Source organism: Schistocerca piceifrons, chromosome 7, assembly GCF_021461385.2.
Source record: "Schistocerca piceifrons isolate TAMUIC-IGC-003096 chromosome 7, iqSchPice1.1, whole genome shotgun sequence".
Lineage (NCBI taxonomy): Eukaryota > Metazoa > Arthropoda > Insecta > Orthoptera > Acrididae > Schistocerca > Schistocerca piceifrons.
In genome coordinates this window covers 350,596,777-350,721,217 of record NC_060144.1, presented here as the reverse complement: position 1 = coordinate 350,721,217, position 124,441 = coordinate 350,596,777, and the positions used below count along the sequence as shown (strand labels likewise).

The 124,441-nt window shown below is 41.3% G+C and overlaps 1 protein-coding gene across 4 annotated transcripts; it reads right to left on the bottom strand.

The window, feature by feature from the left end:
- Window positions 1–14,517: 14,517 nt before the first annotated feature.
- On the bottom strand, window positions 14,518–109,274 carry LOC124709113 (cytochrome P450 4C1-like). Of its 4 annotated transcripts, XR_007005389.1 has the most exons (13): window positions 109,061–109,274; window positions 103,636–103,742; window positions 89,949–90,039; window positions 83,679–83,864; window positions 77,458–77,527; window positions 76,922–77,048; window positions 54,415–54,487; window positions 54,217–54,326; window positions 49,885–49,953; window positions 47,126–47,297; window positions 40,789–40,968; window positions 29,902–30,163; window positions 14,518–14,667 (listed from the first exon to the last, which is right to left on the bottom strand). XR_007005389.1 is itself a non-coding variant. In XM_047240764.1 (12 exons), the coding sequence occupies exons 1-12, from the start codon at window positions 109,221–109,223 to the stop codon at window positions 30,006–30,008; spliced, it is 1,506 nt and encodes a 501-aa protein (XP_047096720.1). In that variant the 5' UTR covers window positions 109,224–109,274; the 3' UTR covers window positions 29,849–30,005. The 4 variants fall into 4 exon arrangements, 3 of the variants coding, with proteins under 3 accessions (XP_047096720.1, XP_047096722.1, XP_047096721.1); XM_047240764.1 differs by lacking the exon at window positions 14,518–14,667 and having other exon boundaries at window positions 29,849–30,163; XM_047240766.1 differs by lacking the exons at window positions 14,518–14,667; window positions 83,679–83,864 and having other exon boundaries at window positions 29,849–30,163.
- Between the last annotated feature and the right edge of the window lie 15,167 nt (window positions 109,275–124,441).

Below are 124,441 nucleotides of genomic sequence, written 5' to 3'. Positions count from 1 at the left end.
GAAGTTATTGTCAAATAGTGTTCCTAAACTCATTTTTAACACATTTTAATATTGAAAAAGGATGTTCTCGACTGCAGTTGGTGATCATCGATTTGTAAATTTTGAAAACACGATTCTAATGAAGTTCTTCACCTAAGTATTTTTCCAATTCATCTGGATAAGCACTGGATTTCTTATCATGATCTCTTCTGCTATTAAAGACTTAAATTTCCAAGGTCTCCCAAATACGCTGGTCACTTGATGGCACGCTTCCATTCATTTAGTTCAAGGACACAACACATCTTCAGTTATGGCAATGAACACCTGAATTTCAAAATGTTGTCCAGGTGATCGCTTTTCTCAAACTTCATGTGGCTTAGGAGAGCCACTGAAATGGTCGTACTTTGTATTTCGCTTGCTCTTACGAAGTTTTGAAGTATGTTGCTTACGTTCTTCACCGGTTGACACTTTGGCTGTTGCTTCGCTATCTGAAAATGTGTACTGGACTGTGTGGACGTACCCGCGTAACGATTTATAGAGGCCGTATCTCGTATTAAGGTCTTGATCAGACGACTGCTGTAAAACATACACAAGTGCCTTCGCATCATTTGCTCGGGCCGACCACCTAGTGTCCGACAGTATTTTCAAAATCGGAATATGTGAATTTTTGAATTAGTATCTTTCAGCACTTTGAAAAGACGATCCCATCGAGGTAAAAGTGGAAAAAGATGCATAGAGACTTTCAACGAAGGCGAAGAGAAATAATGATTCTGTGCAGCATTCTGCAGCGCACTTGGCAACCAAATGTAATGAATGTGCAAAACAGGGAATGTATTCTGAAAATTTATTTATATTCTTAATACGTGCCTGTGAGCCACTGTACTTCCCACTCACGTTGCTTTACCAACGACAATCTTTGATATCAAAGTCGTTTGCATTTAAAAAAATCTGCTAAGTATTGGGCGAGTTGCTCAGCAGTATGGCCTTCCATGTCCGAGAACTTTACAAAACTTTCCACTGGTGCACACGGCAGGACACAGCGCATTATCAGAGCCAGCAGGTCTACATGCGATACATCTGGCGAAGAATCCAATGAAACGGAATAACATTTCAATTTCTTAGTTTCACAAATAATATGAACCCGCATGCTTGATGCAATTAGATCGATAAATCCCTTGCATGAATATGTGTATGTTAGGCAAGAAAAAGTGTCAAATTTGGCTATTAATTCTGATAAACTTAAATGATTTCCATTGTTATGTGATGTAATAATTTCGTCACTATCCAAAAACGCAAGACCTCGTTATGCTAAAAATTTATAACTGCAATTATTCCTTCTAAGAGTTTCCGCCGATACCTTTGTTTGGTCTCAATTAAACACATTACTATTGGTAATCAGTAGAACCCTATTGTAACTGATTGGTTTATTACGACTAGCACGGATGACAGACTAGAATTCTCGTGTACTTTTTGCGGTTTTGTCAACTTAGGACACATAATGTATGGTATGGGCAGCGCTCGCCTATTAATGAGCTAAACCTCTTACTACACACTGTAGGTTTGGACACCACAGTATTTTCCATTGAACGGTCAGCTTGTCAGATTCTTTTACACCTAGGTACGGGGCCCCCTAATGGGCGGGGCTAATAAGGCACTGATGCCAACTATAATAAAAATGACAAATGGCGTTCTGCTATATTGTCCCAAGCCCTTTTATTGCTACACGGCGATGGTTCTTGCACGCTTTCGATAAAGAGTAAGTTCCTGTTTCGTCATGCCCCATACGTGATCAACTGGCGAGAGATCTGGTGATCTTACTGGCCAGAACAGTTGTTGTACACCAAGAAGAGCACGTCGAACCGTGCCAGCCATACGTGAACGTGCACTTACCTGCTGGATAAGTACATCAACTTTCTGTCGAAAAAGCAGCAGTAACGTCTGTGCAATGTAGTGGGCACTGATTACAATTCGCTGCAGGAACATCAGATGTGATCGCGACTTGTAACTGATGAACCCCGACGTGACGAAGCCTGGGATGGTACCCGTGTGTCGAAGGAACAGGCAGCTCATCAGGTCTACGCCATACACGTGTACGTCCGTCACTCGGACAGACAAAACTTACTCTCGCCACTGACGAGAACAGAGCGCCAGTCCATTGTTCAGTCGACTTTTTCATGACACCAGTGTAGCCTTGCTTAGTGGTGTCTTGGTGTCAGTGGAATCCTGGTCAGAGGCACACGTGATCTTTTAGTCCTGCCGCAACAGACGGTTCCACTCGTCGCTGGTGACACAACATGTGCTCCAATTTCGTCCCTGCATGATGTTCGGTTGGCCACCGCTGCTCACATAACGCGTCGAACTTCGATATATTGTGCCCAGCATGTGCAGCAGCCCTGTGATGCGTCAGTCCGCCTATCCGCAGGCCCACAGTGCGACGCCGTCGTTCAACAATCATATGTGCTCGTCGGCAGCTCATGGTTGTACCGTACCGTAGAATGAATGTTGCAGGTGCTATTTACCTCTAAAGTCAGTGCAGATGCTGACTGAAGGGTCAAAACGGAGGGTACACAGACAGGCCTCATGAGCACCATGTGATAGCCAATGACCATGACAAATGAATCACTAACATTACCCCTCAGTATCAATGTTTTATATCCCGTTGCCACTGAACACAGTCCTTGAGGGTATAGCATTTTTTCCGGCAGTGTAAGAGAGGCCATGTTTTCACACTCTTAGCCGGCCGCTGTGGCCGAGCGGTTCTAGGCGTTTCAGTCCGGAACAACGCTGCTGCTACGGTCGCAGGTTCGAATCCTGCCTCGGGCATGGATGTGTGTGATGTCCTTAGGTTAGAAGGTTTAAGTAGTTCTAAGTTATAGGGGACTGATGACCTCAGATGGTAAGTCCCATAGTGCTTAGAGCCTTTTGAACCATTTTTCACACTCTTATTGTGCAATGGACTTGGGAATAACTATACTGTTCGGTGGATACTAGTTTTAATACAAATACTTCACCTAATAGGCTCCGTATTGACGCACAGTCTGCTCACTATAAGTTGCTGCCCTTCATTTAGTTCCGAATAAAGGCGACGGCTGGATGTCAGGTCTGTAAATTTAGATCCAAGTTTAATGGCTGGTTCTTTTCTCGGTTTTCTTCTATCAGCAGCCCAGCTCCTCTAATGACTTGGCGCAATTTCAGCAAAACGGCGTTGTAGGTCCATCTTGAAAGAAAACACTTTTGTTTTCTATTTATTTATTCCGAAACTAATTTCAGTATCACCATCACAAGTTGGTTCTTCAATTCTAGAACGTACAAAAATATAGCATAGTTATAAACGTGATAAAACACTTCTACATTTGTATTATTTGGTTCCAAATATTGTATTCTATGCATAGTTTCATAATACGTTATTTACTTAAAATCAGCCATACAGCATTAGAGCGTGATCGTGCGTCATGAAACTTCCCGTAGTGCATAGTTATAAGAGAACTGTGTACTACTGATCGGTGGTTGGTTCTGTGTGATGAAGATGTCACTGGGTCAGGGTCGGATTTTCGAGAACGTGTCATGTTGTGTCGTCTAGAAACACATCATCTTCATCATGTAATATCTTAAAAGAATAGAGCGCCCCACTGTCTGTTATTACCATGTCTACAGGAAGGATGAGACCACAGCCCTTTGGTGCAGCCAAAGTTGATAGGACAATGAGGTAAAATTCCACCAGGGTGGCGAACACCAATTGTGGCGTTAGAGTAGAACGTCTGGATGCGCCGCACACGGACTTCTGTAATATTATGGTCACGAAGCGTTTCCCAAATGAATTTAATAGTGACCTCTCCTCGAAGTGCACAGATACCTGGTCTAATGACTGGTTCTTTCCTTAGTGGTTGGCTGTCATATGTTTCATTGTATTTCATTGACAAAGTAATAATTCAATTCTTTATTGAAATCAATAAGGCGGATCGAGGACGACACTCTAGGTACTACAACATCCTATGCAGCTCCTGCAACGGGTAGAAAAATACAAATTTTGGAAGAAGAAGAGTAGTAGAAAAGACGTGTAGCTGATTCAGTACCGCACAGTTGTAACTGTCACAGCCGTGACATTATATTTAAACATATGAGATTACGTCACGAGAGGATGAAAAGGTAATGACGATACTCACTCAAGTAGTACATGAATGTTATTAATATATTTCAAATTTTTGTTTTAATGGTGTGCCAGTAAATGCTTATTCCTGAAAAACCTACCGTTGACGTTTGATGTGTTAGCGGCCGAAACGGTGCCCCTTTGCAGAAAGTAATGTGTCAAATTCAAGTTGCGAGTGCTTTGAACACGGATGCGAAATGGCTCCCCGAGCCATATATATTGGTTAGCAACGATAGGGCTGGTCGGAATAACTGCTCATCGTAGCAGTATACTGAGACCATGGATAAGCACCCTGGAAAGAACAAGTCATCCCGGGAGACGTCACTTTAATACCGAGTAACTTAGTCTCTGTCCGTGGTAATGGTCTCAAATCGACAAGGAAGAGTGGCAACAAGTCCAGGCATGGCATATCCAGCTGAAGCCATTTAGTGATTAATAGATCCTACCGTGATGATTGCTATGTTTCATCTGATGTTCCTAACAGTCTCACCAAATCCAGTGGAATTAAGATCGAACTATTTGGCAGGACATTCGAGATATGCTGCCGCAGCAGGAACGTATCGTTTTGGAAGAAGGGAATTCCCTCAACACACTCATCATGAACAGGTAGAATAAATAGGTCTTTGTAAACATGAGACTTTTCCGCGATGTACCACCAAACCGTGTAGGGCCCATAGCTCCTGTATCATCGTCCGGTCCCTTACAAAGACGGAGTACTTAATTGTCTGACTAACAGTACACTCTAAGAAAAAAAATAAGACGCACCACGAAGAAATTATTCGAATAACACGGAAAATAATATACGTGACGTCCATGCACGGATAAACAAATGACTACAATTTCAGAAAAAATGGCTAATTAGATGTGTCATTCAAGAGAAGGAGCCTCACAGAGTGAGCGAGTCAGTAACGTATTGGTCGTTCTCTGGGCCCTATACAAGCAGTTATTCGCCTTGACGTTGATTGATAGAGTCGTTGGATGTCCTCCTGAGGAGTATCATACCAGTTCTGTGTAACCGGCGCGTTAGATCGTCAAAATCCCGCACTGGTTGGAGCACCCTGACCATAATTCTCCATTCTCACTTGGGAAGAGATCTGGCTGTCGTGCTGGCCAAGGTGGGGTTTGGCAAGCACGAAGACAAGCAGTAGAAGCTCTCGCCATGTGAGGATGGGCATTATCTTGCCACATGGCAGGTGTCGGTCAGATTGGTATCCCACTGCAGAAAGGGGCTTCTCCAGACACGTGTTAGCTGCTCATCGGGGCTCAGTTATAATCGAGACTCACCACTGAAGACAATTCTAATCCACTCAATGAGATTCCAGAGCGAAGACATGTCTGGAGACACCCTAGACATCGGTGTGATACCACTGTCGCCTGCCATACGGCCACACAACCGGGAATGATGGCGTGGGGTGCCACTTTTTTTAATTCTTTTAAATTTTTTTAGCAGATCCCCTTTGGTTGTCATCCGTGGCACCCTTACAGCAGAGTGGTATGTCGACGATATTCTAAGTCCAGTTTCTTTCCCTTCATGGCAAGCCATCCTGGTCTTACTTTTCAGCAAGATAATACTACTCACCAGCACACACCTTGAGTTTCTACCGCTAGACTACGAGCTCACCAAACCCTACCTTGGTCAGCAAGGTCGACGGATTTTCCTCAAGCTGGAGACGTTTGAAGCATTATGTGCAGGGCCCTCCAACCATCTTGGGATTTTGACGATCTAGCTCACCAGTTGGACAGAATTTGGCACGATATGTCTATGGACGACATCCAACAACTCTATTAATGCCAAGCCGAATAACTGCCTGCATAAGGGCCAGAGGAGCACCATTGTGTTATTGTCATGATCAGTTTGTGAAGTTTTTTCTCTTGAATAAGTCACCCAATTTGTCTAAAATTGTAATCATTTATTTTTCTGCACATGTACATCACGTCTACCGATTTCAGTCTGATTTGGATAATTCCTTCGTGGTGCACCGCTTTTTCTCCTAGACCCTGACAGCTGGGGTACATTGATTCCATCCTAGTGGGTACGGGGTGTCGGTAGGAAGAACATCTGGCCACCTCTTCGCATTAACCAAGCCAAATCCGATTGTAACAGTGCCGACTCTGCCAAAATTGCGGGGCAATGGCTCAAGCAAAAGAAGAAGAAGAAGAAGAAGAAGAAAAACAAGTGTATTTATAAACGCGGATTCACATAGGAGTCAAAATTATAAATCATAAGACAGTAATTGTGGCACAACTGCGTGAATATTTAACAAGTCAGATAACTAAATAGGCAAATTTCGCTATAATATTAATTTTTCAGACCTTCGGGATCCGCTAATGTATTCCATAGATGCAAGAAGATCAAGTGTTTGTGGCTAATCAGTTTTAATGTCAGCGGAACGACGAGTTTGACAAAGTCACAAGATTAAATCAGCAAAGGACAGAGATGTTACATTCAAACTGGCGACGCAGACACACCACCACGGGAGGAGACGGTTTTTTCACAGGAGTCGCCATTGTGGAGCCAATGCAGAATAACCCAGCTAAGCGCCAGGGGGTCTTAGCCCAACCTCTCTGATCAAAAACCATTGAAATGGTCAGTACTTCAACCCTCCCCCCCCCCCCACTTCTCCCTTAAAGTTGGTTACAGAAACTATTCCTTTCCAAAATAGGCACTGCTCTGTGTGAAACCACAGAGACCTGCTCTCCAAGCTTACTCAGTTGCAGATATCAGAAGTAGCCCATTCAGATGCAGGTTCGCAACGGTGTTGTTAAATCGTTTGTCCAGAAGTCGCCGCCATCTTCAGTTAACGGGAAGTAGCTTCCATTACTTTGGAAACGGTCACTTGTAAAAATCAGGTCAGCGGAAATCCACTAGCGTAATGATAGGATGCACGCGCTTATGCCGACCGCTGTAATTAAGGCGTTCCCACCATACTTTCTAGCTGCCTGCACATCACTGAAAAAAGCAGATGGGGTAAGAGTTCTCTCGCATACCACTCTTTGTATTCGAATATCCCGTCCCTCATGGTCAAAAACAATACCTCCTGTACCTGTCTCAAGATGGTTTCCACGTTTCACTGGTTAGGACTCTCTAGGAACTGGACGAATCTTTATTTCGTATTTGATTGTTTTTCTCTTGCTACTTTTAATTCCTGCATAGAATTAGCTGTTCGACGAGTAATCCAGTATTAAAGATTGTTTTGATCCCATATTGTAACAAGACTACCTCGCATGCATAAGTTTTCTAAACGGTTAATATATACTTCTTCTCCTTCTTCTGCTGACTAGGGTTCCTCCTGTTTGTCTGCCTCATTCCGTGGATGTACTGGACCAACTGATGTCCCATCTCTTGGGTGGTCTTCCGCGTAGTCGTTTCCCTTGCGGTCGTCCATGTTTACAAATTTTAGCTCATCTTGAATGGTTCTTTCTTTCCACATGATCATTCCAATTTTTGTTTCTCGTCTTCATCCATTTATTTATATTTTGTGTTCCACACTCTTCCCCTATCGACACATTTGGTCCATTGTCCCTCATGGTTACTCCCTGGATATGTCTTCGTACCTACATTTCCGCTGCCATTAACTTTCTTTTTTTCTTCTTTTCCGTTTCCGCTGCGTATGTCAAAACAGGACGCATCAGTGTTTTACATATTTTTATTTTCGTCTCTGTTATCAATATATACTTATTCCATTGATTTACTGCTTGTCTCTTACTTGTTTGTGACCTTCCCCTGTGCCATATTACATAATTTCCTCTACTGCAAAAACATGCTGTAGTGTCAACCTCCGACGTTGCGAAGTGGTAGGAGGCAGCGAGCTAATTCTATGTGTTTCTTCTGTTCTATGACCAAATAAGTTACGTGCACGCCACAACATAGACACCGAGAATAACATCCACGTTAATATTCACGGTATCTTGGATGACTGGGCCAACTTTACGGTGAGGATGAATACCCCACAAAAAACCACTGAACCACTCTCTGCGGGTTAAACGCTGGCCGTCATCTCGACATCTTTTATCACTTGAAAAGAGGCAAAACTCGGATTCATCGGATTATTCAGTGAACCTTTACGTGTCTGATGTTCAGTTTCCGTGTATTTTGGCCAACTGGAAACATGCAGCTTACGTGCCGAACAAAGAAACAGCATATAGTGTTGCGACTGATCGGGCTCCCACACGAGAAATTGGGACGACTTCACGATGGCTATAGTTGTCCTTCTCGGGAAAGATGACGTCTGTTTCAGCCTACTTTCCCACACTGTACTCGTGCGTGTTAATAATTAAACTTAATAAATGAATTACTCCTGGTGGTATTAATCAGAGGTTTAATTAATTTATAGGAACTAACTAGTTGGAAACTTCTTGGAATGATGAGCCGCAACAATGATTTGAACTTTTACTGAATAAAGTTTACTGTCATTAGAACAGATCATATAACTTCGGGGACTGGTGAAAGCTACAAACTCAGTTAAGTTGTTGAAAAGTGGCTCGAGACCCCAATACAGCGGCAGGCAAACTCGCTACATAAGTGTTCAATAAATTCATGAAAGCTGGTAAATCGTCTGTTAAGTACGTAGCTGTTCACTGAAACGAATGAATCGCGGGATAATTCGCAACTATCACTCGACGCTAAACTAAATGCAGATAAGCCAAAAAATCCAGAATCCCTTCAGTCGAATCTGAGGCTAAGTCCAACTTCAGCGTTCAGAAAGTGTCCCAAACCCACTTTACATCCAAATCTCAAGTCAGAAGATCACCTCGTCGAAAATAAGCAGAGTCCAAAGTATGTCCACAAAACACTCACGCTAAATTTTTCTAAGTCAAGCTACTGGGCCACCCAAAACAACTTAACTTTCACGTCAGCGCAGGTGAAAACCGCCGCTCAGACCGGCACTGGTCCTGCCTTCACTAGATCGCACAGGACACTGCTATAAGAATGATGGCCGTCACCTTTCAATAGTCTTGGTAGACCACCTCCGCTAAGTTCCCGGGCTACATCGGTTTTACAGTTACCCCAGCCTCCTTCACATTTTTTTGATACCAAATAGCAATCACTAATTTGACTGTACCATTTCCTGCGCGCTGAGATTTTAGTCTAGTTTGTTATATGATAGGTTATGTCATAGTACACTATAAGTGAAACAGTTCGTCCAGAAATGAACCTGAACTGCAAAGTTTGTTGAAATGCTGAAAACCGTTCTTGCTTATGTGCCATTAAATGTTACCGTAACCATTAATTTGGCACCACTTATTTGTAGGATTTTTACCGTTCTTTGCCTTTAATTATTCCAAGGATATGGGCGGACGTATGTTTAATTAACAAAAAAAAGACACGCAATAAAAAATACAAATGTTAAGGAATAGAGTACAGCGGGGCTGTTCCACTCATTTCAACTGTAAACCCTATGTAATATGACATGAAACTTTTTAAAAAATCTGTTAATGTGATACAAATATGGCATGATGATTGTGAATACATTCTACTGTACAAAAGGTCGAAATTTCCTTACACGAATAAAGTACTAAAAAAACTTCTGACGTAGGCAGAAATCGCAGTAAATAAAACTGTAATAAAAATGTGGGGCTATTCCACCTAGTGAAGAGGCTATTACTCCGAGTGTATTTCAGTGTTGAAATTACGAGCATTTGCCACAGGTAAAAATTTTTCTTCCTTTTGCACTCACACATACTTCGTGAAACCGTGTAGCACATTGCTGGCACTTTATCTAGAGGAGCTGCTTATAACCCGTGTTATAGCTTGTTTCATATCTTCCTCTGACCATGAAGCATTTGAATTTCTCCTTTTGTATGTACGGACGATCTGAAAAGAAACCAAGGAAACGTGTTCTCTAGAATTTCGCAGTAACACATCAGTTAAGACAATAATTTAACGCAGCAGATAAAGCCCCACTTGTATGGGGCGAAATGGCCCCATGTGCGTAATTTCGAAGGATTCAGCATGATACACCTTTATGGAAAAAGCCAGCAATATTTGCTGATAAACACACTGCGTAACCTGCGTTCTTATACATGTGACAATAAGAGTTTAAAATTTCACGTTGTTGTGAATGGTAAACCTTAATTTGTTAGGTTTTATTCTTTAACTATGCCAATAATTCGTCTCAATTCGCTTACCTCTAGAGTTTGTTCTTCTTTCCGTCAATAATGTAACAGAAAACACCCCTATGACAACCATATGTGAAGACACAGAGATGGTGACACACAATGAAGGTAAAACGAGCTTGACTCTGTGAGAAACTTGCCACAGTTGCAACGTTTATTATTTCAAGCGTATTTGCCCCGTGAGCGGAATAACCCCGCTGTAGCCTAATGATTGTAAAACGTGTAATACGACCTCACCCACGTACACTGTCATTCATATTTGTAACTCTATGATGGTAATTTTGTGTCAACTTCTAATAAAATTTCAACTAAAATGTGGTCTACTGCTGAATGAATTAAGAAATAAATTATATCAATGGACTACTCGGTGTATCTAGCCGAGATCTTCAATCTAAGACTCGCACTATGTGGTACTTATGATACCACAAAAATTATATTATCATTCACTGAATGAAGGTGATATAAAACTAGTCGGTGCCGTATCTTTTGATATACATAGAGTCCAAATTAAGAAATGAGACACTTAAAGTTGTAAATGAGTTTTGCTATTTGGGGAGCAAAATAAGTGATGATGATTGAAGTAGAGAGGAAACAAAACGTAGACTGGCAATGGCCTGGAAAGCGTTCCTGAAGAAGAGAAATTTGTTAATGTCGAGTATAGATTTTTAGGTGTCAGGACGTCGTTTCTGAAGGTATTTGTGTGGATTGTAGCCATGTATGGAAGTGAAACATGGACGATAAATAGTTTGGACAAGAAGAGATTAGAAGCTTTCGAAATGTGGTGTTACAGAAGAATGCTGAAGATTATATGGATACATCATATAACTAACGAGGAGGTATTGAATAGAAATGGGGAGAAGAGAAATTTGTGCAAAACTTGACTAGAAGAAGGGATCGGTTGGTAGGGCATGTTCTGAGGCATTAAGGGATCACCAATTTAGTATTCGAGGGCAGCGTGGAGGGTAAAAATCCTAGAGGGAGACCAAGAGATGAATACACTAAGCAGATTCAGAAGGATGTAGTTTGCAGTAGCTACTGGGAGATGAAGAAGCTTGCACAGGATAGAGTAGCACGGAGAGATGCCCCAAACCAGTCTCTGGACTGAAGACCACGACAAAAACAACAACAACCACAACAGCAACAACAACAGAGTGCAAATGAGATCCCCACATCGGCCAAACCACACTGCTTGCCTCTGTCAATCGCTGTATTGGGCTTCGCAGTACTGATTATTGTTGCGCAATATGAGCGGAAACGTAAACAGTAATTGGCTTCCATTGTGTCCCACCAACGCCTGAGCTGAGGTCACGTCCGTTACATTCAAAATTTAACAGGCGCGCGCGATCCCTTTAAGCGCCCAGAAGTCAGCCATGCTATCGGTTTACACAGCTAGCGATAACGACACAGGCCCAGCCCGCTGTATCGCAGCCAGCCTCCCTGCGAGATGGTGCGCCAGTTAAGGTTCACCCGTGACTAGACTTCACTACCCAAGCATAAATTACAGACCGCTGTGTCACAGTACCTCCGCTTAACTTATCTTTCATGCACTGTACAAGATAAGATAAGCCACACTGGGAACTGAAACATTAGTCGTAGGGACTCATATCATATTTGAAATGATAACGTACATCAAAAAATATAAAAGTCTAACAATTTGAGCACTGGCAAGGTCAGTACGTGCAGAGCATATTTTTCAATCTTTTTCTCATAGTAACTTCCCCCAGGGCAGTCCCCTTGCGGAGATCCGAATGAGGGACTATTCCGGAATCTTTTGCCAATGGAGAGATCATCATGACACTTCTTCAGTTACAGGCCACGGGTCCTGTGGATACACGTTACGTGTCTTTAATGCAGTGGTTTCCATTGCCTTCTGCGTCCTCATGCCGTTGACCAAGGCTGATTCTTCCGCCTTTAGGGGCAGTGTCCCACCCCTAGGACAAGAGAGTGCCCTGAACCTCCGTTCGCTCCTCCGCCCTCTTTTGACAAGGCCGTTGGCAGAATGAGGGTGACTTCTTATGCCGGAAGTCTTCGGCCATCAGTGCTGATTATTAATCAAAACTTAAGCGGCGGCGGGATTCCAACCCGGGACGGAAGACGTATCGATTATGAATCAAAGTCGCTACCCCTAAACCACCAGCATTACAAACAACAAAATGTTGCAGCGCACAGTCTAAATACCACTCTTGTAAGTTTGGGTCCCAACACGGTAAACGGTTTTCCATATACACTGGCTCAAGTAGCGAAAGTTTAATTATATCCACCCTGTATAAATATTTAAGCTATTTTACCAATGTTTTTATCTATCATCTTTGACATTTTCCAAGTATTAGCCAACATTGTATGATGAATAAGGCCAGTAAATTCTGAAAATTAAACTACATTTGTGTAGAGGGCTCTTTACGTCTTTATGTCGTACGTCGAGGTCGACTGCGTAGTAAGTGTTAAATCATCGATAAGTTCTAGAATTTGATTTCTACTTGAACACTTATATTATCTTCGACTAATGATTCTGTATAGCGATAAAACGCTCTCACCTTTTTAGTTGTTGATTTTTAAGTCAAGCTGTAATCAAAGAATACAAACGTGCTAGGTTCAAAAGACAGTTTCATCAAAATTTTTCAGTTTTTTGAAGCTACGCTCGAAACATCTCCATCGTAAACCTGATATTTACCAATTTTAACATTAAATGTGAACACCAAGTACGATTCTTTGGCTACTGAAGGAGCACAGACCACCCTCAAAGGAAAAGATATCACAAATTGCCACCTCTTTTTGTGGCGACAATTCAAGTTCATCGTAGAACACGAACATGTTGAAGCTACATTTAGTTTCCTCCATTTACCTTGTGTGACAGGTATCCTCTCGAACACTGAAAAATACCCCACATGATTGTGACTTGCCAAGAATGATTGCAGCTAATTTTAAAACTCAGGCATTTTTTTTGTAACTGCCCACATGTTTAATATAATGCCTCTAGTTGTGTTAGCAGTTTCTTGGATCCTGTGTAGGAGTTTGCTTCCAGTTGCTCCATGCGAATGGTTCTCCAGCAAATAAGCTGTTGCTCTTAAACCAAGTGAAAGCACTGTACTTGCTACGACTGCTGCCTAGCATAGAAAGTGAAAGACGAATGGTGTGTTGCGAGGTGCGCCTTGAGGACCGACAGAGGTGGCTCAGTGGTTAGCACACTGGACTCGCATTCGGGAAGACGAAAGTTGAAATACCTGCTGACCATCAGGGATTTAGATTTTCCGTGATTTCCCTAATCACTCAAGGCAAATGCCGAAATGGTTCATTTTTAAAGGCTGTGCCAATTGCCTTCCACATACTTTCATGATTTCAGTTTGTCGTGCATTCCTAATGACATCGTTGTTGTTGGGGGGACTTTGAACACTAGTCTCCCTTCCTTCCCTCCGTAAGAAGGAACGGTTCGCCTTAATCTGACCTCTTTCTGCCTGAATAGATGTCACTGACCCACCACGTCACTCGGCCAATACAATCTGTGAAACGACTACTCATTCACCTGAGGAGACAAGTAAATAACGTGCCTGCATTAGGTATTGGGTGAAGTTGTCATGAAGAAATAAAAATATGCGACGTTCTTGGTTTTCTTTTTCTCTGGTTTTACATATTCTGAAGGTACAGTGGCACCGTTACCCCTTACCGTGCCGAGCCCACATCTGACACAACTCATGTTTAGAAGGTATGGAACCAAACTGATGGGTAGCCCAAGAAAAAGTACGAAAACTTTAAGAGTTGAATACAAAAGGCACCCTAAATTGGCTCAAATGGCTCGGAGCACTATGGGACTTAACTTCTAAGGTCATCAATCCCCTAGAACTTAGAAATACTTTAACCAAACTAACCTAAGGACATCACACACATCCATGCCCGAGGCAGGATCCGAACCTGCGACCGTAGCGGTCACGCGGTTTCAGACTGTAGCGCCTAGAACCGCTCGGTCACCCCGGCCGGCGAAAAAAACTAGTTCACCCTTTCAGATGTTTCCAGTTCAGTCAAGATTTATTGTTGCAACAGTACATATAAATTACATGAAATGATTATATTTCCAGATCAATAACTCAAGTGATTCTGAGGTACCAGATATCGACCAATGCTGAACACTCATATTAGTACGTGGTGCAGTGTCCACGGACGCCAATGTAGGTGCTGACTGTGGCATCCAGTGGATCGTACAGATGGCAAATACTGTGCTGTGATACGTTATGCTACGGCTTCTCGACCTGTTCACGTAGCTCTGTAAGAGTCTTTACTTGATGGATCGCATGAGTCACTTCTTGTCTCGTCATATCCCACATGTGGTCGTTTGGAGACAACTGCGGAGATTGTGCTGGCCATGCAAGTTATTGCACGTCTTGTAGAGTACGGTGAGTTTCACGGGCAGCGTGTTGGCTATGTATTGTCACCTGGAAATGGAAAAAATGCTTAATGAATACTGTCTTTCGTATGAAAAGACACGAAGTGACAAAAGCACAAAATCCAATAAACTAATAATTGTATTTGCGATGCAACAAAGTCAAAGAAAATAAACTGTTCATTGTTAACACTAACTGCATAAAGACTGTAATACTAGTAAGACTTACTTCCGTTGGAGTTCTCGGAAGAATAAGACGCAAACTTGCGCGCTAACATTTTATTACGCGGATGGAAATGTGTGTGGTGTGATAAACTTTGTTATCTCAGAATATAATTACTGTTCGTTAACATAACGCTTGATAAAGAATTGTGCGGTGAAGACCTTTCTATATTTCAAAGTTGTTCTATCTGTCGACGGGCGACGCTGAAACCAATGTCGTATTTCCAGATAAACCAATTTTTGTTGCGGCTCTGTATGTTAATGTGAAACACCAAAGTCTGAAAATGTCGACTTTTTTTGGTAAATATCAACGCATACCAAATACATCAGTGAATAACCGATTATTTAGTTATATTTTTATACATTCGAACCATCAGTGATGTATGTCGACATGCACAGATTTAGTGGACGTTGAAAGCAGAGGCCAATGTCGACAGAGAGGCGGGCAGCAAATGAGATTTGTTCTCAAGAAATGTTGCTGGGAGAAGCAGTTACATATAATTATAGAAGTAGAGGGCAGGACTATACAAATTGTCAGCAAAAGGAAGTGTTCCACAGTTAAATGCAGTTGCATAAGCGAGGGACTCTTTTTGGAAATTCAAACCGTCATAGCAGTTTAAGTTATTGCAATTAATAAGATTTATAACGTGAATCAGATAATTAGATATGTTTATTATTGGTGTTATTTTCTTTCCTGATTGATAATATACTGTTTCTTCTAATATCAAGAGTTTATTTGTATCCACTGTTATTTAGGCTTTCTCCTACTTTAACACACAGCTTAATGTGTTTTAATAATAAAGTATCATTTAAAAATGTAACAAAACGTTTTTTTCGACATTTACCATCAGTTCAAAGTGAAAGTCAACATTTGCTGGTTTACGTGACAAGTTAGGATATTTAGCGAACGTTTCTCTGCCGGGTCGTTTCTCTTCGGCACTTTTGCAATAGGTCCGTATCCATCAACTGAACTAGTTCTTCTGCCTGTTTCGCCAGTTGGCCGTACGCTGTGTTTCCTGCAACGCTATCGGGTGGCGCTGTCGACATCCGGAGAGGTCACAAGGCATGAAGTGCAGACGAGTAGGGCCTCGGTGACTGCTACAACAGCGTTCTACAGGGACTCTGCCGCGGCGATTGTAATTTTGGCGTTTACGATAGACATGCGTTTGGTTCTCAAAGACACGACTGCAATTCAGCGGCTGGAGTTAGGTAAAACGTTTACTTGTGCATACAGCTTAAACGCCGCCGCCTGATCGGTTAGTTGGCAGGCTATAGTGATCCTACATGCCAGTGCAATCCATTGTTGTTGAATGGTGTGTTGCGGCGAGCGTCCGTTGGTGTGTTTGCAGCTCTTCACACTGTCGGTTGTGGAGTGATTAGTGGTGGGTGCCATTTATTCGTGCTACGGCCAGTTACCGTTGACACTCCATTTCAAGAAGGCACCCTGCCGTGAATAATTTGTTTTGTGCTGCCACCATATGTTACACTAAGATCTGACTGGAATAATGAGGTTAGTTATGTTTAATGGGTCCGCTTTTGATCGAGTGTGGTTTAACACCTTGTTCACGTAGCCGACCTATAGAGCCAACTGTTACGCCGTTGTGAACAGCTGCTACCTAAATAGGCTAGGCGCTTTTTTTACGCCCTCGATGTGATTGTTCTGTAATTGATTATTGGAATAAGTCTGTCAAGACATAACCATAATTATTCTACCACGCAAACATTTGGGGCTACACTCGTCTGGGATGAGACGTTCCAGGGCGTGGGTGGGGGAGAGGGGGGGGGGGGGCTGTAGCCTGTTGTGGCGTTGTTAACCACCGAGGGCTACGGCGGGGACGAAGCCTTTCCTTTTAGGTCCCTGGTTCAATACACAATACACTATAATGATATTTGTTGTGTTTTTTATCAACCTATCAACCTACTGATCATCTTTGGATAAGGTTCGTTTAACAATTAGTTACAGTTGGCGGGGCTGGTTTGGGTATTTGAAATTATTTTGCTATCGCTAGCCAAGTTACTCCTTCATAATTAGTTGATAAGCTCATTGCTGCTGCTTTAATTGGTTAACTTGTTTCATTAAACTTATTTAGGATGATCCCACTGCGTTTGAAGTTTTGGAGCCAATGCTTTTAATATTCTTGCTATGTTTTTTTCAAGTGGTTTACACAGTCTCATCAAAAACAGGTGTCGACTGTTTTGCGGTAGGCAAGGTTTTGTTAACTGCACAGAGCTTGAGAAATCGTCATTTACGGCATTCCTGTTCTTATGGTGGGTGAGCTAAGTCATTGCTAAGACCGTTGGTAGTGAGCTATGCAGATAGTTTCAGGCTTCAGGAGACAGTACGTTGGAGTTCTTGCCATCTCCGATTAGCTGCATCCCGCCTGGTGAAGACACATTCCGCATTCGGAGTGACAGAGGAACACTCACGGTCCAGTCATCTTTGACAGCTTCAACCTCTTCTGTCCAATCATTAAATTAATAAATCAGAATCAGATCAACCTCACCAGAATTAACATCCAGCCCACCACTCCCACCACGTAACCTGGCACATTTCGAACGTACAGTAAATGACTGTGTGAATCCTGACAGTCTCTATTTTTGGTATTTCACGGTAGCGTATATACGAGGTGCGACAATAAAGTAATGAGACTGATTTTCTTTGCAAGATGTGGCAACTCTGCAGGCTTGCTCAGGCACAATATCTTTGACCTTGGTCTATAAGCTGCTTCTAGTCCAAGTGGCACATGGATGCAACTCCTCTGTTGTGAGTTGTGCTGTACTAAGTTAACATGTGTCTGTGTCTCTTGTGACGGAAATGGAACCGCATGATATTGCGCAATGGTATGCCATTTCTTTTTGCGTTAAATTGGGTGAAAGCGTGACAACTTACAGTAAGCTTTAGAAGGCTTTTGGAGAGGAGGTTATGTCAAGAGCTCAAGTTTATCGTTGGCATAAAATGTTTAGTGAAGGCAGAACGAATGTTGAAGATGAAGATCGCAGTGGACGACCATCAACCTCGCGGACGGATGTCAACTAGACCAGGGTGCGTGAACTCATACGATCTGATCGAAGATTATCTATGAAAATGATTGCAGACGAACTGAACATCAATCGACAAACAGTTCGTCTAATAATAACTGAAGATCTTGGTGTGAGAAAGATTTGTGCAAAAATGTTCCCCAAAAATCTCATACCACAACAGCAAGAAACACGGAAAAACGTGGCAGCCGATCTGTTAGAGCAAACGGAAATTAATCCAGAATTGTTGAGCCGTGTTATCACTGGTGATGAAAGTTGGTTTTTTCAGTACGATCCAGAGACAAAACGCCAAAATTCGCGATCGAACCGCGGTATTGACCGTCGTGCCATGATTGAACTACAGACAACACGAACCGTGTACCTCCTTCCGAGTGGAATGATCTGGATCTGATCGGCTGTCGGACCCCCTCCGTGTAATAGGCGCTGCCCATGCATGGTTGTTTACATCTTTGGGCGGGTTTAGTGACTTATCTGAGCAGTCAATGGGACTGTGTTTGTGATACAATATCTACTGTCAACGTCTATCTTCAGGAGTTCTGCGAACTGGGGTGATGCAAAACTTTTTTTGATGTGTATATATAGCATAGACAGAGTGGGCGAGAGTTTGCTCATTGACCGGATGGAAAAAAATTAATTGTAGCATACCTGGATAAAGAGTGTTGGCGGCGGAACAAGGCGAAAAGACATGCGTTTAGTTCGAAGGAATGTATGGTGTCACCAACGAATATCGCTGGCTGGTCTCCAAGGAATCTTCTCACAGAAAGCCCCAGGTCACGTTTCCCTCTGAAAAACGGAAATTCGGTTTTGATTGGCGGAGCACAAAGGATCTAGGATGGGAAATGGAAACTTCAGAAATCTTATGAAAGGAGTATGAGCTTCAGGTGACTGGCTAGTCGATTCATGACGCATGTAGTGGAGGTATTGTTTTTGTAAAGTCCGCAAACATAGAGGCCGTGACTCCAGGATGAAATGGGGTATGGTACAGTGAGAACACTTACCTCTGGGAACCTATCAAGGACACTTCCCTGCCAGGATCGATCACAGACAGTTCCGTCTGGGGTTCGATCTAGACACTCCACTGGCGAGAGCCGCAGTGCCTCAGGTGGTTAAATTTTGTGAAGTGTTGCTTTTGACGCGTGGAGTGCGTGACGTCGTTTCTCTGTAGTCTAGTTATTATTCTGCTTAGTCGAGAGATTTCTTTATCTCTCTTTGGAGTCTGACACACACTGAAGTGCTTCTTTACAGGCGTATATTTGAGTCGAATTTCTGTTCCTGGCTAGTGAAAAAAAAGTGTTGACTCATGTTCTGTCTTGTTCTGATATAATTTCAGTCCTAGGAGTTTGCAGATGGCGTACGTATTGCATCCACTGTGTTGGCAGATAATTACGGTGCACCACGTCATCTGCACAGCGGCCAGTACCCCAGCGAGCAGATCATCGGTGCTGTACAACTGCTGTCCATTCTTCAATATGTGATATGTGCACTCCTGCTTGGCGGACAGAGAAACAATCACTCCATTTGCTTATGGCTTTGAGCACTATGGGACTTAACTTCTAAGGTCACCAGTCCCCTAAAACTTAGAACTACTTAAACCTAACTAACCTAAGGACATCACACACATCCACGCCCAAGGCAGGATTCGAACCTGCGACCGTAGCGGTCGCGCGGTTCCAGACTGAAGCGCCTAGAACCGCTCGGCTACCCGGCCGGCCCATTTGCTTATGCACTGAGCGTTTTCTGGATGTTCCAGTCAGGACGTAGGACTTCTGTTTTTCACTGGTAATAAGTGTCAGCCCACTTGTGTTAGTCTAATGATGGACGGGGAGAGGGGGGGGGGGGGAATCTAAACAAAGTAAATGAAATGTTCTGTCTATCTAGAAACTACGTTCCTAGAAATTTTTTCATTCTACACGTATTTTTGTAAATAAATAATTTATGGTTTCACATTGCGATTAATCCAGTAGCATCCCGACAGGAACGATTGGTTTGCTGTTCTAAACTGAAGTAGAACCACAACATGACAATTCGTTTTATGGAAAGCCGTAGGTCTAGGTTGTCAATGGCAGAGTCATCATAATCATTTGTAGACGTGAGAATTCCATTGCGAAGACATTAGGCAACCACATACACACGCACTATATGTTACAAACGCTACGCATGTTTTCAAGATAAATGACGTGTTATGTTCCATCGGACATATGACCGTTGGCATGTATGATTTCAGACGTCTAAAATCGAACATCATGTAACAATCGTCAGAAGAGTCAACGACGGAGGAGGGAGCGTTATGATGTGGGGAATGTTTTTCTGGCATTCCATGGGTGATCTAATGTTCTGAAATGCACAGTGGATCAACGCAAGTCCACCCCAACATGCAGGCCGTTTTTCATCGGCTCGAAGGTACCTACCAACAGGACAATGCATCGTGTCACATAGCTCGCTGTTCGTGTGCATAGTCCGAAGAATACCAGAATGAGAATACCATACTCCTTTGTCACCAGACTCCACGGATTTAGACCCCAATCGAGACTCTTTGGGACCACCTCAATAGTGCTGCTCCACATTGGATCCTCAACCGAGAAACATTTAGTCGGCATGGCTCTACATACCTGTCAGTATCCTCCAGATCCTCACTGCCGCTCTTTCTGTACGTCTCAAAACGATACGTGCTGCAAAAGATGGCTATTGTAATGGAACTAGTCAGTGAATATGAGAATGTAGGTGTGTGTGTCCATGTTCAACTGATAATACACTTGTGGGTCGAGCTGTTAACGTACATATTGCTTGCAGAGATATACATATATTTCCAGAACTGGCTCTATCGAATTCGGTCAGATTTGGTGGACATTTAACTTACAAGCAGGAGATAATTATCACTGGTTAAGAGATATTTAGTAACATTGTTCGAGAGGAAGTGAAAATATATAAGCAGAAAGCTGGAAAGCCAGGAGTAATTCAAACCATTTTGGTATCTGTCTGCTTTATCTGAGAAGAAAATGTTGTATGCATAATCCATTCCTGGAATGTGGACGTGGAGACCGTGATAGGTATATAAAAAATCAAAAACTGACGACACTAATGTCGAATCCATACTTGTCGGCTTCGCTAGGCTGACTGGCAACAGTCTTGATGACATTTGATCTGAATTGTTGGAGAGCGATAGGAAGGAACGCATTGTAAAGCATAACTATGGAAGGGTTGGTGAAATTTCAGCTACATTTGTTACGCAAGCTACTTACTAACGGAAAAAAGATACTTCGGCAATAAGGTCATACAAGCATCTATACAAGGGGGATGTGAATTAGTTCGAATTCATAATTGAAGTTCCTACGCCTAATTGATGGAACTCTTGGTAGCAGTTCACTGCCCAGATTTGACTGAAAATGGGAACATGTAAAATGACTATAATAGGACAACGCTAGGTAATTTCTTGATAATATATAAAACGACGAGAAACTTCACTTTTCCATGCTGTACCATTCCTAACAGCTACTTACTGACATTTCACCGTTAGAGTGTTTTATTATGACGGAAGTTTTAACATTGATTTCCAGAACTACCAGCGTAATTCTTACTGTGACAATTTAGAATGTACAGAATCTCTCGAAGTAATACAATTAACTATAATGAAATGTAAACTTTAGAAGCCAACATTACTCAGTGGCCCCACGTTTTCAAAGCCTTGACATAGGTACCGGAATTTTGGTGTCGCTAATAACATTTTGCAGGCGTTCTTTTGTGATTTGGGAAAGGTTATGCAAAGACAGAAGGCATAGTTGTTACTAGTCTAGACGATTAGGTTCCCCAAACAGGGGACTTTGTTCTATAATTGCCTCAAATGTTACTGCGAGAAGGAAGAACTTTCGACTTTAGAGTAATCCTCACCTGTATCTAGATATGGCGAGATCTTTGACCTTAATCACGCCACTGCCATTGGAAAGGTGCTTATCTGTGTTTTGTTGTCCATCTAGATAGACCAGGGCTTGATCGTTACAATTCATACATTTTTATCATATTGCTTCAGCAAAGGGAGAAAACCGAGCTTATAACCGAATACTTTCCAAGCCATTTCGTTAAATGCAGGGTAAAATTCATGGGATTCACACGATCAGGCACCGACGTCTGTACAACTTTTGTATTCGCACAAACAGATAAAAGCCTAGGCGTGCCCTGAAGGTGACGGCGTGGTAACATGGGACAGGTCCGTCATGAGTCAACAGAATATATTGTGTATGCCTGGCTTTGGCTCTAGCTGTAATGATAACTTATTTACTCGTGTATCGTTAGTTTATATTTGACCTATTCGTAGTAAATGAGTAGCACTTGGATTGTTTATAGTTCACCACGATTTTTGTCCTAGTAAGCATTGGAAATGTTAGTTAATAAAACATTTACATTTCGTTGCCACGGAAAAGGCACCCGCATAGCTTTACAAATAAGTAGATAAATAGTGCCACATGAATATACGTGGCCGGAATGAAGAAACAAATGGAATGTTAATCAACCAAGTATGTTCAGCTTCGTTTTCTACATTATCCTACGATTTTCGTTATGAATTTCGTCTGATTACCTACAAGTTCGGTGTTCTCATAAATTCTACCTTGTCACTAGATACACTCAGGAACAACGAAAACAACTCACCAAGAGGAGAGCATCGTATCGGAATGAAATTTACTAGACACAATGACAGAGATGAGAGATTGACTTGAACCCAAAAATCAAGATATTTAAGCAAATACGGTGGATACAAGTAGGCAAATACAGGGCTACATCAGTAAAGCACTGCACCACCCTTTGCTGCAATACACGCCGCAAAACGGTCCTGCATCGAGTTGATTAAACGTCTGAAGTTGTCTTGAGACAGACTGGCCCACAAATCTTGAGTAGACATCTCCAAATCATGGTTCAAAATGGTTCAAATGGCTCTGAGCACTATGCGACTTAACTTCTGAGGTCATAGTCCCCTAGAACTTAGAACTAATTAAACCTAACTAACCTGAGGACATCACACACATCCATGCCCGAGGCAAGATTCGAACCTGCGACCATACCAGTCGCTCGGTTCCAGACTGCAGCGCCTAGAACCGCACGGCCACACCGGCCGGCTCCAAATCATGTACCAAGCGATCCGGTGGCACTGATGTTCCAGCTGGCCCCGCATATGCTCTACAGGGGACAAGTCTGGGGAGCAAAATGGCCGTGGAAGAGTCGCATCATGACGTAGGAAGTCATGAGTGACTCGAGACGTAAGCGCAGGAATATTATATTGCTGCAGAAGTACCACTGGTAGACCAAGCAGGAAAGATACCACATGAAGTCGAAGAATTTCATCAACATAAGCCTGGCGCGTTAAGGTTCCACGTACCACAATTAGAAGGACCGGCTATTGTAGGCTATGACTCCCAGACCATTACACCGGCTTTGTGGGCAATGTGGAGCGCGACAGCGTGGGTGGGGAGTGTTCACCAGCCTGTCTCCATTTGCAGTTATCATCTGTCCCCAAAACGATTCGGGCTTCGTCACTAAACACTACGTGTTTTAAATCTGTGGTAGCATATGTCGTTCTCGCTTGGTACCACTGTAGACGGAGCCGCTGTTGTCTCCGTGTTAACGGCTGTACACGGCGAGGGCGTCTAGTCTGCAAATTCACATGGTGCGAGTCACTGTAGCATGACTGATCGCTTGCCGCATAAGCCTTCGATCCTCTCGCCTCGTCATCTTCTTGGTCGCACGTGGGTGTCTATTCTATCCACCGCTCCCAACATCGGAACAATCGACGTAGTGGGCCACAAGGCGTGTTGACCAGTCAGTGGTTTTCTTGCCGATGATTATGCCCAACTGGCTTAACTGTGAAAAATGTCGTCTAACACGACCACCAGGCATTCTGCGACTATTAACGCCTCCTTGAGGCGGGATGTGATCATCACGTGCACGATCTGTCCACTAAGAGCCGTTTCAATAGGGCCGGTTGCAACGCCACTGCACGGCCTGTGGGCATGCGCATCGCTTCAAACTTGGAGCATCTGCATATACAGGGTGGTCCATTGATAGTGACCGCGCCAAAAATCTCACGAAATAAGCATCAAACGAAAAAACAACAAAGAACGATAATCGTCTAACTTGAAGGGGGAAACCAGATGCCGCTATAGTTGGCCCGCTAGATGGCGCTGCCATAGGTCAAACGGATATCAACTGCGTTTTTTTTAACAGGTTCCCCCCATTTTTATTACATATTCGCGTAGTACGTAAAGAAATATGACTGTTTTTGTTGGACCACTTTTTTCGCTTTGTGACAGATGGCGCTGTAATAGTCACAAACATATGGCTCACAATTTCAGACGAACAGTTGGTAACAGGTAGGTTTTTTGAATTAAAATTTTGAACGTAGATACGTTTGAACATTTTTATTTCGGTTGTTCCAATATGATACATTTACCTTTGTGAACTTATCATTTCTGAGATCGCGTGCTTTTACAGCACGAATACCCATAAATACCACATTAATGCAATAAATGCTCAAAATGAAGATGTAAGTAGGCTGTTTAGGTTTTCTTATTGGTAACGCCACATAGTGCTCTGTATGAAAATCACTGGCTGTGGTGTGTGCAGTCTGTGGCTAGTTTGCATTGTTGTCTGCCATTGTAGTGTTGGGCAGCTGGATGTGAACAGCGCGTAGCGTTGCGCAGTTGGAGGTGAGCCGCCAGCAGTGGTGGATGTGGGGAGAGAAATGGCGGAGTTTTGATATTTGTAAGACTGGATGTCATGAACTGCTATGTATATTATGATTTTTCAACACTATTAAGGTAAATACATTGTTTGTTCTCTATCAAAATCTTTCATTTGCTAACTATGCCTATCAGTAGTTAGTGCCTTCAGTAGTTTGAATCTTTTATTTAGCTGGCAGTAGTGGCGCTCGCAGTATTGCAGTAGTTCGAGTAAGGAAGATTTTTGGTGAGGTAAGTGATTTGTGAAAGGTATAGGTTAATGTTAGTCAGGGCCATTCTTTCGTAAGGATTTTTGAAAGTCAGATTGCGTTGCGCTAAAAATATTGTGTATCAGTTTAAGGACAGTCATGTATAATTTTTCTAAGGGGACGTTTCATATATCGACCCTTAGCCGAGGATACCTCACTGGAATCTTCTGATTTTTTTTCTTGTAGTTTGTGTAAGTAGTGTAGCTATTGTTTATTGCTAGCGCGTAATTGTAGAGAGCGTCTCCTTTGTAGTTGCAGTCTTTCGCTGTTGTACAGTAAAACAGTTGTGGTATGCATGTAGATTTGCACCAAGTATTTCGCACCTGTGCTTGCAATTAACTATATATTATTTTCAGTGCTATGTTAATGTGTTTTCTTATTTTGCTCTTCAAGTTGTGCTTTTCTGTGTTGTCGTGTGAAATATTGTGACAATAATGGCGTGTGAAAAACGTAATACTAGGCTCCAAAATAAACTGAGAAATGACAGTGAAGACGAAAGCAGTGTGTTAGCGCCACCGTGTAATGAATTAACTAACGTTCAAACTAGTAATCTGGTAATTGCCATGATAAAATGGGGGCCAATTATCCTTCCTCCCAAAATGCCGCACCATACATTAACTCGACAAGGCCGCTGATGTTCCACTAGTCACAGCTATCGTGGATTTTCCGCTGCCCGATAGTGCATATTATGCCGGATAACTTTACCGGTGTTGGTGAATGACGCTTCGTCGCTAAATAGAACGCGTGCAAGAAATCTGTCATCGTCCCGTAATTTCTCTTGTACCCGGTGGCAGAACTGTACACGACGTTCAAAGCCGTCGCCATGCAATTCCTGATGCACAGAAATCTTGTACGGGTGCAATCGATGTTGATGTAGCATTCTGAACACCGACGTTTTTGAGAGTCCCGATTCTCGCGCAATTTGCCTGCAAGTGATGTGCGGATTAGCCGCGACAGCAGCTAAAACACCTACTTGGGTATCGTCATTTGTTGCAGGTCGCGGTTGGCGTTTCACATGTGGCTGAACACTTCCTGTTTCCTTAAATAACGTAACTATCCGGCGAACGGTCCGGAGACTAGGATGATGTCGTCCAGTATACCGAGCAACATACATAACACTCTCCCGTTGGGCATTTTGATCACAGTAGCCATACATCAAGACGATATTGATCTTTTCCGCAATTGCTGAACGGTCCATTTTAACACGGGTAATGTATCACTAAGCAAAACCGTTCGCACTGGCGAAATGTTGCGCGATACCATGTACTTATACGTTTGTGATTATTACAGTGCCATCTATCACAAAGCGAAAATAGTGGTCCGAGTAAAACATTAATATTTCTTTACGTATTAGACGAATAAGTAATAAAATGGGGGATCCTATTTAAAAAAACGCAGTTGATATCGATTTGACCTTTGGCAGCACCATCTAGCGGGCCAACCATAGCGCCATGTCGTTTCCCCCTTCAAGCTAAACGAGTTTCGTTCTTTGTAGTTTTTATTTTGATGTTTATTTCGTAAGATATTTGGCCCGGTCACTATCAATGGAACACCCTATCAGCCCATATATATATATATATATATATATATATATATATATATATATATATATATAAACTCGTATGAATCTAGTAACAGCAACGGATTCGATAGTTCTAGTTGGCCTATGTGGGTTATTTTCATATGCCGTTTCCATTCACAAAATAAATGAATGGAATGGAAAAGGAAGCGAAATTCTAAATTTATGGCGAAAAGCAGTCATAACAGTCAGCAAAGGCCTGGATGCATGATACATGGGCTTCTGAAATATCATGGTATGGAGAGCTTATCAACTCAACACATGGGCACCCATTAAGACAATTCCTTGCAGATTATTTGCACAATATTTTTTATGTTCTCCATGATTAGTCATAATTTATCAATATAAATCATTTCTGGTTGATTCAAGTCTGTGAGTGTGATCGATATGATGCTTTTGAGAGTCTCTGTCCTTGGGTTAGACTTGTTACAGGAACTTGTTGGTTAGACAGCAGTACGGCTCCCTTTTACTTCAGTTTCCATTACTGATACATAAATGCAGAAATTTGTAAGTAAAAACATTCGTAGACGGCAGAAAACAGTAAGTTTGGAAGAATGAGAGTAAAAAAATTAATGAACAGTTGGTTCAGTGCCACTGAATGTTTACTACACATAGTTATATATCTGTTATAGTCTTGAGTACGCTACCAGCAGACGAAAAGCTTGTGAATTTAAACTCCAAAAAATACATGAATTGTTGTTGTCGTGGTCTTCAGTCCCGAGACTGGTTTGATGCAGCTCTCCATGCTACTCTATCCTGTGCAAGCTGCTTCATCTCCCAGTACCTACTGCAACCTACATCCTTCTGAATCTGCTTAGTGTATTCATCTCTTGGTCTCCCCCTACGATTTTTACCCTCCACGCAGCCCTCCAATACTAAATTGGTGATCCCTTGATGCCTCAGAACATGTCCTACCAACCGATCCCTTCTTCTGGTCAAGTTGTGCCACAAACTTCTCTTCTCCCCAATCCTGTTCAATACTTCCTCATTCGTTATGTGATCTACCCATCTAATCTTCAGCATTCTTCTGTAGCACCACATTCCGAAAGCTTCTATTATCTTCTTGTCCAAACTATTTACCGTCCATGTTTCACTTCCATACATGGCTACACTCCATACAAATACTTTCAGAAATGACTTCCTGACACTTAAATCTATACTCGATGTTAACAAATTTCTCTTCTTCAGAAACGCTTTCCTTGCCATTGCCAGTCTACATTTTATATCCTCTCTACTTCGACCATCATCAGTTATTTTGCTCCCCAAATAGCAAAACTCCTTTACTACTTTAAGTGTCTCATTTCCTAATCTAATACCCTCAACATCACCCGACTTAATTCGACTATATTACATTATCCTCGTTTTGCTTTTGTTGATGTTCATCTTATATCCTCCCATCAAGACATCATCCATTCCGTTCAACTGCTCTTCCAAGTCCTTTGCTGCCTCTGACAGAATTACAATGTCATCGGCGAACCTCAAAGTTTTTATTTCTTCTCCATGGATTTTAATACCTACACCGAATTTTTCTTTTGTTTCCTTTACTGCTTGCTCAATATACAGATTGAATAACATCGGGTAGAGGCTACAACTCTGTCTTACTCCCTTCCCAACCACTGCTTCCCTTTCATGTCCCTCGACTCTTATAACTGCCATCTGGTTTCAGTACAAATTGTAAATAGCCTTTCGCTCCCTGTATTTGGCACCTGCCACCTTTAGAATTTGAAAGAGAGTATTCCAGTCAACATTGTCTAAAGCATTCTCTAAGTCTACAAACGCTAGAAACGTAGGTTTGCCTTTCCTTAATCTTTCTTCTAAGATAAGTCGTAGGGTCAGTATTGCCTCACGTGTTCCAGTATTTCTACGGAATCCAAACTGATCTTCCCCGAGGTCGGCTTCTACTAGTTTTTCCATTCGTCTGTAAAGAATCCGTGTTAGTATTTTGCAGCTGTGGCTTATTAAACTGATTGCTCGGTAATTTTCACATCTGTCAACACCTGCTTTCTTTGGGATTGGAATTATTATATTCTTCTTGAAGTCTGAGGGTATTTCGCCTATTTCATACATCTTGCTCACCAGATGGTAGAGTTTTGTCAGGACTGGCTCTCACAAGGCCGTCAGTAGTTCCAATGGAATGTTGTCTATTCCGGGGGCGACTCAGATCTTTCAGTGCTCTGTCAAACTCTTCACGCAGTATCGTATCTCCCATTTCATCTTCATCTACATCCTCTTCCATTTCCATAATATTGTCCTCTAGTACATACTCCTTCCACCTTTCTGCTTTCCCTTCTTGCTTAGAACTGGGTTTCCATCTGAGCTCTTGATGTTCATACAAGTGTTTCTCTTATCTCCAAAGGTCTCTTTAATTTTCCTGTAGGCAGTATCTATCTTACCTCTAGTGAGATAAGCCTCTACATCCTTACATTTGTCCTTTAGCCATCCCTGCTTAGCCATTTTGCACTTCCTGTCGATCTCATTTTTGAGACGTTTGTATTCCTTTTTGCCTGCTTCATTTACTGCATTTTTATATTTTCTCCTTTCATAAATTAAATTCAATATTTCTTCTGTTACACAAGGATTTCTACTAGCCCTCGTCTTTTTACCTACTTGATCCTCTGCTGCTTTCACTACTTCATCCCTCAAAGCTACCCTTTCTTCTTCTACTGTATTTCTTTCCCCCATTTCTGTCAATTGTTCTCTTATGCTCTCCCTGAAACTGTACAACCTCTGGTTCTTTCAGTTTATCCAGGTCACATCTCCTAAAATTCCCACCTTTTTGCAGTTTCTTCAGTGAATATTAAATTCAAAATTTCTGTTTTAATTGGTGTGAAAGTTGATGTTCACTATTGAAACACTTCCCGTTGACGATTTATGCATTACCGGCATCAGTATCGATAGTAGTGTGTTGAAGGCAAGGTTCGAATACCACGGACACATACGTCAAATGTACCGCCGTGCCCTACAAGTTCTTTTCATCGACCAGCACAACGGACAAACTTTGGTGACACCGGGAGACATCACGTTAACACATAGTAACGAAACGTCTAACCTAGATAAAGGTCTCACTTCGGAGTGGAAGAACGTCCACAAGTTCAGGTGTGCCGTATCCATCTGAAGTCATTCATTGATCACTAGATCCCGTTGAGTTACAATCGGATGACATAGTCTCGAAACATGTCGTTATAAATACTTCACACTTTCTACAAGAGATGCGTAAAATTCTCTGCACCGTCCATGAGCAAGTAGTACGATGGCCTCACAAGCGCTGTTAGAGGCTGAAAGTGTAGAAAATTAGTCGGAATTTGGTTCGAAGGCATTTAACTGTGATTTGCAGAGTAGTTATGCAGATACTGGTGTAGAACATTCCAACACTATGAGTGTGATATTTATCAGTGTTATGTATATGTCCAAGAAGTTAAATAAATTACAAAATACCATTTATTGAGTAAATTATAAAAAACGTATATACACACTTATTATAATGTTCAGGTCACTTGATGAATAAGTGAGGCGCAAAGCGCTGCGCTGTTGCCGGACCGAGCAAGAGACAGGAAGAAGCGCCGCCGCAGACTCTGCGCTACCGCGGCCGCAGCCTGAGGTTGACGCCGTTCATGGGCCTGAGGACGAGCTCGCCGATCAGCTGGAGGTCCTCCAGCCTGTCCACCGTCTCCACGCGGAAGTTGCGCAGCACGTACGACAGCACCGTCTTCTCCTCCAGGATGGCGAACTTCTGGCCTTAGGATTCCAACAGACGCATAGTAATTCATTAGAATTTACTCTGCTGTTTCTGGGCCAAAAGGGCTTTCCTGAAAAGAGAAGTCTACTAGCATCAGACAAAGGTCTTAATTTGAGCAAGAAATTTCTGAGAATGTATGTTTTTAGCACAAGCATTGTGTGGTAGTGACACAAGAACTGTGGAAAAACCGAAACAGAAGAGAACCAATTCATTTGAGATGCGGTGTTACACTAGAATGCTGAAAATTAGGTGGAATTGTAAGGTAAGGAATAAGAGTTTCTCCGAAGATTCATCTGGGAAGAACGTATGCATAATACTGACACGAAGAAGGGGTACCACGATAGGACATGTGTTAAGACATCTGGGAATAACCTCCGTGGTTCTAGAGGGGGCTGCCAAGGGTAAAAACCGTAGAGGAAGACAGAGATCAGAGTACATCCAGCAAGTAAAGACGATTTAGGTTACATGAAAAGGTTGACACAGGAGGGGAGTTCCTGGTAGGGCGCATCAAACCTGTCAGAAAACTGATGAGCCAAAAAATGAAAAATCTGCTGGGCACCAGCCCTTCTGCTTTCGGGGTTCACTTGTTACGACCATAGGAAACAGAACAAACTTAAGATGAGTCGGGAGATGCTGGTATGTCCTTGGCTATTCCTAGTTAAAACCGATGTAGATGAATTCTTATGTTTTGGCATTAACCATTTTCCTTTACATTGTATGTGATAGTAACTGCGAAGTAAAAACATTGGTTTTTATTTTTATGTGCAGGTTTGAAGTCAATGTGGTTCCGGCCGGAGTGGCAGAGCGCTTCTAGGCACTACAGTCTGGAACCGCGCTATCTCTCCAGTCGCAGGTTCGAATGTGTGTGATGTCCTTAGGTTAGGTAGGTGTAAGTAGTTCTAAGTTCTAAGGGACTGAAGACCTCAGAAGTTAAGTCCCATAGTGCTCAGAGCCATTTTTTTTAATGTGGAATAAGAAAATAGGGAATTTACAGTGAAAGACAGTCGTGCTGTGAGTAAGTATCTTTTTGAAAGGGAACACCGCCAAACAAATTTGTGGTGGTTCTCTTCATAAGTTGGATGGTAACTGCCCTCCCTACTCCACTGTCAAGAATTGGGTTGCTGCCTTTAAAACAGGTCAACTCAATCATAGTTGCGGAGACCGTGGATGCTGTTCATTCCATGTTCTCGGGTTATCGGAGGATAACTGCTAAACTGATAACAGAGACTTAGGGCATATCCCGAAAACGTGTCGGTCATATTATTAACCATGTATTGGATATGAGGAAGCTCTCAGCCAAATGGTTCCCAAAAGTCTCAATACAGACCAAAAGTGTGAAGGGGTGGCTGTTTCACAGTCCATCTTGGTCCAGTTTCGACGGGATTTTGTGGGATTTTTGTATCGCCTTGTCATCATGCATGAAACGTGGATATACCCTTATGATACAGAGACCACAGAACAGTCCAAAGAATGGAGACATAGCGGTCCTCCACGTCCAAAGCAAGTCAAAACACGGAGATCTGCAGACAAGCTGCTGGCATCGGTCTTTTTGGCTGAAGATAGAATCCTGCTTTTCGACTACTTGTAACAAGGTAAAAGCATCACAGAAAAGTCCTATGTTGACCTTCTCGACAAACTGAAGCAACGATTTGTCTATAAACGTCGTGAAAAGCTGAGAAAAGGAATGTTGTTTCTGCAGGACAATGCCAATCCACGCAAGGCGGCCATCGGGCAGCAAAAATTTGCAAGACTTCACTTTGAAATCCTCAAATATCCACCCTACTCGACTGAATTGTCTCTCGCAGAAACATCAAGAAAAATCTCAAGGGAGGAAGACGTGAAGATTTACGAACACTGAGAAAGTAAGAAAGGCTGCGGAAGAACGATTTGCAGCACAATCGAAATCTCTCTCTCTTAGATGCGTAAAAGAAGCTGGAACAGAGACACAATGAATAGGTTGATCTCAAAGGGAATATGTTGAATAAATTTTCCAGACGTATAACGGAATTTGTTCTGTACCCCCTCATACTGTCTGAACAGTTACCTCAGTGCCACGAATGGTTTATTCCGCATAGTTATGTATCTATTACTGTCATGACTGTTTTTTGATCATCATCAGTTATCTGCTATATTAGCAGGTCCTTTGCCTCTCCATTTTCTGCGATCCATTGCTTCCTTCTTAAGGCTGCTGTATGTTGTACCGTCCATCATGTCATGCAGTATCTGGAATCTCTTCCTTCCTAGCTTCCTTTTCCCTTCTACATAACCTTCTAAAACTGTTTTTATCAGACCGTCATTCTTTCTTAATATATGCCCAATCCAATTTCTTTTTCTTCTCTTTATTACATCTAGTAACTGTCTTTTCTCTCCCACTCTTCTCAGTACTTCATTTTTTACTCTGTCCATCCAACTTATTCTTTCCATCTTCTGCCATGTCCAGATCTCAAAAGCCTCCAGCCTTTCTCTGTCTTTTTTCCTCATAGTCCATGTTTCAGCGCCATATAGAAGAACACTCCATACAAGACATTTTATGAGTCTCTTTCTGAGTTCTCTGTCCAGACCGCTGCAGAAGATTCTCCTTTTCTTATAAAACGCCTCTTTTGCCATTGCTATCCTTGTTTTAATTTCTGTGGTGCACTTCCAGTCGGTGTCTATCCTGCTTCCAAGATACTTAAAATTTTGCACCTGTTCTAGTGTTTCTCCATTCAGCACAATTTTTATTTCCTTATTTCCTCCTATTGCCAATACTTTTGTTTTATTTGTGTTAATTTTCATTCCATAATTTTTCCGTTAGTTGCAATGGTGTCCACCAAATCCTGTAATTCTTTTTCCCCTGTGGCTAGAAGGACCATGTCATCAGCAAATCTCAAGCACCCTACTCTTCTTCCTCCAATTTCTACTCCTTTGTCATCTAATGAGCATTGGTCAATCATATTTTCCAAGTACAGGTTGAAAAGAGTGGGTGATAAACAGCATCCTTGTCTTACTCCTTTCCCTAGTCTGTTCCAGTTTGTACTTTCTCTTCTCACTTTAACTGAAACTTTTTGATTAAGGTGTAATGAGTTTATAAGTCTTCTGGTTTTCCAGTCCACTCTCTTTTCCCTCATAATAGTCGCCAGCTTGTCCCAAACCACATTGTCAAATGCCTTTTCTAAATCGATGAAGCACATATATAGGTCTCTTCCTTTTTCAATAAACCTTTCTCCCAAGATTCGTAGGAGCCCTATTGCATCTCTGGTGCCCGTATTCCGTCTAAAGCCAAACTGCTCCTCGCCGAGATTCTCCTCTATTACTTTTTCAAGTCTTTTATTAATTATTCTTAACATCACTTTGGCTGCATGTGAAATGAGGCTGATTGTCCTGTGCTCGCTGCATTTCTTGGTTCCTTGTTTTTTCGGTAATGGAATCATTACTGTTGTCAAAAAGTCCTCAGGCCATTCACCACTGTCATATATTATATTACATAATCTCAATATTTCTCTTATTCCATTGTGGTTCAAGCATTTTAGTATTTCTTCCGGTATTGTATCTGTACCTACTGCTTTGCCATTTTTCATTGCAGCAATGGCAGCCTTTACTTCTTCCATTATGATGGTCGGCCCTTTCTCTTCATCACTTACACTGTTGTGTGATTCAAGCTCCAGGGTTTCTGGTTTGCTATTTGTGTCATATAGCTCTTTTATATATTCTTCCCATCTCTGGGGGACATCGTCACGATCTTTGTACACTACCTCTTCGTCTTTACTCAAAATTTCCATAGTAGCACTTCCTGCTCTGTTTTGTTCCCATGTCATAGTCTTTACTCTGTTGTATAGTAAGTTGTATCTTCCCTTCCTGTCCAGTTCTTCAATTTCATCACATTCCTCTTTTAGCCATTTTTTCCTAGCCTGCTCTGTTTCTCTTCGCAGTTCGTTATTTAACCTTCGGTATATCTTTCTTGCATCTTCAGTGTTCTTGTTTTTCAATTTTCTTCTCTCCTCCATCTTGGAAATCATTTCTTGTGTGACCCATGGTTTTTTTGAACTTTTCCCTTTTACATATCCTACATTTTGCTGTCCTGCTTTAATGATTCCTTCTTTCAGCATATTCCAGTACTCGTTTGGCATTATCAGGTGCTTCTTTGTCTCGTAATGTGTTTAGAAAGTCCCGAGACAGCATTTCTGTAATTTGTTCTTTGTTGGACCTTATCTTCTCTAAATCCCACTTCTTCACCATTGTCGCCTTTTTCAGTTTTTTCATTCTTATTTCTATTTCTGCCATAAGTAAGTTGTGGTCACTGTTAATATCTGCACCTGGTAATGTGTACACCTTCTTGATTCCATTCCTGTATCTTTCTTCTACCAGTATAAAATCGATTTGGTTTCTGTATTTATCCCCTGGTGATTTCCAAGTGTATAGCCTCCTCTTATGGTTCTTGAACCATGTGTTTGCTGCTATCAGCTGCCTTTCTCAATTAACCATTCACCTCTGTCATTTCTCTTTCCAAGACCATGACTGCCTACTATGTTTCCCTCTTTCCCTTCTCCCACAATGGCGTTCCAGTCTCCCATTACTATTTTGCAGCATTTTTTATTTTCGTCCATTATTCTCTCTGTTACATTGTACGTTTCCTCTACAATTTGGTCATCATGTTCTGAAGTTGGCATATACACCTGGACAATCAGTAAACCTTTTTGTGCTCCTTTCAGCCTTATACCAATAACCCAGTCATTTTCATATTCTACATATTCCACACATTTAGCCAATTCCTTTGTCATAATCATTCCTACTCCATTAATTCCTGTTACTTCTCCTCCTGAGTAGTAGAATATATATTCATCTGACTGCAACTCTCCATGTCCATTCCATCTTACCTCAGCAACTCCTACGAGGTCCATATGATTCTTTTCCATCTCTCTTTTAAGGTTTTCCTGCTTGTAGCAGAGTTCTGACGTTCCAGGTACCAATTCTCGTTTTGATTTTTTGCCTCCTTTCAAGTTGTCCCCCCCGGAGATCCGAATGGGGGACTATTTAACCTCCGGACACTGATTTAACATGAGAGGAAGCCATTTTTTGTGCATAAAATGGAGACTGCATTATGCAGGGAAGATAATCTGCGGTGGTATTCCGTTGCCTTCCGCAGTTCTGGAGGCCGCCCCTAACATGGGATACAGACGCCTTTTGCAGCCGCCCGCTTCGGGTCAGACGCTGCATGAGAAGTATAGGTTGGAAAATGAAAGACCCCTAGCCCTCGAAACCTAATAGCGTCAGGGTCGGAAAAGAACAAGAGCTGGCCGAGGGTGGCCAGATAGGAAAGATAAAAGTGAGGAGCCTGGCGTAAGTAAGTGGAAGCAATGCCAGGACTCAGCTCGGGGCCCCGTGGTCGCCAGCCACGTATCACTAGGTGTGACTCCCTGATATCCCAACGTATATGACTAGCAGAAGAAAAGTTTGTGAATTTAAACTGCAAAAGTGTACGTAAATATTTTATTCAAAATTTCTATTTTAAGTGGTGTGAAAGTTGAGGTGCACTACGGAAACACTTTTCGTTGTGGTTGATGCATTACCGGCAGCAATATCGACAATAGGGTGTCGAAGACAAGTCTCGAATACTATGGACATATACGTCAAATGCATCAACGTCTGCTACAAGTTCTTTTCATCGACCAACACAACGGACAAAACTTAAGTTATACCAGGAGACACCACGCTAACACACAGTAACGAAACCTCTCGCTGGAATCTCACTTTTAAGCTTCTATGGCATCTAACGCTTAAGGTCCAAAGTTGCGACGTTGTAGCGACTAGTACTGCCTGCAGGCAGGCACGACTAGACTCCGGTCTCCATGGCGATAGGAAAACAGCTTGAATATCTCATTTGATATCGATCCCTATAGTGTGTCAAGGCATATCAAAGCTTTGTTTTTCAGTTAGGGCCCGAGCTATGGTCAATTCACTGAAAAGGGATTAAATTCTCCCATACTGTCATTAATTACCAAAATACTTTTCTCAGGTATCTTCCCAAAGGTGCGCATTGCATTGCGTTTGGTATGCATAAGCTTCGGAACACGACATTTTCCCACTGTTTAACTTATAAGTAGTTTGAAGTTTTTAGTTTATACCTCGTACAAATAAATGCATAAAAATCCGATATTCAAGCATGATACAGTTTTCTATGCTGCCCACTCCAAATTCCGTCGGGACAGGCCTCGGAAGCCCAACGGCGTCGACCGACCGCCGTATCCTCCTCTGCAAATAGGTGTCATTGGATCCGGAGCCACCGCTTCTGAGTCAAGTAGCTTCTCAGTTGCCCCCACAAGGGTTGAGTGCAGCCTGCTTGCCAACTGCGCTCAGCAGGCCTAGACGGTCTCCCATCCAAGTGGAGGTGAAGCCCGACAGCGCTTAACTTCAGCTATCTGTTGGGAACAGGTGTTAACACTGCGCCAAAGCCATTGGCTCTACAATCTCTAAGCATGTCAAAAATCTGTTCTTAATTTTGATTATGGCAGGAGAAAAGTTTTTTCTTGAAATAGGTGGCATTTTCGCATCCGATTAAGTTTGCTGCTTGAGAACTGGTAGGCATGTTGCTTTGTGCAGCGGAAGTTGCAACACAGGGTAAACTAGCAATTTCTGACTGTCAATGGTGTACTGGTGACTGGAGCGCTCCAACACACTAGGAGTCAGATCTTGACTACTTACAATTGGATTATAGAAAGTCGTAAGAGTTTTCCGAAGAGTAAACTATCTTTGGCTGTTATATTCTTTGTTGTTCGAGCACGTATTTCTACTAGAATTCTTCTGCCAGTTTCTAGCCATGTTGAACGATGTTATGGTTCTGGGGACTGCTGGCCTTAAGCAAAGCAAAACTCTTACCAAAAGTTGAGGGATAGTGAGAGACGCGGTGGATGCTATCTGTTCATACATGAAGCCATGCTTCGTACGCCACCAAGAGTTTTTAAACTGATGATACAAACAAGAATCAGCTTACATAGCTGACTAGATGAAAGTATCAGAAAAGTGTGAATAATGGAAGTGACTTCATTTGGAAGACACTTTCGCATCAATGATTTGTGGTTTAGTGACCTAAATTATTGGCTATGAGAACAGCGATTTAAAAGATGGAATGGTTTTGAACATTCTGCAACCTCTAACATAGAACTTATTCAAATATATTTACCGGTTTGTGTTAAAAATTAGCAATGCGATTCAGTGAACATAGTATTTGGACTATTACCACAACAAAAGTCTGGCACAAAGTAAAACTGTTTTACCCGAAACACCTAAATCATACATTAGGAAAAACCAATAGCAGTTAATAACCTTAGATATTTACTAATTCAAAGCAAAGAGAGGAAAGGGGGAATTAGAGTGATAACACTTTTGGCTAAACTGTGGGTGCAGAGAAGTTCAGTCATTTGTCCCTAGGTCCATAGTGTTTGAAATATCTGTTGACTACTGAAAACTATTTCCTATACTGCTTTCTCTGCCATCTAGTTTCACTTGCACCGTGCAGCATCTGTACTAAATACCTCCTCAATTTGTATTTTGTATGAACAGTTAAATTTCAACCATATTCTAAAAGGCTCAAGAAACTTTTATCCACAACTTTCACGCCGTCCGCTGTTGATCAAATATTTTATCTGTACAAGTGCCACAGGTTGGTACACGTGAGTACAAGGAACATTCCTGTGGTACAGGAAGTAATCTCTGAATGTGGAAGGCTGTTGGTATTAACATTTAACCAAGCAAAGAATAAGCGACTCTAAGGAGATTCCTGAGAGTTATATAATGGTGTCAAGTAGAGTAGCACTGTGTGTTCTGGCTAGGAAATCGCTGATGTCAGCAGTTTTTGGCGCCAGCTTTCCCGGAATCGCAATGTTAGCCGTATTTTATTCCCAGAATTCCTGTCGCCTTCGCCCTTCCACAGCCCCAGGAACCCCATGGCGATTGCCAGACGGCCCGATGGCGTTGAGACCATCACTTAAAGCCGCTGGCCACTGGGACTGGAGGAAGGGGGAGGTGGGAGAGAAATCCAAGAAAATATGCTGCTGACATTGTGATTCTGGGAAAGGTGACATCAAAAAGTGCTGACATCAGCGATTTTCTAGCCAGAACCCAAAGTGGTGCAATACTGTCATACCACTGCATTAGTGACATCAAGATTTTATACCCTAGCCGAATAAAAATCGTATTTAAAAGATTTGGTGTCTGTGTCTTCCATATTAATGAAGTTACAAGAACTTATTGCTGTTTGTTTGATGAGTCTCTGGTCGCTGTTCATGTTAGAGAAAAAAGATTATAAATGTTGTTAATGAGTCAAAAATAATTTAAAGTGGAAAAGTTAGGCTCCATTATATACATCTATGTATAATGGAGATAGTTTGTCGTCACTTTCCTCAGACTTATTACGAACTCTAGTGTGCAGCTGTGTCATGCGAAGGACTGTGATGAGAATGTTTACAGTGCAATGCTGGGTTCGTGTTGTTATGAATGAAGGGAAGGGAGAGAGTGTAACCTGATGCCAGCACATAGACTACTACTCTTAAACAGCACCAAAGGGCTTGCCGAGCTTAACATCCCTATCTTACAGAAGGGTCGCCATCAATAGTGTCACATGCACACACTCCACGACACACAGCAGAGCAATTTAGGATTTAATTCAGGATACGGGGTAAAGACTGGAGACCTTGATCCAACCATATCTCATACGCTTGTCGGTCACAAATGGTAATTGTGGAAAGCTTCCATCACAAGGATTCGAAGTGGCTTACCTCTAACTTAACGCCACAATACAGATGTGTATTAGAGACCTTGTCTGCAGAGGCGGCTGTTTGGGAGATTCATTCACGTTATTGATATGTGGTTTAGTGAGATAAATTTAATGGCAGTGTGTACAGTGATTTAAGGACCGAAAAGGTTTTTAACATTCTGCACACCTCTAACGTAAGATTTATCCAAATGATACAATCGATCTGTGTTAAAAACGGATGTTAGTCACTGAACAGTACTTTTGGACTATAACCACTATGAAATTCAAACAACAAATAAGACTGGTTTAGTTCAAACACATAAATCATATATCAATAAGAAATAAGAACAGTTAATATCGATTGATATTCTCAAATCTTTAAAAAAAGGATACGAAAGGGGGAATTGGAGCTAGAAAATTAAAGAATTAAGTTCTAGCTGCAGTGAGGGTCAGTCACCTGTTCTTAGACATACAGTGTTGGAAGTCTCCTCTGTCCATTGGAAGTTATTTACTTTGCCGCTACTTCTCTCATCTGTTTGGTACTTCACTGATCAACGTTTACACAAAATATCTCTACAATCTGTATTTTTATGAACTGTTAATTTCAACTATATTTTAAAATTCTTATATTAAGTAATTTCAGAACCTTTTCCTACAACATTTAAATTGCCCACTGTTAGTGAAACATCTCTGCCCATACGTCACAGACAACGGCAGTTGTTGTATAGAACGTGCATTCTATCGCTTAGAGCGGAAGGCTGTTAACAGGAAAATGCAGCCAAGCAAAGTTGCTGTATGGATGTATTCTGACGCAAAAAATGCATACTCTTGTTTATGAAAAGTTCATGGCTGAATCTCGCTTATTAATACAGTTGTGATGACTTATTGCTGTTTGTTTCACGAGTCTGCTGGTCAATGTGGTGAAAAGTTAGGTAGCTCAAGGTTTGGTTTATCTTGTCGATTGCTTACTTCTGATGAGAGATATGTGTGGCCTTATGGTTCTTGGAGTGATCATAAAAGCTTTGTATATAAATAAATAGGAATACATTGTAAGCAATTAACAATGCCATTGTAAAACATAAATACAAAAAAATATAAACAACTTTTAAATTTCAAAAATTAATATTGAAATATGAATAGATGAGAATCTAAGCATTTGAGATATAGTATTATAAACGAATGTTGAAAACTAAATGGACGGTTAAGGTACGAAATGGGAAAGTTCTTCACAGAATTTCTGATGAGATGAGCAAACGCTGACAACAAGAAGAGACGAGACGGTGGAATATTTGTTAACATATCATGGAATAATTTCCGTGCTACTAAAGGGAACTGTAGAGTGTAAAAACTGTAGGCGAATGTTCAGACCGGAATACAACCGATAATTAACTGACAATGTTAGGTGCACATGCTATTCTGAGGTTGGCACAGGAATGGAATCCGTAGTTGACCGGTCAGAAGAGTGAGGGAGAAAAAAGGAAGGTTTTTTTAGTTGAATCAGTTACTGTTTGATTTCAAGATTGTGAAGTCGATATCTGAGGGTTAGACACGAGCACAGCATGAAGCGGCAGATTGTCTCTCGTTTTGTGTAAGAAGGATGTAAACTGAGATAACTATAATGAAAAAAGATTGACCTTTTAACACCTAAAAAGTTTGTTTATAGATAACATTATACTCAGAGCAGAAATTTGTAAAACTCAAATTATGGACACAGTGAAAAAAAGTGAGAACAAAGAAGATTGATTCTACGTTACAATCAAGGTAAGTACTAAATGATTTCATATGTGCATCTCATTTTCGTGAATTCTTGTGCTAACTGCATCAGATGCCAAATAATGCAGTGAATATGTTTTGTAGTCATGAAAGTTTAGAGAGTGCAGTAGCTATACGTCTCACCTATGCAGTTTCGGGGCCCAGCGCTGAAGGGCACGTAGGCGAAGGGGTGCCTGCCCTGCACCCTCTCCGGCAGGAAGTTTTCCGGGTCGAAGCGCTCCGGGTCCGGCCAGTGGTCGGGGTCGCGGTGAGTGTGCCGGATGTTGAGGGTTATCAGGCAGCCCTCAGGAATTTTGTAGCTACCTGTGAGACCAGAGAAGTGTGCAAGCAATACTTACTGTGTACTACAGGTTTCACACCACTGTATTTAGACTAAAAAGGTTCTCCGAAAGTACAGATTTCGTTTGGGGCACAAGTTGTAGCTAGTATTTGCTTTTGAAATTGCTTAGTGTAGAATAGAGGCAACTATAATACACCAAACATTGAAAATACCGAGTGTATGGCTCCGATTACCTTTACAGTTCTTTTGTACGTTTCTTACTATAGATTAAATAAAGTGGCGTGGACTATAGAACATAGCATTTCTTGTCCCGAAAATTTTTCTTAATTCCTGGAAAACTTCTTGCACGTATTTAACGGAACCTTCCGTCTTGCAGCATACAGTAAAAAAGAAGGAAATAAAGTAAAGTGGAATACTGAAAACAATCCTAATGCAGGAATAAGACAGCTACACAGTGAACTGAAATACATCGAAATTCCTGATTTGGTTACTGATCTAAAAACATTTTTAAGAAAGTTCTACATACTGCACAGGAACTGGCAAATAATAGTGAAAACAATTCATAAGCGCTACGATCATAGATCAAAGCTGAAACAGGCATTACAACTAGAGGTCGATCTATTTCAAAAATCAAGACAGAGGACAAAAGTATTGTAAATCTGTTCAGATCTAAGAACTGCTTAACGAATTATTTTTAAATGTAAACAAATCAAACATTACTGTAGAAAGTTGCATACATAAGAGAAATTTCTTTGATATTCAGGAATTTTAAGGTGCAGCTTTCAATAAATTTAACAAAACAATTGCAAAATATACAGAAAATGCTATGCAATCACTAAAAGTAAAATATCAGTAGGATGGGACGCAATATCAATAAAAATGTTAAAGGCATTCTCTAAAATAATTGTGTAGCCACTATTCACAGTAGTTAATCAATCCTTTGAAAAAGGGTGTTTTCCAGATACCGTTTAGTATGCAATATTTAAACCACGAATAGAAAAAGGCAGAAGAGAGCATATGGCAAACCTTCGCCCAATCTCTCTTCTCCCATCACTATTAAAAATATTTGAAAAGGTTGTCACAATACGCATTATTTCGAAAGATCAGTATGGATTTCAGAAAGGCAAAGCACCTTATTTGCTGTCAACCAGTTTGTAGATAAAATTAGGTCATCTGTAGACAGCTCTCTGCATGCCACTGTAACTTTTTTTGATCTATCAAAGGCTTTGGATAGTGTGTACCACCGCTTGTTACTGTCTAAACTGGAGAAATTACAGTTTATAATCATAGTATTAGAATGGTGTAGGTCCTACCCAACCCACTGAACACAAAGAGAGGAAATTACGCTTCACAATGCAAAAATATTTCACAAAGAGTATCCCAGGATTGTCTCCGGTCGCATTCAGTTTATGTGTTACATAAATGACCTACCGCTTAATACGGAGTGCCACTTATTTTATTTGAGGATGACAGAGCTGTAATTATTGAAATTAACAGTACCGACCAAATTCCTCAAACTGTCACAATAGAAAATTAGGTACCTGGCTCAATTTAATTGGGTTAAAACTAAACATAGAAGAAACTCAGTCACTATAGTTTAAAACAAAACGAACATAGTTAAATGGTGTTCAAATTCATCACCAAAACCAGAATTTGCAGGCATCTAGTTATATGAAATTTTAAGGAATACAATTAGGTAAAAATGTCTCATGAAGTTCACGTACGCAGTACCTTGCAAATGAATTAAGTAGCCTAGCATATCCAATGATGATACTGCACAATACTATCAGCATGAAGATAAGGAAAATGGTATATCACTGGTATTACAAACCGTAGTAAGGTACAGAATTATATTTTGTGATAGATCGAATCGTATGTCTTGAATACCAAAACTTCAAAAAACAGTCTTCAGAAATACACACGTTATAAAGCGAAGAAAACCATATCACCCACTCCTAAGAAATCTAAGTATATTAAGTGAACCCTACACTGTATATCTATGAACTGATTTTCTTTGTGCAAAGTACCCCTGGTTTATTTGCAGCAAATGATTTTCAACATGTTAATGACCCCAGGAAAGAAAATAATTTGATGGTGCCCACCCACAACTAATACTTTACGCTCACACTCTGCAGTATATGTGTATAAATTTACAACAAAGTAAAGACAAAAGATCTGCTCAGTATTTATCTGGAAACATTAAAAAATATTGTGTGAAAAACTGGTATAGATATGTTACTGTTCAGCCGAAGGGTTCATGAAGAACCATCTGAAAATCTGAGCAGGAGAGAACATGTACTTAGGATGTAATAATTTGTTGTTGTAAAAAATCATAAGTTGTGTGTTAATTACGTTTCTAGTACAGGATGTTACATTAATGATATTTTAAGCAAACTGTAAAAAGTATTTGTGTTTTGACGAATCTTCCGTACATTAAGCCATAGCTTGAAACTGTATGTTATGAGACAATAAACTTCTGTTCTGTTCTGTAGCTTGTGTGTCTTTTCTTTGTTTGCTGCACCTACACACTTAACGCAAGTAAATGAATGAGAAAAACTTGCGCAAGCCTCAAGAATTTAGCGTTAACCACAACAAAGTGAAACACTAACCAGAAAGTCAACGTTCCAGGTTCCAGTCCCTGTGTGACACTCAGTTCTAATCTGCCAGGAAGTTTCATAACTGTGCACATTCCGCCAAGAGTGCGACGGATTCAAGCTTTTTTCACCTGTCTGTTACTTGAGAGAATCATCAGTCGAACTGATATATATTATAGTGACGTTACTGCATAAAATATCTTTTCTCCATTCATCAGTAATTCTATACGATTTACATCAAATATGGCCTCGAAAAGTGCGGCCGAGAATACAGCTCTGTGACATTATCTTAGTGGAAACTTCCAAAAACACACAATATCCTGTACGACAGACATGTAACAGGAGGACTCAAAGTCCATCACTTACCACTAAGTCACCCACGCATTAACCCAGTTGACCATCTATAGGACAACATCGGTCTGTGTTATCGCTATGTGAGTACTTATCCACGCATCATACTGCAAGTGCAGAAGTACTGAAGCGACCGTGGCTTCGGATATTAGTGTTAGCTAACCACTCCTGACAGACATGCGAGTCACTTCCTGCTTCTCTAGATGCTGTGGGACTTGCAGCTGGCGATTACCATGAATGCTGGCTGGTGGTCATCGTGTTGTGATCAGTTGCACTACTGCTCAAAAGTTTTCGATCATCTTGATAAAAACTATATGAAGATAGTATCTGTTCCCAAAAGAACAGATACCATTGAAGACGGTGCAGCTTAACTAGAATGAAATGATAATTAAATCGAAACCCTTATCTGCAGACAGGTGTTGATATACATCAACGGGGACAGTTGAAAATATGTGCCGCGACCGGACTCGAACCCGGGATCTTCTGCTTACATGGCAGAGGCTCTATCCATCTGAGCCATCGAGAGGACAAAGGATAGTGCGAGTGCGGGGACGTATCCCTTGCACGCTGCCCGTGATACCCACATTCCCAACTGTCCACAACTTACATTCGTAGTGCTCCTAATAGATATTTGCACATTCACTCATTACTAGCGGCAGACTAAGCTGCCGAGTCCCGTAAGAGTCCGGTCAGAGCGTGTACATTCGCACAGAAGAAGGTCAGTGGCCGGGTAGCCTTTAACTATAAGAAGATAGTAGCTGTTCCCGAAAGAACAGGTAACATTGATGAACTGCGGATTCTCTAGAATGAAATGATAATTAAATCGAAACCCCTAGCTGCAGACAGGTGTTGATATTCGTCAATGGGGACAGATGAAAATGTGTGCACCGACCGGAGCATTACGAATGTACGTTGTGGACAGTTGGGCATGTGGGTCTCACGGGAAGCGTGCAAGGGATAAGTCCCTGCAGTCGCACTTTGCTCTGTCTCCTCGTTGGCTCAAATGGGTAGAGTGCCTGCCATGTAAGCAGGAGACCCTGGGTTCGCGTCCCGTTCGGGTCACACATTTTCGACTGTCCCCATTGATGTATGTCAACAGATGTCTGCAGCTAAGGGTTTCGATTTAATTATCATAAAAACTACATATTTTATTTCAATGCACAAACGTACAACTAACTAGACCAAGAAAATAAATATTTTCTCTCTTTATTACTAAGCAAGATACAATATGGTTTACATTTTAGCCTCTTCAAGTATCCACTCTTTGCCCTCAGAACAGCTACAAAAACCGTTGGCATTCTGGAGACAAGATTATGCCGTGTTTTTGCAAATACTGCAATCCAATACGTCTGTAAATCATTCCATTTATCACCACCATTAGATGATCTCAGTTCTCCGACCTCCTTTTCAAGGTCATTCCATAAGAGTTCAATGTGATTAAAGTCAGGTGACTGACATGGCTAAATTATATTCTTCAGTTCGACATATTTCTGTTTTCTACTGAAATACCCTTTGCACAATTTATAAGCGTGTTTCGGATCAGTGTCCTGCTGCAGAACAAATTCACGACTAATAAGTCTCTTGCCAGACGGAAATGCATTGTTGTTTCAGCATCCTCTGACATCTTTCCTTCTTTAATACTAAATTAATTTTTCTAGAGCACCGAGTTTATCTTCCCCAAAATATTCCCACACCGTGAACGATCCTCCACCATGTTTCACCGGTACATCAGTCACTGACTTTTGAAACGTTCTCCACGAAGTCGACGAACACACATTCGTTCATGACTTCCACGTAATTCAGTCTGAATAACAACTTTGACCATTGCTGCATGCTTCAGTTGTTATGTTGCTGTGTCCACTGCAATCGTATCACCTTATTTTGTTTGCGTAATAAAGGCTTTTTGGCCGCTATTCACCCCTTTAAACATTATTCATGGAGAGGGCGTTGTACGGTTGAGGTAGAGATCGGACCTGCTCGTATTCTATGTACTTCCTCGTGAATTTTAGGTGCAGTAAGACTTCTCTGACGTTTACTCTATACACTTACGAGCCGATCTTCCCTGCATGATGTTACCCAGGGTCTTCCAGATCAAGAAACAACTGCATTGGCACCAGTTTGTTGGAACGGGTGCAACGTGCACCGTAGAATGTACTGCGCCAACGTTTGTTGCTATCGGGGATGTCACGTTAAACACCTTTCACCCTTCTATTTTCAACCTTATTTTATCTGGCAACCAGTTTCAGCGTTTTACTACGCCATCTTCAGGCCCCTGACCGACGTGAAGGAAGAGTCTACCTCGGTTGTGATCAAAACAGGGGCTAGCAATACTGGTGTTAGTAGATGTATGCTACAGTGAACACTTCAAGCATCACCTGCCGATAATGGCGTAGTAATTCGCTGAAACTGGTCGCCAAATAAAATAGGGTTGAAAACTGACGGCTGAAAGGTGTTTAATTTAACATCGCCTATCGAACAGCCGAGTCCCGAAACCATCTCTAAAAAGATCTACATACAGAGATTTGTTGCTACTGTCTCACAAGAATAGCCTTCCTCATGCAGAGCTACAATTACAACACTTTTTCAGTTACAGTCTCCTCTTAGTGTCTCATTAGGGGGTAATATGGTATGAACTTCATCACGTATACATACACTGCCAGATCGTATTGTAAATTAATGTGAACAGACAGCAGAAGGAATAACGCCTAGTCGAATGGAGCCGTCGGAGGTAAAGGCACGTCAACATCGTTGTGGATATTCGTCAACAGACGTCTGGGCAAACAACCACTCAAACACCGTACTGAGGCGCTTAGCCTTTACATGTTTATATTTGTATTATTATGAAAATGGTGACTGATAGAATACCCAAAAAGATATCCCTTTTTTAGCCGAAAACCGTATTTATGATAGTTGGTAGTAAACTTTTGACTGGTAGCGTAAGTGGCTCATCAGCAACGTGATAAACGATTTCTTATTTTTCTTATGTCGGTGTATTGAGAAGTATAGAAAGATAAAATTTAGGGTTCACGTACAGTTAAAATATGCCAAAGATAACTGTGAACACATGCTTGCACGAAAACGTACTGAGAACGGTGTCCATGGGATAAGAGTTCTCCATTGTCTATCACGCGCCATCAAAATCACGGATTACAAGAAATAAAAATTTAAGTGAGACAGTCTCCGTACGTCGTGGATTCAAACGAAGTGGAAATCAGGTACGATGTGTTACACCCACCAATTTCGATGTCTTTCGTCGCTCGGCGGCCGATGGCAGGCACACTCGGGTACAGTCTCAGCGCTTCCTTGATGACCATCTCGAGGTACTTCATGTTGTTCAGATCATGAGTAGTTGGACGTCTCTTAGGATCGTCTCGAAATATGTCATCCAGCTCAGCGAAGACTTTCTCCTATAGGCAGAGGGCAACATCAGTGACGTCCGTTCCAGGGACGAACAGTTTGCACTCAACATTTCACACACACTGATACACAAGCATACACTGTCTCTCGATTGTTCTGTCTGTCTCTCTCCCACCCCCCTCCTTTCTCTCTGGCCTCCCCCCCCCCCCTCCCCCGCGCACACGTATGCAAAAACCAAACGCACAAAGAAACATATGTTCACGAACTTTACATGTACATCTACATGGTTACTCTTCAATTCACACTTAATTGCCTGGCAGAGGGTTCATCGAACCATTTTCATACTACTACTCTACCATTCCACTCTCGAATGGTGCGTGGGAAAAAGGAACACCTCAATCTTTCCGTTCGAGCTCTAATTTCTCTTATTTTATTACAATGATAATTTCTCCCTACGTAGATGTGTGTCAAGAAAATATTTTCGCATTCGGAAGAGAAAGTGGTGATTGAAATTTCGTAAATACACTACTGGAAATGGAAAAAAGAACACATTGACACCGGTGTGTCAGACCCACCATACTTGCTCCGGACACTGCGAGAGGGCTGTACAAGCAATGATCACACGCACGGCACAGCGGACACACCAGGAACCGCGGTGTTGGCCGTCGAATGGCGCTAGCTGCGCAGCGTTTGTGCACCGCCGCCGTCAGTGTCAGCCAGTTTGCCGTGGCATACGGAGCTCCATCGCAGTCTTTAACACTGGTAGCATGCCGCGACAGCGTGGACGTGAACCGTATGTGCAGTTGACGGACTTTGAGCGAGGGCGTATAGTGGGCATGCGGGAGGCCGGGTGGACGTACCGCCGAATTGCTCAACACGTGGGGCGTGAGGTCTCCACAGTACATCGATGTTGTCGCCAGTGGTCGGCGGAAGGTGCACGTGCCCGTCGACCTGGGACCGGACCGCAGCGACGCACGGATGCACGCCAAGACCGTAGGATCCTACGCAGTGCCGTAGGGGACCGCACCGCCACTTCCCAGCAAATTAGGGACACTGTCGCTCCTGGGGTATCGGCGAGGACCATTCGCAACCGTCTCCATGAAGCTGGGCTACGGTCCCGCACACCGTTAGGCCGTCTTCCGCTCACGCCCCAACATCGTGCAGCCCGCCTCCAGTGGTGTCGCGACAGGCGTGAATGGAGGGACGAATGGAGACGTGTCGTCTTCAGCGATGAGAGTCGCTTCTGCCTTGGTGCCAATGATGGTCGTATGCGTGTTTGGCGCCGTGCAGGTGAGCGCCACAATCAGGACTGCATACGACCGAGGCACACAGGGCCAACACCCGGCATCATGGTGTGGGGAGCGATCTCCTACACTGGCCGTACACCACTGGTGATCGTCGAGGGGACACTGAATAGTGCACGGTACATCCAAACCGTCATCGAACCCATCGTTCTACCATTCCTAGACCGACAAGGGAACTTGCTGTTCCAACAGGACAATGCACGTCCGCATGTATCCTGTGCCACCCAACGTGCTCTAGAAGGTGTAAGTCAACTACCCTGGCCAGCAAGATCTCCGGATCTGTCCCCCATTGAGCATGTTTGGGACTGGATGAAGCGTCGTCTCACGCGGTCTGCACGTCCAGCACGAACGCTGGTCCAACTGAGGCGCCAGGTGGAAATGGCATGGCAAGCCGTTCCACAGGACTACATCCAGCATCTCTACGATCGTCTCCATGGGAGAATAGCAGCCTGCATTGCTGCGAAAGGTGGATATACACTGTACTAGTGCCGACATTGTGCATGCTCTGTTGCCTGTGTCTATGTGCCTGTGGTTCTGTCAGTGTGATCATGTGATGTATCTGACCCCAGGAATGTGTCAATAAAGTTTCCCCATCCTGGGACAATGAATTCACGGTGTTCTTATTTCAATTTCCAGGAGTGTAGATCTCGCCGCAAAGAAAACCGCCTTTGTTTCAGTGACTGCCACCCCAACTCGCGTATCATATCAGAGACACTCTCACCCCTATTGCACGATAACACAAAACGAGCTGCCCTTCTTTGCATTTTTTCGATGTTCTCCGTCAATCCTACCTGGCAAGGATCCCATACCGCGCAGCAATATTCCAGCAGAGGACGGGCAAGTGTAGTGTAGGCTGTCTCTTTAGTGGGTTTGTCGCACCTTCTAAGTGTTCTGCCAACAAAGCGCAGTCTGTGTTTCGCCTTATCTATGTGGTCTTTCCAATTTAAGTTGCTCGTAATTGTAATTCCTAGATATTTAGTCGAATTGACAGCCCTTAGATTTGAGCGATTTATCGTATACCCAAAATTTATCGGATTTCTTTTAGTACCCATTTGGATGACCTCGCACTTTTCTTTGTTTAGTACTAATTGCCACTTTTCGCACTTTAATTTGGTGTCCTATTGTTCCAGCAGTTTAACAATAGTAATTCCTTTTTGTTTCATCTTCCCTGCTCTATACAATGATTTCTATTAACACTCCCTGAGTCCTCGATGAAAGCTGCCGCGAACGTGATTAAAAACCCGTGACAATTCTAGTGTAAAACTAGCAATTGTGCTAATATTTGCGGTTGTACCTAATCTACAAGAAAATATAGGTAAGAATTTACACTCACTTGGATACCAGGATGATGTCCCAGCAGCATAAGAACCCATGACATGGCAACCGACGTCGTGTCGTGGCCCTTTAAAAAAAGGAACAAAAACTTAGATGGCTCAAAAATACTTTACACAATCAAATATGACTCGGGAGATAATTTCAGTTATGTGGAACCGCTGTGCTTAGAAGTAGCACTCGAGCTTTGGACAACTAGCACCCACGGGTGGCAAGCACATAAATCAATGGAAACGTATTGTATGGCTTTGTAGGACTGCTACTATTTGTAAAAATATGAAAAGAAAAAATTTCGAAAAATAGAAAACTATTCATATGAGAAAAAGTAACACCACAGCTGTACCGAGAATGTACTTATTCTGTCACCGCCATCCTCATCACTGCCAAAAGATTATTCGATTTCCTTGCCGCATTTACTGTGGGTTCCTTGTTACCAAAATCCTGAGCCAGCTTTCAGCAGGATTCTATACTCGACACAATGTTGTCTCCACTGTCAGAGTATAGACTCCTTATGAAAGCTAGCCCAGGTTTTTTGGTAACAAGGATCACACAGTAAATGCGCCGAGGACATCAAATACTCTTTTGGCAGTGCTGGGGCCTGAGGATGGCGGTAATGTAAGGCCGAAACTAGTAGTGTGATAGAATAAATGCATTCCCAAGATACAGCTGTGGTGGTACTTTTTCTCATATAAATCATCACTTGAAGTCCTTCATCCGTGCAGTAAGCCATAAAAAGAAAATTATTCAGTATCAATTATTGAAATCTAACACACGTCATAATACAAATAGATCAATTCCAACAGCGGAAATTGTGAACAGCGTTTCTTTCAGTTAAAAGAATGGACTTGTATTTGAGAGATTTGCTTTTCAGTTCCCAGGCTGACTTTCAAACTTATTGTTGACCATTTCTGAGATTTCCTCATATTACTTAGGGCTCCTAGACTACTGGATAGCTTCGCTAAATAACTTCGATTCAACTTTGAAATAACTTACTACATTCAGTAGCTGAGAGAAAAATGTGTGTAATGAATTGCAAACTCTGTACAAGACAGTTTAAATGGTTTAAATGTCTCTGAGCACTACACGACTTAACTTCTGAGGTCATCAGTCCCCTAGAACTTAAAACTACGTAAACCTAACTAACCCAAGGACATCACACACATCCATTCCCGAGGCAGGATTCGAACCTGCGATCGTAGCGGTCGCGCGGTTCCAGACTGTAGCGCCTAGAACCACTCGGCCACCCAGGCCGGCTACAAGACAGTTAGCAACTTTTGTGAACGTCCCTGAAGTATCACTAGACTAGTACAGAATTTAAAGAGGATGTTGCATACAATGAATTGAAGCCTCTCTAAAGCGTTATACCACCGCAGTTTCCGGAGATGAGCAGAACGTTGTCATTCTTTGTCTGTTTCGATGCATTAATATTTTGTGCTATAACATCCGCAAAATAACTAGTTTTTGAGACATATCTTCATTTAGCGTATCATATCGTAATTGTTATGCGGAGGGTCCAAACCTAGTATTTATTTTTTCTGTTATTTACCGTTTGTTTCAACTCTGGCAATGATGTGCGCACGTGAAGAACGCCTAATTACACCGTGGTATGTGTCTACATTAAATTTCTTACGTTAGTCAATTCAGTGGCTAGTAAAAAGCAGTAACATGCCATCTCCAATAGAACAAAGTCTAGTGAAGTATGATGGAGTTCAAACCACCGTAAATCACCTAGAAAATGATCCTCGGGTAAGATTGTTAATCCCAGCTTCACATTACATTTGTGCTACAATTAAATGACTTATAAAATAATTCAAATTAGCGAGTCAGGAACGAAACCGCCTATTAACACAGATCTGTGGCAAAACAGTCTCCCTCCCTTTTCCTGACACCGGTCTTACGCTTGTTACATAACTATGAAAATCTGTAGGCACTAATTCAGTCACATAAAACCAGCGCCAGCGAGGACACCTCTCTATAAACAAATGAAAATGTATTTTTGGGCATCTTCGTCTGCAGAATAAGATTTTCACTCTGTAGCGTAGCGTGCGCTGATATGAAACTTCCTGGCAGATTAAAACTGTGTGCTGGGCCAGACTCGAACTCGGGACCTTTGCCTTTCGCGGGCAACTGCTCTACCAAATGAGCTACCCAAGCACGACTCACGCGCCGTCCTCATAGCTTTACTTCTGCCAGTACCTCGTCTCCTACCTTCCAAACTTTACAGAAGCTCTCCTGCGAACCATGCAGAACTAACACTCCTGAAAGAAAGGATATTGCGGAGACATGGCTTGGCTACAGCCTGGGGGATGTTTCCAGAATGAGATTTTCTCTCTGAAGCGTAGTGTGCGCTGATATGAAACTTCCTGGCAGATTAAAACTGTGTGCCGGGCCGAGACTCGAACTCGTGACCTTTGCCTTTCGCGGGCAAGTGCTCTACCAACTGAGCTACCCAAGCACGACTCACGACCCGTCCTCACAGCTTCACTTCTGCCAGTACCTCGTCTCCTACCTTCCAAACTTTACAGAAGCTCTCTTGCGAACCTTGCAGAACTAGCACTCCTGAAAGAAAGGATATTGCGGAGACATGGCTTAGCCACAGCCTGGGGGATGTTTCCAGAATTGCCAGTCAATGGTCGGTTTAGCCGGACCAGGAGAACCAATTCATTTGAAGTAAAGAGAGCTCACGCAACTACGGAGCCAACAACAGTTTGCACAGTGACTTATTGACAGCTGGGTCCATGTCTTCGTGGGGACTGCGCCACACTCGAACCCTAGCGTCAGCTCTTACCAATTGAAATCGGAACTCATCTGACCAGGTCACGGTTTCTGAGTCACCTAGTGTCCGTCCGATATGATCACGAGCCTAGAAGAGACGATGCAGACGATGTCGTGCTGTTAGCAAAGACATTCGCGTCGGCCGTCTGCTGCCATAGCCCATTAGCGCCAAATTTCACCGCACTGTGCAAACGGATATGATCGCCACACGTACCACATTGATTTCTGCGATTATTTCACGCATTGTTACTTGTCTGTCACCTTCGACAGCTCTGCGCAAACGCCGCTGCTCTCTGTCGTTAAGTGAAGGTCGTAAGCCACTGCGTTCAAAAATGGTTCAAATGGCTCTAAGCACTATGGGACTTAACATCTGAGGTCATCAGTCCCCTAGACTTAGAACTACTTAAACCTAACTAACCTAAGGACATCACACACATCCATGTTCGAGGCCGGATTCGAACCTGCGACCGTAGCAGCCGCGCGGTTCCGGACTGCCACTGTGTTGACCGTGGTGAGAAGTAGTGCGTGTAATCTGATATTATTGGCACACTCTTGACACTGTGAATCTCGGTATATTGGATTTCTAAGTATTTCCGAATTGGAATGTTTCACGCGTGTAGCTGCCACTACCATTCCGCGTTTGAAGCCCGTTAATTTCCGTCGTGCGACCATAATCACGTCGGACACCTTTTCAGATGAATCATCTGAGTATAAATGAGAGCTAGGTAGTGCACTCCCTTTTTATACGTTGTGTACGCGATACTACAGCCATTTGTATATGTGATGTCGCTATCCCTTCATTTAGCCACCTCACTGTACCCATTTTGATAATGCACGCAGGTCGATGTTTAGATTCTCGGTAGCTGTCTTCAGGTTTACAGGTTTTGCACTTAGTTACAAATGGAGATAAGCAGCTTACACGCGGTATTTGCGAGAGGAAAGGGGTAATGTCACATCATTTACATAGAACGAAAAGAGTATAGGACCTGGTATCGAAACCTGTGGTCGCCTGATTTTACCTGCCTCCATTGTGACTTTATGGTACCATACATGACACACTGCTGTCGAGATAATAGGTATGAGCGTGACTACTGTTCGTATGATGCGTAGGAGGAAGATGAAGTAGTGATACGTTTGAAGAAGACAGCATCCGCTTAAATTTTACAGTGGATGGACTTCTGTGTAGAAAATTTATATTAGCATCACCAGCTATAATTATATGAGTTAGCTGATAGGCTGGCAGCATTATATGAATCCAGAATACTTTGGTTAAATAAACTGCCACGTAGCACAAGTAATATGTGGAACATGCTACTAAGAAAGAAATGATGGAGAATTACAGAAAGTTGTCCATTTCTTGTATCATCCTAAAATTACATATGCAAGTTCTCGAACTATATCGAAGTTAACCATTTGCCTGAGAAAGCTACGGGTTTGCCCGGAATTTTCTGTTGAGCCGTCTAATATATGTTATCAAAACACTTTTGCAGAATCGATAATTACATAAGCTAAATTCAGCACACGTTGTCTACACATCAAATTTCAGTAGCAGGTTTACCTCAAACATGAAGGTGTCCACTTCCTCCTGCAGCTCCTGGTCGTTAAGTTTCTGGCCGTTCTCAGAAGCGTCCAACAACATGTCCAGAAAAGCCACACGTCGCTTCCTACCTGTAAAAGTTTTTTAGTACTATGTGCGAATTTCCTAGGCAGACATGGCATTATATTGTATCTCATTTATAACTAGAAAAGCAAGTACCTATGTCGTCTTCCTGTGGTGCCTGGATCTGGGCTACATTCGTTTTACGGGCTGACTTCCTTTCGCGTATTACCTGCAACACGAAAGTTGTGTTCAGTTTCTGGTAGTAGTTTCTTCACACATTAAAACCTAACAGTTTAGAAGCTGATACTTTGTACAGCGCTGTTGTCTTCAGTGTTTTGAAGTAATGACTTATTAAACCAAAATGGAAGAAATGATCTTAACAGATTATTGGCCTGGCTTGTCGGACTGCCGCCGGCCGGTGTGGCCGTGCGGTTCTAGGCGCTTCAGTCTGGAACCGCGTGACCGCTAGGTCGCACGTTCAAATCCTGCCTCGGGCATGGATGTGTGTGATGTCCTTAGTTTAGTTAGGTTTAAGTAGTTCTAAGTTCTAGGGGACTGATGCCCTCAGATGTTAAGTCCCATAGTGCTCAGAGCCAATTGAACCATTTTGTCTGACTGCCTGGTGCAGCTCCTTCTATTTAACGCTGCTTCGACGACTTGTTCGTCGGTAAAGATGAGATCAAATGTTTAGCTCAACATAAATAAGCAGTCCCCGAGCGAAAAAATTTTCCTATCCGGCGGGAAATCTAACCCTGGACATCACGTGTTCGATTGACGCCTCGGAATTTTTCGCACTTGTTAGCACATATCTTCTTCGGAATTGGTTATTATTATATTCTTCGTGAAGTCTGATGATATTTCACGTACATCATTTATTTCGATCACCAGGTGGAATAGTTTTGTCGTGACCGGTTTTCCTAAAGTCTCACTAATTCTGAGGAAATGACGTCTGGATTCTGTACTCTCCAAAAGTCCCTATAATTTTTCTATAGATGGCGTCTGCCCTTCTCCTAGTCAGGCGCGCTTTTACGTCTTTGCGTTTGTACTCTAGCCATTCCCGCTTAGTTATTTTCGGCTGGTCCCGGCGGAGGTTCGAATCCTCCCTCGGGCATGGGTGTGTGTGTTTGTACTTAGGATAATTTAGGTTAAGTAGTGTGTAAGCTTAGGGACTGATGACCTTAGCAGTTAAGTCCCATAAGATTTCACATACATTTGAACATTTAGTTATTTTCCTTGTTCTGTCAATCTTATTTTTAGAGGTCTGTGTTCACTGCCGCCTGCTTCATTTAATATATTTTTATATTTTCTCATTTCCCCAATTAAATTCAATATCTACTGTGTTATCCAACAATTTATAACAGACCTCATCTGTTTTCTTATCTGATGCTCTGCTAACTTGATGTCTCATGTCTCAAGGCAACTCGTTCTTCTTCTGTTACGATCTTTACCCTTGTATTTAAACGTAATCACCATCGTAACCACATGGCTGCAGCGCAGTAGCTCAGCGTGTTCGATTAGTCGACTGGCCACCCTACGTAGTGAAAAAGAAGAGAAGAAAAGTGTGGAGTTCTCATGGATAGAATGTGAAAGATGTCATGTGACATCGCAGAGAATCACTGACGACCTAATGATGAAGAAATAAAGAAATAGCATCGCTGCATTTGGTGCAGAAGGACCCGGGTTCAATTCCTGGTACCTCCTTAGATTCGTTTCTGAGGTAGGGAGGTCTGGAACTGAGTCCTCTCATCCTCGTGAGCTGAAATGAGGAGTTGCTTGAATAAAGAAGCAGTGGTGTCGCCCGGATTCATCTGCTGGCAGTAACGGCTGGATGGTTTGGAGATATTTTATAAAACAATAACTTTAATACCAAATCACCATCAATGTAGACCATCAAATAGCCACATAAATATTAGCCACTCTATATATGTTACTCCGCACCAATGATTTGCTATCCAAAGAGTAAATTCACAGAGTTCCAGTGTAGCCTGCTATCACTTCTCCTCTAGTGATGAACATATAGTACAGGTAAATTACTTTTACGATCCTGAACATTCTCTCGATGTAGGTCTACTCCGTTTACAGTACTTCTCAAAAGTAGACATATACCCACAGTCAGACATTCTGACCATGTCAGTTAGAATTTGAGCTCTAGTAAATAATAATGAGTTACAGAAAGTCTGTCTTGCTGCAAGAACACAATTTTTGATTTATTGAATCTATAAATATATTTCACCATAACTGAGGCATCTTCAATGTTTTTTTATTGCTTTTGAATATAGACGTACGAATTTCACGGAGGTTAGGAACATGTTGGTATCAGATTACTTGTTGTTTAGATCACCTATGCACTGTACCTTTTCATACATTACGTGCGCCCTGTGGCTGTCAATGGAAATCACCCACAAATCGATATATGTACAGCAAGTCATCCGCAACACAAGGACGTTACGGCATCGTCTGTATTGAACATCTGCTTAGAGTATAACCTTTATAATACCCATTCCGGTAAAATGGTAGTCTGATTTCGTTAATTTTTGTTCTGTTTAGTTCGTTCTCTTTAATAGATTTGGAAGTAGCCTTTGCAGCTACCGTTAGACATCACTGGTGTCGTCAGCTCTGACACAGTGACTGAAACCTTGTCTGTACTGTTCCCGAAAAAGTACGTGAACTCATTTCCTTTTAATTTAATAAGTCACAGCTACAAAGCACTAACACGAATTACTTACAGAAGAATGAAAAAAAAAAACAAGTAGAATTTGACCTCGGGCAAGTTCTGCTTGGGTTACGGAGAAATGTGGGTACACGCGAGGTAATATGTACTCTACGACTTATCTTAAAAGACAGGGTGAAGAAAGGCAAACCTACGTTTATAGCATTTGTGGATTTAGAAAAACTTAATCTGATTACATACTTTGAAATTTTGAAGTAGCACGGATAAAACATAGTTTGCGAAACGTTTTTTCAACTCATACAGAAACCACACTGCAGTTATAAGTGTCACGACACGAAAGGGAAGCAGTGGTCGAGAAGGGAATGAGACGGGGTTGTAGCCTAGCTCCCTTATTAGTAAACCTGTACAATAAACAAGCAGTGAAGGAAACAAAAATGGTTCAAATGGCTCTGAGCACTATGGGACTTAACATCTGTGGTCATCAGTCCCCTAGAACTTAGAACTACTTAAACCTAACTAACCTAAGGACATCACACACATCCATGCCCGAGGCAGGGTTCGAACCTGCGACCGTAGCAGTCGCGCGGTTCCGGACTGAGCGCCTTAACCGCGAGACCACCGCGGCCGGCGTGAAGGAAACCCTGCAGAAATTTGGAGAGCGAATTCAAGTTCAAGGAGAAGAAATAAAAACTTTGTGATTTGTTAATGGCATTGCAATTCTGTAAGAGACTAGAAGGGGCTTGAAAAAGCTCTTCATCGGAAAGAATATTATCTGGAAAAGAAGTCATAAGATGAACATAAAAATTAATATAAGAATAATGGAAGACAGTCGAAGTAAATCAGGAGATACTGACGAGATTAGCTTAGGAAATGAGGTACTAAACGTAGTAGATGAGTTTGTCTATTTGGACATCAAAGTAACTGATGATGGCTAACGAGAGATGATACAAAATGCAAGGTAGCAATAGCAAGAAAATTGTTTCTGAAAAACGAAAAGCAGTTAAATCGAATATGAATTTAAAATTTAGGAAGTCTTTTGTGAAGGTATTTGTCTGTAGTGTAACGCTGTACGGATGTGGAACGTGAACGATAAGCAGTTCAGCCGACAAGAGAATATAAAAAATTGAAAGGTGATATCACAGACGAATGCTGAAGACTGGATGTGTGGTTCGAATGTGGCGGCACTGACTCCATTTTGGGAATACATTTATGGTACAACTTGAGTAAAAGAAAGGTTCGGTTGATAGGATCAGACCTGAGGCCTCAAAGAATAATCTTTTTGGCAATAGAGAGAAATGTGAGGATAAAAAAAGGAAAGGGAGACCTGGATATGAAAACAGTTATCAGGTTCAGATGGATGGAAGTTGCAGTGGTTATTCATGTGCAGTTAGGCTTGCGCAGGATATACTAGCACGTAGATTTTTATTTCATTTATATATTGCAAATTTAAAGACTTATTATCTGATATTTTAAAACAGGTCATAAAATTCCAGTTTTCGTTTGTAAACTTTTTTGTAGCTTTTTGTTTTGTTTTTATCTGCGACATGTGACAAAGACTAATACTTTTTTAAAATAACAATCATATGCATTACCATCAGGTATTCATCAATGTACAACACTGGGTGCTTTCTTGGCTAGACTGCCAGCACATTACGCTACATTTACTCTATTATATGACTGTTATGTATATTTTGTCAGTGCATTTTGGCATGTTATGTCTGATTTACAATTGTAGGTGTCTTATGTACTGCTACATGTCATCCTCCTCCTGTTCCTCTTCAGTGTCACTGTTGTCGCCGTCACTGTTGTTGCCGCTGTTCACCCGCCAGAGATCGTTGTTACCTTGCGTATAGGCACGTCTGTTCTGTCGTGTCCGCAGGTATTCACGTTTCCTTTTTGAAATAGTGTTTGTTAGTACATTTAGTTGTGCCCATTGTTCTTCGTCTTTTATTGCTGTGCATATATGCTTATCTGTTTCAGTGTAGTCGAAGTGCAGTGTATGTCTATTGTTCACATATTGCCCTCAGAATTAGACAGTCTGTTCCAGGGAGCCTTCTTTCTCGCATGTGCATACAGGTGTCTGTCTGAGGCCCACACGGTTTAAGTGCGTGGGATAATGACTGTGTCCAGTTAAGAAATGTACCATACCGTGACTGGGATCGATATGTTTCATTCTTAGCCGGCCCCTTATATCACCGAGGAAGTCGTGTGGTCTAAGTCACTTACTAAGGTGAAGTGTCGTCTGTATCGGTACACCACTTACTGTGTGCATCTTATCTAGTAACATTGAATTTGGACGCGATGTCGACTCCATCTACATTCTTGTTTTAAATGGCTACAGTTATTTATTTTAATGTGTTTTATGATGGCACAGTGACACAAACCACTTAAGGGTCCCATTTTCTTCCCATTTTTATATGCATTTCAGACGACTACTATAGTTGTTTGAATCTCCTATTACGAATGTCACAGCATGCTGCTTCCTTCACACGAATATATAATGCTATATGTACTACAGATATTTTTTCTGTGATCTAGCTTGATGATACGCAAGAAGAATTAATGAACAAATAGCTAGATAATGAAATAAAGTGTTTTTTTTAACAAAACACATCATAAAGAAAAAGATCTCAACAAATTCACCTGTGGACCTGTACATACAAAAGACAAAAATAAAACACATCATAAAGAAAAAGATCTCAATAAACTCACCTGTGGACACGTACATGCAAAAGAAGTGAGTGTGTGTAATATGGTGTGAAGTTTGAGATGTATAATGATGCGACGAAAGGGAGAAACCCTGTGCTGGAATACAGCCTACTGCTCTCGAACAGCAGCAAGACAGACTCTGGACGTGCAACAGACGGATCACCAACAACAGTTTCACTTGCTCTCGCTTCGTAAGAGACTGGGGAGCAGTGACCCAGGGTACTGGGGCAGTCTGGTGATCAGGAACTTTACACCACCTCCTCTACTGCCCTTCCTGATCAAATACTGCCAGGGAAAGTTTCTTCCACCACCAGTATTCGATCCACCTTACCTCCGAGTCGAGCACTAGTGCACAGATATGCTTTAACAACCTTGGCTGCCAAAGCGGGTACCTTTGATTCGATAAAGTGTTAGTTATGTTCTAATGATGGTAACTTACAGTAAAGGCTTGTGTTAGGAGATTGTAAATACTGCAGGGCAACATATTATGAAGAGATGAATTACACACTCTTTTATAGTTTCGTTACTATTCAGATGTATTTCTGCAGACTACATGCTGTCTTCAATGAAATTTTTGTTTATTTTCTTTCCAAAAATTATTGTAGCACGTTAGTCTTTTCTGTAGGTTACATGAAATTTTGACTCAAACGTATTTACATCTGCAAAGAAGTGGTTGATGGGTGACATCTTTCATTACTTTACATGCAATAGATAGTTTAGACATACGTCACTAAGCTACTAAGTTGAGACTTTATATCTTGTTCACGTATGCTATATTTGAAGGTTTTTGGCAGAGAATTATAAGTTTGGAAATTAATAAGGAAGTATATTATACCTCACATGTCGATTTTACCTATGTGTGGTGGTAGCTTTATATCTAGCAAACTTTCTTCAGCTTGTCATATGCAAACAACGGAACGTTTTACGTTTTTCTGTTTGTAATTCATTTCTGACTGAGAATCACTATAGATCGCATTGTTTTGTATGTTATTTACGTTTTTTTATGTTGTTGTCTTGCTTCCCTGACTTATATACTTGCTGTGTAGAACACTTATTTCTACTGGTGCCGTTTCTTGCTGTTAAATAGGTATTTGATATAATTCATCAGCAAAGTACAAGATTTTTGCCGCGATTTCAAGTACTGTGATAGCTGTGGGGTGTTCATTTGATTGTGTTCGGTTTGGCACACAATTACAAAGTATTGTTGAAATTTGAGATGCTTAGCATGTGTATATGTTTGTGTGTTTATGTGTGTATGTGTGTGTGTGTGTGTGTGTGTGTGTGTGTGTGTGAGAGAGAGAGAGAGAGAGAGAGAGAGAGAGAGTATTAGAAAGGCAGATAGAGAGAGTAGTATGCAGGATGGGGAGGAGAATTTAATTTGAAGGGTAACCATATGCCTTTCAGTGAGAAGCAATTATTTATATAGGTCTTCTATTGTGGAAATCAGTGTTTCATTGGACAGTAAGGTATATTCATTTCGTTCTTTCCTTCCTTGTGCAACTGATTTTTGGATACGATAATTCTTTTCTGTTTTTAATATTTATTACAAGCTGTTACTGGTTTTAATACTTTTTACTTTTTAAACCAAATTATGTGTTTGTTGGATGGTGATCCTGTGCTTATTATGTGATCATCATATTAAAAGAATGATACAGAAAAACTCCAAAGCATCAACTCTGAAATCATAACCTAAAATTTGCAGACATCACAAGAAGACATGTGATAAACTTCAGACTCACACCAGCCTATCACTTAGCCAAACAGACACGTATATTGTTACAGACAATATATAAATACACAGTAAACAGTAGCCTAAGCTATTCAAACGACATACTAAGCACAGCAACATTAATTTCCATGTACACACACATTCTAACAGAAGAAACAAGAACAAATCTGCTACTATAAGGCAACACACCTGTGACATATATGCAGCCAATATCAGCCGTACTGAAACTCATCACAGCACTACTTCAGATTAAAAAACAAGTTTTACTGTCAACAAGAAGGACTACTATGGATTCCCCAATCAATGAACTCCTAGCTGAAAAATTCATGAATCATACACTCCTGGAAATGGAAAAAAGAACACATTGACACCGGTGTGTCAGACCCACCATACTTGCTCCGGACACTGCGAGAGGGCTGTACAAGCAATGATCACACGCACGGCACAGCGGACACACCAGGAACCGCGGTGTTGGCCGTCGAATGGCGCTAGCTGCGCAGCATTTGTGCACCGCCGCCGTCAGTGTCAGCCAGTTTGCCGTGGCATACGGAGCTCCATCGCAGTCTTTAACACTGGTAGCATGCCGCGACAGCGTGGACGTGAACCGTATGTGCAGTTGACGGACTTTGAGCGAGGGCGTATAGTGGGCATGCGGGAGGCCGGGTGGACGTGCCGCCGAATTGCTCAACACGTGGGGCGTGAGGTCTCCACAGTACATCGATGTTGTCGCCAGTGGTCGGCGGAAGGTGCACGTGCCCGTCGACCTGGGACCGGACCGCAGCGACGCACGGATGCACGCCAAGATCGTAGGATCCTACGCAGTGCCGTAGGGGACCGCACCGCCACTTCCCAGCAAATTAGGGACACTGTTGCTCCTGGGGTATCGGCGAGGACCATTCGCAACCGTCTCCATGAAGCTGGGCTACGGTCCCGCACACCGTTAGGCCGTCTTCCGCTCACGCCCCAACATCGTGCAGCCCGCCTCCAGTGGTGTCGCGACAGGCGTGAATGGAGGGACGAATGGAGACGTGTCGTCTTCAGCGATGAGAGTCACTTCTGCCTTGGTGCCAATGATGGTCGTATGCGTGTTTGGCGCCGTGCAGGTGAGCGCCACAATCAGGACTGCATACGACCGAGGCACACAGGGCCAACACCCGGCATCATGGTGTGGAGAGCGATCTCCTACACTGGCCGTACACCACTGGTGATCGTCGAGGGGACACTGAATAGTGCACGGTACATCCAAACCGTCATCGAACCCATCGTTCTACCATTCCTAGACCGGCAAGGGAACTTGCTGTTCCAACAGGACAATGCACGTCCGCATGTATCCCGTGCCACCCAACGTGCTCTAGAAGGTGTAAGTCAACTACCCTGGCCAGCAAGATCTCCGGATCTGTCCCCCATTGAGCATGTTTGGGACTGGATGAAGCGTCGTCTCACGCGGTCTGCACGTCCAGCACGAACGCTGGTCCAACTGAGGCGCCAGATGGAAATGGCATGGCAAGCCGTTCCACAGGACTACATACAGCATCTCTACGATCGTCTCCATGGGAGAATAGCAGCCTGCATTGCTGCGAAAGGTGGATATACACTGTACTAGTGCCGACATTGTGCATGCTCTGTTGCCTGTGTCTATGTGCCTGTGGTTCTGTCAGTGTGATCATGTGATGTATCTGACCCCAGGAATGTGTCAATAAAGTTTCCCCTTCCTGGGACAATGAATTCACGGTGTTCTTATTTCAATTTCCAGGAGTGTATATATAATCAAATCTTTGACAAAACTGTAAAACTGAAGCAGCACAAAATAAAACATTCATTCTGATATTTTTAAATATAATTTGCCTTATAGATGAACCACACACCCATATAAAATAATTTCATGAGATAAATACTATTCTTCTACAAATACAGTTCAACACAGACACAAACAGATGAAAGATTTCTTAGACCTAACAATACACAAGGTAAACAACAAACAAGAGTTAGCGTTACATAGGAAGCCTACAAACACCAGTGAAACTTTCCCCAACCAATCAACTCACCATGTAGTACTTACTACACACAGTATGAAAAAACTTGAATGCGTAGAAGGACTAAACACAATAAAACTGCACAGGTCAATGACTGTGAGGTAAAGACAGTGGATGAAATAAACAAAAAGTACAGAAATAGGCTACATAGAATCATGAGACATACACTGACAGATTCAACGCAACACACAACAAATCGCCAGACAGTGACATGCAACAACAAAGTTACACACAGCGTGGGCGACATGTTAAAGAGAAAAAGACTCAGCATAACACACTACAGTAACAACTTAATACAGAACAGACTTCAAAGACAGGCCACAACGACTACTACATGTACTCATTCAGGTATACAGCAGTTATATTGTAATTGCTGTCAGTTTGTATACATAAACCAAATTTTTAAGAATATTAGAACCAAATATGCAGTGCATCTCAGAGCACTGAAGAGTAATAGCTCCCTCTCAACTTTTTTGATCACGTAAGAGGACATAATCACCATGCAATGAACATAGAAACTTCTTTAAAAGTTCTTAAAAGTAATAACACCTTGCACCAAAAATTAAGATTATAAGAGAGTTACCACATCCAGAAACGAAGAGCCCAAGGTAAGAAAGCACTAAATGAATACACATCATTGTGTAAAACAAAACTATTTACCACACTTCCGCAAACAGTATATGGTTATCCTCTAGATTATATCCTCCTTTCCCTCTTCCATACCACTCACTCTATGTGCCACTCCATAACTCCCTGTCCCTCTCCCCCCACTCTCTCTCTCTCTCTCTCTCTCTCTCTCTCTCTCTCACACACACACACACACACACACACACACACACACACACACACATAAACACAAGATGAGCATCTCAGACATCAGCAATACTTTGAAATCGCCTCCCACACCCCAAACAAAAATAGAATGAAACGAAAGAACTTGATATTGCTATGACAACACGTGCAATGGCGCAATGGCAGCAGAAATCTTGCGTTTTGGTGATAAATTATACCAAATGTGTGTAACACAAAGAAACGACAATATAAAAAGGAATGAGTGCTTTAACACGTCACGTACAACGGAACCAAGTCTGTCTATATAAGTGCCACGCTAAATAATGCGAACTATAGCGACTCTCAGTCGATTGTAGGTAGGATATCAACAATAAACAAAAAACTAGTAAACGTTCCGTTGTTTGTTGATGACAAGTTGTAGAATGTTTGTTGATGGAAAGCTACCAGCACATATGACTAATTGCGCTGTATGAAGTATGTGAATATCTGTGTATCAGTTGCAAATTTAGTATAACTTATGGGGGGAATGTAATGGAGTTTGGTCCAAAAAAACGAATTCCCAAAAATATTATTTTCTTGATCAACACAGTTTAATCTGTGTTGCGTGTGATAGCAACTTTACAAATGCCATTAAATTGTTGAACTGATTAACTCTGCATTGGCGACCACTCCCACCTTTTCCGACATTTGGGAAACTGCTTGCTTCAGTGGAATTTTTGTCAGTATGAAGGCTGATTTCTTTCGATATCTTTGGCTGACATCTATATCTCTGGCTGACATCTATATCTTTTGCCTGAAAACTTTCTTGCATGTGGTTTGTTTACATTTTGACAATAGTAACACATATTAGTTGGTGGAAGTTTGAATTCGCAAACCTTTAAGTGGAAGTCAAGATTTATACATATTGTGTGGTGGGAAAACTGTGTTTTGGAAACGGACGTTTCATGGAAATTGGATTATCAACAAAAAAGAGGAAGTACCTCGAAATGAAGATCATAAGCTATCAGCTTCAGCATCGAAACTTGGAACAGGAGAACTGTATACGTGCGTGAATGATGTTGATACGGATTCCACTGAATTCAGACTTATTGTTTTAGCGTTTCTCTACCAGGCTATAAGGTTTTCATGTTCATATGTTAGATGTAAAAACACATAATTCTTGATTGTTGTTGAAGAAAGAAAAGTGAGAATAGCTTGTTATTGTAAATTAGTTTGTAATTCGTGTGGATATGAATTTTCAGTTTCCTCCTCCCAAAAAACTGACACTGGCACCTATGAAAACAATTTTAGGTTATCATATGCTCTAAGATGCCTTGGACAGGGCAGTGAAGGAGGTAATTTATTGTGTGGTTTCCTGAACATGCGTACATCTTGTGCAAGTTTAGAAAAAATAAATAAAGAAATGTCTGAAGCTGTATGCGATACTGCCACAATTTCTATGAAGAAAGCAGTGAAGGAACTGGTGGAAATAAACCAAAAATAAAGAGATCATAGGGTAGATATTCATGACAGTGAATCTCCTACAAATTTTACTGACCTAGTATGTCTATAGATGGGACCTGGATGCAAAGGGGTCACACATCTATGTATGGAGTTGCATCTGTTATTGGTATTGATTCAGATAAAGTTTTAGATGTAGAAATTATTTCTAAATACTGCCACCAGTGTGCAACAAGCAAAATGTCCAACAATGAAGACAGTGAGTTAACATGGCAAGAAAAGCATGCAGTAGCGTGCTCTGAAAATTATAGTGGCTTAAGTTGGGGCATGGAGGCTGCTGCAGTTGTGAAGATGTTCTCCAGATCTGGGGACCAGTATGGTGTTAGATATACTAAATACCTTGGTGATGGGGACTTCTCTTCGTTCAAAGCTGCAACAGATAAAAATCCGTACAATACACCAATAGAAAAGTTGGAATGTCTTGGCCACATCCAAAAGAGGGTTGGTGGTAGGCTTCGTCGCTTACTCAAAGAAAAGAAAGGTGAAGTACTTGAGGATGGAAAACCACTAGGAGGAAACGGCAGGCTTACTCTGAAAGAAATGGATTCTCTTCAGTTATTTTATGGGAGCGCTGTCAGGAAAAACGCACATAATTTAGAGGCAACGAGGCGTGCTCTATGGACAAAATATCCACTGACCAAACACCAATGCACAATCTGTGTCCGAAAGACGACTGGTGTAAGTTCAACAACAGAAATGAGACGTATTCACATAAACACTAATTATCAGAACCTTTTATGAATGCAATTAAGCCCACATTCAGGTTTCTTGCAAACTCTTATTTATTGAGGAAGTGTTTTCACGGAAAGACACAAAATGCAAATGAAAGCCTTAATAATTTTATTTGGATTAGATGCACAAAAAGGAAATTCTGTGGACTTGAAGTACTCAAAATAGGTATATATGATGCAGCTTTATGTTACAATAACGGAAATAATGGCAGAATAGAAATGATGAAAAGAGTTGGTGTTTACAACAAACCCATTTTACACCATCGACGATAGCAGGGTCAAGAAAGCTAACAGATGTCTTACCTGCAAATACAGGCCAGGCATATTCGAAGAGGAGAGAGGAGAAACCTGGAGGATGAGGAGTATCAGTATGGAGGATTTTAAAACTGAGTTAAGCATATTACAAGTAGAAGTATGAGAAGAAAATCTTTGAATCTCACTGTCTCTGTTTTACATTTTTTACGTTATTAGAAGCCTTTTCTCAAAACGTATATGCGCTAATGCTATGAAATTTTCAGGAGCTGTTCGCAACATGTTGCTGTTTCCCTGGAACTAAAAAATACTAGATCCTGCAACTACATTCTGATTTTTAGATGATTGTGTAGAAAAAAGTTAATTTTGGATGTGCAAAATTAAAAACTCTGTTAATGATACAGTTTGTACCATAAATTAATAACTGTAGTCCAGTGGTCTTATAATCTTCTCAGGACACTACAATAAAATTTTCAGATTAATTGCATGATTAAAATTTGAGTTATGGCTTTTTATATAAAAGGCAATAAAAATTAAAAATTCAAATTTCTGGTAAAATATTAATCCCACATATTTTGTTATATATTTCCGTTAAACATAGCTCTTTTGCTTTACATATGCAAAATTTTAGACATGAAGTCTTTTCAGGGGAACCACGAAGAGAATTAACAGGCCTTAAACGGGGTGAACGATCGGAGCTGCGCGTAAGGCACTTTCATATCGAAAATCATTAGGTCACTCAACATACTGAGATCCTTAGAGTCACAAGTGCCGAGAGTACTAAATTTCAGGCGTTAGCTCTCACCACAAACATCACACTAGACAACGGTCTTCACTTAAATACCAACAGCAGCAGAGTTTTTTTTAGAGCTGTCAGTGCTAACAGACAAGCAACACTGCATGAAATAACAGTAGAAATCAATGAGGGACATACGACGAATGTATCCGTTAGAACAGTGCGGCGAAATAGGGTGTCAATGGGCTATGGTAGCAGCAAGACAGTGCCTCTCCTGGGGTCGCGACCATATCGGTTGGACCCTAGACGACTGGAAAACAGTGTCCTGGTCAGATGAGTCGCGATTTCTATTGGTAAAAGCTGATGATGGCGTAGCCTTCACGAAGCCATCGATCCAGCCGCGCGTGATTAGCCGAGCGGTCTGAAGCGCTGCAGTCATGGACTGTGCGGCTGGTCCCGGCGGAGGTTCGAGTCATCCCTCGTGCATGGGTGTGTGTGTTTGTCCTTAGGATAATTTTAGTTAAGTAGTGTATAAGCTTAGAGACTGATGACCTTAGCAGTTAAGTCCCACAAAATTTCACACACATTTTTTGCCATCGATCCAAGTTGTCCACAAAACACAACGCAAGCTGGAAATGGCTCCATAATGGTAGGGTCTGTGTTTACATGGAATGGATGGGGTCCTCTGGCCGAGCTGAATCGATCATTGACTGGAAATGTAATGTTAGACTACTTGGAGATCATTTTCAACCATTCATGAACTTCATTTTCCCAAAAGAAGGATGAAATTTTTATGGATGACAATGCATCATATCAATGGGCTACAGCTGTTCGCGACTGGTTTGAAGAACGTTCTGGACAATTTAAGCGAATTATTTAGCCAACCAGATCGCCCGACATCATTCCTATCGAAGATTTAGCGGAGATAACCGGGAGATCAGTTCGTGCACAAGATCCATCACCGGTAACACTTTCGCAATTATGGACGGCTATAAAAGCAACATGGCTCAATGTTTCTACAGGGGATTTGCAACGACTTGTTGAGTCCATGCCACGTCGAACTGCTGCGCTTCACTGGGAAAAAGGAGGTCCGACATGATAGTAGGAGGTACCTGTGACTAAATGGCTCTGAACACTATGGGACTTAACATCTGAGGTCATTAGTCCCCTACAACTTAGAACTACTTATGCCTAACTAATCTAAGAACATCACACACATCCATGGCAGAGGCAGGATTCGAACCTGCGGCAGTAGCGGTCGCGCGGTTCCAGACTAAAGCGCCTAGAACCTCTCGGCCACAACGACCGGCTACCTGTGACCTTTGTCACATCAGTGTATGTATTGTGTGTGTGTGTAAAGAGAACAGTATTGCATACTAACAGATCAGTCACTGTATTGATACATGATAAATTTGTGCCCAACAGTTGAGTAAGCAGCGACAACGCTGTGTTCTCAGTTATAGCCAAAAACTCGATTTCTCGCTCTCCTTTCTACACTGGTATAGTCCACTTGCACCCGACAACAACATCAAGTGATGAGTTTACGATTAAACGGACAGTGGCGGATACTCACGAGTCGAATCTCCGATAATACAGAGACGATAAATTTGTAGGTGTCATCACTCAACATGCTGGCGAGTTTAAAGCGAATATACAGAGCTTATTTCTGATCTCTAATGGCCAGAGAGGCATTTGAACCTCTGACCTCTACGAGTTCATTGTCTAATCACGTATCTCCTTGTTCGATTCCAAAGTTCTATGAGCCTATAAAATACGAACGTGGGTAATGCGTCTGCCCTGGTGGCGATTTGTCAAATTCTGCTAGAGAAATGTTACCATCAAGAGCATTCTCAAGTAGAAAAGAACTGATGGAACAAAATATTAGACACCCCATTAAAAAGAGGAAACTGATCGCTCTGGAACGATGTAGAAATAGTAGCAGGTGGTCGTTTGAACGTCAGACCTGGTGGTCGCTGTATCGAGTTCCAGTCAGACAATGGGCTTTACAGTCACTCTTTAATGTAGCCTTTATCTTCCCATGACATGAGAAGTGGACAGGAACGATACATGGTTCGATAACTGGGGTAGTATAGGGACATACAAGTCGCCGAAATGTCAGCCAGTTGAAAGACTTGCACCTTGCCATAGAGCCATAGGGAATTGTGTTATTGTTTGACCATCCACAGCTGACGCAAGTCGTGGCTGTCAGGTAGTGTACATGTGCCACCCAGTTGTGTTTAATCAGCGCATTAAAATAGTTGCAGATGGAGGCACAACAGAATGGCAGAAAGGAATTTTCATGCTGGAAGGTGCCCATGACCGCACTGAACCATGCAAATTCCATAATTGGAGTTTCTTGCTTATATGGATATTTGCCAATCACGGCAAATGTCTCTGACTCGTTTCTGGGTAACCGAAGGATGTTTTCCTACCAGGGGCAGGGAGGCAGTGTCGAGTAGCAATATATGGACATGCACGCTATATGCATGGAATCCTGTCTTCGCGTAGGAACTGTGTATAGTTCGAGGCCCACAGTTGCTGAAGATGTGTTGACTTCGCTGTGGACTGAACATAGCGTGAAGTAGGCAGCCTGGCTTGGGGTGTGTGTTGTTCTCGTCGAGACGGTGGTTCGAATTCGAACTGTCATCCACACAACCATTTAGAGTAAGCAAACTTAGCGTGGGAATGTGTCTTTCTTCACGACTGTGGGTTTATGGTGAGTGCCCATTTCCAGCTATGGACAGCAATTTTGAATTTGATAAAGAAGTGTTTTGACCCTCAGCTTCCAGTTATCTTTTTAGTTTGTGTCTAATTTTCCTGTGGCTGGCCTGATATACTGTGGAGCATGCATGAGCTTGTTTGTTACTGAACTGGACTGTCTATATCCATCTATAGCTTGTCTGGCGACCATGGATTAGTGATTAAGTTTACTATTGGCAGTTCAGGCCGTCTTTTACCATACCGCTGAGTGGCGTGACTTACTAGTGTCTGCACAATCTGCTCCTTTTTATATTGTGTAGGAAGCTGCTTGCTCGAGTAACTGCTCCAAAACTTTCTTGGCATTCGTATTTGCTGTGCTCGTAAACACTGCCCGCTCATTGGTGCTTATGTTTTCTTGTTTTAGTAGTATTAGGATTAATGCAGTTTGTATGTTGTAAGGAGCTAATGGTGCATATGTTTTCTTGTTTTAGTAGTATTAGGATTAATGCAGTTTGTATGTTGTAAGGAGCTAATGGTCATTTCATAATTATTGTTGTACTGAATTCAAGAGAGACCACAGACGTGGGCCTTGCTGTATTGTCCTATGTGCCCCCAAGTGGAACTAAGTTCACAGCTAATTAAAGAAAGGGGTAGTGGTGGTTAGAGGCACCTCAACTTTTGGTTTACTCCATTATACACCATGAGTTAGAGGTACGTTATCTCTTGAGAAAACACCTGGTCAGCTAATTTCATGCACGCACTTTAGTGGAATTCGTTTTCTGCAGTATTGCATTTGACTGGTCTCGCCTTTTGTGTACTGGTGACGTAGAGTGTTTTAAAATCATTCTGGCTCTCTCAGTGGGCCTCACCTGTACCTAAGGTCAGTAATCTGTGTATGTTTAACATTTTAAGAGGGCTCACAAACATATGATTGACCCTGGGCCAGAAATTTAAATGTGTTAAAAAATGTAGCCGGTCTGGCGGCAATGGCATATTTGGATTAACATTATAGACTTTCTTTTTGGGTAGGCCTTCATGTATTCTAGTGAACTGTTCTGTAACAATCTGATTGGGCCTAGGACTCTAAATTAGTTGCTCAAGGTTGTTATTATTATTCTTGTTATCGATTGATCAGAAGCCCTTGATTGAAAATTGGTAAGACTCGCTTTTGTATTTTATTTTAGTAGCTTCCGTACTTTCACAATTGTTATGTTCGTTCAGAATTTTGATAATTGTACCTAACTGCTTTTGGGTTAAATTTTTGTTTAAAGTTCATTGAATCTTCCACCTTAAGTGTTATCTTTTGTTGTTAACATATTGCACTGCTTAAGAGATAGTAAACTATTGTTTATGGAAATACGATTTAATTAGCTCAGTGCTTTGCCAGTCCCCAACCACCTCCCTGCCGCTTCATATGTCCCGAATGAAGATGCCCTATTTGTCGGTGTATCAACGTGGAAAGGTGTATTATTCGCAGCTGTACAACAGTGGCGGTAAAAAGTTGCTGACCCATGGAGAAAGGGTATGAGTGTCACTCCATGTTGATGAAAAAATAGGTTTCAAACCCGACAGACAGTCCTGTTGGCGGTGAATGTAGGTTCATCTTAACCAGCTTCCGAGTGAACTTTGAGAAGGGGATGGCAATGGACATTTGGAGTGAGTACCTCACAAAAGGCTCGCAGTATGAACTACCTCAGAGGGCAAATAACAGAGAAGTTGAACAGTAGCTGACTGGACGCGCGTAGCGCAGTGCAACAAGTCGCAGTTTTATCTCTTCTCAAATGATACAAGGCATCAAGTACACAGACAGCCCAAGGAGGCTTTTATCAACAAATGTGCGGAATGTAATTCAGACTGGAGGTGGTTCTGTGGTGTTTTGGGATGTTCCTTCACACTTCGACTTCGACATCTTTAGTGTCAAATTTGGCAGCCTAAATTTCCCTGCAAGTGCAATGCAGTGGTTTCGCTTGTACCTGACGTCTCGCCAGTAATGTGACATGTCAGGCAACCAAAAGTCACGATGGAGACAGATAGTATCAGGAGTCCCACAGCTTTCGGTATTAGGTCCTATACTCTTTTCATTGTACGTCAATTACTTGTTCTCAGTTTTGTCTTATTGGGTGCTAATGACTTCCAGTTTAAGTGAAAAATCAATAAACTTGGAGACAGCTATTGAGCATTTCAGTACCGATTTGTGCACACTATCAAAATGCGCAGTGGATATAGGGTTATAGGTCAACCTGTTCGAAACCCGAGCCGTTCTGGTTGGTCATTCTACGCACATTACCCCGAAATGTCAGGAATCCCAAGCATCTTTAACCCTAATGCGCCAAATATCTACCCCACTCCAGCAAAGAGTGTGGGAGCTAAAGTGGGCTGAGCACGTAGCTGCAATACAAGCAGGCATCAGCGTCTCTCCACACCCTACAAAGAAGAAGCTCTTCCTTTTTTACTTGAAAAAAGAAACTTGTACAAACTCCCACACTTCTGATTGTTGGTTACGGCGATGTTATCCACCGAGGCCATTCTCAGGAAAAGACTCACAGCGCCTGGAACTGCTAATAAACTACCGCATTCGCTGTAGTGTGTCGTTTGACTCTGAACCAATTTCACCTTCTCATGCACAGCCATCCCATCTGTGTGAAGACAAGCGCAAAGATTTCCACACACTCTGCCTCCTTAAATGTCTTATCAACGAACACTCGTCTATCTTAATGCTTTTGTCTGAACTACGAGAGTCGTTTTTTCAACCTCCTATCGCTTAGTATAGAAGCTACGTGAGCGGCAGAAAGTGGACGTGCGATATGGGCTACTTGCGCTACTCTCGCTCTACACACTCCGCCATTGCCGACCTCAAGGCATCAGTCTGCGTTGCACGACAGCCACGTAAACATGGCTGCCGTCATTGTTGCTCCAGCCACGTGTTAATTACGAAGAGTAATTCGGCTTCTGCAAGCAGAAGGGAATAGTGCAGCAGAAATTCATCACAGAATAAGCCGAGTGTACGGTAATAACTTCATGCCTGATGGTGTTGTGCGTGAATGACGCCTAAGTTTAAGATGGCCGAAATGACGTGCATGATGAAGGCGGCCAAGGACGCAAGTCTGTTGTTACAGCCTACTTGTTGAACGAGTTGACAGAGTGGTTAGAGAAAATCGTAAGTTCACCGTAACTGCTTTGTCTATGGAAATTCCGGAAGTTTCAAGATCTGTCGTAGGCTACACTCTATCGTTACTGAAAATTATTTAGGCTACAAAAAACTTTGTGTTTGTTGGGTTCCAAGAATGTTGACGGACGCCCACAGAAGTCACGAAATGGGGTCAGTTTTGAATTTCCGAGACCGTTATCACGATGAAGGAGAGAACTTTTTGAAATCAGTTGTTACTGGAGACGAAACTTGTATCCAATACGACACACCGGAAACAAAACGACAATCACAACAATGGATGCATCCAAATTCACCAAACAAACCAAAAAAATTAAAAAAATATTCAACAACAGATAGGTTATGGCTACCGTGTTTTAGGACCAAAAGGTGTGTTGCTTGTAGAGTTTACGCAGCCTGGAACCACTGTCAATGCAGCTGCTTATTGTGAAACTTTACGACGTTTGTGGAGAGCCATTCAAAACAAACGAAGAGGAATGCTGACTTCAGGAATTGTGTTGATCCGTGACAATGCTCGTCCACACACTGCTGGCACAACCCAACGGCTCCTTGAACAGCTTCAGTACGACATTTCCGATCATCCACCGTACAGTCCTGACATGGCACCCAGCGACTTTCACCTTTTCCCTGCACTGAAAACGTGGCTAGAAGGGCAGCACTTTCAAACCAACGAAGATCTTCAAAACAACGTCAATGCTCATTTGACATCATTGGCGGCAACATTTTTTGAAGAGGGTATTGCAAAGCTTATCCACAGGTACGATAAATGTCTCAATCGTTTCGGTGATCATGTTGAAAAGTAACTATAACTGTACAAAACTTTTGGTAATAAAATAACTGATTTCTAAGAAACCTGTCTTTTACTCATAGCCTATCGGAGGCTGAAAAAAAAACGGCCCTCGTACATAGCGGAAACACTCCCCAGAGCAAAATCCTTTCTGTGTCCCTCCAAAACTTAGTTTTCAGCAGCAAACACTGGCTTCTCGAATAACTTCCGTCTTTATGCAGGGTGTTACAAAAAAGGTACGGCCAAACTTTCAGGAAACATTCCTCACTCGCAAATAAAGAAAAGATGTTATGTGGACATGTGTCCGGAAACGCTTAATTTCCATGTTAGAGCTCATTTTAGTTTCGTCAGTATGTACTGTACTTCCTCGATTCACCGCCAGTTGGCCCAATTGAAGGAAGGTAATGTTGACTTCGGTGCTTGTGTTGACATGCGATTCATTGCTCTACGGTACTAGCTTCAAGCATATCAGTACGAAGCATTAACAGGTTAGTATTCATCACGAACGTGGTTTTGCAGTCAGTGCAATGTTTACAAATGCGGAGTTGGCAGATGCCCATTTGATGTATGGATTAGCAGGGGGCAATAGCCGTGGCGCGGTACGTTTGTATCGAGACAGATTTCCATAACGAAGGTGTCCCGACAGGAAGACGTTCGAAGCAATTGATCGGCGTCTTAGGGGGCACGGAACATTCCAGCCTATGACTCGCGACTGGGGAAGAGCTAGAACGACGAGGACACCTGCAATGGACGAGGCAATTCTTCGTGCAGTTGACGATAATCCTAATGTCAGCGTCAGAGGAGTTGCTGCTGTACAAGGTAACGTTGACCACGTCACTGTATGGAGAGTGCTACGGGAGAACCAGTTGTTTCCGTACCATGTACAGCGTGTGCACGCACAATCAGCAGCTGATTGGCCTCCACGGGTACACTTCTGCGAATGGTTCAACCAACAATGTGTCACTCCTCATTTCAGTGCAAATGTTCTCTTTACGGATGAGGCTTCATTCCAGCGTGATAAAATTGTAACTTTTCACAATCAACATGTGTGGGCTGACGAGAATCCGCACGCAACTGTGTAATCACGTCATCAACACAGATTTTCTGTGAAAGTTTGGGCAGGCATTGTTGGTGATGTCTTGATTGGGCCCCATGTTCTTCCACCTACGCTCAATGGAGCACGTTATGATGATTTCAGGGATACTCTACCCGTGCTGCTAGAACATGTGCCTCTACAAGTACGACACAACATGTGGTTCATGCACGATGGAGCTCCTGCACATTTCAGTCGAAGTGTTCGTACGCTTCTCAGCAACAGATTCGGTTGGTAGAGGCGGACCAATTCCATGGCCTCCACGCTCTCCTGACCTCAACCCTCTTGACTTTCATTTACGGGGGCATTTGAAAGCTCTTGTCTACGCAACCCCGATACCAAATGTAGAGACTCTTCGTGCTCGTATTGTGGACGGCTGTGATACAATACGCCAGTCTCCAGGGCTGCATCAGGGATTCCATGCGACGGAGGGTGGATGCATATATCCTCGCTAACGAAGGCCATTTTGAACATTTCCTGTAACAAAGTGTTTGAAGTCACGCTGGTACGTTCTGTTGCTGTGTGTTTCCATTCCATGATTAATGTAATTTGAAGAGAAGTAATAAAATTAGCTCTAACATGGAAAGTAAGCGTTTCCGGACACATGTCCACATAACATATTTCCTTTCTTTGTGTGTGAGGAATGTTTCCTGAAAGTTTGGCCGTACCTTTTTGTAACATCCTGTATAAGAGAACTGAATAATATCTCCAGTTTGAATAAACAGTTAATGTATCTGACTAAAGCAACAATTATGTCTAGCGTTGTCCATGTACGCACTTGTTAGCCATTACATCCCTCCTTCCAACCAGATCTTCGTCTTTTCCCAATGCTCTGAGCTATAGCGGTATACCTACATTTATATCCTTCACTATTTGCTATGATAGAAAATATCGTTTTTGTATTCTCACGAGTGCATTTTGTATCTGCAGCTATCACTATTATAATAATAATAATTGTTATTATTATTATTATTATCAGCGGTAGCAGCAGCAGCAACAGCAGTAGTATTAGTACTGCTAATATTAACTTTATTAGTTCTTAATCAATGATGTTCATTCAATTTGTCTCTACATACCTTCAAATAATTTTGAATCCTCTTAATATTATTTCATTGCTATTTATCAAATGAAAATTATTTTTTTACGTAACTGTGATGTAAAAATTACTGTATGTGTGCAGCCCTGGTCCGATGTAAGAGAAGGGATGATCAAGTTAAAAAAATTAAATAAAAATAACTGGGGCCCACTCAGTAGTTAACCAGGAAATTTTTTTGAAAAATTCTCCGAGACAATGTACTGTCCTTTTGTTCTATATGTTAATGCTGAATATGGACACACCTGTCTTCTAAGAAGACAATAGCCGTCTTCTTCAGGCTGTACGCATACGTTCGGGGGAAATTTCGCGATCTCAGCTGCATGGAAAATATCTGCGACTATTTGGAATGGCTGATGAAACGTACCAATTTAGCAGATTTGCGCGATCTAATCATCAATGAGTTAATATATCTGGAAGTGGCGTATCCGAATAACTATGTGGGCTCACCCACTTTTTAAAATAACCCTTTAAATGTTGTTTAATTGTTAGACATATTTAACGCATAGCATGACGCCCCAATGGTACTTTATTAATCACTTATTCGCTAACGTTACATACTGTTACGATACAGCATTACTTTTAAAAATAAGGTTACTTCATAATATGTCTAGTACTAGAGGCAAAGAGACACAGCTAATTAAAACGTAATGGCAACATGTTTTCAATACCTTCTTTGTAAAGCCGTGTAAGATATTCAGCTGTTTGTAGAACTCTTTTCCTGTTGAACTCCTTTTAAAAATGAATTCAGTGTGCAACCATGGTTTAATCATTCTTTTTATGGTGAGCTCGCTGATACTGCAAACAAAATTGCCCAAAGTTATAACATTAACGTTGTTATGAAGCATGGGCTACATTTTTAGATAATTAAATATTTTAGATGATCTGACTACTTATTGTACTGAAGCGTTGCAGGTCAGCTTTAACAGCTATTAATTTCTGTACATGTGTAAAAACTACTTACTTATAAAAGAGAACGTACAGAATCTGATTCTCGAACACTATGATTATATTAGTTATGGCATTGAAGCATTAGCTTAAAAGTGAGATGATACAGTACTTTATCGCAAGATCATTCTCCACTTGCAAAGAAAGTTCATCTTAAATAAGAGCAATGGAGATGCTTCACATTAACACAGGAAAGGGCTGAACGTATAATAATTTTATGATATCTATAACATGAAATACTTAATTTTCAAACTCGCACCTGTAAATGGCGTTGACGTAAGCAGATTGTGTCTCATTCTGGGCGTTGACTGAAGTTCCCATTGCTGTTTCTGGTCAAAGGAAGGTAACAATGTGTCAGTATCATGGATTTTCAAAACTTTTAAAAATAAAATTTCAACGACATATGAAGTCCTGCAGCCTTATATACTATGAAGCTTGTACATGGCATAGCAATCGGGATGCTATAGTATTGCCTGATTTTCTCAGCTGATTTCACTTTGTAGTTCATTGTTTAAAGGAAGAGCAATATCCATGCACATTGTACAGACATAGAACTTGCTTATGAGACATGAAAATGCATACAAATTTCATGTCACGCGTTAACTTATACTAAGACAAGTCATAGTACTCCAATAAGCGTTCAGACGAATGTAGACTACATATAATTTTTGTACATAGGATATAAACGCTTTTAGCAGAAATCTCGAAAATTATTTGACCGATTTACTTCAAATACTTACACAACCGACAGTGCACCAGTTTTCTGTTAAAACCAATAGCGCAAAAGAAAATTCTGCACTGTGCTCTGCTGTGCGGTGAAAATTAGCAGTTTTGTTTACTGTCTACAGATCAGCTTCAACTACAACAACGAGGCACGTAAACCACAAGACAAGTTGTTCCCCTCATACATAGTCTTTCTCCTTATACATATTTTGAAAGAACTGTGTATACAACAACTTGATGTTTTGTTTCCATCCTTGCCATCGGTTTTACAGAAAACAGGAAAGCTGTATTTGTGGCTTAGGGGCTTTGACATTTTGCCTATTCGTAGATTAAAACTATGTGAAATACTGTTATTGAAGCTGCTATCTCCACAGACTAGGCAGTTTGAAGGGTCCATCTCACACTCCATATACCAATGATCCCAACGGATTTACACATTTTAAGACACATCAATTCCCAATGAAGGTTTCCTTTGTAGTAACAATAAACAAAGTTAAAGGCCTGAGAGAGAGGTAAGAGGAGAGAGAGGGGTGAGGGGGGGGGTAGGAAAAGAAGATTAAGAGGTGGGAGGTGGAGATGACAATGTGGAGGAGCTGATGCATAAAGAGGGGGAGTGGAGGAGCAAAGACAGGGCGAAGGAGCTGGTGGACAAAGAGAGAGACAGGAGCTTAGAATGTATATTCGATTCCCTTTCGTATTTGGCCATTGCGAAGCACTGAGCAGGATCACTGACAGAAGAAGATGGTAACAGCAAAAACTAATTAATGTAGAGTAATAAAATTTCTGGAATACATTTGTCTATGTAGCATATTTAAGTGGTTAATATTGTTTGATCACAGGTTCATGTAAGTGCGGGATAAGTCATTGCAAATGTGAAACGTTGGCACATTAATAACAGGTGTAACTGCCAGAATGTCAAATGCAAGCATGTAGACGTTCATTCACGTCGGTCACGGTGCGATGTATATTGGTGGTGTGGATTCCACTGGAGTTGTCGTCTGATGATGTTCCATATGTGCTCGACTGGAGACAGGACTGGTCATCGAGCAGGGCAAAGAAATATGTAGACACTCTGTAGAGCATATTGTGTTTCATAAGCGGTATGTGGGCGAGCGTTATCCTGTTGGAAAACCCCCATTTAATCCAGTTCATGAATAGCATCACAAAAGGTGGAATCACCATATTGACGTACAAATTTGCAGTTAGTCTGTCTGTGATAACCACGAGAAATCTTCTGCTGTTATACGAGATCGGACCCCAGACGATATCTCCAGATGTAGGCCCAGTGTGTCTAGCACGCAGACAGGTTGGTTGTAGACCCTCAATTGTCCTCCTAGCCAACACTCGGCCATCAAAGGCACCGAATCAGAACCTGCTTTCATTGTACAATACAACAGCCTTCCAATGAGCTCTTGCTTGATGCCACTGAAATCGCAAATCACAGTGGTTTGGGGTAAGTGAAATGCACGCTACGGAGCGTCTGGCTCGGAGCCATCCTTGTAGTAACCGATGTTTAACAGTTCGTTGTATCGCTCTGCTGCCAACTGCTGCTCAGATTGCTGCTGCAGATACAGTAGGATGCGCCAGAGTTATGCGCCGAACACGTTGGCCGTCCCTCTCGGTAGCGTCCGGAGTACGGTCTTACTGCGACTTTGCATCATGCACAGTGGATACATCCCTGCCAAAGTCTCTCCGAAGTATCGCAAAAGGAATATCGTGTTCCTCGCAGTCTTCTATGTACCACCTCGCCCAAACTCAGAGGGGTGTTCATAATGACGTCTCTGTCGCCTTGAAGGCATTCTTACTGACATAAACTCACCACGTTCAATTAGAAAGATAAATAATGCTCACGAGCGTTACAGTGTTTATTTAATGCAAACCTGATTTGCATCCTCATAGCGGCGCTACTAGCACCACTCTTATGCGACTGGTGCAAAATATGAACAGACACCATCTTTCTCATGTATAAAAACGCTTATCAACTTTCGTTTATATCGCACAACTCACTTTCGACGCTGTGATTTTATCCCGTCAGTATATAATAGTAATCATCATCAAGTATTCTCTTTCATCGCTGAATAAAGACATCTACTAGGCTTTTCCGAGAGGCATTCGATACGTTTCCGCACTGCCATTCAGTGAACAAAATACGAGCTTACTGAATATCGGACCATGTTTCTGACTGAGTTCAAAACTTACTAAGATGTTGAACTCAATATGTTATTCTTAAGTGGATGAAATCGACAGATATTATGGTAATTTCTGCAGTACCTGAAGGGAGTGATACGGGATCATTACAGTTTACTATGTAAATGATCTAGTAGATAGATAACGTTGGAAGCTCTATGAGGTTTTTTTGGAGCCGTTATTCTCGTCTATTCGAAGGTTGCAACAAGAGAAAAATGGAGAGGATCAATAACTGGTGCAGAGACTAGCAAACTCATTATGAACGTAAAAGAAAGTAACATTACTGCTGCTTTACGCTATTTCGCAGTGCCACTACTTCGGTGGAGACACCATCACCCACCTTGAGTATGGCGCTGATATATTGCGGGAATGTCATAGTCAGCGTCCAAGGACGAAAGTCAGGTAATTTCCGAAATGTTGCTTCCTTTACGTCATACAGGAATTGTCTAATGCACAGTACTTTTAAGTGAGCATAAGACAGTAACAACTAGTGAGACACGTTTCAAGCGGTAACTGTACGAAACATGGGTAAATGTAAGGACATGACAGAGTACCACAAAAAGGGGAAGTCGTGTTTGGTCATGCACATGGTCATACTATGTATGAAGTTCGATTTGTTGGTGTTTTGCGGCGGACGCTTCAACGTGTACACCATCAGTAAAATACGATGCCAGAATTGTGGTCGGAAAATGATCCTTACTGAGAGGGACCAAAGACTCGTTTTGCGACTTGTGAACCAAAATCGCTTCGAAACCCGATAGGAACTGTTGCAGACAGTGAAGGAAGGGTTATCTGCACCTGTTAGCGAGAGAACATTGCGATGAGAAATGCATACAATGAACATTTAGAGCCGGACCTCTCGGAGAAGGCCACTGCTCATACAGGCACATAAAGACGACGACAACCACGAAGTTCACTGGGCTGGAAGAATGCGTGAGTGGTTTTCTAAACACTGTACCACCATATCAAATCTCGACTAGCTTGCAAAATCACCTGATGTGAACCCCACAGAAAATATGTGGGATATGTTGGGACAGTAAAACGCCGACATCAGCATCCCTGCAAATTTGGTGTAATTGCGCGATCAGATCATCAGCGAGTGATTTAACATTGATGAAACGCACCTCCACAACCTTGAGGTCTCTTCTCCTAATCGAATCTAGGCTGATATGAAATCCATAAGTGAAATTACACCACATTAAATTATAATTTTTTTGAAACACAGTGCCAGGAAAAACAGCAGTCTTCATAAAATTATAACTTTTTTCAAAACTCATAGTCGTGATAACATTTAAGCTCTTTATTTCTATTTTTAGACGACCGGTTTCGATCGTCTAAGAGATCATCTTCAGATCTCACATTCTGTGAAGAGGAACAAAACATAATGCTTCAGTTATAATCGAAACGGACACAAATTTAGAACAATGTAGAATAAGTGCGCAACTGATGTATCCGGGCGTGAACACTGCTACATACCGCACCGCCGCCGGCAGTTAAATAGCGAAAGTCTCACACATTGTCTCTCGCATAACGTCACTGGTAGCCAGTGGCAGTGAAACTTGACTACATTGCGCGAAGAACATATATTAGATGTTAGGAGCTTGAACGTTGAGAAAATAATGAAGAGTATTTTGATGTTATTAAGAAGAACGTACCGTTATGAAAAGCGACGAAATAGAGAAATATTCACTACTCAATGACAGTCTCTTTATAACGTGGGCTGCTCTCTGCAGAGCCTTCTGGTAAAAGTGAACATAGCAAAGTCGGTCGGTAGGACGGCAACTTGATAATCAAAGAGACGAAATATGTTCTATCAATTGTCATAAGTGTTACGGATTCCCGCTGCCATAAAGATCATCAAGGGAATATTTGCAGCACTTTTTTACTACATTATTTTATTTTAGTGTTTGGATTGTGACTGTAGCATTATGTTTTATTCCTCTTCACAGACTGCAAGATCTGAAGATCTCTTAGAAGACCGAAACCGGTCATCTAAAAATAAAAATAAACGGCTTAAATGCAATATGTGCTATGAAATAAGTGTTAAATTGGGACGGTAATGATATCTCTAGGGGTGACTAATATTTTGTCCAGTGAAATACCTCTATTTGTCTCACTGGCATGTGAACTCACACATTTTCAGAATTAAAAGTGAGATAAATCATGGTTTAGCATCTTCGGGGGATATTGTCTGCTTCAGTTACGGTGCAGATCTCAAGAGGCCTTAGAACTCTGTTGCCGCTATACCGGGTGATAATGTGAAAAGTATGAAATCAACGTAATCATTTGTTGATGTTGTGGTCTTCAGTCCTGAGACTGGTTTGATGCAGCTCTCCATGCTACTCTATCCTGCTCAAGCTGCTTCATCTCTCAGTACGTACCGCAGCCTACATCCTTCTGAATCTGCTTAGTGTATTCATCTCTTGGTCTCCCTGTACGATTTTTACCCTCCACGCTGCCCTCCAATACTAAATTGGTGATCCCTGGATGCCACAGAACATGTCTTACCAACTGATCCCTTCTTCTAGTCAAGTTGTGCCACAAACTCCTCTTCTCCGCAATTCTATTCAATACCTCCTCATTAGTTATGTGATCTACGCATCTAATCTTCAGCATTCTTCTGTAGCACCACATTTTGAAAGCTTCTATTCTCTTCTTGTCCAAACTATTTATCGTCCATGTTTCACTTCCATACATGGATACACTCCATACAAATATTTTCAGACGACTCCCTGACACTTAAATCTATACTCGATGTTAACAAATTTCTCTTCTTCAGAAACGCTTTCCTTGCCATTGCCAGTCTGCATTTTATATCCTCTCTACTTCGGCCATCATCAGTTATTTTGCTCCCCAAATAGCAAAACTCCTTTACTACTTTAAGTGTCTCATATCCTAATCTAATTCCCTCAGCATCACCCGACTTAACTCGACTACATTCCATTATCCTCGTTTTGCTTTTGTTGATGTTCATCTTATATCCTCCTTTCAAGACACTGTCCATTGCGTTCAACTGCTCTTCCAAGTGCTTTGCTGTCTCTGACACAATAACAATGTCATCGGCGAGCCTCAAAGTTTTTATTTCTTCTCCATGGATTTTAATACCTACTCCGAATTTTTCTTTTGTTTCCTTTACTGCTTGCTCACTAATCAGATCGAATAACATCGGGGATAGGCTACAAACCTGTCTCACTCCCTTCCCAATCACTGCTTCCCTTTCATGCCCCTCGACTCTTATAACTGCCATCTGGTTTCTGTACAAATTGTAAATAGCCCTTCGCTCCCTGTAGTTTACCCCTGCCACCTTTAGAATTTGAAAGAGAGTATTCCGATCTATGATCAGTATAACTAGTCATACAGTGGATGTGCGAAGCAGGTACTGCCCTTGAAGCTAGTATCGACCTTATTAATTTTGGAAGACGGGGTTATTTGCTCTCCGGACTTCTTTTTCGGCAGTTATCATATTGGATGAGCTTCGGAGAATTGGAATAAAAATTAAATTCTATTCTCTATTCTTTTTTTTAACGTGTAGTTTATTTCAGCTATCTTTTTCATATTGTGTAGACTTACCACATATGATGTCCAGGGCACAGCGTGTAATGAATGGGTAGATATCGAACGTCTTTCCATTAGCTTTAGGTTTCAGTTTCTCTACTAGGACCTCCCCATTTTCAGCAAATATTTCGACGAAGTTGTCTAATATACGGAAGTGGAAAGCAGGTGTAATCATTTTACGATGCATATGCCACTTGGAACCTGTAAATGTAAAAGCTGATTTCAGTAACGGCCTACAGTTACTGCTATTAGAAATAAAAAGTATACAGTCCCGCCTCCACCGCCGGCGGATAGCATTCTGTAAGTCTTCCACTATTTCATAGAGAGAGAAACTCGATGTCTTGCAAGATGTCCTGTCTTCCAACACCAGCCATCTTAAGATGAGTGTGTGTGTATTAATGCTCATCCATCTATTGCATATAAATTATGGTAATAATCATTAACCACAGGTTTAAGAATTCCAAACAGTACAAAAGTCCATGTTAGATAAACTAAAATATCACCACACGTTTGCCGTATTAATACTTTCATTTCTGGGGTAAGCATAATAAAGTAAAATTATATATTAATTACTGTATAATGTATCATAACAAATAAACTCCGATAAAAGTCATCGCAAGGCACAAAGTGCTTAAAAGAGATTCTGCGCTCTTAAAAAATGCAACTTAATTGCATTGGCATTTTGCATATTTAAATCAAATTTATCCTTCAGATTTTAACATGACAAAACAAATAACACCAAATATGTACAGATATCAATAACACATTGAAAGAAGGAGGAATTTTTAATTGTTTTATTGATATGTTAACATAAATCTCTACGTTGATTTTATTGTCACTATCTTATGACTTAAAACCCTGAATGAAGTTGTCTATTTAATTTTTGTCATTTTTTAAATTTTTAAACTAAAGTAATGAAATAATTTTCTTCTTGTGTCTTGGCATCCAGTAAGAAGCAGATAATCAATTTATTTCATAAACAACAGGACTTTAAACTGTTCATATACGGTAAAATATTCGGAAATAGTATAAGTTAGAATTTGTGATTGTCATTTAGAACGCTGAGGGGTACATGACTCTACGCAGGCGCTGTCTTGTGTTTATGATTAGGGAGTCGAGTTCCTGCGGAATTCAGTTGCAACTGTTGTAAGGGTTTTGTTTTATACAGAAAATTGTAATTTCGGTAATATTTTGGATGTCACGCTGAAAAATAAAGCTTCAATAGCATCTGGGTAATAGTGGGCAACATCTCTGCCAAAGAGGTTGGGCTGCGAGAGACTGTTAGTAGAGCCTTTGCTTGTGAGTGGAGTGCAGTCTTGGAGAGAGAGGAGGAGGAATCGAGTTGTATCTTGTGATGGAGTAAGATATGCCTGCAATAACTTTCTGATACTATTTTTCATTTATGGGGAGATATTTTCTAACTTCATTCAGAAGACTTCAAAAGGTGCTGTAGTAGAGCATTTGCCAAGACATCTAAGCGTAGCAATTAACTTGGTCAGCAATTTAGAATGGGAGATTTTTATCATAATGTAACAATGTGTGATTTACTGATTTTTTTCCGAAATGGATAGAATACGTGTTTATAAGAAACTAAAGAGAATTTGTTCATGATTTTCCACTAGTAATGTAAAATGAATATCTAATATTTCATGTGTTAAAATATTTTGCCTTAGTGATGTCTAAATCTATATCTACATCTACAATGATAGTCTGGAAATCACATTTAAGTGCCTGGCAGAGGGTTTATAGAACCATCTTCAAAATCCTCTATTATTCCAATCTCGTAAAGCGAGTGGAGAAAAAGAAAACCTATATCTTTCCGTGAGAGCTCTGATTGCCCTTATTTTATTATGGGGATCGTTTCTCCCTATGTAGGTTAGCGTCAACAAAATATTTTCGCATTCGGAAAAAAGTTGGTGATTCAAACTTCGTGAGAAGATTCCGCCGCAACGAAAACCACCTTTGTTTTAATGATATCCATCCCAAGTACTGCATCATTTCAGTGACACTTTCTCCCTTATTTCGCAATAGTACAAAACGTGCTGCCCTTCTTTGAACTTTCTCGATGTAGTCCGTCAATCCTATCTGGTAAGGATCCCACAATGCGCAGCAGTATTCTACACACATCAAAACCGTTTTGCCTCACCACGGTTCCCAGAACTCCTGAAGACATACGTTGACTGTGGATATTGTATCACAGACACAGTCTCTTTGACTGTTCAGAGATGTCACTAAACCCGTCCAGAAATGTAAACAACCATGCATGAGCAGCGCCTATGAGACGGAGGGGGTCCGACAGCCGATCAGTTCCAGTCATTCCACCAGGAAGGAGGTACACGGTTCGTGTTGTCTGTAGTTCAACCATGCCTAGACGCTCAATACGGCGGTTCGATCGCGTCCGCATTGTTACTTCGTGCCAGGAAGGTCTCTCAGCAAGGGAAGCGTCCAGGCTTCTCGGAGTGAGCAAAAGCGATGTTGTTTGGACGTAGAGGAAATACAGAGAGACAGGAACTGTCGATGACATGCCTCGTTCAGGCCGCCCAAGGGCTACTACCGCAGTGGATGACCGGTACCTACGGATTATGGCTCGGAGGAAAACTGACAGTAATGCCACCATGTTGAATAACGCTTTTCGTGCAGTCATAGTACGTAGTGTTACGACTCAAACTGTGAGAAATCGGTTGCATGATGAACAACTTCACTCTCGAATTCCATGGCGAGGTCCATCTTTGCAACCAAAAGACCGTGTAGGGTGGTACAGATGGGCCCAACAACATGCCGAATGGACCGCTCAGGACTGGCATCACGTTCTCTTCGTCGATAAGTGTCGCATATGCCTTCAACCTGACAATCGTCGCAGACGTATCTGGAGGCAACCCACTCAGGCTGAACGCCTTAGACACACTGTCCAACGAGTGCACCAAGGTCGAGGTTCACTGCTGTGGTCATGGAAGGCGCCGTAACGGCTGTGCGATATGTAAATGCCATCCTCAGACCGATAGTGCAAAAATATCGGCAGCATATTGGCGAAGTATTCATCTTTATGGGCGACATCGGGTGCCCCCATCGTGCACATCTTGTGAACATTCTGGATAACGACATTGTTCGACTATAGTGGCCAGACATGAACCTACTGAACATGTGTGGGGCAGAATGAAAAGGACTGTTTATGGACGACGTGACGCAACAACCACACTGACGGATCTACGCCAAATCGTCGTTGAGGAGTGGGACAATCTGGACCAACAGTGCTTGATGAACTTGTGAACAGTATGCCACGACGAATACATGCATGCATCAATGCAAGAGGACGTGCTGTTAGGTACTAGAGGTACCGATGTGTACAGCAATCTGGACCACCACCTCTGAAGGTCTCGCTCTATGTTGGTACAACAAGCAATGTATGGTTTTCATGAGGAATAAACAGGGGGTAAATGATGTTTATGTTGACCTCTACTCCAATTTTCTGTGCAGGTTCCGGAACCGAGGTGATGCAAAGCTTTTTTTGATGTGCGTGTAAAAGAGGACGGACAAGCGTAGTGTAGGCAGTCTCTTTAGTACCAGTAGATCTGTTACATTTTCTAAGTATCCTGTTAATGAAACGCAGTCTTTGGTTAGCCTTCCCCACAGCATTTTCTATGTGTCCTTTCCAATTTAAGTTGTTCGTAATTGTAATTCCTAGGTATTTAGCTCAATTTACCGCCTTTAGATTTGACTGATTTATCATGTAACCCAAGTTTAAAGGATTCCTTATCATTGGAGGACCTCACACTTTTCCTTATTTAGGGTCAATTTCCAATTTTCGCACCATACAGATAATTTTCTAAATATTTTTTTAATTTGTTTTGATCTTCTGATGACTTCAGTAGTCGATAAACAACAGCGTCATCTGCAACAACCGAAGACTGATGATCAGGTTGTCTCACAAATCGTTTATAAGGAACAGCAAAGGGCCTATAACACTACCTTGGGAAACGCCAGAAATTTCTTCTTTTCTACTCGATGACTGCGAACTGTGACCACTCTGACAGGAAATCATCAATCTAGTCTGAACTGAGACGATATTCCATAAGCACGCAATTTCACTACAAGCCGTTTGGGTGGTACAGTACCAAAAGCCTTTCGGAAATCTAGAAATAGGGAATAAATCTGAAATTCTTTGTCAATAGCACTCAGTACTACGAGCGAGTAAGGTGCTAGTTCTGTTTCACATGAACGATGTTTTCTAAATCCATGTTGACTGTGTGTCAATAGACATAATTCGAGGTACTTCACAATGTTCGAACGCAATATACGAAGTTAAGTCAATTATTATCTGCAGTTTAGGTATATTTTTGTTTGTTTTGGTAGTACTGTTATTTTACGTGGATGACGCGTGCTCTGTTTAATTGTTGTTATATCTTTGCAATTTTCAAGCTGCTAGGTTAGTTTCGTTATCGCTGTCGTGCTGTTAATCATGGCTGCTCCGCTGTCTATTTGCACCAAAGAAGAGCAACGTTCAGTGATCCGTTTTTTGTGGTCGGAAGGCGTATCAAGCATCGAAATTCATCAAAGACTATCGGTGCAGTAAGGGAAAAGTATTTTTCCATAACGGAGTGTCCAACAATGGACTGAAAAATTTAGAAAAGGTTGCACAAGTGTTACGCACGATGGAGCCGGACCACCGTTTACCTCCACAAATGAAGAAACCATTGATCGTTCACGTGAAAAGATTCTCTTAGACAAATGATTAATTAACGAAGTGGCACATCCTCTGCAAATTAGTCAGGGTTCTGCCTACGAAATCATCCACAACAGACTTTGGTTTCATAAAGTTTGTGCGAGATGGGTCCCAAAATAACTCACCCAGTTGCATAAACAAAATCGCTTGGACATCTGCAAAAAACATTTGTATCGCTATGGTAACGAAGGGTACAACTTCTTAGACAGGATCACTACTGGTGACGAAACATGGATCCATCATTACGAACCGGAGACTAAACGGCAGAGTATGGGAAGGAAAAGTCTAAATTCGCCGTGAAAGAAAACGTTCAAGACCAAACCGTCCGCAGGAAAACTGATGCTTACGGTTTTTTGAGATGTATAAGGTCTTGTACTTGAACATTATGGCAAGGGGCACAACAATCACTTGTTTGGTCCACTCAAACAGGCATTAATTGGCCATTGATTTGCCTCGGACGAAGCAGTGAAAGAAGCGGTGCATTCTTAGCTCGCAGCTCAACCGAGAACCTTTTATGAGTGCATCAGGAAGCTTGTACAACGATGGACGAAGTGCGTTGAAACGCAAGGAGACTATGCCGAAACATGATGTTCGTGATAGTTCCCTATTTGATTACAATAAAATTTTATAGCTACTTTGCGGATAATAATTGACTTACCCTCGTAAATACCACATTCTGTGTGTGCAGATGCTCACTCATCAAGGTAAGTTTCAAAACTTACTGATTGACAGTGAGTGTAGAACTGCTGTGGCAAATTTGATGCGGTACATTTTCCACGCTCCGTGAGACCCACTGGCAGAGAGTATCGTTCCGATGTTTCACTACTACGTAACAGTTCACTAATATTCAGTTCTTTTGAACCGTATCCTCATTCAAATAACCGTAACAAATTACCAGCAGTAAGCCATTTACATGTGTACAGAATGGGGCTCCATTCTCCATTTCACAGGGGTCCACTACAAGTTTGTCACTGTTACACGTATTAATTCTTGGTAGGATCTTTCGGGTGGTTTTCTCATCCATTGTCGTCTAGTTATACTATGCGGTTTAATGTAACCGTGAGCTACTGTTTCAAATCTGAATTCGTTATCGAAGTCGGATGGCGTTACATTTATTATTGGGGCGTGAATTTATTTCTATTGAGGTATAACTTCATTAAATTAGGGTGAACGATTGTACTAGTAGTATTAGTTTCAATTTCTAACAATCAACCTTACACGTTTGACAAACTCTGAGTCACTTATGTTAAACAGCCGCAATTTTAAATTACTTTTGAACTTGAGAAAGGTCAGCGTATCCCCCCTATGCTATATTAAAAGAGTATTACATTGTAACTATGCAAATGGGATGTGACAGTTTCATACGTTGGTAAAGGCTTTGTCTTACTGCCTACAGATTTATCATTATCAGGTGATTTGAATACATTTAACTTGGTTCATCTACCGTGCAAATTTTTCAGATCTGAATTCAATACATTGCTTTCGTTGCCACATATCGTCAGTAATACTTATCACAGTTTATGTCACTATTTCTCTACCTTTATTGAGTAACGAGTGATACCAACCTGAGCTGGTGAGGAGACCTTCTCCCAGCCAAGGGTACAGGAATGAGTAGAAGGTGGACTTCTCAATTAACTCGCTGCTGGACATTATTTTCTGAAACAACATGAAAGAGTCATCAGATCTCACTGTCTTTTAGCTGCACAAATTACACTTATATGCTGCTCAGCAGAAAATGTCTTACAAAGTGTAAAATAGTGATGTATGCGGAGTCAATCATATCTTACTTTTATTAGTTTCCGCAATGAAAGACAACAGAGATTTGGATTGAGTAAAGGAATGGAGACAAATGCTGTTATGGACTGATACTGCTATGCAGTAATGATAGTCGCTTTAGAGGTAAAGATGACTCAACACAGAGGATGATTTGAACCCGGTAGTATTTAATGTATCTGTGTAGGTGTAATAAACAGATCGTCAGCTAGTTGTCTCCAGGATAACTACCACAGTAAAAGCTAGTCAGAGAATGAGCTTGTTATTATACTGTTGACCATTAAAATTGCAACACCAGAAACTATGTGAAATAAATTTTACTTATTGTGATTACATAATACAATGGGATGAACAAAGGATCAAATCTGCACGTTGATTTGCAGATGAGCAGGATTCGAATTGCTGTACACAGGGTTGCCAACTGTGGCAGCAGCTACAATCGTAACCCAGCTGATCATGGAGTCAAACTTCGGTGACAGTAGGAACACGTGACGTTCCTTGCTGCGTCAACTCTAAGGTAGAGTTCATGAACTTGGGTGCCAGAGAAACCCACATGTCGTTCCTTGCTGCTTCCCCTCTAAGGCAGAGTTCATGAACTTGGATACAGATAGGGCCAATGACATTCCTTGCTGCTTCGTCTCTAAGGCACAGTTCATAAACTTCGGTAACAGGCAGGCACACATGACATTCTTTGTTGGCTTACCTCTAAGGCACAGTTAATGAACATGGGTGACAGATAGGTGCACACTACGTTCCATTTTGCTTCATCTCTAACGTAGAGTTCATGAACTGTAGTGGTGTACCATTCTGTCAGTAACCTATGACCAAATATTTCCAGTGGGTGAGAAATCTGTAGAACGTAATGGCCGGGGCAAAAGTCGATCAAACCAGTGTGTTGAGGTCGTTTGAGACTGCATGGGAAATAATGCAGTTTTGAATTAACATGTTGAGAGGTAATGCTATGGAACTGCGTCTGATATGTAGTACATGCTGCCCAAAAAATAGGTTATTTGAGCCAGTGGTCATGATGTTGCGCACTCAGAAGAACACTATATCATTGAGCTATGCAGTCCGTCAGCTTTATTCTTCTCAGAGCCTCCATAAACGGATACAATGATTATGAAACATAGACTGTGTTCGCACATTATGAATTACCTCGATGAAAATGGTTTATTGAGAAATAGAACGGATTCAGAAAACGTCGCTTTCGTGGAATACAACTTATTTACAAGAAGTAATGAGAACATCAACATGGGATCTCTAATTGATTCCATATGCCTACATTTCAAGAATGCTTTTGACGCCGTTCAATGCGACTTGTAATCAGATTGCGTGCCTACTGAGTATCGTCTCAGTTGTGAACCCGGATTCGTAAATTGGTGTCAGAAAGGTTACAGCGCGTAGTAACTGACGGAAAGTCATCGAGGCGAACAGAAGTCATATGTAGTGTTCCCCAAGGAAGTGTTATAGTCCCTCTGCTGCTCGTAATCTATATAAAAGCGTTACGACACAATCTGAACAGCCCTCTTAGACTGCAGGCAATGCTATCATTTACCGTCACAAGTCAGCAAATCATGAAACTCAATTGCAAAAATATTTACACAAGATATCTGTATGCCGCGGAAACTGGCATTTGGCTTTAAATGGTGACAAATATGAAGTCATACACAGGAGTACTAAGAGGAATCCGCTAAATTTCGGTTACACGATAAACCACACAAATTTAAAATCTGCGAATGCAACTAAATACGCTTGAATTACAATCGTGAATAACTTTAAATGGAACGATGACATAGATAATATTGTAAGGGAAGGTAAACAATGACTGAGACTTATTGACAGAACACCTAAAAGATGCAGCAAGACTAGTAAAGAGACTCCCTACACTACGGTTGTCTGTCCTCTTCTGGAGTGCAGGTGGACGGTGAGGGATCCGCATCAGGTTCAAATGGCTCTAAGCACTATGGGACTTAACATCTGAGGTCATCAGTTCCTAGACGTAGAACGACTTAAAACCTAACTATCTAAGGACGTCACACACATCCATGCCCGAGGCAGGATTCGAACCAGCGAACGCAACAGCAGCTCGGTTCCGGACTGAAGCGCCTAAAACTTCTCGGCCACAGCGGCCGGCGCCGCATCAGGTATGATTGACATCGATCAATTCCAGAGAAGGACAGCTCGTTTTGTATTATTGTCAAATAGGGGGCACAGCTTCAAGATATGATACACGAGTTGGTGTGGCAATCGTTGAACCAAAGACGGGTTTCGTTGCGGCGTGACCATTTCATAAAATTTCAATCACTGACATTCTCCTCCGGGTGCGAGAACATTTTGTTGGTTCCCACCTACGTAGAGAAAAATGAAAATTGTAATAAAATATGATAGCCGGCCGGAGTGGCCGAGCGGTTAAAGGCGCTACAGTCTGGAACCGCACGACCACTACGGTCGCAGGTTCGAATCCTGCCTCGGGCATGGACGTGTGTGATGTCCTTAGGTTAGTTAGGTTTAAGTAGTTCTAAGTTCTAGGGGACTTGTGACCACAGCAGTTGAGTCCCATAGCGCTCAGAGCCATTTGAACCATTTTGAATAAAAGATGATAAATCCGAGCACACACTTTTAAGTGTTTGTTTTTCCCATGCGCTTTTCGAGAGTGGAACGGTAGAGAAATAGCTTGGAGGTAGTTCGATGAACCCTGTTCCAGGCACTTGATTGTGAACTGCAGACAAGCCATGTAGATGTAGATACATACACTGTGATGGCGTACGCAGATCCGAGGGAACTCATCTGCTCGACGTGGAGCCACTGACGCGTCCAGAACGGTCTTCGGCCGCTAGCCTGTCGGTTTGCCTCTGCTGCAGCCTCATGGGAAACGGCAACAATGGTCCCCTTACTCATGGCCCTCGTTGCTCCAAACGTCGTCGCACTGTGCTATGTAAATATGGATAAGTAGCCTTGCTCAGACATTCGGTCTGCCACTCCTTGCTCCACTGGCTTCTATCCATATCTCTGATCACAGCAGGAATTAATCTCTGTTGGGTTCCACTCGTACAACTACATCTACATGACGCTCTTCATCGAACCACCTTCAAGCTGTTTCTCTATCGTTCCAATCTCGAACAGCGCGCGGGAAAAACAGACACTTAAATTTTTACGAGCGAGCTCTGATTTATTTTGTTATGATGATCATTTATCGCTATATAGGTGGGCGCCACAAAATATTTTCGCATTCGGAGGAGAAAGCTGGTGATTGAAATTTCAGGAGAAGATCCTGCCGCAAGGAAAGCAGCCTTTGTTTTAATGATTGGCACCCCAATTCTCGTATAATATCCGTCGGCACTCTCTCTCAAGTTTCGTGATGATACAAAACGAGCTGCCCTTATTTGAACATTTTCTGTTGCCTTCGTCAATCCTATCTGATGTGGATCCCACACCGCGCAACAGTACTACAAGAGTGGGCAGATAAACATAGTGTAGGCAGTCTCCTTCGTAGATCTGTTGCATTTTCTAAGTGTTCTGAACATAAAAAACAGTCTTTTGTTAGCTTTTCCCACAACATCATCTATGTGAAAGTGGTTTAAGTTATTTGTAACTGTAATCTCTAAGTACTAACAGAACACACAGTTTTTAGATTTGTGTGACTTATTGTATAACCGTATAACCGAAATTCAGCGAATTCTTTTTAGTACTCATGTGGATGGCTTCAAACTTTTTATTATTTAGTCAACTGACACTTTTCGCACCATACAGATATCTTGTCAAAATCATTTTGCAATTGGTTGGGATTATTTGATAACTATACAAGACGGTAAAGGTCGGCATCATCCGCACGCAATCTAAGAGGGCTGCTCAAAAGGCTTCCTAAACCGTTTATGTAGATCAGGAACAGCAGAGGATCTTTAACACTTCCTTGGGGAACACCGGATAATACTTGTGTTTTATTCGGTGATTTTCCGTCGTTGCTATGAACTGTGATCTTTCTGCCGGAAAATCACAATTCCTGTCGCACAACCTAGACGATACTCTCTAGGCACGCAATGAGATTAGAAATCGCTTGTGAGGAACGGTGTCAAAAGCCTTCTGGAAATCTAAAAATATTGAATTAACTTGAAAAGCCCTGTAGACAGCACTCATTACTTCCTGAGAATAAAGAACTAATTGAGTTTCACAACAACGATATTTTCTGAATCCATGTTGGCTACTTGTCAATAAATAGTTTTCTTCGAGGTAATTCATAATGTTTGAACACAGCATATCTTCCAAAATCCTACTACAAATCGACGTTAGTGATATGAGTCTGTAAATCAGCGGATTACTCATATTTCCTTGTTCAGGTATTTGTGTGACCTGTGCAGCTTTCCAGTCTTGAGGTACGGATCTTTCGACGAACGAGCGGTTGTATATGATTGCTGGGTATGCAGCTGCTGTATCAGAATACTCTGTGAGGATCGTGACCGGTATGTCTTCGCTAGCTGAACCGACTCCTCATTCCCGTTAAGCACGCACCTCGGTCTATACATATCAGACATCTGTAGCGATGCCATTATAGCAACAGCGCGAGTGGCTCCACGGGGTGTTTGCAGACTTTAGGAAGCTACTGGTTAGTGCAAACAGCAGTTCCAGTTATTACAAACTCATGTTAGTGTTTGTAAATTGGATATCAACTACATTGTTAATACCATACGGTCTTTCTTTAGCGGCAGTTGTTGGTAGTTGCTCTGAGTAACAATTAGCACTGAAATTCAAGTTCCTCTGAAACAGAAAAGACTCATAAAGGATGGGTGCTGCGAGGCATACAAAGGCCTTCATAGATTCGTTCACCGCTCCACTTAGCTGATCGTTATTATTCTGGTCACAGCTTCATTACCACACTGTTGACCGTTATAATTGCAACAAAAGGAAGGTTAGGAATAGGGAAATGCTACTTACTCTAAATTAGGAAGAATACATGACTAAATTTTTAGTTGATTTAGGTTTTTATTTTTTGTTTTTGAGTCATCAGTCTTCTGACTGGTTTGATGCGGCCCACCACGAATTCTTCTTCGCTGTCAATCTCTCAATCTCAGAGTAGCAATTGCGCCCTATGTCCTCAGTCATTTGCTGGATGTATCCTAGTCTCTGTCTTCCTGCACGCCTTTTACCCTCCACAGCTTCATCTAGTACCATGGAATTTAATCCCTGGTGTCTTAAAAGATGTCCTATCATCCTGTCCCTTCTTCTTGTCAGTGTTTTCCATATATTCCTTGCCTCGCCGAATCTGTGGTGATTCCTTGCCTTATTAGTTCACATAATTTTCGACACCACATCTTAAATGCTTCGAGTCTCTTCTGTTTAATTTTCCCACAGCTTTTTTTTTTTTTACTACCATACAATGCTGGACACAACTTACGTAATGTCTGACTCCAAAGACGATAAACGTGTCTTCTTTATTCGTGCCAAATTACTATCAGCACAGCTTTTTATTCATAGAGTGTGTGTGTGTGTGTGTGTGTGTGTGTGTGTGTGTGTGTGTGTGTGTGTGTGTGTGTCTGTAATGATGCAGCGCGAAAAAAAAACCAATAGCTAACAGGAAAATGTATTGCAATGTGTGCAAAAGATATAAACATTTTTAATGCTGTTTCTGGTGAAGAACTAGGCCAAGAAGGTCTACATGCACATTATGGAGGAGTCAGCGTTTCAGATGTAACGCTACGTCCCTCTACTATAAGCAGCCATATATAAGTGTGGGCAGATATTAATAAAATATGTTAATTCACATACTCAGATGTATTATTTGGCGCTTACAACACATTTCACAAACATTCTTTGATCTCTTGTGAATAATGTTTTATTTACAGCTAAAATCCTGGACATTTAAAAGATGGTATAAATTACTAACAATGAAATGAGTGGAGCACTTTGATGGACGTGTTGCATAATTTTGCTTTTTGTGTCACTAGGGTGCCAATACAATACAAGCTTTGGAAAAACTCGACAGGCTACTTTGTGCTGCTCATTGTATTCCACAGCACTTAACCACATTTTCGATGAAGATAGATTCAAGTTAAATGATGCCCCGAACATCGCAGCAACAATAAATACTGTAATATTCATTGTACAGTACAGGAAGAAAGCAACCCCGCTTATCTTTGGAATCATAATTGAAACCATAGGCCAGTACATGCTGGAACGGCTTGTACGCTATCCTAAAGTGGCTGCTTTAGAGACGCTAACGAATTCTGCTTAGATTGCAGGGACATGATAATCAGCTTCCAGGAAAATTTTTTGATTTCCTGAAACCATTTACAGAGGTCACAGGTGAATTAGAAGGCGAGAAAGCCTACAATAATTGATTTTTCTTTGGTATGACAACAAATTTGCAGCGTCTCTCAGAGTAAGTTAAATTAATGCAGTTACAAATACTGTTTCAGTATGAAACGAGGAAAGAATTTATTTGTAATGAACTTGACTAACTGTTATACAGGGGGAGATATGTATTAGTTAACAAGAGATACAAGGGATTAAAACCCGAGCTGTGACTTTTCTGCGTGAGAAGATTGTAATTACTTCCATACATAAAACTACTACGTTTCTTTGGCCATCATTCCGTGATGTCAATATGCTTGATGTAAATGAAAAACAGGAAATTTTTAGCAGTTTGCGATAAAAGTGTGCTAGTTTTGCAGGTACTACATTCAATCATTAATGTAACGTTTTTTGTATAATTGGTACATAGCGTGTTATAGCCAAAAGAAAACATTCTAATTCGCTTAACATTTTGCCAATGTAAACTATATTTTTTCGAGCACACCATCATCTAGTTCTCTATGACATCTTTCTCTTTTGTTTATTTACAGGGAGCCTTCAAGTACAGTATCATCGCCAATAAGAATGAAAAATCGTTACAAGGGCTGGAAGAACAACATAATATCTGCTGCAGCTGGAACTACCTTCCAGATTTTAGTGGACGTTGGTGGTGATGATAACATTTTAAAGTGGCTTTGTAGACACGAACGCATCTAACACTAATGGCGGCAGTAACACGACGTATTTTATGTATTCCGGCAGCAAGCGTACCTACTGAACGGTGCTTTATATTTTAGAAAATCTGGTATGTTATTAACAAATCGTTACAGCCCTTTAAATCGAGACTCATCAACAGTAACTATAAATTTTTGAAGCGAAACGTGTGAGGATTTACAGCTGTGGACTTAAAATGTTGTTTTCATGTTTTCTTTACACAAATGATGGTTCCCTATTTTTCAGGGATAGTATTTATTTTGTTTATTGTTTCCTATTATTCACTAGGAGAATGAATCTCCTGTTTGGAATGAGTCCCTATTTGTGCTTGTATTATTATCAAATTATGTTTCACGTACTATATAAAGTTAAGTGTGTCACATAAGCGTTGTTGGCAACATTACTTTTGTGTTAAAATGAGAGAGAGAGAGATAGAATGTAAGGAGCGTGTCAGAACTCTCCATTACATTGATTAAATATTACATTGAGTATCGAAAACAATATAGCCAACTTAAGGCTATTCTTTGTATTGTGTAAGATTCTGTATTCTCTATGGAAATAAATAAGCACTCAGATATCGATAGTAACAATATGAGGATGAAACATGGGAACGCGAGTCTAAGCATGGTTGTGAGACGAGGTCTGTCTGCAAGAGTAATATTTCAGTAGTGTTGGTCGAGAACTCGGAGACAGAAGACGTATCAAGCTGCCCTCGTGTCGGTGATGGCAGTTCTTACCACACTCAAGGCCTGATTTCATTTATATGACCAGGAAAGATTTAGATGGCTTAACTACGCTGGAAGATGGAATTCAAGGTAAAATTCGCAAGCATAGCGTAAAGCGCAATTGCAGGGCTAGGCTCGTGATTGTTAGTCCCAGTTTGCAATAATCCCATGTTTTGCTTGTCAGTTAAAGAAGACTCCTTATCCTCCAAATAATAATACTTATTCTCCAAAAAGGCTCAAATGGCTCTGAGCATTATGGGACTTAACTTCTGAGGTCATCAGTCCCCTAGAACTTAGAACTACTTAAACCTAACGACATCACACACATCCATGCCCGAGGCAGGATTCGAACCTGCGACCGTAGCGGCCACGCGGTTCCAGGCAGTAGCGCCTAGAACCGCTCGGCCACCCCGGCCGGCAGTTATTCTCCACAACTAATTGACAAATATGATGTGGTTATTAAATGTTAATCTAATTTTGAAATTGAAATAATTTGTTAATCTGGCACTAGGCCATTGTTGATATTTATAAGATCATTACCAGGCATTTCGCCAGTATTAAGACTTGTCAAGCTATTATTTGTCATGACGATTTCTGAAGTTTTTAAATAGTCTTAATTTATGAAATCCCTTTTTACAAGTTATTTATTGGGTAACAGGACCCAAGCAAACTCCTTTTTATTAAATTCATTCTTGGTAACAATAAGATTTAGCCGCTGCTGCTGCAAATTGCTGTAAACCACTTGGAAAAAGGCAGTCATCGAAAGAGGTGAGTGCAAAACTTAGAGTCAAATCAGAGACACTGACACACCACAACATGTCACGTACTCTACTCCAGTAAATTTCGTTGCGCAAGACAGATTATGTACACTTTAAATTCTTATTTAAATACGCAGTCAGCTAGCTTACGCAAATGTTAGTATTAAGTTTTTTATTTAACGATATGTTTAGGACTTAAATAACAGTGAAACTGAGACTCATACAACACGCACACAATCAGTGTTATGCAGGATAGATTCCGATTACTGATAGCGCAGGTTGCTTATCGAGTCCATTTTCACAGACGAACATAGGCTTTATTCGTTGTAGGTACGTTACAAGACAGAAAGACAAAGAAATAAAGGAAGAAAGAGTAAGAAAAAAAGGAAAGAGAGAGAGGTGTTGGGTTGGTGCAGTGCAGTGAGTCTAGATGAGGCGGCATGTCAGCAAAGACTGGTCATGTTTTGCTTATTCACGTATCCGGAGTGACCGAGTCAAGTCACGTGAGGCCAAACACGAGCGATTCGGTGCTCCCTTCAGCATGAGAGTCGTGGCCGGTCAAATGTAGAGCGCTGCAGCACCAGTGCTGACAGACCGTGCTGCTCAGTGTTGTTAGCTGACTAAAGGTACGTGACACGACTGTACGAAGATGCACGGCTGAGTGAACAATATTTGTCTGTCTTCTCTGGCGCTAACCGCGTAGGGCCATTGAGAACCTTGCATGGCATTGAGTGAGGAGCTCCAAAACGCAAAGGTTTTACACACACACACACACACACACACACACACACACACACACACACACACACGTACACACGTACACAAACACACAGTTGAGGAGTCCACAGTACTGCATGCGGCAATATCGCAGAACGATTAACTGCAGTTGCGGAAGGACTCGATTCTGTCTGTGTGGAATTCTGGTCGAAGTTACCTAAGAGGCGTAACGCGATATTGACGGGAACAAGCAACATTCCAATGTGACTTCTGAATGAGAAACCCGCTGTGTATTCTATTGGCATCATTCCTCCCTACCCTGTGCAACTGCATACTCAAGCACGTAGTAGCCTTCACGCCGAGAGTGAACAGAGAGAACAGATGTGTAAAAAATGCCGAAAAACTTTTAAGGTCAGGTTCATTTCACCAAAATAAGAGGTCTGTTTATAATATCGAAGCTGAACAAATTCTCATACCTCTTAAGATGTCCATTTTATAGTTAAGGTTTACTCGACCTTTTTACCGCGTAAGGAACTTGTCGGTATTCTCTTGGGACATCCCATATATATGAGGTTTTTTGCATCTAATGATCGTTCCTGTCATATCTCTGATTGCTGACCATTTCTCCTGGGACACCCTATATATATCGTACACACATATAAATTTCTTTTTCTCCTAATTCTTTTTAGTTCCTCCTCAATAGTTACCCAATCTGCTCACCCAATTTTTAACATTCTTCTGCTAACCTACATTTAAAAACTTACAGTGTTTTTAACTGCAGTGTATTATCTCATTTTTGTTTATGATGATCACTTGTTTGAGTCAGTGCTTAGAACATCTTTAGATCTATTGAAGTTGCAGGACAACCTATCAGCTATATGTGCTGCGCACAACCTCCGTAACTCGCTTGACAACGTCTCTGTTTCGGCATCGTCAGTGTTTTTCTGGCCAAATTGCAGAAGCCGTTGACTAATTTCATTGTCTCATTTCCTAATTTAACTTCACCTTATTTATGTCGTCTATAATCTATTATTTTATTTTGTTTTGCTGATACTCATCTAATCATCTAACATCTTCTTTTCAAGACACTATCCATTGCGTTCAACTGCTCTTGCAAGACATTTGCAGCCTCTGAAACAATTAAAGTGTCGTCAGCAAACCGCAAAATTCTTATTCGTCTCCCTGAATTCTAATTACCTTTCCATACAGCTTCTCGATACATCCCTCTAGTACTACCTTGTCAACTACACTTCTCTTTCATTTACTTCGACTCTTTTAACTGCAGCCTGTTTCTGTACTAATTGTAAATAACCTTTGGCCCTCTCTGTTTTATCATTGCTACCTACGAAATGAAATGGGAGATATGATTCTGCATGAAAAGTTTGACAGAGCACTGAAAGACCCAAATCGGAACAAGGTCCCGCGAGTAGGCAACATTGCATTAGAATTACTGATAGCCTTGGGAGAGCCAGCCCTGACAAAACCCTACCATCTGGTGAGCAAGATATATGAGACAAGCGAAATACCGTCAGACTTCAAGAAGAATATAATTCCAATCCCAAAGGAAGAAGGTGTTGACAGATGTGAAAATTACCAAACTATCAGTTTAATAAGCCACGGCTGCGAAATACTAACGTGAATTCTTTACAGACGAATGGAAAAACTGGTGGAAGCCGATCTCGGGGAAGATCAGTTTGAATTCCGTAGAAATGTTGGAACACGTGAGGCAATACTGACTCTAAGACTTATCTTAGAAAATAGATTAAGGAAACGCAAACCTACGTTTCTAGCATTTGTAGACTTAGAGAAAGCTTTTGATAATGTTGACTGGAATACTCTCTTTCAAATTCTGAAGGTGGCAGGTATCGAATACAGGGAGCGAAAGGCTATTTACAATTTGTACAGAAACCAGATGGCAGTTGTAAGAGTCGAGGGGCATCAAATGGAAGCAGTGGTTGGGAAGGAAGTGAGACAGGGTTGTAGCCCACAAAATTTCAAAGAGTATATGTCAGTCAACAATGTCAAAAGCATTTACTAAATCTACTAATTCTATAAAGATAGGTTTGCCATTCCCCAACTTAACTTCTAAGATACGTCGTACGGCTCCTACATTTCTCCAGGTCCCAAGCTAATCTCCCACGAGGTTAGCTTCTACCACTTTTCTCATTCTCCTATAAGTCACTCGTGTCAGTATTTTACAAGCATGACTTATTAAAACGACATTTTGGTAATATTCGCACCTGTCAGCACTTGCTTTCTTTTAAATAGAAATTCTTCTTCAAGTCTGAGAGTATTTCGCCTTTGTGGTACATCTTGCATACACGATGGGTTAGTTTTGTCATGGATATCTTTCCAGAGGCTTTCAATACTTCTAAGGAGAATGTCCTCTATTCCAACGAACTTCTTGCGACTCTCTCTTGCTCTGTCAGATTATCCTCACAGTACTAGATCTCCAGTCTCTCTCATCTACTTCTACTTCTCTTTGCACAATATTGTTTTCAAGTGTGTTTCCTTTATAAAGACCCTCTATGTTTTCTTTTCACCTTTCAGCCTTTCTTTCTTTTCTTAGTACAAATTCAAATCGGTGACTAGTAAGTTATACACAGAAGTGACAAAGTCATAGGATAGCGATCCACACATATATAGATGGCGGTAGATGCTTTGGAAGTAGGGACTGGCACGTTACGAGGATAAGAGCGCACAGAAGAGAAATACTGCAGGTCCATTAAACCGTCATCCTATATTCGAATTCAAGGTATAAAAGGAAAGTGCACTGGCGGACCTGTCATTCGTACTCAGGTGATACACGAGGAAAGGTTTCCGACGTGGTTATGACCGCACGACGGGAAATTAAGAGTTTGAACGTGGAATAGTAGTTGGAGCTAGTCGAAATTCAGTTAGTACACAAAATCCTTCACCGGCAACACTTTCGCAATCATGGAGGGCTATAGCGACGGCATGGCTGAATACTTCTGCAGAGGACTTCCAATGTCCAGTTAAGTCCGTGCCATGTCGAGTCCCTGCACTATGCCGTGCAAAAGGAGGGCCGATATGGTCTTAGTAGGCATCCCATGACTTTCGTCACTTCAGTGTAATTAGAGTTATTTTGGAATTCTAACTCAGTCAATAACGTTTTGCATTAGGCAATAAACGCGATTAGAGGCTGAAAGTTCGTGATGCACTGAAGTGACAAAATTAATATATCTTCCGACAAAAAGATACTGATAATTCTTTTTAAATAAAATTGATGACTCAGTGGTGCCTACAAACATCAAATCACTATGTACGTGCATAGAAATTTGCAGAGCTCTGTCAGTAGCAGATAGAAGTGACAGGTGTGAAGTTCGTGTGAACTTGGTGGTCATGGCCTAACACTTCACCTACACGTTGCCCTTCGAGCTGATAAATTCTGCATCTTTCCTCACCTACTATATGGAGGGGGCGGGGGGCATAGAATAGCGAAATGGTGAAATTTCGTTTTGTCGTCTTACGAATACTTTATTTAGTGTTCTTCTGTTGTAAGGAAGTGAGCAGTGACCATAAACAACTCACGGGAATGAAAATTATTTGGTGTCTCATACCTATCGAGGGTACAGGTTTATTTGGGAGAAGACTGGTGAAAAGAATGTACTATGACATGGTTAGGAGACTATTCTAATACTCGTCTTCTTGCGGGTCGAGATTTGAACCCTGCACTTCCCAATTAGATATACTATGTCTTAACACATTCGATCACCAATGAAGGCTGGTGCATGTTTGTTTTAGGTCTTAATTCCCGTACAGCGAGTAGCGATTCTTCGCGTTATTATGCTGGACTCGTCTTCATACTGAATGGTAACTAAAGGAGATATGGCCTAAATGCCAGTCCAATATTGAGCGTAGAAATTTTTCGACACCATGTTATTAGTTGGTCTGTCGGAGTGGAGTTCCTAAGTTAGGCATAGATGAGTCCATTTCGGACGTCATTAGTTGATGAGTAATCTGAGTAAACAGTGGTTAAAATTTCGTTTAGATATCCGGTTTATAACTCTTGCACAGCATGAGATTTGATAGTGACACTGCTGTACTACAATTTCTAACTCAGTTATATATCAATCAGTGTTTCTCTTTAATCCATTTCTGAATTTTGTGTAGTAAAATCTCAAACATACTTACAGGATACTTTTTTATTAAACTTAAAATATTTACGTACAATATTTCCTTGTGAGTACTGTGCAGATTGACTGCAGCGACTGATAATGTGTTCTCTCGGTGCAACGGAAGAAATAAATCGTACTTACCTCTAGGTATTCTGGTTTTTGGATCATTATCGATGGGTACGGTCCAATCCAGGACCGGAAGATTGGACCGAACCTCTTGATCACCTCGTCAAATTTGCGCATCCGATCTGCAACAAAGAACACGAAAGACATAATAAGTCTTCCAACTGATAACGTCTCTATACAGTTAAATAACAACATTATGTTTCGTTGCCGCTTCTTTCTCATTTTTTTATATCCGATTGGATATATCTGCGGGTATGTGTTTCTATTTGAGGACAGGTGAATAGGTCGATCAAAAGAATTAAAAATATAATAGTCCACTGTTAAGCTTGTCAAAGGCACATAAGGCCTAGTTTGAGTACTCCAAACAAATGGAAAATTGAACATTAAATACGTTCATCATTCAATTTTATTTTCCTCTCTGAAGAAGGAACTCATCAAAAAAGAATAAACACAACGAAAAGTCTGCACTTTACCGTTGTTCTTTCAAGCGCATACTTCCGTTGGAAGGGCTTTAAAAGAGAAGACATAAGTAAACGTGAGAAACCAACAACCAGGAACAGAAAACAGTTACCGTACACAAATTCATTGACACCAAATAAATTCAAGAATTTTAAACTGACGACACTATAGATACTTCTGTTAAAAGGCAAGGGCGTTAGGAGGTACAGTAAACTCTTATACCGTAGGAATGTTTACAGACATGAAATCAGCGTCGGGGGTGTAAGACGATCAATGACAGAAACTGCATTTTGTAGTTCATCATCAAAATGGCGAACTACTTCTACGTTAGTAACACCCAATAACGAAATTAACAACAATGTAAAGAATAAAAACAAGTCTTGCATGTAGCCCAATTTCGTTTTTTTTCAACTAAGCGGTATTTCACAATGGTTTAAGATATTATGTAGCCCAATTTCGTTTTTTTTCAACTAAGCGGTATTTCACAATGGTTTAAGATATTGGAGCATGAAGAAAATTCTAGTCTGCCTATCCGAATGTAGGTTTCTGTGGTTTACAACCACTTCAGGCTAAATACAGAAAACGTTTGAAATCGCTGCTGCCGATTTCGTCCCTCGCCAGTGATCAATTGTAATAGTTTTTCAGCGGCTCATGAGTTGTCTGTCGGCTACAAGCTAGATTCTAACATGGCTTCTTAGTATCTCATCTATTATATGTTATTATTTGTCTTCTTTGCGTTCCATCTTTCATGCGAATTTGGTTTTTAGACAATTTTTTACATTGTGACCCCTGGGTATCGAAAAAAACACATCCACAAAGGGGACATTATTATCATTTCTAGCAGAAGTTTACGTATGCTGAAAATGATGGCATTGACCTCCAGTTTTGTATATGGCACACCTACTTAGGTAGGCGAGCCGGGGATGAGGGGGTGCGTATATTTTTAGTTGAATTTTGTATCTTACGTTAGTTATGATAGAGGAAATTAATTTGTAAATCTTTCTTAAATAATATTTTAACTATGAGCTATGATTTTTCTGACCATAGGATGGCCTGATGATGGTACTTTGTGCAGAAACCAGAAGTCATTAGCAAAATACAAGGGCGATAACTGACTAAAGCAAATGAAGTTTTCTTTGATTGCATTGGTCGCGTTTCCAGCCGACAGTACATCGGGAATATGTAAGTTAGCATTTTGTATTTAATTGTCTTTCTCATAGAATTTAGCACATATTTTCTTTGTCATGAGGCGAAAATTTATAAATAGGACAGTAATAATAAGAAAAATGTACAACATTCCAAATGTCCGAAACGTCACACGGAATCCGCTCGTGGTGACGGGTGAGGAATGAACGCCTCAGGTTAGCTTGTCTGTACCACACGTTATGGTCTCACTGCTTTGTTTTCTTAAATTGTGATCAGCATTTACAGTTAGTAAAGTTTTTTGAGGAAGTGTAATTATTGGTGAATTTGAAAGAAACCATGAAAGATTCACCACTAAAACCGATTTGTCGTTGTGAGTGGTCTCTGATGTTGATAAAAACCGGATAACGTACGTAAACACTGATATGAACAGGCCGTTATCGCCTACGGAAGATGATGATAAGTCAGCCTGTTCCGCCGATAAAAAGAACAGCTTCAAAGTAACTATCAACTGGCTGCAAAATATCGTAAAATACGAAGGTCGAAAATTTAGGTGTGTCCACATATAATTGATTACATCCACATACATAAATGGGCTCCGAACATTTCTACTTTTTGTTATGATTTCCCTCGAAGTACTTGTGATAATGTGAGGTAACACACCACTGAACGCTTTTACGACCTCTGATTAGAGCTAGCTCCGCAATGAAGTTTTTATCTTCTCATTATTTAAAAACATTGACAACGAAGGCTTTGTTTATATACCAAGAATGTGATGTGAGGTCATGGGCTCTCGTAAAATGAAACGTTAAGAGCGCATAGCTTCCCTCGTCGTAGTTTCTGAATTGGACGCATCAGTTACTAAAGTATTGGACAATTCACGCTGGAATCTGTTATCCTTATATATCATTTCGGTCACAAAATTGCCTTGTCGCCGGTAGACAGAATTTGTTTCTCGGTTATGGGGATCTGATAGAAGTCGCTACATGAATTAGACACAACACTGATGTATTGTATTGTATGTTAACCGGGGACCTAGAAACGACGGAGAGGCTCCCTCCCCGTCGCAGCCGCAGTGGTCCACAACCCCACGACGTCTACCGCAGTCCACAGTCCACTTCACCCCTCCGCTGCCCAACACCGAACCAAGGGTTATTGTGCGGTTCGGTGCCCGGTGGATCCCCCCAGGGAACGTCTCACGCCAGACGAGTGTAACCCCTTATGTTTGCCTGGTAGAGTAATGGTGGTGTACGCGTACGTGAAGAACGTGTTTGCGCAGCAATCGCCGACATAGTGTAACTGAGGCGGAATAAGGGGAACCAGCCTGCATTCGCCGAGGGAGATGGAAAACCGCCTAAAAACCATCCAGAGACTGGCCGGTTCACCGGACCTCGACAGAAATCCGCCGGGCGGATTCGTGCCGGGGACCAGGCGCTCCTTCCCGCCCGGAAAGACGTGCGTTACACCGCACGGCCGACCGGGCGGGCACACTGATGTAAGTATCCCATGGTACCAAGCAAACTGTCGCAGTGCCGAAACCACTAGACGCGGGGGGAGCACGATTTGAATATACGCCTGACCCACTAGCCTGACACTAGAGATACCCTATCTCGTCCTCGACCAGGTAATGGCCACCATAATCACCCCACATCAACCATCACAGTACTGGAAACGCTGTTCACCTTCCTTCCTATAAAAGACGTATTTCGGATATATTGATCCCCAGGATGAACCCGTTCTGATAGAAAACCTACAAGTACTGCGTTTGAGAAAAAATATTCGAATTAAAAGTCAACTACACAGTATTTGTGGTTTATTACGAGGGGCGTTCAATAAGTAATGAAACACTTTTTTTTCCTCTGCCATTTTCTGTTGACAAAGTGCAGAATTTGCTGTGGGACATCGTGGAATATTCCTGCTCCAGCTCCTATAGTTTCATGACGTTCCGATGTGTGGCGGCGCTATACGTAGCCTTCAAAATTGCTGGCGTTTGTAGTGGAGGTGGGTTCTAAGCGGAGAGCTGTCATTGAGTTTCTTTTGTTGGAAACCCAGATATTTGTAGGCTCATGGAGAATGTCTACGGAGGCCTGGCAATGAACAAAAGCACGGTGAATTGTTGGAAAGACGTCTGTCATCTTCGCAACAAGATTGCGCTAAACCTTCCAAATTCCCGTGTGCCAACCGGCTGCAGCACGCTGTGACTCCTGCCAAATTGGGAAGTGCGGACGCCCTAATTCCAAATGATCAACGGCTCACAACAGAACACTTCACTGCTCAAGTGAAGGTCTCTGTTGGTAGTAGTGACACAGTCGTCCACCAGCTGCGGTACACGAAGCTGCCTGCCCACTGGGTTCCTCGACGCCTAGCACAAGACCCTTTAAGAACTTCCACCTGTTTGGCCCAACCAGGGACGCACTCAGCGGGAAGCAGTACGTGGGTGATGAGAAGTTTGGTTCGGACATTAGAGTGGTGCCATGCGGGCATACAGGCCCTCTTAGCAAGGTGGGGCAAAGCCCTCGCATTAAACATAGATTAAGTTGAAAAGCAGGATTTCGTAGCCAGAAAGATCGGGAATAATGTGTTGCACTGCACTCCTGAATAAAACCAACATGCTTTCAGAAAAAAAGAGGTCATTAATATTGAATGCCCCTCGCAAATAACTGTAAAAAATTACAGCACCATTTATTTTTTAATGAAAGATGAAAAGAATTGCATTCATTAAGGTATTCGAGACAATTTATTAAAAAAGTTACGGACAAATACGTTTTTCTAAAAAAAATTGAGATTAATGTGGGTGCAAAAATCAGTATTTCAATTTTAAGAATAAAATATTATATTTTATTATTTATTTAATTAATCATACAGAATAGCCCACCGCCTTGAAATGTAAGGTGGGTCAGATACTTCTAAATGTAACGGGGAAGACTTCTTTTTGTTACAATCTTATTGGTATGCAGCTGTTAATGCTGTTTTAAATCATATAAAAACCGTATTGTATAATAAATTCTCTAGGGTGCAGAGAATTTAATGTTCTCCAATCGTTAAAGCGGTTCTGTATAATCTACTTCTGCCTAGTTTAGGAGAATATGATTTATATAATGGAAATCTCAAAAAGAAATAAATACAATAAGTATGGTGGAAATAAGTTGTAACATTTAGAGGAAAGTGGTAGATTGTATTTGGATGTGTAATATAGTCTAAGTAGCTCGTTGGTTGACAATAGCCTGTTTCTACCTATTTCAGGCGGAAAGGTCTCGGTAGGACCTCGAGCTGTTCTCATTTACAATAGTGTGTGTTTAGTGTACTGATATGTTTTTGGAGTGTTGCATGTCAGGACACTACATGATATTCAGTAGTTGCTTGTTTGTCTACTTGCTGATATTTGAGGTGTATTCTATGTGATACCTGAGATAAATACACACCTGGAGTTATATAGATTATATACTGGTTGAGCATCTGATACACGGAATTTTAGCTTTACATAAAGAACACACTTATGAATGTAAATTTATTAGTAGAAACAGAATGTAGTTCATTACTTCTTCAGTGCAGTATTCCTTAAATAACTTCATACATTGCTTTACATTACTATAAGCAAGCACCTATGTTAGACAATTGTCAATCAGCAAAAGGAATGTATGAACCATCATTTGTGTACTCGCTGAATGAAATCGCCATAAATAGAAGATAACGTGCGGTAGATGATTATTTTTTAATTCGAAAATCGAGTGGGAAACGAAACGATCGACTAGTTCGAGATCCGCTCTGCACTCATTTTTCCAACGACGCAGTGGGAAAGATGTTTTAAAACTGAGACTAACTGAAAACTTGGACTTACCCTCTCGCTTCGTAAGGAATGCGATGTACGTAGTCCCTATAAAAGGCAGGGCTACGAGGCCAGGAAGCTTTTCGACCTGCCTCCAGCGCCATTTCCTGGAGATGATGCTCGCAGACACTGCGACCACAACAGCCGCCAGAAGCAGTGTCGTTATGTCCAGCATCCCCCAGGGCCGTCGGAGCGAGATCCCGCCAACGTTCTACACGCCGACTGAGTGCAGCGCGCGGTGGAGACTGGCTGCTTTCAAGGCTGCCCGCGGCTCGACCTCTGGACCGGTCCAAACTCCACGCAGCAGCTGATTCACAGTGACGCTGCACTCTGCGGCCGGTGTTCTCCAAAACACCTGCTCCCATCATTCACAACGTACACACAGGTAAGTTTAAGAGCTCGGTTGGTTGCTTGGTTGGTTTAGTGGAGGGGACCAAACAGCGATCTCATAGGTCCCATGGGATTTGTGAAGGATGGGGAAAGAAGTTAGTCGTGCTTATTCAATGGAACCATACCGGCAGTTACCTGAAGAGATTTAGAGAAATTACGGAAATTGACCACTGCACCACCTCGCTCAGTAAAAGTTCGATAATTCACACTTACCCACAGATGGTGTTATTTAGCCCTACCACATTCGTTACTCAAACAGAAAAACTGAGTAGTCTGACTGTGAGTAAGATTTAGAAACTTTGTTGTTGTTGTGGTGGTGGTCTTTAGTCCGAAGACTGGTTTAATGCAGCTCTCCATGCTACTCTCTCCTGTGCGAGACTCCATTTCCGAATAACTACTGCTTCTGAATCTGCTTACTGTATTCATCTCTTGGTCTCCGTATACGATTTTTACCCCCCCCCCCCCTCCCACTTCCCACCAGTACTAACTTGATGATCTCAAAATGTGTCCTATCAATCGATCTCTTCTTTTGATCAAGTTGTGCCATAAATTTTTTGTCTCCCCAATTCTATTCAGTACCTCCTCATTAGTTAGGTGATCGATCCATCTAGTCTTCAACATTCTTCTGCTGCATCACATATCGAAAGGTTCTATTCTCTTTTTGTTTAAACTGTTTTTCGTCCATGTTTCACTACCATACATGGTTACACTCCAGACAAATACTTTCAGAAAAGACTTCCTAACAGTTAAATCTAATTTCGATATTAACAAATTTCTCTTCTTTAGAAACGCTTTTTTTGCTGTTGTCCTCTCTGCTTCGGGCATCTTCAGTTATTTTGCTCACCAAATAGCTAAACTCATCTACTAATTTAAGTGTCTCGTTTCCTAATCTAATTCCCTCAGCATCACCTAATTTGATTCGACTGCATTCAATAATCCTTTATCTGCTTTTGTTGATGTTCATCTTACATCCTCCTTTGAAGACACAGTCCCATTCCGTTTAACTGCTCTTCCAAGACCTTTGCTGTCCCGGACAGAATTACAGTGTCATCGGCAAACCTCAAAGTTTTTATTTCTTCTCCGTGAACTTTAATTCCTTCTCCAAGTTTTTCTTTGGTTTCCTTTACTGCTTGTTCAGTGTACAGATTGAATAACATTGGCGATATGCTACAACCCTGTCTCACTCCCTTCTCAACAGCTGCCTCGCTTTCATGTACCTCGACTATTATAACTTTAGAAACTGGAGTACAAAAATTATGTTTATCACGGACAAATGTGCAAAACCTGGAAACTTTTTTTTATTTTTCATTTCATTTAAGGCACGGATTTAGTCGGAAAGTGGAGCAGACTGATTGTACACTGAAAGTCGAACACTCCTTACTACAAAAGTTTCTTAAGTTTCAAAAGGCCAACGAGCTTTTTAATACGTGGCTGAGCAGTTAATACCGTGCCCTACCATTTCATTTACTTTGCTAACGGCAATTGTTAGTCTCTTCCTATATTTATGATCCAACGAGCATTAGCTAATCAGTTCCATCTTATAGTGAAATCCTTTTGTTTTCTAACACTCACTTACAAAAGCTTATAGAAAGACATCACCCAAAAAAATTAAACAAAACATTAAAGCAGTTTTTTGAAACTACAACCATTGACCAATGTTTTATTTAAATCCCTTAAGTTGTAATTTTAAAAAATCTGACAATACCAGAGGACAGTTCTTTTAAAATAATCTATAAACCAACAGTTCCAGGACACTTGCCGTTAAATCTCCACAAGTTAAATCAGTCTACCAAAAACATTTACGAGAGCACTTGATAACAAATAATTTAACCAAATCTCACACAGAAAATGATCATTTTAAGTTCTCACGCTATCATTTACAGTTAGTTAACCAAAGGAAATGCAGTTTATTAAATTTAGTTTACCTGGAACAGTCACCGAAATATTAACCTGAGAGCTCTCCACTATTTCCGGTAATTACTCAAAATGGTTCAAATGGCTCTGAGCACTATGGGACTTAACATCTGTGGTCATCAGTCCCCTAGAACTTAGAACTATTTAAACCTAACTATCCTAAGGACATCACACACATCCATGCCCGAGGCAGGATTCGAACCTGCGACCGTAGCAGTCGCGCGGTTCCGGACTGAGCGCGTAGAACCGCTAGACCACCGCGGCCGGCCTGGTAATTACTACACTAATACACACAGTCCTCAGAGAAGAAAAAAATCCAGTTAATATACAACCCTAAACAGTAAATAAATAAATGTCATGTGACGAGGGCCTCCCGTCGGGTAGACCGGATGTTACAGTAACAGAAAAAACAACCTTTTATCAAAGTACCCACGTACAGATTCACTTTACTTAAATTACTTAATATCTACACACCCCCATGGACCTTGCATTACTCGTACCACACGCCTGACTACCAGAACAAGTGCTTCTCAACCAGTTCAGCAGGTTACAGTTCGTGCCTTATTTCCACCAAACCAAACCAAATTATTCGTTACCTGCGCTGTCCATATTTCTCCCCCTCTTATATCACCTTCACAACAAAGTTCCACGAGATTCTAGAATAAGATCACTTCATCGGGTGAAACTGAAACCAGTCCCCTAGACAGCAATGACCAAAAGTTCCAAAAGCGACATACCATCATTCTACACAAGATGACTATCATGGCGTGCTGTCTTCTTCCTCCGAACTAGCGAAAGTCTGAGCATGTATCTTCCTACACACTCGCACTCTCCTCTGCTCCCAGCAGTCTCACCAAAGCACGTCCATTCACTGGCCGTTACGCTCGCCAACCCTTCTTGCATGTGTACAGCAGCTTCTCACCCTTGCCCGCACCCCCTCTCTATCACTAGCCTCTCACGCCTCATCCATACCACCAAAGACATTCTACGAAGACAAACCAGTCAATCGACACCAGCGGAAAGCTCGATCCATCTAACAATGTTCATCTTGCTGGTCATAGAGTACAGGATACGGGACTGTTGGGTAGTATCGGGCACGTAAACTTTTTGGGAAGAAGAGTCCAGGGGAAAAAACTGGTTAAGTCCAAACTTACAGGTTTCCTGAATTTTTGATAAATTAACTTGCATGAAAATGCTGTGAGACGAAGCAGCCATCTGGTTGCACTTCCATTACTTTCAGGGGTTCTGATCACACTTTTTATTATTTCCAGAATCGCCTTAATAGATATCAAAAGATATGAAAAGATGTTACATTTCACCATTGGTGATAGACATAGTACAATGAGAAGAGTATTGCTTTCTAGCTTACCAATATCATGTCGATCATAAAAAATTATTCAGTAGATACGTTGTATCTCGTCACAATTCATATCCGCGACACAAATGAAAAAAAATTTCAAATTGCTACCGAACGACAAATTGAAAACCAAACAGACTAAACCGCTAGGCGGCGCTGAATACGTGGTACACGATGCATTTGTTTAGAACTACATTTTCATCGTCACATCGTATTAAACCATTTCATCTGTAAATAGTTAGTGGAAATAACTTTACAATGAAACTTCCTGGCAGATTAAAACTGTGTGCCCAGCCAAGACTCGAACTCGGGACCGTTGTTTTTCGCGGGCAAGTGCTCTAGCATCTGAGCTACCGAAGCACGACTCACGCCCGGTACTCACAGCCTTACTTCTGCCAGTATGTCGTCTCCTACCTTCCAAACTTTACAGAAGCTCTTCTGCGAACCTTGCAGAACTAGCACTCCTGAAAAAAGGATATTGCGGAGACATGGCTTAGCCACAGCCTGGGGGATGTTTCCAGAATGAGATTCTCACTCTGCACCGGAGTGTGCTCTGATATGAAACTTCCGCAACGTTCGCAGAAGAGCTTCTGTAAAGTTTGGAAGGTAGCAGACGAGATACTGGCAGAAGTAAAGCTGTGAGTACCGGGCATCAGTCGTGCTTCGGTAGCTCAGATGATAGAGCACTTACCCGTGAAAGACAAAGGTCCCGTGTTCGAGTCTCGGTCGGGCACACAGTTTTAATCTGCCAGGAAGTTTCGTATCAGCGCACACTCCGCTGCAGAGTGAGAATCTCATTCTGGAAATCACTTTACAATGTTCTACAAAATGTTATTTCTTTACAAAACAATGCTTAAAAGATCTTTTCAATGGTCGAAAATAATACATTGAAAGAGGCCGCTGAGTGGATCTAGAGTACAAGAGGCCAATTGTCTCAGCATATAAATTACTAGTAGTAGTAGTAGTAGTAGTAGTAGCTTTATTCATCTGTAGATCTGGTTTTTTTTCAAAGTATATAGGACAAGTCAAAGTATTTACAAGTTTAGACCAATTTAAAATAAGTTATTTCATATACACATATATTTACAGACTTCTAGTTAGACATAATCATTAGATTTACTCCTGGTATACAACACTTTTTTTAACAAATAACTTATTAAATAATCTAATGCCACACTGTTCCTCATATCTCCCTACCAGTCACTGCACACACTATACATACATTGTTTCATAACACTTCACTCACTACACATACACACACACACACATAGACACACTGACGATCTCTGGGCCATTTTCTGTACTGCAACTTCCCATTTGCTATCCTGAAAAAATGAGTCAGCATCCCTCCATAATGAGTGAGATGTTGAGTTCAGAAAGAGGAAGGGGTGTTAGTATTGTGCTATACATAGCTTGGGGGTAAGTATTTCTAGAAACGAAAAAAGAAGGAAAAAACCGTAAAGTGAATGTGTTATGTGGAATGTTGGATGTTTTATAATCATTATTATTATTATTATTATTTATTTGTACAACATTTTTTCTATCAAACCCCTACTCTGTTTCATCTAAGTAATCCTTCAATTTATAAAATGTATTGCATAACAGGTACTTTTTAGCTGCCTTTTTAAATAAGTGCATTTTTGCAATTTCATTAATCTCTTTTGGTAATTTATAATACAGTTTTATTCCTTGGTGGAAAATGCTGTTTTGAGTTTTATGTTTATTTTTTCTTGGTAACTGTAAATTGAGTCTATCTCTTGTTGCATGGTCATGGACAGAGATGTTTGTGCAGTAACTGCAAATGTTATTTTTGATGTTTATAACTGACTGGTATATGTATTCACATGGAGCAGCTAAAACCCCCAGTGCTTTGAAGAGATCTTTACAATGAGCTCGACTGTTATTTTTGACCTAAGAACTGAGGGTACAAATGAAAAATATGTAACTAAAAGACACTGCACGTTACACACTGATGATATGATTCTAAGGACATGACATGCTGATGACATTCTGTTTGCAAGTACCTTTGTGTGTCCACACCATTTCAACTGAGAATCAATATTCATTCCTAGAAATTTTGTATTTGTTGCACAGTCTATGGAGGTGCCATCTACATTTAAATTAACATTGTCATTTTCCCTCTTCAAACTGAAATTCATGGCATTAGTTTTCTTTATGTTCAACATTACTTTATTGCTTACTGACCAGCCATAAACATCCACGAGAGTTTCATTTGCTTTCTCAGCAAGGAGTTCTCTTGTTTTCTCAGTGATTATAATATTGGTGTCATCAGCAAAGAGAATTTTTTAACTATGAGTAACACTAATGGGAAAATTATTGTTGTACACCAGTCCTAAAATGCTACCTTGTGAATCTCCTATATTAACGTATTTTGGTTCTGATAAGTGTTTTACTAAATGTTTAGATCTATTTGAAGTATGTGTTATCTCTACTCTTTGTACCCTATCTGCTAGGTATGATCGAAAGCAGTCATTAGCTACCCTTCTTATTCCTAATGCTTCTAATTTATTTAATACAATCTTGTGGCCGACTGTATCAAAGGCCTTATAAACATCCAAAAATATGCCTGTGGCACACTCATCTTTATCAAGAGCATCAAGTACAACTTTTGTGAATTCTACTATGGCTGACTCCATACTTTTGCCACTTCGGACACCAAACTGTGATTCGCTTAAAAGATTGTATTTATTCAGGTAATTCATTAATGTGTCTTTCGTAATTGCTTCTATTATTTTTGAGAATGATGACAGCAGGGAATTGGGCCGATAATTTTCTATGTCTTCTGCGTAAACTTTCTTAAGCAAAGGTACAACTCTTGCCCGTTTTAACTGCTCTGGAAATGTTCCTGATGTGAAGGATTCATTTATTATATTTGTTAAGGGGCCTTGTATAATCCCTAAGCATTGTTTCAGCACATACAATGGTACTTCATATGAGCCTGTTGACATTTTATTTTTTAGTTTTTGAACAGTTTTATTGACTTCCTTCACTGTGGTTGGAAGCAACATCATTGTATTTAGTGCAACATTATTTACAGATGTTAAATTTGTTTTGGGGAATTTATGCTGTAGCTTCTCCGCAATACTTGAAAAATGCTCGTTTACTTAGTTTCTTAAGTGTTGTGGATCATTTATTACCTTATCCTCACCCCCCTTAGCAGTATGTTTTTCTGCGATTGTTTGCCTCTCCCTGTTTTCTTTTTTTTAACATCCCAGAATGCTTTGCTTTTATTCTCTTCATTATATATTATTTTGTCATTAAATAACTTTTTTGCAACAATCAGCACCTTCCTATAGATCTTTTTGTATCTGTGATAGAAATTTAAGAATTCTGGATCATTGCGAATCTTTTTCATGGAACTGAGTTGTTTAAGAGTTAGGGAGGACTTCTGTTACGTGAGGTGTTGAAACAGGCAAGCATACTTTTGGAAATTCCCTTTCAAAGTTCATTTTAAACAATGTGGAGAATTTAGAGAATTTCATAGTCACATTGGTTTCCTTATACACTTCATCCCAGCTTTGTTTTTCTAGTTCTTTTGAAAAATATTTTGTTTTGACTTCTGATAGATGTTACTTGTAGGGTTGTAGTTTAGGGAATGATTCAATGCCTGATTTTACTGTTGTTATTTGACAGAGATGGTCTGATAGTCTGAGATCTTTTACAGCTACATCACATTTTTCATTGTCCATATTTGCAGCCACATGGTCAATTACTGATGCAGTCGTTGTAGTAAACCTTGTTGCGCTATTCACCAATAGGGACATGCCAAAACTTTGCAGAATGATTATGAAGGTGCTGCCTGATTCATTTATGATATTAGTGCTGATGTTAATCTCCCCACACAGAATTATGTTGACCTTTGTACTTGAGACTTTGTTTAGAACATCTGTTAATTTATTGAAATAAGTGTCCACACTATCACTGGGAGATCTGTACACACACAAAATGATTAATTTCTTGGTGATATCAAGCCCTGTTAATTGAATAGCTGATATTTGAAAGTGTTTGTCTTCACTTACTGTACTGAGGTCATGTCTTGATATGAACTGTGTTCCTTTTCAGATATAAATGCATGATCCTCAACCCCTTGAAGTAGTTCTGCAGTAAGAGTTTGCCCTTTCATACAATGATAATACGACACATTGTATTTCTGTGTCTCTACACCAGTGCTCAGTAATACAAACTACGATGCAGTTCAAAGATTCTAATAGTTTTGTTTTATTTTTTATTGACTGCATGTTTTGGTGGAGGATTGTTAAGTCTGTGAAATGCCCCATGTTACTCTTTCCAGTGGTTTGTTTTTCTTTGCGACATCTGGTATGTGTGATATCTGAAGCGTTAAAATCTGCTTTGTGAGTGACTGTTTCAGGATTTTTTAAATTTGTGGAGATACTCTTTACGCAGGGGAACCTGTTGTCTGGATTTATCCTAAAAAAGACGTACTTTTCCTACCTATAACAACAGGTATTTGAGATCCACCCCCTATACTTTCATGAATCAGCTGTACCAATCGTTCCTTCCCAGTCCTGTTTAGGTGTAGGCCATTCCTAGTGAAGCCCCATCTGTTGATAGTCCTGACGGGCACCAGAGAAACATGAGCAAAGTTGGCTGTCCTCAGAGCCACCCCTAACCCCACATTGATTCGCCTCACAGCTACGTCAAGGTGTGGTCGATCATGACGCCAGAATAGCTCAACATAGTGTATGTTGGTGCCATGAGTCAGGGAAGCTATCTTATCCAGGTCACGAACTATGTCATATGCCCCATCCCTGTCCAAACTTTTTCTCACCACACACACTAACACTACATGGTCCTCTTTTGTAAAGTCTCTACATAAAGACCATAGGTCCTCTATCACAGGACTTAACCCTGCAGTTGGCTTGAAGATACTGGTGGCCTGGTACGCTGCCCCTAAACTTTCCTGTAGCTGAGGGCCTACATCTCGCCCATGGCTACTACCTAGCAGCAGCACTTTCTTCTTCCTAAGACTTTGTACATTCCTAGGCTTCTTGGCCTCAATTGGCGTGTGCTGCACATTTCCTGCTCCTCGTTCTACCTGAAGCTCTTCTCCACTTAACTCTTGCAGTGGTAGATACCTGTTTTTGGTGTTGATGATAAAACTGTCAGACTGTGTCCTCTTTCTTCCTATCCTCCTATCAGCTGCCAGTTCCCTACCACCCTCCTCCCCCTATCTCTGTTGATCCTTATGGGTTCCTTTCTTGCTTCCTCCGACTGTGCCTCAAGGGCACAAATTTTCCTTTCCTGTTCCCCAATCAAAACATTCTCCCCACTGCATCCCCCTCCCCTCCCAAAGTGAAAATATTTCCCACAAGACTGGCAACAAAGCCCTCTAATCACTACCCATGACTGCTCCCACATTTCTAGCTCATGGTCAATTTCGAAAGAATAATGAAGATTACTGAACGTTTTAAATTTTTCAACGACGCGAGATTGGCTATGTGTAAATAAAAAACGACACAAAGGTCTTACGTGCGGTTGTTGATGTTTTTGTACTGATTCAGAGATACAGTGACAGAATAATGAACTTGTAATCACTTTGCTTTTAGAGAATTTACGTTATCAGGCGTGTTTGGTCAGGTTTTTAAACGTTTATAATTCGGAAAATGTAGGCCTAGATGGCATTTATCTAACTAGTAAACAATACGAAATGTGTTACTTAAATACGATTTAGAAACTTTTATTGTGACAATAGAAACTGATGAAACTAGTAGCTGTCTTTTTTAAACGAATTTAGCACTATCTAGAAAACTTGAATAGAATTTGTTGTGTTTATGTCACGTAAAATTTCGGGTTATGTCGCGATCATCGGGACTTCATCTAAAGAACAAGTTTTTTCAAGAACAAGCTCTGCTGGGAGGATAATATTCAGTTTTGTGACAAGAACGGACACTACAGCAAGTAAACAAAACAAAGAAAATTTAAATTTGACACTATTTCCTCTTAAATAAGTTCTTTTAGCGGGCGAAGAAAATACCTATGATGTCACTCGGCGGCCATCTAGCGCCAGTAAAAGTTCATAAATGGCATTTTCAAGGTACTGAAATACTAGCAGCGAAAAATGCTATAACAGGCGTAGGATTCGTTATGAATAGGAAGGTAGGGCAGAGAATCTGTTACTGCGAACAGTTCAGTGATAAGGCTGTTCTTATCAAAATCGACAGCAAACCAACACCGACAACGACATTTCAGGTATACATGCCGACATCACAAGCTGAATATGAAGAGATAGAGAAAGTATATGAGGATATTGAAAGGGAAATACAGAACGTAAAGGAACATGAAAATCTGTCATGGCGGACTGGAGTGCTGTTCTTGGGGAAGGAGAAGAAGAAAAGGTTACAGGAGAGTATGAGCTTGGGACAAGGAATGAGAGAAGAGAAAAACTGGTTGAGTTCTGCAATAAATTTTAAGTAGTAACAGTGAATACTCTGTTCAAGAATCACAAGAGGAGGAGGTATAGTTGGAAGAAGCCGGGTAATACGGGAAGATTTTAGTTAGATTACGTCGTGGTCAGACAGAGATTTCGAAATCAGATACTGGATTGTAAGGCGTACCCAAGATAAGATATAGACTCAAATAACAATGTAGTAGTGATGAAGGCTAGACTGAAGTTTAACAGATTAGTCAGGAAGAATCAATACGCAAAGAAGTGAGATACGGAAGCACTAAGGCATGACGAGACATGCTTGAAATTCTCTAAGGCAGTAGATACAGCAATAAAGAGTAGCCAAGTAGGCAGTACAGTTGAAGAGAAATGGACATCTCCAAAAAGGGCAATCTTAGAAGTTGGAAAGAAAAACATAGGTACAAAGAAGGTAACTGCGGAGAAGCCATGGGTAACAGAATGAATACTTCAGTTGATCGTTGAAAGAAGAAAGCACAAAAATGTTCAGGGAAATTCAGGAATACATAAATATAAATCGGAGAGGAATGAAATAAATAGGAAGTGCGGGGAAGCTAAGACGAAATGTCTGCATTAGAAATGTGAAGAAATCGAAAAAGAAATGATTGTCAGAAGGACTGACTCAGTCAAAACAATCTTCGGTGAAACCAAAAACAAGAGTTGCAACATTAAGAGTTCACCGGGAATTCCACTGTTAAATGCAGAGGAGAGAGCGGATAAGTAGAAAGAGTATATTGAAGGCCTCTATGAGGGGGAATATTTGACTGATGTGATAGAAGAAGCGGGAGTCGATTTAGAAGAGATGGTGGATCCAATATTAGAATCAGAATTTAAGAGAGCTTTGCAGCACTTAACATCAAATAAAGCAGAAGAGATAGACAACATTCGATTAGAATTTCTAAAATCATTTGGGTAAGTGGCAACAAAACGACTACTCACGCTGGTGTGTAGAATGTATGAGTCTGGCGATGTACCATCTGACTTTCGGAAAAAGTCTTCCACACAATTCCGAAGCCTGCATGAGCCGACAGGTGAAAGAATTAGAACACAATAAGCTTAAAAACTCATGCAGCCATGTTGCTTATAGGAATAATATACAGAAGAATGGAAAAGAAAATTGAGGATGTGTTAGACGACGATCAGTTTGGCTTTAGAAAAGATAAAGGCACCAGAGAGGCAACTCTGACGTTGCAGTTGATAATGGAAGCAAGACTAAACAAAAATCAAGACACATTCATAGGATTTATAGACCTGAAAAAGCATTTGACAGCCTAAAATGGTGCACGATGTTAGAAATTCTGAGAAAAATAGGGTTAAGCTATAGGGAGAGACGGGTAATATACAATATATACAAGAAGCAAGAGTGGACCACCTAGAACGAAATGGTCGCACTGAAAAGGGCGTAAGAGAGAGATGTAGTCTCCCCCTCACCTCCCCCCCCCCCCCCCCTACTGTTCAGTGTGTACATCGAAGAAGAAGCAATGATGGAAATGAAAGAAATGATCAGGAGCTGAATTAAAATTGAAGGTGAAAGGTGAAAGGATGTCAATGATACGATTCGGCGATGATATTGCTATCCTGAATGAAAAGTAAGAAGAATTACATGATACGCTGAATGGAAAGAACACTCTACTGAATACAGGATATCTACTGAGAGTAAATCGAAGAAAGAAGAAAATAATGGGAAGTAACTGAAATGAAAACAGGGAGAAACTTAACATCAGGATTGATGGTCACGAACTAGGTGAACTTAAGGAATTCTACTACTTAGGCAGCAAAATAACGAGTGACTGATGGAGCGAGGAGGACATCAAAAGCAAATGGCACTGGTCAAAATCGCATTCCTAGCCAAGAGAAGTCTACTAATATCAAACAATGGACTTAATTTGAGGAAGAAATTTCTGAGAACGTACGTTTGGAGCTCAGCTTTGTATGGCAGTGAAACATGGACTGTGGGAAAACTGGAACAAAAGAGAATCGAAGCATTCTAGATTTGATGCTACAGACGAATGTCGAAAATTAGGTGCACTGATAAGGAAAGGAATGAGGGGGTTCTGCGCAGAATAGGAGAGGAAATGAATATATGGAAAACACTGGCAAGGAGAAGGGACAGGGTGGTAGGACATTTGTTAAGATATCAGGGAATGACTTCGATGGTACTAGATGGAGCTATAGAAGGTAAAAACTGTAGAAGAAGACAGATATTGGAATACATCCAGCAAATAATTGAGGACGTAGGTTGCAAATGTTGCTTTAGTATGAAGTGGTTGGCACAGGATCGGAATTCCACATCAGTTTTGCGTTGTATTTTATACGCTTTGAAACTGACAGAATGTCGAAAAGTTATTAAATTCAGCAAAGTTGTATTTGAAGGCTCCGTAGAACTGGGCACCAATCTGACAAGTCGCGAGATATTTCAGTAACGTGATAACGTGTGCGGGGGAAAACTCTTTTACATTTGAATACCAGAACCCCTTTTCAACTTTTTCACTCCTTAAACTTAAGTTTAATCTGAGGATTCAGATTCAACACTAGCATCGTCAAAGCATGTATGCTTAAAGTAGGAAGTCCAGTAAACCTAAAAATGTTTTGAAATTACAACTACATATTTTAACCAGTCCACAGTAATGTCAGCTACAAGACCAGCACTGGTAGTATTTCGGCAGTAATCACATGAAACAGTGGAACCTTGTACGTTTTAAAGCAATGGTTTTGATATTTTCAGCGATGAAAATAAAAGAAATATTAGAAGAAAATGAACAGATCTGAAAATCATGATGAAATAAAACCTCTGTTTAAGTGGTTTAATCGCAGTGATGTTTGGACAGCTCAGGCATCCCAGAATAGAAGAGACAGTTTCGAGATGCGGCTTATAAATTCAGTGCAGTGAGAATTTACCCTCAACGGAATATTCCAAGTAAGCACGCAAGTCAGGAATAAATAAGGGCAAAGTAGATCACAAACGCCAAAACTAAAATCTGGAGACCAACATCTGCGAGATGACCGAGGAAAACACGTACCCCGCTCACAGACTATAGCAGATGAAATACATGAAACAATAAGAGGGCACATTAGCTCATTTAAAGGTCCCAATAACCACTATAGTTTAACGAAGACACAGAAATAATCTACCTCCTCGAGTCCTTTAATACAAAGAAAGGAGTTTAAAGAGAAGAATATTTCGTATAAAACATTCCACACAAAATTCAATTCATATCTCAATATAAGTTTCGGATAGCCACGGTCTGATGCTTGTGGTTCCTGTAGTGAGAATCTAGCCAAGAAGAGCTGACTTCAATATGGTCTGCTGAAGATAAAGTAAGGCATCATTCAGAACTTCGATCCAATTAAACAGCCCATGAATTGCATCTTAGAAAACAAAAATGTGTCCAATGACCAGAAGAATAAGCAAAGACCGAAAAACAAAAAACTGCATCTGAGGCTGTAATATCCATGGATTACAGTAAAAATTTCCCTTGTCCAAATACAAAGACCAATGAAGTTTATTACAACGACGGTGGCCTGTATTTTTTCCCAATGTTTCTGTTTTGGCAACAGGAGATAGTTCTTTTTATACGCGTCCAGAGAGCTCAGGCCGAAAAGGAGCAGACGAAGTTCAATCGTTCCTTCATCATTTTGTACACAATTTTCTAATTTCATAAGTCAGCAATCTGGAGATCTTTTGTGACTCTTGTGGGGGGCAAAACAAGGATTTCACTGTGTTCAGTTTTGTTGACCGCCTTGTAATGCAGAAAAACGATTTGATTTTGTAAATATGTCATTCTCTTTAACAGGTCATTTGTACATCTAACGTAATAAAAATATTGATGTGATTGACCAAGTTCTGGAATGTGAGATGCCGAAGAAGTTGTGCCAAGGTTTCCGGAATTCACGAACGCACCCTTCGCCACGTGTTATTATCAACTTAGACGATCAGTGTGATATATTCAAAGGATTTGACAGTATATCTAGCTAATACAACATGCAAGAATAAACTCCCTTTCCAATCCAGGCCAGTAACAGAAATGGAAGTCATAAGATACAATACAGCACTGGATCGGTTTAAAAGCAGCTACAACGGAGCATACGAGCAAGCTTCGTTACGTCTTTCTGGACAGAAAAGGCACGTTATCAACTTGAGAGAGGGCGAGTTTAACCTCAAATCTGGTCAGTACGAAGGTACAATAGTTCATTTACAACAATACTACGGAAGTTATTTTCAGTTCATAAATTGAGTTTACGTTGATTTAAGTATTGTAACTATTTGAATTAAGTTATCAGTTATTTTACAGGTGATCTTAAAATATGAGGGTGCACGACCTCGTCGTAAACCGGATCCTGCAAGCTTTAAGTTGAATGCATTTGGATTCAAGTAGAAAAACCTCCAACATCGTGAGAGCTTGCGATTCTCCAGTGTCTTGGGTTCGTGTTGCTGCTCGTAGTGTTGCTGAGGCGAAGAGCAGCGAGTGGTGTGCTTGGGGAAGGCGAATCTGATTAGGTTTCCTGGACTTCTAATTGCTATTTATGGCGTTCAGTTTGTTACTGTTTGTTAAATTCAACCAGCTGTATTTTTCCTGCCTCGTGGCCGCTAACGCCCCAGTTACCTGCCCTGGGGGTTAGTGTATGTAACGGTAGTGTACGTTTCCTCGCCTTGCCGGTGCTGTCAGGTGAGGCGTGCAGTTTTGACAGCTTTCTTGATTGTAGGTTGGTTGGCGATTCTTCTACTCTGGTGGTAGTGATTCCTTTCTCGTTCGAGGCGCTCTAAGCAAAGTATTCTGAGGACGGAGTCCTGACCGCCGGTTCCAGCTTTAGGGTATTTTTACATCTTTGCATTTGGTTTATTGGACGTCAGGTAGCCTCAGCAAGATTATCATTAGTCATTTGTTAGATTGCCACTAGTCTGACTAACCATCTTGCGAAGTGAATGCAACTCTTGGCTGCATATCTCATCGCTCGCGTAAGTGTTTTTTGTCGGACCTACTCAGAGGGCGATTCCTGGTGCACCTCTGTGACTGGCCCTTGTGTTTCATTATTGTATTTGCTGTTTTATTGCGTGTTTCTAAAATTTTTTGTGTAACTGCCATTCTTAGCGTTACAGCAGGTTTAAATGGTTGTGCTACCAAGTTTATCATCATTTTCTCTCACCCGTTTGGTGATCAGTTGCCTGTCTTTTTAAATTAACCTTTGCTATTGCATTGCTGTTTTACAGTGTATTTGTTAAATTTTTTTATAATTGCCGTTCTTGGCGTTAAAGACCTTCAGCCGTGACTGTGCTTACTTGCCTTAA

Bases quoted from the DNA above. Each gene is read 5' to 3' on its own strand.
- LOC124709113 (XM_047240764.1), bottom strand. From the start codon at position 109,223: ATGCTGGACATAACGACACTGCTTCTGGCGGCTGTTGTGGTCGCAGTG. The intron at 83,865-89,948 runs GTTGGTATCACT...TTACATTTACAG, and splicing joins AGGTCTCCTCACCAGCTCAG to GTTCCAAGTGGCATATGCAT. The intron at 54,488-76,921 runs GTATTGAAAACA...TTCGTGTTGCAG, and splicing joins TACACGGCTTTACAAAGAAG to GTAATACGCGAAAGGAAGTC.